The following is a 144,179-nucleotide window of genomic DNA, read 5'->3' on the forward strand; positions in this document are numbered from 1 at the left end:
CAAAAAAGCACAAGAAAGTTGCGGAACACGTGCACTGTTGGCCCTCTTGGCCTTGGTGTTTAGGATCGAGACTCGAGATGAATGTGGAGCTTGTGCGACCGACCGCCTGATAGATACAGATCATCCGCACGTACTGTATGTGTGTATGTTGAACTTCTTTCGCACCGTACGTAACCAACCGTGCTCGTCGGAGGTGTGGGGGAAGGAGGATACACTACAAAACGCAGTTCAACATGCGGGGTTGCCCAAGCGATATACAGGGTAGCCCAAAAGTCAGGACACCGGGTTATTTTATTTATTTTAACAAATCTTCAAACTGGATTCCATGAACATTAATGCATGACTTATCTTTACTAATCGATTTTTTTTTACTTTTGTTGCAAAGAATACATCTGTCTTCTTTAGCACACACTAAAACAACGAATTGATTCCGTTCGTCCTTGGTCAATTTTCATTCCATGTTTAAATGACATCTGAAAAGGAAGACGAAATATAGCCATAACATTTTTTAATCGATAAAATATAAATTTAAGTAATTAAAAAGCTATTTGAATTACAGTGTTACAATAAAATGAAATAATATTGTGTCCTGACTTTTGTGCAACCCTGTATCCAACCACCTTCCTATATTTTGTATTAATCTTAAATAGTCGTTGCTACGTGTGTAAGATATGTTTTATACATATGCTGTGAACTTATCAATCGTCATGTATCGTAAATGAATTGTATTAACCATCTTTATATGTAGAGTATGAGGTATTGTATAGAATACATTAACAAATGTAAAATGTAAGAATAGGCTTTCTGGCAATAAAACAGGATGTGTTAAGATGTTCAAACACCAAATAGAAACCTGCTGCAAGGAGTCAAGTTACTGCATTAACCGCACACAGGACTTGTGGCGAACATGCAAACAAAAACATGCTCTGATAATATATGACATTGTCTTTGAAACTGATTGGCCTACACCAGAGACAACAACCTTCTTCATGGCCTCGTCTCACCAGTATCAGACCAGAGAACGCCAAAATGCGAACAGCACCAAATGGTCGGAGTGGCAGCCAAGATCTGGATCGGATCCAAGGAGAGATGGAGCGATGGAATCATTGAACGTGCAGGCTGCAAGGTGGATTGTCACGGTGCATGATCGTGACAGCCGCATGGTGCCTTCATCCAGCAGTGGATTGACCATGGCTAATAATAATTTATGATGATGATAATTTCTGTTGACGAAATTTTTAAAAATGGACCCGTGAACTTTTCAACGATGACCTTTGACCCGGCTAAAAACAAATGACTCTCGATTGGAATATGGAGATGTGAGTCGAGCCACGCATACGAGTTGAGTCAGACGCTATCGTCTTGCCACCCACGTGCTCCACCTCCATCCACATCCTGCCCATGACCCGCACAGCGAGAAGCCCCGAGACTCGTGATGAACCTCAAGCGTGGCAGCTGACTCAGGCATCGGCGAAACACACGCGCACACTACAAAGATCACCCGTATAGCCTCAACAGCCTGTTGACGCAAGTGCCTTTAGAGAGCACCTATGAAGGCCGGCACGGCACACGATGGGGAGTGGGTGGCCAGCACCACGCCCGACCGCCTTTGTCTCTCCAATGGCGATATTCACACATCGCACCAGGTTCTCGTTTGAGGCTGAGTCGACCTAGGGGAGGCTCAGGACCTGTCCAGACAATCGTCACTGGCCTTGGCTGTGAGCGGGAATCGAACTCTGGTAGCCGTGTTCGTAGCGCAGCGCGTTACAGCAACATTACCGCTCCCCTCATACACACACACACGTATAGAGACAAAGACAAAACACCCCCCTGTAGCCGCATAGGCTGTTGGGGCAAGGGCTGTTAGCCAGCACGGCACTGCTTCAGATATTACTCGTCACTGATGTTAGTCCGAGCCCGAAATCGAACTGAGGCCGTCACGTTCATAGCGCAGCGCGCCAATCGCTGCGCCACTGCTGCAACTGTAAGCAAAGATGAAGACAAAGATCCCCCGTATAGCCTTTAACAGAATGTTGTGGCAAGTTGGAGCACTTGCCCCACCCTTAAATAAACCAACACACACAATGCATCGATATCCACACACACACACACGCGGCTCACGGCCACCGATATAAGTGGCGATTATTTGAAGTGGTCCTGGGCCTCCCCTAGGTCGACTCAGCCTCAAATGAGTGTCTGGTGCGGTGTGTAAACATCGCCACAAGGGAGACGAAGGCGGCCGGGCGTGATGCTGACCATCCACCCCCTCGTGTGCCGTGCCGGCCTTCGAAATAGGTGCTCGCTCACAGCACTTGCCGCAAAAGTCTGTTAAGGCTATACGGGTGATCTTTATGTTTGTCTAAATCCAGCGCATTGGAGACGGGGTTGGTGGATCAGGCAAAGAACCTGCTTAGCTGCCGCGTGGCCAATGAAATGGCTGTTTAGGAAGTTTAATTATCCCTTAGAGAGTGTAGAATTATTTTAATTCGACGACTCCAGTTTCCTATGATGGGCTAATTTGTAAAACAAACAAAAAGAGGAAATGGTATTGTTTTAATATTCTGGACAGGTCAATGACAATGTCAACAGGCCACCACATCTCACCAACGCCTCCTTCCCTTTACTAGATGCCGCCCTTGTTGTTGTTGTTGATGTTGTTGTTGCTGTTGATGTTGTTGTTTTTGCAGAGTCGACACGCGGCCATCGACGGCCGCTCTCAGGGTTTCATCACCGCCATCATCTGGATCTGTGTGTTCCCCTCAGGGCACCGACCTCTGGATGACACTGCAATGCCCTTCTCGGTTACCTGCCCCCCCCGCCCCGCCCCCAACCGTCTCAGCACCCGCACACGTGTCCCACCCATCACGGCCTCCTCTCTTCTCGATTGCTTCGATGCATCGTTTTCTTGACTATAGAATGGGTCTGAACTGCATAGTTCGCTCACCGTACCCTTCCAAACCGTTCCTCGTATCATCCGCACGCACTTGTATAAGCTTAAGTTGTGTTAAAATCCGAATCTATAAATAGGGATGAGCGTTGTCTGTGTTCTGACGCGAACAAAATGGAGCCCTTCCGTAACAGATGCCTCGGGAGAATCTGCTGCACCTTCTGGCCAAACAAAATCCACAACACCGAACCGGTGCAAGAAGACCGGTTGTCCTAATACCACACGCACGAGACATTCTATAGAGACGGCGACTCGGATGGCCCGGACACGTTCTCAGAGTGGACCAGGGGACAGTGTCAGAAAAAAACTGCCCCCTAAGATGGACACCGTCGGGCAAAAGGAAAACTCTGTGAGACCCGAGTCCACGTGGCTCAAGACCGTGAAGGGATGAGCTGGCAGCGGCGATCAATCTCTCTTGGAACGAGGCTCAGCGCTGCTGGCAAGGGCAGGAAGGAGTGGGAGGGAAAACTCATTGTGGCCCTACGTCTCACAGTGGATGAAGAGGATTAACTTTGTAACTTTGTCCGTCCGTGTTAATGTATATCCCAATGGTTAATTTCGTCTTTTTTTACGTATTTAACGAATGCAATGTCAGAAAATATATTATAATGTGCCAGTGAAGAACTCTGCCATCTAATATACGGTTTATTTCGTTATGGTCTTCCGTAAGGCTCAGCGCAGGCGTTCCATCTTCATAAAATGTTTTCATTATGTATCAATACGCGTTTATATTTAGACCTGGATTTACGACAATTTCGATCACCGCATCATTTTCCACGGAGTCAGATGCCTTTGACGTCGTCTATACACAGGCCAGGCGCAATGGTAATTGATATTTATTCGTTATTTCCTAGAATCCAATTGGTGATACGGCGTGTGTGTGTGTGTGAGCAGTTATAGAGAAAAAAACCTTTCCTAAACCGTGACTTTAATAATTACAGACTCGTTAGTATTGCGTGAGTTGATAATTAAATTTGATATTCATTGTATATTGATCCTTGATGTTAATTATTATTTTATTGATTCACGAGAATTGTATTTAACATCTGATTGATGGTACGTATGTGGTCCATGGTAAATTAGTGGGGAGCGGTGGTGTAGTGGTTAGCGCGCTGAGCTACGAACCCGGGGACCCGAGTTCGATTCCCCCTCACAGCCAACACCAGTGACGATTGTCTGAACCGGTCCTAGGCCTCCCCTAGGTCGACTCAGCCTCAAAAGAGTAGCTGGTGCGCCGGTGTGTAAGCATCCGTATGTATACATGTTGAACTTCTTTCGCACCGTACGTTAGCCAACCGTGCTAATCGGAGGTGCGGGGGAAGGACAACAAACTCAACACAAAACGCTTTTAATCTAGGCACATTTAAAAGTGCATGGCTCCCAGTGGCATCCTAACATCGGAAGAAAGAGCGTTCCAGACGGCCACCAGCGGGGTCGGTAAAGCGAGGTCGAGGGCCTAGTAGAAGAAGGGGCCAGAGATGGAACGACTTCGATTCCGCTCTGGCTGCATCGTGGCCGTGCGCTCAGGACGAACGTGAACGACGGCGCGCCAGACGATAAAACTGTTACATCTTGCGGAGCCGATTGCTGCGACGACGATGCCTGCAGTGACGGATGAGCATCGTCGGCGGTATAGAATGAAGTTGCGGGTCGATTAAATAGACCCCACCACCACTGCCCGAGTGTCCCACAGTCGGTTGTGTCCGTGGGAAGAAAAGAAACTATAAACTGAGCCCCGCCGTGGAAAACGTGCGAATTCCCATCGTTGGGAGCAGCTAAGGGATGGGTTAATTTGACTCTCGTCTGAAACGCCGACACGCCGGGGGAAATACGGACTTGGCCATCGTCACTCGCAGTGTTGGAGACTCCCCCTTCCTCCTCCCCCCCCTCCTCCCCCCCCTCCTCCCCCCTCCTCCCCCTCTGCTCCACGCGTGACAGCGAGTGATCGTGTGGGTAACTGAATAAGGAACTGCGAGGAGGAGGAGGGGGTGGGTGGCAGCAGGAGGCGAGCGGGTGGGAGATTAAGTGTTGGAAAATGTTTTAAACGAACTTGACGTTTGCTTTAGACAATCCGTCGATGATCTCTGAATCTCCGTGTCCACGCCTCTCAAGGTCGTCACACGCCTGGGACCGGTTCAAATATCTCCCTCCCCCCGCTGGGTCTCCCCTCCCTGCAGGAAGACAGATAATTAATGCATGGTGACTGCTGCTGCTATACGCGCTACTATCGCTGCTGTGGTGGAGACACGGGGTGTCTGGCCGCCCGTCCGTGGACACTTCGTACGTGTTTCCCATAACCGACAACGCCCCTAACGCCACTCGATGCCGCAGTCGCCGCACAGGGCACCAACACCGGTGATAAACTCACCACACAGGTCACCAACACCACTGCTAAACTCACCACACAGGTCACTAACACCACTGCTAAACTCACCACACAGGTCACCAACACCACTGCTAAACTCACCACACAGGTCACCAACACCACCGCTAAACTCACCACACAGGTCACCAACACCACCACTAAACTCACCACACAGGGCACCAACACCACCACTAAACTCACCACACAGGTCACCAACACCACCACTAAACTCACCACACAGGGTACCAACACCATCACTAAACTCACCACACAGCTCACCAACACCAACACTAAACTCACCACACAGGGCACCAACACCACCACTAAACTCACCCCACAGGGCACCAACACCAACACTAAACTCACCACACAGGGCACCAACACCAACACTAAACTCACCACACAGGGCACCAACACCATCACTAAACTCACCACACAGCTCACCAACACCACTGATAAACTCACCACACAGCTCACCAACACCACCACTAAACTCACCACACAGCTCACCAACACCACCACTAAACTCACCACACAGGGCACCACCACTAAACTCACCACACAGGGTACCAACACCACCACTAAACTCACCACACAGCTCACCAACACCACCGGTAAACTCACCACACAGGGCACCAACACTACCACTAAACTCACCACACAGCTCACCAACACCACCACTAAACTCACCACACAGGACACCAACACCACCACTAAACTCACCACACAGGGCACCAACACCACCACTAAACTCACCACACAGCTCACCAACACCACCACTAAACTCACCACACAGGACACCAACACTACCACTAAACTCACCACACAGCTCACCAACACCACCACTAAACTCACCACACAGGACACCAACACCACCACTAAACTCACCACACAGGACACCAACACTACCACTAAACTCACCACACAGCTCACCAACACCACCACTAAACTCACCACACAGGACACCAACACCACCACTAAACTCACCACACAGGACACCAACACCACCACTAAACTCACCACACAGGACACCAACACCACCACTAAACTCACCACACAGCTCACCAACACCACCACTAAACTCACCACACAGGACACCAACACCACCACTGATTTCTTTCTGGACTCCAGGGACAAGGAGAGAGAGAGGCTCACGGAGCTAAAGGCGCCTTGAGGATCTCTGATATTCGGCGCTAATGCCCCTGAGCCTACCTGTCAGCCGGCGTCGGTTAGCCGCGTCGCCACGTGCAGTCGGAGTCTATGGAATGCCACTCTGGGTGGGGATGCGGCTGTGGTGGTGGTGGTCTCTGTGTTCTCGCGGCTGGCCCCTGACACAGAAATGTGTAATTGCCAGAGGTGGCTGAAAGAAACGTAAATAAAATAGGCATCGACGGAAATAATCGCCGTCCGATGGTTTGGTTGAGCTTGGAGAAAGTTAGACTTGGGTTTTTTTTTTATTTGTGTCTGATTTGAAAACCAGGTCTCTCCGTCGCAGACGGATGCGAACGCTATCTTCCAGTTTCTCTCGCCTGGCTAAGTGAAGGCCGCAACGAGGACGACCTACCACGGCGTTTCCACGAACCGCACGGCTCCAGCCGCCTTAAGCATTGTTCCAGTTACGGATTAATTTCACTTGCAATCAGCACTCGGAATTTGCGCGTCTAATCCGCGTTACGGGGTAACGGAATTCGAATTAATCGCGCTGCGTATATTTAACAAATAATTTCGGCGATGCTCGCTGCTGCTGCTGTTGCTGCTGCTGCTGCGTTAGCAGCGGTGCACAAGCACACAACCACCAACCCGACACATTGAAAAGTAACACTGTGGCCCTAAGAAGGAAAATTATATTAGGTGACGTTTCGGGCAATGACCCTTCTAGACAGCGCGCGGAGAGGCCAAGATGAGGTAGGCGCGCCGCTGTGGAGGTTTACGTGAAACGCATTCTGCTCTGATCATGGTCGAAATGCAATGCTGCAGCCACGTTAATCAATCGCAATTGGACCCACGGCATCCACTGTGCGCATTGCTGCGCCAACTTTACATCGAACGCCTGACACTACACCTCCTGTACGCAAATTGAAAACTCGCCGTTATATATATTTTTTTAAAGAAAATGCTTTTCCCGTTTAGTTTGTTGTCCTTCCCCCGCCATTGCAAATCTGCTGCCACGGTTTGTGCAGCGGATGCGGTTTCAGGGTGACCCGTGAGCGTCGTGGATGAACGAACCCCGGGGATCTTCCGCGTTGGGTCTTTCACGACAAAGGCGTTCGTTTTGTGAGGACCCCTTTTTAACTCCATTCGGCTCCCCCACAGTCACCGATTTGGCGGAACTCTGAGAATTCCTCTCCGCGTAGCGCAGCTCCCAGCCCATCGCGAGACTCGGAGCCGGGGCGGGGGATGGGGGGAGAGGACCCGCGCAGCAACAACAACAACAAAAACAACAACAACAACAACGCTCTCCGGCAAAATACCCCGCATATCTCTTATCACAAACAACCACGCAGGGCCTAAGCTCACAACCAAACATGTCCCCGCGTCGCTGGTAACCAGTGCATACCGGGCATGTGTCTCGTAGTCACAGCGCCTCCGATTATCTCGGTTGGCTACGAAATTCATTCATTCATCGCGCACAGCCAGCGAGGGGCCGGTTGCGCCAAACGCCGTGGCCTCTTCTTGCAGCACCGGCACGGACCGCTTTTTTGCTGGCGTGTAGCGGCGTCTCGGGGGGGCGGGGTGGTGGGGGGGGGGTGGGGGGCGAGGGGCGGGGCGCGAGGACCCACGGGGGCGGCGCTATTCCCTTGAGGGTCGCAGTTCTCCCTTTGAACGTCGGACCTCGCCACCTGAAGGTGCGCAACTCGCTGCAGGAGTTGTGCGCATCGAGACGGGGGCTACGCGGTCCACGGAGCGACACCACAGCCGTCTCACCCCCCCCTCCCTCCCTCCCCCTGTCGAACAAGGCTCTCAATCGCTAGGGGCAGCGGTCGCAGATGCGGTGGTGACACTTCTGACGAAAGTCGAGGATCATGCGTTTGTCACGACACCTCTCCGATCCGCCGATCCACATCTGCTCCACGTGCCGAGAACTCGACTCCGCACCTGGGGTGACCCAATCACTGCGTGCGCTGGGCCACGGCTCTGGCAGGCGCTGGTGCTTCTGCCGCTGCCACTGGTGGTGAACAAGGCGAGCGAGCGAGCGGGCGAGCTCTGTGTTCACGACTTCTTGAAAGACTCAGCCTGTTTCGCCCGCAGGCCTGCACTCTCCATGTATGGACCAGTGGACTCGGGACTACCTTGCAGTGTTTTTATATCCCCTAACTTCGTACATGGCGCACTGAGATCCCTGGATGAATTGCGTCTCATATATGTCAATTATCAAGATACAAATACTCATTATTAACATCTTGGAGATCGTTTTCAATTTTATTCATCCGTTGCAATACGCAAAAATACTCTTTTTGAAATTGAATAACAGATGGAGTTTCTGGCATCATCGGGCATGGGTGGCGCTAAAGCAGTCCTGGGAAGGTAGTGCAAGATGTTAACTACCTCGCCTGGTATACAGGAGGTCGTGAGGTTCAACCCAACCCTGGCGCCCGTAGATTTAGAGTTTGCGGTGTCTCTCCTCGTGATGGCGTGTTTTTTTGTCCGGCTCCTCGGGTTTTTCCCTCCACATTTAGAATCAACACTTGTTAAGACCATCTGGCTGCTGCTATACATTCCCACGTGATAAGCCACTTCGTTGAGCTGTCATTTGTGGCCAGGTCGCTTCTGAAAAAAGATCTACATAGCTCAGTGGGTCTTAGCTGGTAAAGAAAAATGCTTTAGTTTAATTGAATTTACAAAGAGCCTCCCTCCACTCACCTCACCAAATAACAAAACTAATAATACTCGCCTCCGAGATCCCATGAAAACTCTGGTCCATTCAACTCCCACGCCCACCACAAATCCACCTACAGGTCACCCGATCTACCGCAAGGAAAATAAGGAGGAGGAGGGAGGGAGGGCGGCGGCGGCGGCGGAGGAGGAGGTCCTGGCACAGTCACATTCACTCCTCCTCCTCCACGTGCCTGTCCTCCACATGCCTGTCCTCCACATGCCTGCACGCCGAGCAAGGACACGCGATGCACGGCCGGCGTGCATCCCCCGCCGGGAGACGGACGAGACGAGCCCCAAGGCGGCGAGGGGGACATTAGCGGGGTCATCAATCAGTGGGCGCCGTGGGTGCAGAATGCGTCGGCTCTCAGGTTCGGGCGATCGTAGCGGAGCCGTGCCCGGCTTCCTGCTGCTGCTGGGAGTCTCGCCCGAACGAAGGGCCCAGTGTCGGCGTACTCCGGCTTGCTCTGTCCCTGTGCCCACTTGTTTCTCCAGATTTTTCTTGGTTCTTTCGGTAAAGTCACGTAGAAGGGAATTAAAAAAATATTAAAAATAAAACATAATAAAATAATTCTCACGACGTTTCGGCCACAACGCAAGCAGCTGTCCTCAGGTGAAGAACAGGTCTGTCGAAAAGACAGCGTCTGAACGCGTCTGTCTGAACGCTGTCTTTCCGACAGACCTGTTCTTCACCTGAGGACGGCTGCTTGCGTTGTGGCCGAAACGTCGTGAGAATTATTTTATTATGTTTTATTTTTATCATTTTATTATTTCCCTTCTACGTGACTTTACCGAATGAACCAAGAAGATGAATCCCTGCAGTCACGAAAGCTTTAAATCGAAATGTCTTCAGCTTTGTTTACCGCTCAAAATAAATTAACCCCCATCCTCCCCCGCCGACAGAAAACACATCAGCGGTTGCCGAAGCAGCGCAAGCGTGGTCATCTCGCCCTGCCTTAGGTGGTCTGCACCGCCGAATGTGACACGCGACGCAGTGGCAGGCGCGAGCCGGTGACGTGTCGATGACATTGAGTCTGCGTGGGTGGGTGGAGGGCTTGAGATGGTGGGACACGTCGTGACCGCGTGGTCCTCAACGCGCGGCTGCGCTAACGAGACCGCCGATCCGACTTCGATTGCCGCTCGCGACCAGTAACAGTGGCGAATATTTGAACATTTCATGGGCCTCACCTACGTCGACTCAGCCTTAAATGCGTGTACCTGGTGCGGTGTGTAAACATCAGCGCTTGGGAGACAAAGGCGGTTTGGGCGTGGTTCTGGCCACCCACCCACCCCCTCGATTAAATATTATAATCGATTAATCTACGAGTCGTTACGTGCCTAACGAGAGTAGAATACCGCTCATAGTATAATAAAGCTACCTACTGATTGCTAAAATAATACTAAATAAGACAAAGATCTCCCGTATAGCCTTAACAGACTGTAGGGGCAAGTGCTGTTAGCGAGCACCTATGAAGGCCGGAACGGGCGCGAGGGGGTGGGTGGCCAGCACCACGTCCAGCCGTCTTTGTCTCCCTCGTGGCGATGTTTACACACCGCACCAGCTACTCATTTGAGGCTGATTCGACCTTAGGGAGGCCCAGGACCGGTTAAAATAATCGTCACCGGTGTTGGCCATTAATCGAACTCGGGTCGCCGGGTTCGTAGCGCAGCACGCTAACTGCTGCACTGCCGCTCCCCACGACAATACTAATACGACACCTCTATAACAGGCGCTATACCAGGTTAACAACGCATCGATACATTGATTAACATCGATTCGCGCGTGCGTCAATCCGTCTTTGGCATTCGTACGCGTTGCACGCGTTGTAGCGAGCTCACGTCACTCCCCCATCTCGCTGGAGGGACCGTAATAACTCACCCACGAGCAAATACAACAGAGGACAAAGAATTACACGTACACACCCACGCCACACCACACACCACCCACACACCCGCACCACACACCACACCCCACACCACACCCACTCCACACCACACACCACACACCACACCACAAACTACACCACACCACACACCATAAACCACACCACACCACAAACTACACCACACCACACCACACACCCACACCACATCACACACCACACCACACACCACCCCACAAACTACACCACACCACACACCACACACCACATCACACACCACACCACACACCATACACCACACCCGCACCACACCACACACATCACACGACACAACAAACTACACCACACCACATCACACACCACACCACACACTACACACCACACCACAAACTACACCACACCACACCACACACCACATCACACACCATACCACACACCACACACCACACCCGCACCACACCACACGACACAACAAACTACACCACACCACACACCACGCCACACCACACACCCACACGACACCACAAACTACACCACACCACCCACACACCCGCACCACACCACACACACCACACACCACACCAAACCACACCACACCACACCACCACACCACCACACCACACACCACACCACACACCACACACCACACACCACACCATAAACCACACCACACACCACACCACACACCATAAACCACACCACACCACACACCACACACCACACCACACACCACACCACACACCACACCACACACCACACCACACACCACACCACACACCACACACCACACCATAAACCACACCACACCACACACCACACACCATAAACCACACCACACCACACACCACACACCACACCCACACCACACCACACACACCACACGACACACCAAACCAAACCACACTACACACCACACACCAAACCACACACCACACCACACTACACACCACACACCAAACCACACACCACACACCACCCCACACACCACACCACACACCACACACCACACACCATACATCACACACCCACACCACACACCACACCACAAGTGCTGTATAGCGAGCACCTGTTAAGGGCCTGGGCACGAACTTTTTGGTGTTGTGGCCAGCGCACGCAGGCCAACGTTGACGCAGAGCGCCGCTGATGATGCTTACCGGCGTGCCGACATGAGTGGAGGCCCGTGACCGGTGCAGATATCACTCGCCGTTTGAGTCTAGCCGTGGCATATGGACATTAATTGGATTTATGGGCCACCAAAATGAAATGGCATTAAATCCCCGACACTAAATGCTCGTGAGATGGGACTAAGCACCTATAAGTAGCCTGGAGGGAACATCAGTTTGAGCCAAAGGAGCCGCTGTTATCGTGTTTTACAATGGCCATTATTTTTTAATTGATGGCTGCCGTGTCTGGCGTTACGACCATAGAGTCGTTACGTATGACCGCGCTATTTAAACCGGATTGTAAATTAAGGAGTTGGCCCCGACGAGTGAGCGCGGAGGAAGGGCGCTCGCTTACAAGGGCGCCCACCGCGGTTGAAACGGGTTCTCGCGTGTTGCGAGTTGATAATCATGGTAGATAGTCTCAGCCCTGCCACCAGTGACTTACATCGGCTTACACGGGCACCCAAACACTTGCATAGAGACCCGCAGACTTAATGAGATACCCATCGACTTACATAGAGACCCACATACTTACATGGAGCCCATAGACTTAAAAAGAGACCCAGAGACTTAAAGAGATACCCATAAACTTACATCGAGATCCACATACTTATGTAGTGTCGCGATTGGGAGACAAGGGTTTCCAAGAGGCACCTTCTTTATTCAACAAGCCCACACTTCACGGGTTCGTCCTCACACTCTCCATCGTCGCCTAGCCTCGCCTAAACACGAGACAGCCAACAACGATCCGGCCGCGCAACATCTAGCGAAGACGACAGCGACGACGAGACGAGTCCACTCCCAGAACCGGCAGCCCTGAGCTCCCGCTCTCAGCTCCTTTTATGCTCCCAGTGCGGCCTGGCCCCGCCCTGACCGCGCCTCCCTTCTCGAACCCGCTAGCAGGTTCCAGGGGCCTCCAGATGGGGTCCTCCTTGACCCTTGCCCCAGTTCCACCACTCTGCCAACACCCTGTGCACGTCCTCACCGGCGTGTGTACTCTCCATCCACCGCAGTTGCCGCTGCTGTCCACTAGCCGGCCCTATTACTCTACACTTCCATAGAGAACCATAGACTTACATACAGACCCACATACTTTCATAGAGACCCATAGACGTACATAGAGACCCACAGACTTACATAGAGATCCATATACTTACAAAGACCCACAGACTTACATAGATTTACATAGAGATCCACAGACTTACATCGAGACCCACATACATAGAGGCCCATATACTGCTGACAACATTGTTACGTTTTGTGTGTTTAGTTTGTCGTCCTTCCCCCGCACCTCCGATTAGCACGGTTGGTCACGTACGGTGCGAAAGAAGTTCAACGTACACAGAGGCGCGCAGGATCACGCCGGTACTCGTAAACGTACGTAAACTGGGTCGCGATGAAACGCGTTCATCAAGTGCAGTGAGCGGATCGTCTGAGGCCGGTCATCAGTGACTCCCGCAGACACCCGGACTCACGTAGATAGCCCCCAGGCTCGCGCAGAGAACCACACAGATCACGCAGCAGGGGACGACTCGTCGACCCCCGGGGTAGGATGGGGGTTAATTTATTTTGAGCGGTAAACAAAGCTGGAGAAATTTCGATTTAAAGCTTTCGTGACTGCAGGGATTCATCTTCTTGGTTCTTTCGGTAAAGTCACGTAGAAGGGAAATAATAAAATAATAAAAATAAAACATAATAAAATAATTATCACGACGTTTCGGCCACAACGCAAGCAGCCGTCCTCAGGTGAAGAACATGTCTGTCAGAAAGACAGCGTTCAGACGCGTTCAGACGCTGTCTTTCTGACAGACCTGTTCTTCACCTGAGGATGGCTGCTTGCGTTGTGGCCGAAACGTCGTGAGAATTATTTTATTCAGCTTTATTTTTATTATTTTATTATTTCCCTTCTACGTGACTTTACCGAAAGAACCAAGAAGATGCGTAGGCTGAGTTGTGATTTCAGCTGTGTCGAAGCGAGGGGGGCGCTTCTATCGTACGGCATTGGGGGGGGGGGGGTTGGTGGCGGGGGAGGGGGAGAGCAAGAGTTTGTGTCGATGATGTCACAGTTGAATGTTGAGGTCCTTCAACCAATCGAAGGCAGCGGTAGACGCGCTGTACGAATTGCAGCGATTTGCCGCCAGGGTGTGCGGTGATTTGTTTGATTTGTTTGGGCGTGACCACGGTCGCGGGTTCGGCGATTCTTTGACGTTCCATTCACGGGACAAGGGTTACGCCGCAGATCTGCCGCAGCCGCTCGAACCACTGCTCAAACTAAAAAAAAACAAAGACACGGGTGCTCTGTAATAGCTTCTGGCAGGCTGTTGGGGGAAGTTCTGTAAGCGAGCACCTATGAAGGCCAGAACAGTCACACAAGGGGGGGGGGGGGGGTGGCCAGCACCACGCCCGAACGCCTCTGTCTCCCCAGTGGCGATGTTTTTACACTCCGCAAACAGATTCTCATTTCAGGCTGAGTCGACCTAGGGGAGGCAAAGGACCGGTTCAGATCATCGTCACCGGTGTGTTGGCCGTGAGCGGGAATCGAACTCGGGTGGCCAGGTTCGTGGCGCAGCGCGCAGCACCGCCGCACTGCCGCTCCCCGAAATCGCAGCGACACACGCACACGCGGACGAGGCAAAAGCCGTTGAGAAAGTGAACCTCGTGATGCGGTCTACGAGTGTAGCTACACTCAATGTCACCGTGCACTTTTGTTTAGGCAGGTAAGGGAGTCCAATGAGGAACGGTATGTCTGTGGAAATCGTGACGACGATCACGGGACGCATGGACCCCCTCACTGGGCATGGAACTCATCCCCTTCGAGTTGTGAGTCATGTGCTCTGGCCACCACAGGAGAGAGAGAGAGAGACACACACACCGATGGTGAAACAGCAACAAGCCCGAAAGCCAGTCTATAACGGGAGCCTCTATTTTGTTCGTGTTTTCGACTGCACAAATGAATGCGCGCACATGACATACGCAAACGCACATGCAAATCTAACGATTTTTTTATTCCTTTGCCAGGTAAGGCCCACTGAGCTATGTCGCACTTTTTCAGAAGCGACCTGGCCACAAAGGATGGCTCAACGAAGTTGCTTATCGTGATATGGAAATGTATTGCACCCAAATACCCGAAAGGCATGTTGGTTCTAAATGTGGAGGGGAAAAAACAGAGGACCCGGAGAAAAAGTCACTCGACCACGGGGAGAGAGACGGGATTAAACCCACGACCTCCTGTACACCAGGCGAGACAGTTAACATCTCTCCACCGCGGCGCCCCAAATAGAACCACGTTGCCAACGTCCCAAAGTTTAACGGATGTCGGCATTGGTGTCGTCAGTAAGCCGTTCGGTGAGCTTCCAAGCGGTAGTGTAGTAGCGGTTAGCGTGCCGCACTACGAACCCGGCGACCCGAGTTCGATTCTCACTCACAGCTAACGCCAGTGACGATTGTCTGGATAGGTCCTGGGCCTCCCCTAGGTCGACTCAGCTTCAAATGAGTAAACATCGCCACTAGGGAGGCAAAGGCGTCCGGGCGTGGTGTGGGTTACCCACCCCCTCGTGTGTCGTGCCGGTCTTCATAGGTGCTCGCTAACAGCACTTGCCCCCAAAAAGTCTGTTCAGGCTATACGGGGGATCTTTGTCTTTTGGTGGAGTGTGGTGGTGGTGGGTTTGTGCGTGGTGAGTGTGGTGGTGGTGGTGGTGGTGGGTTTTTTCATGGTGTTGAGTTTGATGGTTAGTGTGGTGGTGGTGGTGGTGCACCTGCCATTCATCTCAGTCAGTCAACCCATGGCACTTGGGTCTGTCCGGTGACCTCTTGCCAGCGGGCGTTGGAGACTTAACATGGCTTTAAAGTGCACATAGCCTGGCACAAGCGCCGTGGTGACGTCACCGACACTTAGTGACGAATGGCGGTTATTGTTGTTGTTGGTTGGTGGTATTTGTGGTGGTGTTGGTGGTGGGTTTGTGCGTGGTTGTGTGGTGGTGAGTGTGATGGTGAGTGTGGTGGTGGTGTTGGGTTTTTTTGCGTGGTGAGTGTTGTTGGTGGTGGTGTTTGGTGGTGGTGGTGTTTGGTGGTGGTGGTGTTTGGTGGTGGTGGTGGTGGTCGAGAGCCACGCAGGTGAAATAGAAGCCCTCCATCAGCTGTCGCGCGGGACACGTGGCCCCGTGGGGTCGGCTCTGCCAAAAAATCCGGCAGCACAAACTCTGGGCGTGGGATTCCTGTGGGGCTTAAATATAGCCCCTTTTAGTGGCGAATCGTGCCGCCAGCTCCTTCCCAGCCGGGGACCCAGGATTTACGCTGGCCACGTGTCACCGACGCCAAAACCGCACACACACACACACGCACGCGCACACACACACGCGCGCGCGCACACGGGCGCGCACACACGCACACGCGGTTGAGCATCCGTGTGTGTGTGTGTAATTTCTGTCTCGAGTTCGATTCCCACACACGACCACCAACTCCAGTGACGATTATCTGAACCGGTCCTGGGCTTCCCGTAGGTCGACACAGCCTCAAATGTCTACCTCGTGCGGCGGTGTGTAAGCATCCGTATGCATTCTTTCGCACCGTACGTAGCAAACTGTGCTAATCGCCACTGGGGAAACAAAGGCGGCCGGGCATGGTGCTGGCCACCCATTCCCTCGTGTGCGTGTTGGCCTTCACAGGTGCTGGCTAACAGCACTTTCCCCAAAATATGTTAGGGCTATACGGGGAATCTTTGTTGTGCTGGCCAAACCATACGCTTGAGCTCTTGCCCCAACAGGCTTTGAAGGTTACACGGGGGTTCTTTGTTTATAATACTTACATTGACGTGCAGGGAGGTTTGCACATCTCTGGATGGGTTACACGACCACACGGGCCGCGGTCAGGCCAATCCACGTGCGTTTGTATGTTTGTAAATCATAGATTGATATTTATATTGTACATGTATATATACACACATTTAGACAAAAATCATCCGAATAGCCTTGAACAAACTGTTGGGGCAAATGCCGTTCGCGAGCACCTCCGAAGGACGACACGGCAGACGAGGGGGTGGGTGGTCAACACCACGCCCGGCCGCCTTTGTCCCCCCAGTGGCGATGTTTAACACACCGCAGCAGCTACTCATTTGAAGCTGAGTCGACCTTGGGGAGGCCCAGGACCGGTTCAAGTAATCGTTCGAATATTTGTAGACACGTGATTTCACGTGGACATTTGTTTGTACACGCACATTTATTAAGCGTGAACACGATAGTGGCATGTCATGTATTAGATGGCAACAACGTCTTGGAAGAGGCCTTGATCCAGCATTAGATCAATCATGGCTGGTGACGATGAATACCAACCTCGAGTTTGGGCTGGAATAGATCAATATGACGACGCAGGATTTGCTGCCATGGCGAAACAGTGAAGGCCACTGGATGTCCAATACAGAGGGCGTTAGTTCGATCTCTCGGCGTGGCAGTTAAAACAATGGCGACGTCCCCCCCCCCCGCCACCTAAATCTCCCGTCGAATGTACGCCTTTCCGGCAGTAGTGAGACGTGAGCAAAACAGCGCTGAGCCGTTACCTTTCACATGTAACAGAAGAGTGATTTCCATCTTTACAAATAGCTGTATCATCCAGGGATGATGTGTCATCACCAGGTAACGTTTGTCAAACGATGGGGAAGTTGATGGTGGGAGGTGGTAAATTGTTGCGAAAAGCGAAAGTTGGGGTTTGCGTTCCACATCCGAGGCTATGGATCCAGCGACGTCATCCGCCGCCTAGCGGTCACTGAACTGAAGCCACAAACCACGACGCACTGGGGCACCGTGCAGAAGTGACGCTCAGAATACAGGGGCCACTCTACTGACTTATACTCGACTTACGAACTTTCAGAGATACGAACAAACCCTGTCCGTATGTCCAGTTGCCTGTTCGGACCGAGAGTCGTAAGTTCAACCGCCGCCAAGCAATAGATGGCGGTGGTGGCACCAACTTCTGCAAAACGTGAAAAAAACAGTGGAATCTACATCTACAGGGGATTATACAACTTGTAAAGCCATTCCCCGTGTTTAGTGTACATGCCGTAACAACATGTTTGGAATCGACAGGAGTAAAATTGGATTTACGCACAAATCAACTTACGAACAGACCTCTGGAACCTAACTCGTTCGTAAGTAGAGGAGTCCCTGTCACAGTAAAACATATATATATATTTTTTTACTAAATATCGGTACAGAACCATGGTCACATCCGATTAGCACGGTTGGTTATGTACGGTGCGAAAGAAGCCCAACGTATATAGCATCGGCGAAACAGAGCAAAAAAAAAATCTAAATCAAAAAGAGATACGTGCATGGAATGACACGGAGAGACGCAAATAGGAACACGTGGACTAAGATATCGCTGGCGAGTTACATAATGTGCGTTCTTAAGAAAGTGTGGCTTGGGCAGGACACACCACGGCTAGAAGTGGTTGATGATGGCCCCATGTCTTCTTGGTTCTTTCGGTAAAGTCACGTAGAAGGGAAGTAATGAAATAATACAAATAAAACATAATAAAATAATAATTCTCACGACGTTTCGGCCACAACGCAAGCAGCCGTGCTCAGGTGGAGAACAGGTCTGTCGGGGAGACAGCGTCTTCATTCAGACGCTGTCTCCCCGACAGACTGAATTCAGACACTGTCTCCCCGACAGACCTGGTCTTCACCTGAGGACGGCTGCTTGCGTTGTGGCCGAAACGTCGTGAGAATTATTTTATTATGTTTTATTTTTATTATTTTATTACTTACCTTCTACGTGACTTTACCGAAAGAACCAATAAGATGAATCCCTGCAGTCACGAAAGCTTTAAATCGAGATGGCCCCATGATCAAGAATAATACCGCAGTTGAACGAGTCCGAGGATGACGTCGACCGAGAAGATGAAATCGGCTCCGGGTGGATTGTTATTGACGTCGCAAGGATCGTAAGAGGTGGCGGCGAATTGGGCATGCCATCCATCCAGACATCCAGTGGATCGACCATGGCCGATGATAAGACTATAAATACCACGGCGTGTTTGTTTACCATCGTAGCTGCCCGCTTGCACCCACGGTGTAACGTTTACCCAACTTGCGTGGTTGGGTTTTTAGTATTGGGCATCTGTGAAAAACAGCTTACAGCTCATCTTCTTGGTTCTTTCGGTAAAGTCACGTAGAAGGTAAGTAATAAAATAATAAAAATAAAACATAATAAAATAATTCTCACGACGTTTCGGCCACAACGCAAGTAGCCGTCCTCAGGTGAAACCAGGTCTGTCGAGGCGACAGCGTCTGAATGAAACAGCACACGTGCTTGGAGCATATATATAAGCTGGGTTGGAAGGGGGGGGGAAAGGGGGCGCCTTGACAAAAGAATTTGCATATCAAGAGGAATCCAGCATACCCATGGGAAATGCAGGTATGTGATTAGTACTACTTGTGTCCGTGCATTATGCAGGATTAGATGAATCACTGCAGTCACGAAAGCTTTAAATCGAAGCTTACAGCTCATCGAATTCCTCGAGTATGAATACATATTCTCATTCTGGTTGACAGTCGCGGAACCTGCACTGTGATTGCTCACATCACACGCGGGTTCAACGCAATAGCACCGATGCCCGCGTATTGATACGAATACTTGCCTCAGCGAGGGATACCGTGGAACGCACCCTCTGTAGGCTCGTGGCAACGAAGCACTTTGCGGCTTAGCTGATGCCACAAACACGAATTTAATACATCGGCTGAGGTTACTGCCAACGCAATTATATACAGATATAATGATTCAGTCGTTCCTATTTGCAACGCATTGATTTTCTGCTGCTGCTGCTGCGGTTTCAAGATGATTTTGTTTAGCCAGATGAGAACTATCCTCATTGAGTAAAGCTCCGGATTTGGCAAATCGAATGATGTCGACCGTCAAAGCTAACGGTGCGTAAGTACAGGTATTATGGTTATTCTTGATTTGAAGCTTTCGTAACTGCAGGATTCCATACTCTTTGGTTCTTTCGGTAAAGTGTAAATAGGAAGACGCTGCTTCAGCAGTTCCACTGCTGGATTATATTTTTTTCGCGTGAGGACGACCGCTTGTGTTGCGATCGAAACGTCGTGATAAATTATTTTTTAATCAAAATTTTCTACCTACGTGACTTTACCGAAAGAACCAAAGAGTAGTAAGGTTATTTTCGACGGCACTAATAGCCAGGCTGGTCGCTAACAGCTGCGCCACCGCTCCCCACCAGCACCAGCACGACCAGCGGCAGTAGCAGCAGCACCAGCAGCCGTTCTGTGCGCGCCCTAAGGTCACTTGGAACCATCATCACAGCAGTGGCCCACTGCCTCGTGGCCTCGTCGGCTGACAGCCGGTGAGTTAGTGCGGACCCCGCTGAGATGTTGGGCGAATGCGGTGGTTGGGTGTGGGTTGTGTGTGGGGTGGGGGAGGCATCAAAGCAAAGCACCCCACCCCCCCCCAACGGCACTCCATCTCCTTATGTTGCACACGGGTCATGCTTTCCGAGATCTCGTGCATGCGCGACCTTTTTTGGGGATGGCTCGTCATAAAATTCTAAGAACACTTTACGTTGTTTTTCTATCCGCTACATTTACACGGACGGACTGCGTGCATTTGCGAATGACCGTGGGCTTAGTTTCTCACCGCTGGCCCCGAAGTTGGAATTGTCGGCATCAGGCGCTACCACTCGGGTACAAAGTTCGCTTATCTATTACCTCTAAATAATAATGACGATGATACGTTTCAATCTTGATTTGAAGCTTTCGTGACTGCAGGAATCCATACCCTTTGGTTTTTTCGGTAAAGTCAGGTAGTTATATTTTATTTTATACCTACGTGACTTTACCGAAAGAACCAAGAAGAGTATGATGATGTTTGCATGCTGGAAAATAAGAGGTTTGGCGGGGGGGGGGGGGTAATGACGTCACGCCACGCTTGTGAGGTGGAGGGGTGGGGGTTGATTGGGCTGTTGAGAGGAGGCGAGTCCCGTCGGGACTGCACTCAGATGAGGTTGTGAAGAGGATGGGGGGGGGGGGGGGTAATGACGTCACGGGACGTAGAAGGTAATGAGGAAAGGAGTCCTGACGTCACGCATCACCGGCGAGTTGGAGCAGAAGGATGGTGACGTCACGCTCGATTTGGGGTGCGTTAGGTTGGGGGTGACGTCACCAGACGCGGGTGGGGGGGGGGAGTATTGGGAGTAGAGTGGGTTAATGACGTCACGCAACACGGGTGAGGTGGACGACAGGGAGTGATGACGTTCAAGGGACTCGGGAGTGGTGAGGAGAGGGGGCAAGGTATGACGTCACGCGACATTGGTGAGGCGTTTGCGAGTGATTGATGATAAAGTAATTCGATATCCTTTTCCCGCAGAAGTTCCTATATTATTGTACTCTACATTGTTACAATTAAATGAGCGTATTAATTACCCAATAAATATAAAATAGGGCAAAATTAGAGGATTATTTGAACATATTTTAAAGTCTCACTGAATCTCAAGACTTTTTCAGGAGAATTCCTGCCGAGTTGTCGCAGTATGGGAGGCAACGTTACTGCTGCTGCTGCTTCTGGATCCTAATTGAAGTGATACTGGTAGGAACCTCCTGGTTACACCAGCCCACAGGGGATTATTATGTCCGTCCGTCGTGCAGGAAGGGGCTGGGTGGGGAGGGAGGGGCTGGGTGGGGAGGAGAGGGTGGGGAGAAGCTGGGTGGGGAGGGTGGGGCTGGGTGGTGAGGGGCTGGGTGGGGAGGGTGGGGAGGGGCTGGGTGGGGAGGGGAGGGTGGGGCTGGGTGGGTGGGGAGGGGAGGGTGGGGCTGGGTGGGGAGGGTGGGGAGGGGCTGGGTGGGGAGGGTGGGGAGGGGCTGGGTGGGGAGGGTGGGGCTGGGTGGGGGGTGGGAGGGGAGGGGCTGGGTGGGGAGGGGCTGGTCACCCCGTGGTGCCCTTATAAAACTCAACGTTTAACCTACTCACGCCGGCTTGTGCCCGCCCTCACAGTCGGGCATATTTCCGGAATACACCACGCCGCCGTTGACCCTGGCCATTGACCGAGCAACCCAACGTACCTACCAGCTCCCTCCGCAGGAATGTGTTTTGCAGGTAACGTTTCAGCAAGCGGATATTGGACACAAAACAAGCTCGTCACAAGTCAAAATATATTCGTGAACTAATTTACACAGTAAAAACAATTACAGTAAAATTAAACCCAAAAAAATACAATTATGTTTGGCTGGCACAGTAGATCGAAACGCACAATCATAACATATATAACACGACATGATCATCATGAATACGATAACGACAATACCGGCACACAATCGTCGGTCCAAAGCATAGCCTCTACAATACCCAACAGCACTTTGAATCCCGCCATGCGCAAGCGACCTTCCCCGTGGTGTTCCCATAACCGTGGGGATTTGTTCCCGTGTACACGGAGGCTGGGGAACTTGACAGACTTCCCTCACTGCCTTTAAGCTGCCGCTCCGGGAGATGGGAGTCGAACAGGCGCGCTGACCATGAACAAACATTTCACTACCTGTGAGATCTTCACTCAAAACTGCCCTAGAGGAGATGTACACCCCTAGCTGCCACTGCTATTCAGTGGCCTGGAATCAAATGTATCGCTCCGGATGACCGCTGCAAAGTATGATCTTGAATTTTGATGATAGTGTGCTGATCTTTAAAGGTGCATTGAAAAAATGTCAATACTCCTACTGATACTCCTGCTGTTATGGAATGACTCATGCTGCCAGCTATGGCTGCAAAGTTTGGTCGTACATGTTATGTATATCGTTTATTGTTAAATTTGAATCACAGTTCCTATGATCACTGTTACATTGTTTTTATAGATTTATTTTAGTAATTTCGAAAACGCTTTGGTTTAGCCATATTTGTTTGTTGTAGTACAGAGTTAGACTGACAACTTTAATCTAATTTGCCTTGTGGTTGTTATTGTTTGACTTGCATCCCACTGGGATTTTTGCACACAGCGTTGATATGCGGTGCTTTTTCTGGAATATTTTTGCTGTTTTTTCCTGAAATGTTCTTGTTGTGTGTAGTCACTTTAAGATGTTTCCTTGTTCATGGCTCACAGGGCTCTACCTAATAAATGAAATTGAAAAAAACTGAAACAACCACGGGCTACTGCTCGGCGAGCATAGCAAGCATCGCCACTTCACACGCGGATTCGGGAGTGTGTCGTCAAAACGCCACGCACGGCTGGAACCACAAAGTGAAAAGCGCGCATCTCTCCATGCGAACATTCGTTATTCATGTTGGTCATTTTACACAGCATCACAAAAGACAAGTTCTAATCAGTTCCGTGGAAACCCATTATCGTGGCCGCAATGTGTCACGTGGCATTGAACGTTATATCGTAAACAATTAGAAATCATGAACATATATACAAATTCTTACTTTACATTTCACCCTATTTTAACATGTACACACACGTTCGGCTCACCCCGATTACTTTCGCAAAGGAAAACAAACAACTATTATCTTCAACTGTACCACGTGATAGAAGATAATGAAAATATTCCAATCTCTTTTCAAATCTGGCATGGATTCGATAGTGGGCTCGGCAACGCGAGTACCGCGCTGTGCAAAGTAAAGTGGTCGTGAACAGAACACAGTGGCACCCGTCATGGGAATGTGGACTTTCCAGTGCACCAACGATGAGGGGGCACGAGCTCGTTGAGCGCAGGGCTGGTGCGGCCAGTGCCGGATTAAGCTAGTGCGGGGCCTGTAGCATTTGTTATAAAGGGGCCCTAAATAAAAAAAACACATAAATATTAAAACACAAATTTTTACTTGCACAGTAAAGTTATTGTATGTTTTCATTTTCTATGCAGCCAGATAATACGACAAATCGCTAACTTTCAACACCCGGTCGTTCGTAAAAGTTGAAGGCGGTATAGTACTATAGTAATAGTGCAAGTGCAGAATCACTGAACCGGAATTGATAGCTTGAAAGCATTTAGCGCGGGGCCCTCGAAAGTGCGGGGCCCGTAGCATGTGTAGCTACTTGTGCTACATGTTTAGCTACTTGTGCTACTGGGATAATCCGCCACTGGGTGCAGCCACATCACAAGGCACGGTATAAACCGCGCGGCAAGTGCGTCGAAAAAATTAAAAACCCAAAACTTTTCGTGGTTTATTTTGTTTTGCTTGCCAGGGACGGAATGCACAAGTCCAATCCACTGATGGATAAGGATCTCCCCATACCGCGGGGCAATTATTTTCCTTTTATCACACTTCACCACCACGCCAGTCAGAGTGGCTCAGTGACAACGGAGTGACTATTGGGTGGAATGACAGGGCAGTGCCGGGCATCACACGCCAATTACAGCAGCGCTGGGGATGGAGACACTTCGTAGAGAGAGGCAGTGAGTCACAACAGGGAGAGAGAAGCGGAAATCCTTGCGTCTGGACTTGAACAAGCGGACATAATCTGCGGTGCGTTTGCCGTGTGAATATGTAAGTGAGTTCCCACTGTGAGTCATCTCTACTGATGTGCTCCTGCGCTCCTTAGTACGGTGGCAGTGTTACAGGAATGGAAATGGCGAGATAGTTTCCGGTTGGTGCTCATCACATCACGGTGTCATTTTTTAAACGTATTTTACACCGACGCGCGCAAGACGCAACGGCGAGCGTTGGCTCGGACGAGGGCTGCTGACGATACGGGGAACGCGAGCGAGAATCAGGCGACGGCTCAAGCGGCGTCAACGTCAATGGCCAAACGGAGCAGGCATTGGAACGGGGAGAAAGGACCAATTTACCCCACAAACCACGAGTCTAAAAAAACTTGTTTTTTTTTTATTTTACCAGGTAAGGCCCACTGAGCAATATAACTCTTTGTCAAAAGTGACCTGGCCACAAATGATAGCTCAACGAAGTGGCTTATCATAACGTGGACATTTATAGCAGCTAAATAACTCTTAAACGCACGTTTCTAAATATATAGGCAAAAACCGGAGGATCCGGAGAAAAACCCACGCGACCACAGAGAGAACACGCAAACTCCAAATATACAGGCGTCGGGGTCGGGACCGAACCCACGACCTCCTGTATACCAGGCGAGTTAACATTTCGCCACCGTGGCACCCCGCATAAAAACATCGCTCGGCTGATACGGATATCTCCTACACCGACGGAGAATTGAGAATAGCTCACAGTGCAACTGCGGTCACCGATATCAAACCGCGGTACGCAGAGTGACACCACTGCCCGCTTCTATCAATCACCGGCAGCATGTCAGATATTCACCAGGCTACTTGTGAAGCTGTCCACTGGCTCACCCACCAACCTGAACATGAACAAATAAACATAAGGTGCTTGCCACAAATGGATCACAATACCTTGCTGATCTCGCCAAGGAGCATAAACCATCACGCAAACTTTGGTCATCTAGATTGAACAGTCGTTTCTTTAGAACTGCTTTGTGTGTTTAGTTTGTTGTCCTTACCCGGCAACCTCCGAATATCACGCCTGGCTACGTGCAGTGCAAAATAAGTTGAATATACATTCGTGCATAAACGTTGCTGATTGGCTTCCCTCCGCTCGCAACAAGAATGACTTGCGCCCGTCCAGGTGGCACATTGCACGAAGCGCTCGGCTCGTGATTGTAGAGGTCACGAGTTCAAATCCACGTCGGGTTATGACTGAGTGGTTAATTTTAGAGACTGGTCCCTACCATGGGAATGTGGAATGTACACCTGTGGCTCAGGGTCGTTAATCAAAGAGCGGGACCCCACGGTCAGTGGGAAGGGAGGCACTGTGGCTTCTATTTTGAGGTATTTTGTTTAGACTATCAGAAATAATTGTAAATTTGTATTTTCCATCTTAAAAAAATATATTCTTTGCAGTTACTTTTTCAAGTTTCCATGATGGATGTATCTTGCACCGTAAAATATGTATGTTCATGAGAACACATACAATTAGCAATGATAAATGCATCTGGCTGGGTGACAGTGTGGAAAAATTAGCAACTCAGAGTTGGCAGTTTGTGACTCATCACCATTATCTTATTAAAAATAAATACTAAATTGCTTGTTTTATGTCAATAGTATTTCACAACTTCTGTTGTTCCAAGGTCTCCCTTTTAAAATAATCTCTTTTGGCTCCTGAATGCACGCTGAAGCAAAAAAATGAGTGGCGATTAAATATATCCAAGTTCACTGGTGCAGAAACTACCACATGAATATTTCTTGTTTTATTTTAACCCTCCCATGCATCTCGTTCGTCCGCGCGATTTGGTGGAGAGGACTCGCTCTCTGCCCTAAATAATCGCCGATGAAATGACGTCGGTTAACACAACCGATTCAGCCGTTTGGTATGGCGTCCCGACGCTTTGTTGCACATTCTGAGAGCTTCTTCAGTCTACACCAGCGGTTCTCAAAGTGTGGTCTGCGGGCCGTCGGGTGGGCCGTGGCAGTCCTGCAGGTGATCCGCGGGGCTGTGATGAAAATGCAGGTCGACCTGGAAATAATTCACTTTTTATATACCCTTTGTTTAGGACATTAATATTTCACTCATATTTAATCTACAAAATTGAAGTTAGGTACACTACCCTGATCAAACTCTCCGAACACTAAGATCTAAATGCCACCCGAGACAAAAAAAGCTTATAGCTGCATAATTTTTTTTATGTTCCGGTAATATGAATATTTTTGTTAATTCCTGGTATTTAGAGAGAGAAGTGAATGCATGTTGTCATCAGACGGGAGGGAAGCTGGGTAGTCCACGGAAATGTTTGCATCGTCTGAGTGGTCCACGGGCCAAAACAGTTTGAGAAACACTGACCTACGCAAACGATATTGTCGGGCAAGCAGATGTACAAAAGCACCAATTAAATTTGGTAAAAAAAGAAGGAAATGAATTCAAGCTCCCAGAATATTGAGTGAATGTCATAATACAACGCTCCACGTGATGGGAACTTGTTCCGGAACGGACAAAGCATCCCAGCACGTGGAACGAAACACGGGACATCGTGCGGGAACGACACGCGCGGTACGACCGGAAAACACGCCGGAGAGCCGTACGGCGCACACCTGCGGAAATCTATGCCGAGGGCCACGTCGTTGGGACTAAATCGTACCAACATCATTCCGTGTGGAACGTGGACTCTGGCCACCGAACGACGGTATTAAATTTTGATTTAAAGCTTTCGTGACTGCAGGGATTCATATTCTTGGTTCTTTCGGTATTAAACTCGCAGTTTGTGCTGCTCATTCGTGAATTTATCCCACGATGCATCCATTGGGGGGCGAAAATTTCAATTTTGTGGCATTGCGCGGTGAAAGAAAAAAATTCTCCTGCGGATCACTCGTTACCGCTTACGATGAAAGCAGTCGCCTGCAATCGCAAGAGACGAACGTTTTGGCGACTTCAAACAAACCATCAGCTATGTACAAGAGCCAAGGATGGTGACAAGCTACAATGATCTTCTCATCTCTGCTCTCCTTCCCCAGACACCACACCCCCCTCCCCACCAACGACGATAGGAATGGATTGTCCCGACGGGTCCGTCCTGCCGACCCCCATTGCTTGGCAGGCCCCGGCTGGGCCACGCCATTTCAATTGTCGGTGAGGAATGTGTGGTTCTCGTTGTTGTTCTGGTTGCGCGGCTCCATGTGGAAGTTGTCGACGATGTTGTTCTCGTAGATGCCCTCGTTGGAGTAGATCACCTCGTAGTCGGAGTCCTTCTTCTTATCCTCCTCCAGCACTTTGAGTATACACTTGTGGATGAATATGTACTGCATCTGCAAATCGCACGTCCACCTTGGTCAGCATTCTAGTCTCTTTGGTCTCAGCCGAGCCGACGGCAGCCTGCGCAAATTTGATCAAGTCTTCGCGTGCGAATTTCATTTAACCGGCATTGTTTATTTTAATAGCCACATTACGTGCACAAAATAAGATTTTATAAAAAAAAAAATCCACAGGTTGTCATCCAGTGCGCGATTGTGTGAGCGTATGAGTGTGTAAGCCTATGAGTGTGCACCGGTGTGCAAGCGTTCGGGTGTGCGAGTGTGGCGGTGTGCGAGTGTGTTTTTGTGCGAGTATATCTTTGAGCGGGTGTGTGGGTGTCTTGAGTGTGCGAGTGAGTGTGTGTGTGAGTGTGCAAGCGAGTGGGTGTGTGAGTGCGCTGGTGTGCGGGTGTTTCTTTGAGTGGGTGTGCGGGGGTACGAGCGAGCGGATGTGTGAGTGTGCGAGTGAGCGGCGTGCGAGCATGCGAGTGCGTGGGCGTGCGGCGGCACCTCGGTTTGCACCATCAAGACGCGACTCATGCGCATGTCATGCACGATGCCGTAGATGTCGATCTCCGGCTTCTTGTCGATGTCCTGCAGGAGGTGGTCGAGCGAGATGAAGGTCCCGGTCCTCCCGACGCCCGCGCTGCTCCCACACGCGCACGGAGACGCAACACACAGAGCGCCGTCGTTTAAATTCCTTGCTTGACTTCGATTCGAACTGGGCTCGTGTTTATTCACTCTGGCAGGCTAGGGTGGCTAGAGGCAAGATGTTAACTACCTCGCCTAGTATACAGGAGGTCGCAGGTTTGATCCCGACCCTGATGCCTGTATGCGTGTTCTCCCAGTGGTCGCATGGATTTTTCTCCGGGTCCTCCGGTGTTCCCCTCCACATTTAGAATCCACACGCATTTAGAGTATTTGGCTGCAATAAATGTCCACGTGATTAGCCCCTTCGTTGAGCTATCATTTGTGGCCAGGTCGCTTCCGAACAAGAGCTATATAGCTCAGTGGCCCTTACCTGGTAAAAAATAAAAGTTTAGTTTACAGAATGCAACAACTACCTCCCGGCTCGGCAGTTGAAGCAACGGGCAAGTTTCTTTCAGTCCCCCCCTCCCCCCCATCACTTGTCCACCCAGCAGTATATATGGGAACACCACAGAGTTGGTCAAGCGGCAGGTCGAGTGTGGTGGGGTAAAGTGTGGGCAGTACTCCTAGACTCTTCTTCCTCCAAGACGTCCGCCCAGCGTGAAGGAGGAAGGCCAAACTGCCCGCTAGAGTTGCCCACTAGAGTTGCCCGCTAGAGTTGCCCGCTAGAGTTGCCCACTAGAGTTGCCCGCTAGAGTTGCCCTCTCGAACTCCGTCGAGCCGAGACCCTTCTGCCAGCAGTGGCGTGAGCAACACGCACAGCAGGGCTGCACTTCTACCATTGCCCTCTATTTACTACTCCCACTACTTTCTGTGATATTTGTGAGTTTACTGCCACAGTGCACACCAGCATCAGTCAGCCTTGGTCAATCGACTGCTGGATGAAGGCGTCCCCCAAAGTCACCGCTATCTTTCACGATCCTGCGATGCGATGATCCACCTAGCACCTGTACACGAGCCGATTCCATTGCTCCATCTCCTGAGGGAACGCCTTCTTGGGTCCGTTCAGCTTCTTGGCATTTCGTTTATAATCAAGGCCACAATTTTGTCACGATTATCTTTAGTCAAATTAATGGCTGAGGTGCGGGGAAAACGCAATAATTCGTACAAAGGTCACAGAATAAGTTCGGGTGATTACCCACCAAAAATTTTCAACATAAAAGAAATAAGTAGGTATCTATTTGAAAAAATGAAATGAATAAAATACCTCTTTGGTTCTTTTGGTAAAGTCACGTAGAAAGAAAATAAATTAAATAATAGAATACGACGTTTCGATTGCAACACAAGCAATCGTCATCAGGTAGAACTAAATTTGAGAGAGACAAAACACAGACACGGAGACACACGGACAGACACACAAGCAGAGAGACAACACAGAGACACACAACATAGACTGTCTAGAGAGAGACACACAAATTAACGATTTTCCATGACCATCGTGACCTCCTAGCCAAAGCCAGCGTCGATCACGGTCTATCGTCATCACGCATCATCATCGTAGTCATCGTTAAAATCATCGTCACGATCGTTAGAGTCATCGTCGCTGCCGCCGCTGCACCTGCAGTGGACAACGATGGGGCCGCCCTTGTTCGTTGTGTTCACGTGGGTGCGGAAGATCCGCACGAAGTTGGTGAGCGAGTCCGTCGTGTCGGGGACGCCGTGGTCTGGCCACGCCGTGAAGTGGAAGTGGTACAGCGGTCGCATTTCATCTGTCTTGTGCTGAACCGGAGGATAGGGGAGGGGCGCAGGGAGAAAGCGGCGGTTAGTGCGCCCGGCACGCCACATTCAATATGGGGTACATCTCGCGTTGGCTGTGCCGGCTGGTCACGTGCCTACTACTCTGGCGAGACAGCGGTTGGCATGGGAGAGGGAACGTCGTTTACGAGGAAGGAGAAAGCGGTTTGCAAGAAGGGAGATTGCGGTTTGCCAGTGTAGTAGGTTCAAGGAGACTTGGACGACGTAGTCGGAGGCACACTTCTTTATTAACCACAGTTGTATATTACAGGCCGAGATATACAACACTCGAAGGGGTATCGGCCCCTTCACCCGTCTAACAGGGAGATCCCACAATATCTGTCTCGGCTAGCCTACTCCTAGGTCCTCCACTACAGGGCTAGGGGAGGCTAGCTGACCCAGCTCTGGTTAAGCTGGGATTACGGCACCCTGAGTCCCCAGACCGGCTCTTACAAGAACATCGGCTCTGGGCTCTAGGGGCCACGCCACTGGCTTGCCCTGGTCGGTCCTTAGAAGGACAGCGATCCAGGGGAGTCCCAGGGCTTATCTAGCAGGTCTTCTTGCTTCTCTGGTTAAAGCTGAACACTGAACCCCGAGCCCTCTGGCTCACCGCCTTATATAGCCACGCCCCCCTGAGGGGTGGGGCCGCGGGGGATCCCAGCGCCGTGTTAGCCCCCCAGGCTCAACGGCGCGGACGTCGATGTAAGCACCTGCTCGCGTACAGACATAGCCACGCCCAGTGTGTTTGTTTGCCCTCCCGTAACACCTCTACACAAGGAAGGAGATGGTGATTGGCATGGGAGAAAGTTGTTCGTATGGGAGAGAGAAAGCGGTTTGCCAAGAAGGAGATGGCGGTTTGCAGTCAATGGTGGGACGGCTGCAGGGTGGTGGTGGTGGTGGTAATGTCTGGGGAGGGGTGAGAGAGTAAAAATAAACATTCGTAGCTGCCGTCTGTTGACAGCGTGGACCATTAAGTGGCTGGTTGTTTGCGCTTAAGGGCTTAATTTCCGGCGGGGGTCCATCTCAGCAAATAGTGCGCCCAGCACACCGGGACTAATATCATTCTCGCTGCATCGTGGCTCCCGGTCATGGTGGCACTTCCCCTCAAGACGGTCCCCGTCTCAAAGCCCCCTGCAGTCAAGGAGGACAACATTCAGTGAGACTGACGCTCTGGTGGGCACGACCGTTCATACACGAAACGTGCAGGGGGAGCGGGGATCATCGCTCATAAAGCCCTTTGCTGTGAGCACAGCAAGACATCTTAGCGGAGTTCCTGTAACAGCTGTTAGGGTTAGTGGTCTTATGCTACGGAATGTGGTCTAGAGATACGGGTTCGGGGGGGGTGCAGCTATTTACTCAAAATCTCAAACAAATTCCCACGGTCACCAAGAATTACACTTTTTCTTTTTCGACACAGAAGAGTGCTACGACGAGTAAGGAGACTTTCAATGAAACATTTTAATTGATGCGAGGGAAATGCGCGACGACTCACAGGTGCACTTTACAAGGCACTTTTCATGTTTTTTTTTTTTCAACTGAAAGGTGCCTTTCTTTGTAACCTTTACACAAATGGCAACAAAATGTACTTATTTCGCTCGTCTCATCCCCTCAAATATATTCCTCATTGACAACATCCTGCCCTCCGGTCAATGACTTATTGTGGGTTGTGCGCATTCACGCACGCATGCACTAGGCGCGTGCGTGTGTGCGTGCGAGTGTGTACGCATGTGTGCGCGCCTTGAGACCAGTTGCACAGGTATTCGGTGCTATATATATTAGATCAACTCGGCCTCAAATGAGTACCTGGTGCAGTGTGTAAACATCGCCACTGGGGAGACAAAGGTGGCCGGGTGTAGTGTTGGCAACCCACCCCCTCCTCGTGTGCCATGGCGGCCTTCATTGGTGCTCGATAACAGCACTTGCCATCAACAGTCTTTTAAAGGCTATATATGGGGCATCTCTATACAATAAACTAACATATGATAATGGTGTGTATGTGCGCTGGCATTTGCGTGCAAGCGAACATGTATGTGCTCACGTTTCATGGGAACGCGTGTTTCTGAGCACGTGTACGTACACGCGCATACTTGTGCGCGAATGCCTGTTGCCCGCACACGGTGTGCGTGTGTGCGTTTGTGCATGCGAGAACGCTCGGGGGTGTGAGCGCGCGGGCCTCACGTTCTTGACCAGCAAGTGTCGGATCGTCCACTCGGGGCTCGGTTTGTCCCACTCCATTACGAGGCCGATGTCACCGTAGCGCACTGGCGTGATGTCCATGGGCCAGTAGCACTCGCACTTGGGCTGAGGGGAGCCGCGCGGACGGAGCAGAGACAGAGGAAATAGAACGCAAGGCAGCGAGCGGCAATCAGGGAGGTCAAGTATGGGTCGAGCGACCCCCATGGCGGAGGCCTTCATAGAGTGGTGGGGAGTTGGAGGGAGGTGGGGGGGGGGTGACACGTCTCGATTGTATCATCTCGTTCACTCCACGAGCCTGAACTAAACGCTCGTGTGGAGTGTAACGCATTACTGCCAATAGGCGAGATTTGTATGCAAACGACATGCGAATGCTGTAATTTGGCTAAAGTGGAAAACTAATACTGCTCGCTAACAGCACTTGCTCCTACGGTCTGTTTCAAGGCTATACGGCGGAACTTTGTGGGAGTAGTGGTCGGGGGGATGGGGGAAGATGGAGTAGAGTCGGTGGGGGGGGGGGTCAGTGGAGTTGGGGGTGAGGACTGAGTGAACCACTACCTAGACCGATCCATGACTACGGTCAGTGCTGATACTCACCTGCCCACGCTCCACACAGTTGGTGAGCATCACGATCTGGTTGACCTTCTGCTCCCACACCATCCTCCAGAAGTCCTCCCTCGTGCCCGCCAGGGGCCCCTGTGCGGCGATGTACTCCCGTGACGAGGAGTGGCCCTGCGCGCCGCACAGAGACAAAGATCCCCCATGTAGCCTTTCAACAGACCGTTGGGGCAAGTGCTGTTATTAAGGCTGACAATTGTACACGAGGGAGCGGGTGGCCAACACCATGCCCACCCTCCATTCGTCGCCCCAATGCTGATGTGTATACACCACACCAAGCACTCAAATAAGGCTTAGTCGACCTAGAGAAGGCCTTGGACCTGTTCAGATATTCGTCACTGTTATTGGCCGTGAGAGAGAAACGATCTCGGGTCACCAGGTCCATAGTGCAGTGCGCTAACCGCTATATAGACAAAGATCCCCCGTATAGGCTTAACAGGCTGTTGGGGAAAATGCTGTTAGCGAGCACCTATGAAAGCCGGCATGGCACACAAAGGGGGTGGGGTGGCCAGCACCATTACCCAAATGGCGAAGTTTGCACATCGCACCAGACACTCATTTGAGGCCGAGTTGACCTTGTGAAGGCCCAGGACTGGTTCAGATATTCATCAGTAGTGTTGGTGGTCGCCGGGTTAGTAGCGCAGGTCGCTAACCGTTGCACCACCGCTCACACACGCACACGCGACACTTCTTCGTGAGCTGCATGGAATGCTGCAAGTGGAGGAGAAAGGCAGTCACGTGTTTTGTTCGCCGAGGTTTAAGGGGCAAAACCTTTCTTAGAATTACTGTTGTTATTTAAACTAGAAGACACCCCTTCACCTCTTAAGTTCTAAACACGAACCAAAGTCATCAAACCAGATGAATGGCAGCAGCTATAGCACGTGTCTAATAAAGGACTTCGCCACGCACTGCTTGGTCTCCGTCACTCTTTATTCGGGTTAACACCCGCACCCCGCTGGTCCCGACACCGGACCAGCTGCTCCTGGCGACGCGCCCCGCACGCGCTCTCCCGTCAGTCTTTCCCGCTCCCCCGCTCCGCACACCGCTGGCCGACGGTGTGCTGAAGCCCCTGCAGCCACGTGGCTGATGGCGCGGATTCCCCCCGGCCACCCAACGTGGTCCCGCTTCTTCACTCTAACAACTGACCCGGAGCCCTTCCGGGTCAGTATATATCCCCTTCACCACGTGACCCTGTCTCCTCCCTCAACCACGCCCTTCCGAACCTTCCAGATCTCACCTCCCCATCGCGCCCTGCTGGCTCCACCCCTAGGTTCCGCCCCCACTCACCTCACTTCCGATTGGACCCGAGGTGACCGGGGACCTTCACATACGCCCCCATACTGGCTTCGCCCCCCAATACCCCGGGCCGTATGATTGGCCCAAAGGCCAGCAGCGAACCCCGCTTGCGCTCGCATTACACGTGCAAGGGCCAGTTGATACCAGTCTCTATCTCTCTCCTTCTCAAGGGAGATCTGGCTATACATAAATACAGATCTGGCTATACATAAGTATTTATGACCGTGTGAATGCGTAGATTGTGTGAATGGACCTTGATGTATTTGGCATTGATGTCAGTGATGGACATCCTTGATGGAGTGTGGTAGTGGTGATGGTGGTGGCGGTCGTAGTGACGGCAACGGCCGTCGTGGTCACGACGGCAGTGATGGTGCTTATGGTGGTGGTTGCGCAGCGTAGCGACGCTCACCTTGATGTAGTTGGCGTTGATGTAGTCCGAGTGAGGGATGTCCTCGACAGACGCAAGCTTCACTCTGGTGACGTCGACTGCCGGGTGGGGCGACGGCAAACGCAAGACAAACGTCAAACGAGGTTTCTTCGAGGTTTCTTATGTTCACTGATATGTGCCATGCCGAGCCAGAACCAAACCATAATGCACTGTCCTCAGCAGACATATGAATCTGGCTCTGGAACGAGCGGAGCCAGGGTCTTGGCTTACGACTCAATAATTGCCCAAGACGTTTGTCACTACGCTGCGAGATCACGGCGTCATTACATCATCTACACGTGTCTCAACTCGTTCACTGTGCGTACACTAAGCACACAAGTCGCACTGCATCGTCTCTTCTACATGGTCTGGTTTATTGCGTGTGAAGTCAGTAGCATGGCTAGGCATCTGTAGTGGAAAAAACTCAACCCTCACTGAGACGCTCAGGGGACAATGTCAGCAGAATGACACTCACACGGGAGGATGTTGGTGTAGCGGTTCTTGGTTCGGTTTTCAGCCAGTGTCGCCGCTTCCATCGCTTGACTCTTGCCAACGCTGCTGAGCTCCTGACAGGTGTGAAAAATTGACCAGAATTGGTGAAATTGGGTGCTCAAACGGCTCAGCATCTCAAAGCACCTTACACCACATCTCAACCACTCCAATGCCCTGCTGCAGTCTAGCCAAAGGATCCCTGGTAGCAGCTCTCTGTAGAGTACAACACAAAAACAGGACCGACTTGCCAAAGGGACGTTAGTCTCCCAGTGAGAGGCAAGTTGCTATGCGGTGTTGCCAATTAAGTTGCGAGTAACTTGTCAAATGTGGCAAATTGGGACCGTGATGCCAGCACACATGGCCTTGTCTTTCTACCAACCTGACCAGATTATAAAGGGTGAGTCCAGTTTATTTTATTTTGTTGCACCAGGTGAAAGGTCAAGAGACCGGGATGAGTCTCAGATGCAACAGTGAGCCGGGTCACCAAAATGATCAAAGCAAAAAAATATAAAAGTCAAGTATTGTGGTTAATGCAGACATGATTCCTCGTAAAAGGTTTTGTTGCCAGAAAAAAGGGGGAAACCTATTCTCATATGTTGGTACTGGCAACGGAGGTTCCATGAAAGTTTCGATCTTCAATCCTTATGTTTAAAAAATTTTCATAAGAAGTTTGAAAATGAGAATCGAGTCAGATCAGGAAATATTTTCTTTTTGTTATACTTGCAGAGTGGTTATGGACAAAGTGCAGTGACATTGAACTGTCGTAGAGGTGGCGTTCCAAAAGGCAACACGTTGTTATTACATTTAGGTGGAATTCCGGCTTACACGGACACAAAGAAGGTAGCGACGGTGCATTATGGCGGGACTTCTCCATGCCCAGCGGTAGACATGTTGTGACGTGTCAATTCACTGGCTAAAGTAGGTTTTTACCATCGCGACACAAGCGTCGAATCCTGCGTGTGTGAATCACTTATTTCCGATTGGTATATGTCGCAGGGGGGATGATGGATGACGGTCATAGCATAAAACAAAAAGGTAGACAAGGAATAGAAAAACGCCTGAGATCGACCAATGAAATTATATTGTGTACAGGCCTCTGGATGGTTTGTTAAATTGCAGGATCGTGCGAGATGGCGTCACCCTGGAGAGAATTTTATCCACCAGTGGACTCACAATGGCTGATCACAGCCATTGATACGTTCCTTTCATTGGCTACCATAGTCTGATGAGCTCCCCCCTCCCTCTCCCTCCCCCCTCAACTCGCTTTTAAGGGATTACATCTTGAATCATTGCCTCACTTGATACAGCTAATCTGGCTGTGACGGTCCCACCTGATGACGGAGACTTGTGTTGCCTCCGAAACGTCGTGATTTTTGTTTCTATTTTATTTTACTTTCTACGTGACTTTACCGAAAAAACCTAAGAAGATGATCACAATGTGTCGCATGCGGGACTTGTTTGGCCATACTTCACCACGCTGGTCAACGCGGGTTCGTAACGTAGGTGGCCCACTAACCTGGTATTCCTCGGAAAATAAATACCCAGAGTCAGCCTCGCGCTTCTTATAATATTCCGGAAACCTGGAAAATGAGCAATCAACGAGTTTGTTGTAATGAAAGCAACCGAAAAAAACGTTCAATGTTACTCATTAAGGATATCGAATATCTAATCTGTACAATACGCAAGACTTTTAGGGGGGCAATTAATTAAGTGTGGAGCCCCTTTGCACGTACATGCGTTATGTAAAGACAGTATCGTTTTAATGTGCTCCATATCAGCGCTGGACATAACAATTGTCACACTATATTGGCCTCTATTTATTACATTAGTATTATTTATATGATTGGTTATGGAAAGACTCGCCGAGTCTCAACTATTTCAGGAGGATCCTGTCAAGGTTTTTGCAGCAGAGGAGTTAAGCGCTATGCCCTTCCCGAGTAAAGAAATTTGCGGTGTCATTTTTAACTCTGGACCATGACGCCGACATACGATGTTATACTTTTCTTCAAATTATGTCACAAGATCTTTAATATTAACTTTGAAGAAAACGGATTGTATTTTATGCTAATATGCCCGCAGCATTAACCAGGACGGCCTGCCAGATTTTAACCGTAAACCTGTGCAAGCAACAAGCTGTGAACACACTACCGCTCGATCAGGCCACCACTCAGACACACTCACACTTACTTGCTAAAAGGCACTGGACTTCTTTTCCTATAATCACACAGATGCAAGAACAACGTTCGAAAATCAGCAAACAAGATCAACAAAATTCAGTATGCGACGACGCATCGATGCAACCATTAACGTGTTCATATTCATGATCAGGGCTATTAATTTCTTACTGAACATGTTCTGGTTCACTATCAGACCGGAGTGACCAGATTACTAGTAGCAGACAGCCATAGTGAGAGGAATACTGAATGTGATGTGCTGGGTGCGGCATATCTTCCGGGTAACTGTTCGTCTGAAGTAAGTGGCACGTAACTGGTAAGCCAAACTTCGTTTTCCATAATAGCTCATAGTGTAGCAGGCTGCTCCGCTTCGCGAGTATGGGAACGTTTCTGTGTGCACACAACTGCACGGGCAGGCCGAAATGCTACCTATCAAGCAATTTTTTTTATTTTACTAAGTAAGGCCCCACTGAACTATCCAGCACTTTTTCAGAAGCGACTTGGCCACAAATGATCACTCAACGTAGTGGCTTGTCAAGTGGAAATTTACAGCAGCCAAAATACTCTTAAACGCGTGCTTCTAAATGTGGAGGGAAAAACTGGAGGACCCAGAGAAAAAAAATCCACGCAACCACGGAGAGAACACGCAAAAAATCTAAATAAACAGGCGTCAGGGTCGGAATCGATCCCACGACCTCCTGTGTACCAGGCCAGGTAGTTAACATCTCTCCACCATGGCAAGATGTCGACTCGAGAAAGCGTCTTCCTCTTTACCCCTATTCCAGTGGCACATCCGAGTCGAGCCAGCATGAAACCGTCACGGTTAGGGTGGTTTTCCGCATTTAGCTCTGGGCCAAGCGGGATCAGCGGCGTGGTGTTCATTATGCGTGACGTCAGTCAGTACAGCTCAACGCAGCTTCACCACACCCTTCCCAGCACAAACCGGAGCAGGGTGCAGAGGTTGCAAGCTCAGAGGTCACTAACACGGGGGTCACATGCTTGCGTGTGACGTCAGCGGCAGTGGAATAAACAACCTGGTGTCTCCCGAGCTGCTCCGGGATGGCTCAGCACGTGGTTGTGCCAATTGTAAATGGTGGTAATTGTGCCGTGCGTGTGTTTTGGCCGTGTCTGCATTACCTCATTGAAGTTGGGTTATTTGAGGGAACTTCGTCGGGTACGCGTTTCCTAAAGAAACGCATAAATGGACAACGATGTCAATGATTTAAAGCTTTCGTGACTGCAGGGATTCATATTCTTGGTTCTTTCGGTAATGTCACGTAGAAGGGAAACAAAAACTATATATAAAACAATATTGTATTGTTTCCCTTCTACGTGACTTTACCGAAAGAACCAAGAATATGATGTTAATGATTTTGTTTTAACCCTCGGATGCACCACGTCCTTTGTGGTGTACTGCTACGATTCGTTGGCATTTCAACCACGGTGCATGCAGTTCTCTCCCTCGGGTATCACATATTTAAGGAGCATAAACCACACAAACTCCGGTCATGCTCGCAGCAGTGGCGGCTTTTGGCTGGCCATCGAACAAAGACGGTCACCGCATTGCACGCTTCCAGATGCGCTTCTGGAACGCTCTTCCTTCCGATATTAGGAAGCCGCTGGAGCTGTGCACTTTTAAATCTGGATTTAAAACTCAATTAATTAGAACTGCTTGCATGTTTAACTTGTTGCCCTTCCCCTTGCACCGCCGATGAGCACGGCTGGCTATGTAGAGTTCCAAAAAAAGTTCAACATACATACATATATGTGGCGGCCTAGCAGTGGACAATGTGACTACTATTGTAGAAGCATTATGCAAGGTGGTGGTGGCTGGAGGAATCTGTGTGAACTGTAATGGACATGATGAGAATGTTGCGTATAAATTACAGAAATATTGTTACAAAATCAACATTCACGTGGAATTCGTTTAACTCAACTAAATTGTGATACTTTTAATAATCCATACGTGAGAGAGTTCAGCACAAGGGGCCTTAGCCATCATCATCCTCCTACATCGTGAGTTACAAATCATCTATTACCAACAAAATACAAATAGGCAGTACACAATACCATATCGGTACCTCTGCATCAACATTACGGTATTTCAGCCACACAACCTTCTGGGAGTACATACAATTCAGCAGCATTGGATCATTAACGCAAGCAAACTGATTGCATTCTGCATTTCCAAAAGGATGTGTGGCGTGTGGGATGTGCAAAAGAAACGTAACGTTTTATGTGGAGGGACAGATATGGGATCGGGACATATTGTCCGCTCATTATTTGTTTTGCTTATATCCTCCATGATGACGTGCATTATGAGAGTATCATGCATGACTAACAATGCAACTTATTTAAGAATGACAATTAAGAGACAAATAACATACTGTATATGCTACGAAAAAGAAGAATTAGAATAACATAAAAAACTTAAAATTTTCATCAATGGTCCTCTAACTATATGAGACACTGTTCCAGTACCCAACCAGGCTGCTATTATGATTTAATTTAAAACACCGTGAGCCACCAACTGAATGCCGTGAGGAAAATGTTTGCAATTTAAAAGCAGTACTTGTACACTATCGATCTGGGTGAGCGTACGGAATGTAAATTTTCTATCTATTAAAGTGCAGGGCCATTACCTTCGTCGATAGAACAGGAATCCACTGACAGCACCAGCAATCACTACAATCATTGCAGTCGTCAAGCAAGCAATCAGAATTACATTTGGGCCTGCAAAACACAGACCACATAACCATTTGCAAAGCGGTTTCAAACAAACACTTTACATTCTACAGCAGTGTTTCTTCAACTTGATTTGGCCCTCAGACCACTCAGCTGATGCAAACGTTTCCAAGGACCAGCCAGCCCCCCCACCCTGGTGAGAAAATGCATTCACTTATCTCTAAATACCAGCAATAGAAAATGATTCATATTATCGAAACATAAAAAAATGTATGCAGCTCGAAGATTGTTTTTCTTAACGATTAGACGTTTGAGTTAGGGTAGTTTTCATTAGGGTAGTTTACCCAACCCAACTTCATTTTTAAATTAAATATCATAAGTAAAATATGAATATGTCCAAAAGAAAAGGTATAAACATTGTCATTATTTCCAGATCAACCTGCATTTGCGTCACAGCCCCGTGGACCACCTGGAGGACCGTCACGGACCACTTTTGAGAACCACTAATCTACAGAAATGTGTTTTTTATCTTTAATGATATGAGATGTACGGATATGCGTACAGATTAGAAACATGGCCACTGGAAAACAGGATGGTACAAAAGTGGCGATGAAATAGCATCTTTGCTTGAAACACCATAAACTCACATGTTTTCTCGTATTGGCCGACATCTGGAAAACATAAATTCTGGCAGCATGCCTCTACTAACACATTGTACGTAGTGCTGTAGGCCAATGCACCGGTGGCATGGAAACTTTCACTTGAGTTAAAACTGCGTTCCCATTGAACCGATGAACCTCTTGATAAGACCACGTTGAAGGTTTCGACATTTCCTTCGGGTTTTACCCAATTTATATTGATGCGATTGTAATTGTTTACTTTTGTTGTGACATTCCTCACTTGGTTTGGATCTGTTGACACATAGACGTGGGATTAAAAACAAAACACTTTACTGTTAGGAGACAAAATGGCAGGGTGGTTACTAATGCAGAGCCCTCTCGGACTGGAAAAGTTCTAAGTTCAAATCCCGATCATAGCTCGACGCAGCCCATTACCATATTTTCGTGGCTGATACAAACAAACACCACTGTGTGATTGTGAACAGTGGTCGTCCTATGGATAGATTGGCCCCCACTATAAGAACGTGGAATTTCCACGACTGGGTTAGTGCCACCATTGGAGAAGTACCACTGAATCCCAGAGGTCATGTGCAGCGCCATGCCACAGCGTTGCATTTTCCAATGCACTCCTGACAAAGATTGTTGTTTGGCTGGTATCAGGGCCAAACCAGTACTCAAGTTGTCGAAAAGTCAATTGAAACGTTACATTTTGCAATCCCCCAAAACTGTCAGGGAAGCTCCTTGTACATACAACAAAGATTATATTTCGATTTAAAGCTTCCGTGACTGCAGGGATTCATATTCTTGGTTCTACCGAAAGAACCGAAAGAACCAATAATAATAACAAGCATTATGGTATATCATCTGTGGGCAAGGCCAAACGCGAACATAAATAGGCACAGGAAGACCGAGCTGTGAGACATCTGAATTTCAGTTAAGCTCATAAACCCTAAAATGCCCTCTTAGAGGGGTTCTCTCAAGCTCCCTCCAGTGGGGACCCCTTCCTCCAGCAGTGGCGTAAGAAAGCAATTGCAGGGCTGCACCTTTACCTTAAATCTGTTGGCCTGCAATTCCGAATGGTTGTTACACTCATTCTTTTGTATATACACACACACGCGAGTCGCAAACAAATGTCATCATCAGAAATTACAGCATTGCCAATATTAATTACAGACATGTTGTTTTGCGTGGATATTAACGCGACCACTTATCTTATCCGCAACACTTACATGTGACCTGTGCCCTTGGCTCGAGAGTATTTTTACAAAATGAACTGGACGTGGTAACCGAGACATGGTATTTGGTGCATGGCTGCAATTTTTCGAAAGAGCACTCCGTTTTGTCGGGATTTAGATGTTCTATTAAATCTAGAGATGTGTCACCGTTGGTCAGTAACACGGTATAATTATCTACATTGCCAGAAGCCTTGTCAAAGCCCACTGACAAGCTCTTATTGAGATCTGTAGTGAGATTCAAATTTCTAACCAAGTTAGGATCTGAAAAAAAGAAGAGCACACAAAAACAAGCGTGTTACAACCTTGACAGCAGTTGACTTCATTCGCACGAGAGAGCCTTGCTCATCTTTCGTACGGCGTGTAGCAGCAATACGCAAATCGTTTTTGGAAAAGCCAGTGAAGTTATAAATCAATGGGTTTTTTTTTTTGACATTCATCGGCATCGGTGATGAGCTGACAAACACTGCTTTGGTGCCGCCGTTCTGTGGTCTCAACGGGCGGCAGAGGACCCACGCGTCGCATCGTTTGTTCTGCTCCACAGTCACAGGTGGAACTCTCTGATAGCCTCCACACGGGGCAACAGCATCACAACTGCGGCACTCGCAATTGGGCAGTGTTGAATCGTCATTTGCAACTGATGTTCACGATGCAAGCGGTGAGTGCCGTATACAAATAATTATGACTGACTGCATTTGCAATGGAGGATAGAGCAGTGGTGCAGTGGTTAGCGTACTGTGCAATGAACCCAGAGACCCGAGTTTGTTTCACGACCACGGCTAACATCAGTGATGATATCTGAACGGGTCCTTGATTGCCCCTTCACTAATCTGCACTGACCAGCATGGTGAGGTATGGTCAAATAACCCCCATGACTGACATGGCATGGGGAGAACCTGCATCTAATAGTGGACTGACAAAGTCTCATGAATGGTATTATAAGATGAAAAGTATATGCTAACGCTATATTTAGGTTAAGACACGATTACAGCTCTTAAACTTAAAAATAGTACAGTAGACTCTAGATTATCCGCATGTGGTTTAACTGATTCGAGGACTAACTGCGCACCTGAGATTTTGACGTAAAATAATTACTCTGATTTTCCCTTAAGCCCATATTAATAATCTAAAAACAGTTATACATTGTAATTTTTAGAAATGTTTATTAGAAGCCACGTGCTTAAACTGTTCTCCAGTTAATCCGAAACCCAAACAATAGACCTCTACAGTACAGTAGTTGCATATCTTTACAATAGTGGGTGGCGTTCGATTGATTATTGTCATGGCTCTGCTGTCCACTTAGTGGGTGGAATCTTCTGCACGGGAGCAGGAAAGTGTTATCACTGGGCACGCGCATTGATCGGTTGAATCTTTACTACAAATTTTAGCTTTGCTCATTAACAGACTAAATTTTCTTAACTTAATCATCATTTACGCGTAAATTAGTGGATTTTGGCATCGACATCTGCGGAAAATTGTTATTTTTGGATTATCCGCGATTTTGAGTTATCCGCGGCCGTCCTCCCCATCATTAGCCGAGATAATCGAGAGCCTCCCGTGGTTTGCTTGCGAGGAAATGCACCTCCTAGGTGTGTAGGTCACTGAAAATGAACTCTGAATTTAGTTCTGCAATAGCTCCTTCCACAGCCCATTCTCTAAAAACGGGGTGGTGCACTGTTCACTCCGAGAGTTCTTTATGCCGACACCACAATTGGGGATAGCATTGGGGAGAGACATATTAAGAAAAAAGAGCCCTAAACTTCCCCTAACTTGGGTCCATGGTCTCGACTGTATCCATTCGGCGTGTAATGATTCCCAGTCTGAGCGATTTGATGATTTTCCAGAGTTCATACAACTGCATTCAAATTTACAAACATTAAATAAATTCGGAATGCGTGTGCAGTCACTCTCTGCGAGTGTCACGGGACTTACTTGTGCACATATCTTTCTTTGCCTGAATGCCCTTGCAATCTCCACCAATGGTTGTGACAATAACCTGGTACAGTCTGCCTGGCTCCAGCTCCGAGAACGTGTGTGATGTTTCGTTTGCCATGAGAGATACATTTCCAACAATGAGATCATTTTTAAGTTCCTTCAGCTCAACAGTGTAACTGGCTGTTTTGCACGTGGTCTGACTAAATGTAACCGTTAGGCTGTCGGTGGTGTCTCTATTTTCGAAAATCAAATCTTCAACAGCGGCAGGATCTGCAAAGACAACACGAGTATTGCACGCATGACAAGCAGAAGTGCAGCTTGCGGGAAGACAAAAACGGCGTGGGGCACAATGCAAATCGGAATGTGCGGAGTAAAGGGGTAGGATTTGTATGAACCGAGAAGCCACCCAGTACCCCCATAAGACTTACCTGTACATGCTGTTTCAGTCACTTCCTTGCTGTACAATTCTCCACTTAATGTTTTTATATGGACCTCATATATCTTGCAAGCATCTAGATCAGTAAATAAGTGGTTAGTGGTGCCATTTGATAGATTTTCTGACCTAACTACAGATTCATTGGTTGTGTCCATCAGTTCAACTGTGTAGTTAGTCACATCCCCCTTGGCCTTAGTGAAGTTCACTGTCAGGCTGTTGGTGGTGCCCTTATTTTCAAGAGTCAGATTTTCAACGGCTGCAGGAACTGCAACATGAAACACGCACACAAGCACAAGACATTAACAAAAGTGGTGGTGGCCTGGAAGGGCCATCTATATCACTGGTCAACACACTTTTTCTGGCATAAGGTATTCCAACGGGTTTAAGGTAATTTTGGGGTGCTGAGTCCAAATCTGGCATCAGTTTTTGGCTATCACATCAGGTTTTTTGAGATATCAAATATTGCATTTTCAATAAAAACTGCAGAAGAAAAATATTAAAAAATGTGGATATCTACATAAAATTATATTATAAGCACACTATCCTAAAAATACAGCACCATATTTTAACACTAAAGCAGTCACAGACTCACAACAACTTGCAATCATAAGTGACAGAGTTAATTTCGGGTAAAATCAATGAAAATGGGGTATGCCAATAGCAAAAAAATGAAATGTGATAGAGCAAATCTGAATCAGCACCCTGAAATTAGTCTAAAACAGCTGCAAAAGTCCAGGCCAGAAAAAAAATGTTTTTTTTGTTGACACCCTGTTACAGCGCTCCATTCCAAATATGAAAGCTGCACATTCATTACTTTGTTTGGGATCGACTCAGAACAGCATCCATGAGGGGTCCATAAAAATGCATTCTGTTTTGTAGAAAGTCAACTGTGGTTATCCTGTGGAGATGGTGCCTACCACGATATCCATGGACAATGAATGGCCACTGATGGTAAGGAGCACTGCACCAATGTTAAATTGAACAGTGATACACTGAAGCTGGCACTGAGATACAATCATATATTAACTGTTGAAGGTGACGACAGTTGACAAAGTGATGCATTTGTCTTTAATGACAATGTTATCATTTTGTAGGTGTGTAGACTCACATGTGCGCATTTCAGCAGCCACTTCAGTGCTATTACAGTCTCCACTCACTGTGGTGACATGGACTTGGTAATGCCGGCCCGGCACTAGATCATTAAAGGTGTCCTCAGTGGTGCCATTTGATAGCTTTCCTGATCTGACCACCGATTCATTGGTTGTGTCCACCAGTTCAACTGTGTAATGAGTCACATCCCCAGCGGCGCCGGTGAAGTTCACTGTCAGGTTGGTTGTGGTGTCCTTATTTTCAAGAGTCACATTTTGAACGATTTCAGGAACTGCAACATAAAGACATGCACACGAGGTCAACAATGGTGGTGCCTGTTCAGCAGCACTTTAGTAGAGGCTTCACCTTCCCCAGTCAGAATGTTGCAGATTTAAGTCTTGCACAAGGATCAGCCCATCGTTGATTGAGAATACATTCGTATGAATTATTCTTCTTGTTTTCTTTACTTAAAAAAAGTGCGATGACTTTTTTCGTGTGCAGACTTACCTGTGCACATTTCAGCAGTCACTGGAAGGCTGGCACAGTTTCCACTCATTGTGGTGACATGGACTTTGTAACGCCGGCCCGGGGTCAGACCATCAAAGATGGACACAGTTGTGTCGTTTGGAAGATCTGACATGATCACCGATCCATTCGTTGTGTCCTCCAATTCAACAGTGTAATGAGTCACATCCTCAATGGCCTTGGTGAAGTTTACTGTCAGGTTGTTGGTGGTGCCGAAATTTTCAAGAGTAACACTTTGAACGGTTTCAGGAACTGCAACATAAAGACATGCACACGAGATAAACAATGGTGGTGCCTTGACTTAAAGCTTTCATGACTGCAGGAATTCATATTCTTTGGGTCTTTCGGTAAAGTCACGTAGATAGAAAAAGAAAAAAAACCAAAACAAAATCAGCAGGCGAATTGCTGAGGCAGAAGAAATATAGCGTAAGAACTGCTGCAACAAGAGGTTATATAGCAACCTAAGGGTAAGTGGGCGGGCCAGAGATGGAATTTGCATGTAAATGTAAGATCAGAGAGCCGGATATACCTCAGCCATTGTATTGCTAGAGATGAGCATGTCAATCTGTTAATGTAACCCCACGACTGCAGTGCTGAAGAAGCCATTGTATTGCTCGAGATTGCTCTCGTTGTTTAATCGGCTGAATGTCTCACTGGCACGACCACCGTTGCGGTGGTTCTCTTGCGTTGACGTGCTGGTCTCTCTCAGTGCAGCGGCCAACGACGCAGCTTTTTGTTGCCCACGAGGTGGCGTTGTGCCCGGTTCTCTGACACTGACATGCAAATCTTCTCATTAACACAACCGCTGCTGCGGGAGCCGTCTCACATTGACCTGCTAACAGAACCGGCCCTAGACCTTTGGGGGCCCTAAGCAAAATTTGGTTGGAGGCCCCTTTGATGTATGATTTTTTTCACCCACTCGCTAGCAGTGACTCTAGGGGGCCCTCTGCTGGCCACGGGGCCCTTTGCAATTGCAAGGGTCGCTTAGTGGCTGGGCCGGCTCTGCCTGCTAATCTCTAATCTCGAGCAAATACAATGGGTTATTCAGCACTGCAGTCATGGGGTTACATTAACAGATTGACATGCTCATCTCTAGCAATACAATGGCTGAGGTATATCTGGCTCTGCGATCTTACATTTACTTGCAAATTCCATCTCTAGCCCCGCCCACTTACCCTTGGGTTGCTATTTCACCTCTTACTGCAGCAGTTCTTATGCTATATACCTTCTGCCTCAGCAGTTCGCCTGCTGTATTTTTTCACCTGAAGACGATTGCTTGTGTTGCGATCGAAACGTCGTGATTTTTTTTTTCTACGTGACTTTACCGAAAGACCCAAAGAGAATGGTGGTGCCTGCTCAGTGGCACTTTGGTAGAGGACTAACCTTGCTCAGGCAGAATTCTGCACATCTAAATCTTGCTCAGGGATCAGCCATTCGCCGATAGAGAATACATTGATATGAATGATTTGTTTTGTGTTCTTTATTTTTAAAATAGTGTGATGACTTTTTTCGCGTGCAGACTTACCTGTGCACATTTCAGCAGTCACTGAAGGGCTGACACAGTCCCCACTTACTGTGGTCACAATGACCCGGTAAAGACGGCCCGCGGTCAGACCATTAAAAATGGACACAGTTGCGTCGCTTGATAGATTTTCTGACTTGACCACAGATTCATTAGTCGTGTCCACCAGTTGAACTGTGTAATGAGTCACATCCTCAGTGGCGCTGAGGAAGTTTACTGTCAGGTTGTTGGTGGTGCCGTTATTATCAAGAGTAATACTTTGAACGGTTTGAGGAACTGCAACACAAAGACATGCACATGAGATAAACATTGGTGGTGCCTGTTCAGTGGCGCTTTGGTAGAGGACTAACCTTCCTCAGTCAGATTTCTGCACATCTAAATCTTGCTCAGGGTTCAGCCCATCGTCGATAGAAAATACATTGATATGAATGATTCGTCTTGTGTTCTTTACTTTAAAAAAGGTGCAATGACTTATTTCGTATGCAGATTTACCTGTGCACATTTCAGCAGTCACTGGAGGGCTGGTACAGTTTCCACTCTCTGTGGTGACATTGACTCGATAACGCCGGCCCGCGGTCAGACCATTAAAGATGTACACAGTTGTGTCATTTGATAGATTTTCTGGCTTGACCACCGATCCATTGGTTGTGTCCTCCAATTCAACTACGTAATGAGTCACATCCCCAGCGGCGCTGGTGAAGTTTACTGTCAGGTTGTTAGTGGTGCCCTTATTTTCAAGAGTCAGATTTTGAACAGTGTGAGGAACTGCAACATAAAACACACACGAGATAAACAATGGCGGTGGCTGTGAAGGGCCATCTTGTTGACAAAGGGGTGGATCAGTTGGTACAGTCCACCCAGTCACAACAGGAAAGCTGCACATTTACAATTTATTCACAGTGTCCAATCAGCCCCTTATCCATTCGGGGTCCGTAAAACAAAGTACTATTTTGCGAGGCACCAACAGTGGTTAGCCTAATGAGACCATGGCTCCGACTATGGATCCATGTAATTTCCACCATTGAAATGAGTGCTATCCCATAGCTCATTTGAGCAAACTATACAACTATAATAATTGTTTTATTTTACCAGGTTAAGCCCACTGAGCTATTAACAAATTTTGCAGAAACGACCTGGCCACAAATGATAGCTCAACGAAGTGGCTTATCACGTGGAAATTTATAGCAGCCAAAAACTCGAAACAAATCTTTTAAAATATGGAGGGAAAAACCGGAGGACCCGGAGAAAAATCCACGCGACCACGGGGAGATCATGCAAACTCCAAATATACAAGCATCAGGGTCGGAATCAAACCCACGACCTCCTGCATACCAGGTGATGGAGATAACATCTCACCACCACGGTGCCCCAAGCAGATACATCTTACATTTGAACCAAGATATTCTTAAAGATATGTTCTCAGTTTATGCTTGTGTGTGTGTGTACAGACTTTTCCGTGCACATATCATAAGCCTATTTAATAGATTTTACAGTGAATTATATGGGATGCTGGAAGCTTGAATTAAGGACCTGCCTTTTGGGCAGGTATATGAATCCTTAATTCATCCTTAAGCATAATGAATCCTTCATAAAATCACCGTATATATACATTTTATAGGATGCTGTCATTAAGTCAACAAACACCTTTGGATTGGGAACAGATGGTTTCATCTGCACCGTACACACCCACACACCAGTAGATGAGTGATCTTATACTGGAATGCTGGTCAGGACCCCACTGACAATCGTCATCGAGACACGGTCAAGCTTGCCAGGCGTGAGGCTCTCGATGAGGGCCTCGGTTTTGTTATTCGATAGAATGCTGTTAAATTTCGATTTAAAGCTTTCGTGACTGCAGGGATTCATCTTCTTGGTTCTTTCGGTAAAGTCACGTAGAATGGAAACAATAAAAATAATAAAATAAAACATAATAAAATAATTCTCACGACGTTTCGGCCACAACGCAACTAGCCGTCATCAGGTGAAGACCAGGTCTGTCGGGGAGACAGTCTGTCGGGGAGACAGACCTGGTCTTCACCTGATGACGGCTGCTTGCGTTGTGGCCGAAACGTCGTGAGAATTATTTTATTATGTTTTATTTTATTAGAATGCTGTTGTTTATGACAGATGCAGTCATAGCATCAAACAGATTAACGTTATAAAAGTCCACATCACCAATGGCCCTGAAGACGTTCACACGCTGGGGAGTTTGAGCTGCCTATATTGGCAACAGTCAATCGGGTAACAGGTGCTGGAACTATGAAACAACACAAAGCAAAACAAAACTGAAATAGACACATTACATTTGACAAACATATACGAGAGAACATAAGCATGTTAACAACAACAACCACAACGCTGAAATTGTTAAGAAGAATAATAAGTGGGTTTGTGCGGAACGTTTCTAGAAGGGATGTTGGCCGGTGGTCGAGACTTATGACAGAGTGGCAGCCAAAGGGGTGAAACACAGCAGAAAGGTCGACCACCAAGGAGATGGAGCAACAAGATCAACTCGCGTGACCGAGATGGATTGTGACATCGCATAGACCACGAGGGATGGCGACAGCGTGGACAGGCAATGTACAGTATGTTGAACTTCTTTCGCACCGTACGTAGCAAACCATGCTAAGCGGAGGTGCAGAGGAAGGACAACAAACTAAACACAAAAATCAGTTCTAAAGAAATTGGCTTTCAATTTAGATTTAAAAGTGCAAAGCTCCAGTGGCTTCCGAATAGCGTTCCAGACGGCCGCAGAAGCACATCTGAAAACTCGCGATGCAGTGACCCGTCTTTGTTTGATGGATAGCCAAAAGTCGCTTCGAGTATGACTGCAAATTTACCTGATGGTTTATGCGCCCTGTTGAGATCAGAAAGGTGTTGTGGTTCATTTGTGGCAAGCACTTTGTGTGTAAATGAGTGCGACCTTATAACGTATTAATTCGGCAACTGGAAGCCAATGCAGCTAAGCGAGCACTGGACGGACACGGTCGGATCTTGCAATATCCATCACGACACGTGCCAAATAAATGTTGTACACGCTGTATGGTTCGTGTTGATGCGATGACAACATGGGAATAGATCCTGGCTGCGTACCTGTGCACATTTCCTCTTCCACACCGGTGCTGTTCAGGTCTCCACTGACAGTTGTGACTTTTGCTCGATACAGCCTGCCCGCAGTGAGGTCCGTGAAGGTTTGTTCCGTTGTTGAATTTTGGAGAATGTACGCCTGGACTACAGAGCCACTCTGTCCGTCCACGAGATCAACTGCATATGAATCCACATCTCCGATGGCCGATTGGAAGCTCAGGTGGAGGCTGTTTGTGGAGCCATTATTGTCCAATATTACATTTGAAACAGGAGCAGGCACTGCAAAACACAAACGAGTGCAACGTGTTACAAGACAACGTTTATACATTGAAAACGCATGTATTTGTTTGGTGTGCACGTGTGTTGTTTCGTTTTGCATACATGTAACTAATATGCAAATTTGAACCGGTTTAAACCAGTTTTTATGGGTTAACCTGACCCTCCCTTCCCAAGTTGGACTCCCCTGATTTTCAGTATGCGAAACACATCGTGAAGGCTCTAACCCCTCCAATTAGACCGTCTTTCCAGAGGTGTGACCGGCATCTGGCGGCGATAGCTGTCGAATCTTGCCGCTGTGCCTGTCCTTCACAGGTCACCGCTGTCACACTGGGAAGGGTGTCTTGGGTATGTTAACTTTCCCCCCCCCCCCCCCACTGGAAGGGAAGGGGTGGGAAAATAAACGTCTGTGGATTCAGGCGTCTCCAGGAGCAGCCCAGAACAGAGTACGTCTGTCAATTCTTCTCCGCTGATCCCCCAAAACGAACGCGCCGTTGTTAAAACACACGCTTCAAATAATGTATCGACCATGGGAATGCCAATCACGAGATTCCCAGAAAAAAACCCCATGTACTGTGTTAACTGGAAAGGAGATGGATCATGAAAAATGTATTAGAGATTTGTTTTGGGTTAGATCGTGTAAATATAAATATGTCGTGAAACCCGCCACCACCCGACACAGCCAATTATTAAGGTTTGTCACGTAAACAAAACATGCCAATCCATTCCTAGTTCAGCACAGCACAAAATGTACAATTTGATGAAAATTCAACTTTGCTAATTTTTTATTCCATCCTCCTGCCACTCCCCCCCCTCCTCCATATTAAAAACTTGTCACACAACAAATATAAAGTTTAATGGACCAAAGAAAATAAAAAAATATTACCACTCAATGTAAAGAAGTTTGTCACGAGGTTAGTTTCACGTTAGCATGGTTGGCTATGTACGGTGTGAAAGAATTTCAACATACATTACTGAGCTATTTTTTTATTTCACCAGGTAAGGCCCACTGAGCTACATTATATAGCGTTTTTTTCAGAAGCGATTTGGCCACAAATGATAGCTCAACGAAGTGGCTTATCATGTGGAAATGTATAGCAGCTAAAATACTTTAAACGCATATTGATAAATGTGGAGGGAAAAACCAGAGGACCTGGAGAAAAATCCACGTGACCACGGGGAGAGGGACACCGCAAACTCCAAGTATACATCAGGCGTTAGGGTCGGGATCGAAACCACGACCTCCTGCATACCAGGCGAGGTAGTTAACATCTCGCCACCGTGGCACCCCATGTACATACATACGCCATGCTAAAACTAGGCATCCCTTTTGCACAACTGTAACATCTTACTTGTCTGCGTATTGTTGTTCCACCTGACGACTGTTTGCAGCCAGATGGTGACCGTGTAGCCGGCTCCGGGGACGAGGTTGGTCAAGTTCGCTAGGTAGGGATCACTCGGCGTGCTGCAAGTGCTCGATACATTTCCCCCACGGGAGCCACTCGCTGCACCAGAAGAGTTGGTGGCGTAGATGACGTTGTAGCGGCCCTCAATACACGCGGCTCCGTCTCTCCACGTCAATTCCACGGTCGTCTCAATCACGGTAACATGAACATCCAGGGGGGGCTCAGGTGTGGTGGTGGCGGTGGTGGGGATGACTGTTGGGTTAGCAGTAGTCTGTCCGAACCCGCCCTGTATGGAAACGATCAAAAGCAAAATTAAATATTTAGCAAAAGATATCATCACAAGCACGGTCTTAGGCACATCGCAGATGTACAGCGTGGTTCAAGATGTCTCGAGACTCCAAAATCAATTGACCCCTAAAATGTTTGTCTCCCTTTGTATATTCATTTGTGTTAAATAAACCTTACTTATTAACAACAATTTGGAGAATTAAATTGGGGTCACAAGACATCTGGACCAAACCGCGTACTGTGTGGTCCATATGGGTGGTGGCACCAATGTCCTTTCCACAGTGTACATCCAACATTTGCACGTAAAAACATTTGTCAATAATAGTGGCAAGACGAGGTCACCGGCAATGTCAATAACACCATTAATCATACGATGAATGCCATCAGCGTTGAATGTTTTTGTTAGCTTGGTTCATCACATTTTTCCAAGCACAACCCATCTGTGAAACTCGCGAGCCCCTGGCCGCCTCCTTTTCCCTGCCATTTCTCTGAAGTTCGGCCCGGCCCAGATCTCTCGTGAGGCCAAACCACCGGCCGAGATTCCGTGAAGCGTGCAAGATATGGGGGGTGGGCACTGGACGTTGATAGAGTCACAAAGGGACTCATTAAAGCCCAGTATTAAAACTACTTAAATGGCTGACGGATGTCCATGGGTGTCGTGGGTGTTGATGGCGAGCGCCGGTTGGGTCGGATCTCCCGGCCGTGGCAGTTGAAGCAATGGGGGGCACGCGTGGCGTAAGTCTCTGTCCACCCAGCAAGTACGCAGTCCACACTGTAACGGAGTTATGTTGCAGTTCGTCGATCGGGAGTGTTCCGTGTGGTGGAGGGAAGTGTTAGTCCAGTGATGCTCTCCAATGATACGGGGGCGCCCCCGCGGTGGCGAGATGTTAACTCCCTCGCCTGGTGTACAGGTGGCCGTGGCTTCAATCCCGACCCTGGCGCCTGCTGTATATTTGGAGTTTGCGGTGTCTCTCTCTCTCCACCCCGTGGTCGCGTGGATTTTTCTCCGGCTCCTCTGGTTTATTCCCTCCACATTTAGAATCAACATCACCGCGCGTTTAAGAGTATACGGGAGCTATAATAGAGGTTTTTGGGTCAGATCGCGTAATTATATAAACGTGTCGTTAAAACCCGCCACCACCCGACACAGCCAACTCATAAGGGTTGTCACGTAAACAGAACGTGGCCAATTCGTCACTGGTACAGCACACCGGTGTGTTGGAGAGCCAAGCCACAATATTTACAAACCGAGTACGACGTTTCGCCAGTAATTACTACTAGTTACTGGCGAAACGTTCTGTTCAAGTTGGCTGTGTCGGGTGGCGGCGTGTTTTAACGACACATTTATATATTTACGCGATCTAACCCAAAAACCTCTATTATGGATGATATTGGTCACGAAAGCCTACGTGTTAGACTATTTGGGGGCTGCGATACATTTCCACACGATAATACACTTTGTTGAGCTATCATTTGTGGCCAGATCGCTTTTAAAAAAAGAGCTACTGTATATAGCTCAGTGGGCCTTAACTGGCAAAATAATTGTTTTTTTTTTCTGTCAAGACATCTTGGCCGGTGTGGAATAGTGTCATTGTCTCTAGAGTTCCTTCGAGTAGAGGCCCTTCTGCTAGCAGCGACTTGAGAAAGTAATTGTCGTGTGATGTCGACAAATGGTGAATCCAACCGATCGGGTTTCGAGTTAATTTTGTCTAAGCAGGTGAGAACTCAAGCAATCAAATGCCCCGAACTGAACGTGTGAATCAATCGTGAACACATTTTCTTAGTTTTTTTCGGTAAAGTCACGTAGGTAAAAAAATAAAAATAAAATTAATAAAAGTAAAATAAAAATCACGACGTTCTGGAGGTTCCACCTGAAGACGGAAGCTTGTGTTGCCTCCGAAACGTCGTGATTTTGATTTTATTTTAATTTTAATTTTTTACCTACGTGACTTTACCGAAAAAACTGAAGAATATGAATCATTGCAGTCACGAAAGCTTCAAATCTAGAATCGTGGACACTGCACTGCCTCCACATTTTAATTAGAGAGACAGCAGCGTAGAGGTCCGGAGTAGACACCAGAATGCAAATACTGTTTTGTTTTGAACATTGACCAGGAAATGAGCGTCAATGTGTAAACAGTAGTCGACGGGGCTTCTTTCCTAAGAACCATTCTGTAACGATGAACTCAAATGCGCAAACGGGGCTCGAATGTAAAAAAAAACCCAACAGCCTTGAGCCAGTGATGGACGTTCCTCATTTCTGTGGCAGAGCTGAGTCTGGCTGTATATATGTATGTACAGCGTGGTCCACGTGTCTTGCGACCCGACAATTCATTGACCGCTTTAAACTATTGTCATTGTAGTGCGTATTTAATGTGGCGCTGCACTCTGATGTTGTAAGAGTGTTGTTATAACAATTAGTGTTGTTATAACAACTCTATATTTATTTAAAGTTGCGCATTTTGATGTGACGTCACCTTTCTCAAACCCCTCGTCACACATCGTCACAAAAATATGACCCCCCACCCAGGTGCGTGACGTCATTTATGGACGGCCCCTTACATCGAGTTTAGTGAGACATTGGTTTAGGAGTGAGAGTTTCATGATTTGAAAATAACATTTCAGACAACTTTTAAGATTATTATGACTACCTTTTTGAAACCGATGACAGCCTGCGTCTCAAGACTTTTCAGGAGGGTCCTGCCAAGTTTTCAGAATAGGATGCAAAGTTACTGATGTGTGTCATTCCATCCGAGTTATTTGCAGCATTGGGATGATTGGCTAATACCAGTGACACTGTATGCGGTTATTTTTTGCGATGATTGGAAAACGGAGAACCCGGACGAAACCCATTAAGAGCAGTGGCAGTAAATACACACTCCACTCAGTCATCTTCTTGGTTCTTTCGGTAAAGTCACGTAGAAGGGAAACAATAAAATAATAAAAATAAAACATTATAAAATAATTCTCACGACGTTTCGGCCACAACGCAAGCAGCCGTCTTCCCGACAGACCTGGTCTTCACCTGAGGACGGCTGCTTGCGTTGTGGCCGAAACGTCGTGAGAATTGTATTATATTATGTTTTATTTGTATTATTGTATTATTTCCCTTCTACGTGACTTTACCGAAAGAACCAAGAAGATGAATCCCTGCAGTCGCGACAGCTTTAAATAGAAATTTAAATCCACTCAGGCACTCACGTCAGGAATCGAACCCAGGGCCATCTTGTTGAGCCACCTTTACGCCTAAAGTTGTGGGTAATCAGTCATCTAACCAGGAAGTGTGTTTTCATTACTTGAGCACACTGTCAATCAATTAGGTCTGCAATTAAGATTAAACAATGTATTAATCTTTCTTGATAACGATGCTTGTGAAATGTCGTGTGCCCTGGGTTCTAGGATAAAACGACTCCTTCACCCGGGCTGGGACGGTTGGTGATGATGCAGCAACGTGCTTATGTACAACCATTGACGTATTCCATAAATAAGACATATTTTACTTCAGTAAAATTTCTTGCTGTGGTTGTCACACCTGATGATGATTGCTTGTGTTGCAATCGAAACGTCGTGATTTAATTGATTTATTGTAACTTATTTTTAAATCCTTTATATTAAGTTCGCTTGCTTGCTTAGGACCGTGCAAATCTTTCGGTCATTTTAACCCACTTCCCGTGATCCAATCGAGCTGACATTTTCCACACAGACTCGTTGTGCGTGACAATTAATGTTCGTGAAAAGTTTTTTCCAAAATTTTACACTTTTTAGGACAAAAATATTATATTTAATTACCAATTGCTTAATGGTGCAATGCAATCATCTGACCCATAGGTGGCAGCCATCTCAAGCCAGGGGACGAAAGGACTCTAGCCGCCACGCATATAAAGGATTTATAGTGAAAAACTTTGTTTTTACGGGTTATACTTTTTTTCTTTACCTACGTGACCTTACGAAAGGACCAAACAGTATCATCCCTCGTCGATCGGTACCAGGCTCTGAGCCAGTCATCTGCTCTCGGATCAATCCCCTTGCCGTGTGGGGGTTCTTAGGGATTATTTGACCATTCTTCACCACGCAGGCCTGTAAGAGGTGGTTAAGGTGAGTAAGGTGAGGGAGCCTCGATGTGGAATCATAGAATCACAGTTATAATACTGGTAGGAACCTCCTGGTTACACCAGCCCACAGGGGATTATTGTGTCCGTCCGTCGTGCAGGGAGGGGTTGGGTGGGGAGGGAGGGGCTGGGTGGGGAGGGGAGGGTGGGGAGGGGCTGGGTGGGGAGGGTGGGGCTGGGTGGGGAGGGGAGGGTGGAGAGGGGCTGGGTGGGGAGGGGCTGGGTGGGGAGGGTGGGGCTGGGTGGGGAGGGGAGGGGCTGGTCACCCCGTGGTGCCCTTATAAAACTCAACGTTTAACCTACTCACGCCGGCTTGTGCCCGCCCTCACAGTCGGGCATATTTGCGGAATACACCACGCCGCCGTTGACCCTGGCCATTGACCGAGCAACCCAACGTTACTACCAGCTCCCTCCGCAGCAGGAATGTGTTACTGTATTTTGCTTCGCTACCTGGACTCAATGACCAGTTCAAAGTCGCCTCACTTTATTGTGGTTTAGGTGCCCAGTTTCAAAGGTTAAATATGATGAAGATATGCCTCGTGAATTCCGCAGTCTACAACAGTATAAACAATGTATCCTTCTTTGCACAAAGTGGTACTAATTTTATCTACCCTGCAGAGATAACAGCCCCAGTCGATCTCTGACCACGATTGGAACTTATAACCCTCTGCTCGTGGGTCAAGTGCTCTGCTACACCGTCACAGTATCAGACCATTAGCCCGTTGTGTAACACACCTTAAGTGAAATATACCGCGATGGACAATGGCTTAAAAATAGGAGCTCGGGGTTGCACTTAGGTTGATTGTAAAGCTAACCCCAGGGCTTCATTTCAAGTGGGTCTGTCTGGATCAGGCACCCGCGAAATATGTTCCTGCGCCCGGCACACCACACCCAGTATACCGCTCGTTATGGTTGTGCGGCTGCTTCGCACGTGCCACTGATCTGACATAATCCAGTCGACCAGCGACCCGGAAAATATTCAGCGAGGAAATTACGCCCTGAACCAGGCCTTACATGAAAAAAATGTACAAAGTATTTTTATTGCTTAGGCCTTTAAAACTTTGCCATCTGGTAAGCCTAATTCTGGTTTCACGCGTAATTAAATGGTTAATATCTGCAGTGCGAAGTGCATTTATGCTGTAAACAGCTCATGCAGAATAACAATTTGTTAAGAGTTCAAGGTGCGGCCCGGCAATTGCTTTACTGCTGACGGAAGGGCTTTTACGAGAGCAAACTCGAGAGGGAATTTCACCTACTCTTCCATGCTGACCAGACGTGTTGGAAGAAGCGGGTGTGTACCAGTGACGTGCGGTGAAGTCAATGGCTGGGGAGGCACTGGCTAGTGTCAGAGCCAGATTCACACACTAAGGGGGGCGTGGCCTCACGGAGGGGGCGTGTTAGACACGTCCCCCTCAGTGAGGCAGATGTGATAGCTGCCTCCCCTGGTGCTTTTCAATTGCAGTTTCATGACGAGACCAGCGAGCCTAAATATCTGTATACACATAAGTGAAATAAGTTACCTGGAGTATGGAAGGCGAGGACATGAAATGAAGGGGTCTACAAACATTACATTGGTGACATACTGAGATAGTAACAGGCGCTCCATCCAGTTACTGAGGGGTTGCACAATCAGAGGGGAGGCTGAGCTCGTCGCTGCCTCACCTCTCGTCTCTTCCTGTATTTTCAGCGGAGCTCCGCAAATTTGGCGATTTTGACTATAAAAATTATTGGAATCATACAGAAATGAAATTTATAACACAGATCAGTTGAAAAATCTTAATATTTATTTGATTTGATTATTCTTTTTTTTACTTTTCATAACAGCTATTTTCATTGGAGTATGCCTCCCCTTCCTCCCCTGACCGCACGTCCCTGGTGTGTACCCACACTTTACCCCACCACACGCGACCTACCGATCGACTAATCAATTATACCTGCTGGGTCGGTGGACAGAGACAGGGGATTGGGATTTGAGAAACTTGCACGCTTGCTGCAAGTTCCAGTGTGCTAACCATTACACCACCGTGCCCTGTACTGAAACTTGTTTTTTGTTACCATGATGACGCAGCTCTGCAAGACTCGGATTCGTCTTCGACATGATGTCTTCCTTTTTTCAAGTTCGAATAACCATGCTCAATTTTTTGCAATGTATCGACTCTTATTTATTATATGCTCTTTGGTTCTTTCGGTAAAGTCACGTAGGTATAAAATAAAATAAATCACGACGTTTCGGGCGCAACACTAGCGTCCATCATCTGGTTATTTATTTATTACACCTTCACTGGTGCTATTTGTTGCTGGTCACTTAACGTTTATGGCCTTTAGGGCCTGTGCTCGACAACTGTCATTAAAAACAAAGAAAATCCCTTTGCTTTAATTTGAGTCAGTTTATAAATACCTTTCATTTCTCTCGGGGGTATGTTTAATCACCAATATCAACACATGGATACACTATACTGTATGTGATGTTTCTATATTGTTAAATTTAACCAACTACAAGTCAATCTCTCTCTGCCCTGAAAACAGGCCATTGTCTAAAACGTCGACCTGCTGTATATTTTCCCGTTTCAAGGCATGCAATGTTCATGACAAACGTGGCGTGTTTTTAGAGTCGGGCCTTGTAAGTCAACCGTCTAAACGTAGTGACTTGAGGTGCCGTGTTGGCAAGAAGTTAACTACCTCGCTTGTTATACTGGAGCTCGTGGGTTTGATCCCGATCCCGACCCTGACGCCTGCTGTATATTTGGAGTTTGCATGTCTCTCTCCCCATGGTCGCATGGATTTTTCTCCGGGCCCTCCGGTTTTTCCCTCCACATTTAGAAACATGCATTCAGAGTATTTGGCTGCTATAAATTTCCACGCGATAAACCTCTTCGTTGAGCTATCATTTGTGGCCAGGCCGCTTCTAAAAAAATGCTACATAGCTCAGTGGGCCTTTCCTGGTAAAATGTGTTATAGTGTTTCTTAAATGGGTGGCGTCTGCCTATAAATCTGAAAACAGGATTAGTTTAACAGACTGCTGATGAGAACCTAAAAGGGTCGCACCCAGTCCATAGTTTGCCTGCCTAAACAAATTCTGAAATCAAACATGAGTCTTCAAGGCTCATTGCCTGATGGACTAGAACTTGTATTAATTTTACTCATAAGTTAGACACATTTAGGCTTAAACGAGTCACTTTAGGCGTGAAAACAAACCTAAGGGGAGCAGTGGTGGCAGTGGTAAACGCGCTGTTGTATGAACTCTGAAAACCAGAGTAACATAGATTCAAGATCCACGGCTAATATCAGTGGCCAGCAGCATCTACACCGCTCCTGGGCACCTCCATTACACCAACACACACAATGACAGTATAACACGTGGTAGGCTTTTGCGACCAATATCATTCATAATAGAGGTTTTTTGGGGTTAGAACGTGTAAATATATAAATGTGTCGTTAAAACCCGCGACCACCTGACACAGCCAACTAGTAAGGGTTGTCACGTAAACAGAACGTGCCAATTCGTCACTAGCACAGCACACCGGTGTGTTGGAGAGCCAAGCCACAACATTTACAATCTGAGTACGAAGTTTCGCCAGTAATTACAACCAGTTTCATCAGGCGACAGCCAGATTTGTGGAGAAGTCCACCTGTTTCGTTCCTTATATAGAGGCGTAGATGTGGTGACCACGCTTCAGCGCTCTTGCGCCACGTGGAGGGGGATCACACACAATGACGACCAGCGTGGTGAAGTATGGTCAAACAACCGCCACGCCACCGCAACCAACACGGCATGGGGACGGGGGGCTTCATCCAGCGGTGGATCTACAACGAGCTGTTAATGTTTGTTTTTAACGAACCCGAAGGCAGTAATCCTCCTGTAAAACATTCGTTCTTAGCGCTGGACCTCAGTCTTCATTGCGCAAAGTACAATCGGTGGAAGCCCCTAAACCCGTCTTCAACTTTGCCCCCTGGGTGCGTGCGTTCGTGAGCTCGACTCGCAGCTTCCTGCTGATTGCGAGTGACTCAGGGCACAACGGTGTCCTTTGTATATCCAGAAGAGTACATTGCATCACCGCGTCGATGAAAATCCCAATGTTACGCTCATCACACGCGCGTGTCGAGTTGGTCGCGCGCGCGCGCACGTGCGTGCAGATGAATTCATATTTTTCGTTGATTTTAATTGGCATTTTAATGTATCTTGATTTGAAGCTTTCGAGACTGCAGGAATCTATACTCTTTAGTTCTTTCGGTAAAGTCACCTCGTTAATAACTGTGTGACTTTAATTCCTTCGGTAAAGTCACGTAGTTAGAAACGATGTGACTTGACCGAAAGAACAAAAGAGTATTTTAATGTATGTCACGTTTTTGCGTGACCCCCGCAGCCCCCGAGAGGCGCTTTCAGTTCCATCGAATCGGAGGGACGCGAATCGAACCGCGCGGCACTTTTACCGCAGCATTTTCTCAGGGCAGAAACAAAAAGTTGTGCTGACGAATATCAGGATCTTACCCCCCCACCCCCCCCACTGCTCTCGTGGGTACAGATCATGGGAATTTCCTCTTTCAGATCACACAAAAAAACAGGCGCGTTGACATTAACTACCCTAGCCACGCGGTTCACTGCCGCGCCCGGTTACCATAGTTCGCTCAGAGATAACGTGTTGTCGCCATGACGACCGGCAGTCACGGTTGCCATGGTTTGCTCAGAGATAACGTGTCGTCGCCATAACGACCGGCCATCACGGTTACCATGGTTTGCTCAGAGATAACGTGTCGTCGCCATGACGACCGGCAGTCACGGTTGCCATGGTTCGCTCAGAGATAACGTGTCGTCGCCATGACGACCGGCAGTCACGGTTGCCATGGTTTGCTCAGAGATAACGTGTCGTCGCCATGACGACCGGCCATCACGGTTACCATGGTTTGCTCAGAGATAACGTGTCGTCGCCATGACGACCGGCAGTCACGGTTGCCATGGTTCGCTCAGAGATAACGTGTCGTCGCCATGACGACCGGCAGTCACGGTTGCCATGGTTCGCTCAGAGATAACGTGTCGTCGCCATGACGACCGGCAGTCACGGTTGCCATGGTTTGCTCAGAGATAACGTGTCGTCGCCATGACGACCGGCAGTCACGGTTACCATAAAATTACCTCTACGTCCCCTCTCCCCCCCACCTCGTGTTTGAAGAGACGTTGCAATAATTGACGATTTCCGTAATTACCGAGATGAAGACGCACCCCGAACTTTTTGCCCGGTGTCAATAAAACGTGACACGCAACATTACAGGCTCTTGAGCACACGCACACCCAGGGACACGTGGACAATATTTTAAGACTTGCACCCCCACCCCACATCTCTCTTACAACTTCTCCGCTAACACACAGGAGTGACGTAGGGGAGAGGGGGGGAGTACGTCGGATAATGTGGAGAATGTGGTCCATAATACCGTTTTACGATTGCAGTCCACATCGAGGTTGTGTCCATTAAGGGGCCATCCATTGAGTGCGTACGCATGGAGGGCGTAGAGGGGCGGGTTAACCCAAATGCGTACGCTTGCGTATGGGGGGAGGGGGTCTACTGACGATGTACGTACGCATAGGAAACGGGGGGGGGGGGGGTGAAGCCTCGATAATAATTTGTCTACATTGGCCTTCAAAAGAGTTAGATAGTCCGACGGTGTGGACGATCTGTTTGCTTAAACACGTGAATATTATTAATCCTTGATCGTTTCTGCGTGGATTAAATATCGGCCGTTCTATAGGATTCGGGGGGGGGGGGGGGGTGCGTCATTACGCAGGTGGTGAGGGGGGGTCAAAAGTCCGCGTGCGTACAGGGAGGGGAGGAGTTGTCAAGTCTTGACAGATTTTTGTGGACCTACTCAATGGGTGGCCCCTAAGGCAATTTTGTGCGTGGATAACACTGGTCAACACACTTTTTCTGGCATAAACTATTCCAACGGTAATTTTGTGGTGCTGATTCCAAATCTGGCATCAGTTTTTGTCTATCACATCATGTTTTTGAGATATCAAATATTGCATTTTTCAATAAAAACTGCAGGAGAAAAATATTAAATAAATGTGGATATCTACATAAAATTATATTATAAACACTCTATCCTGAAAATACAGCACCATATTTTAACACTAAAGCAGTCACTGCCTCGCAACAACTTGCAATCATAAGTGACAGAGTTAATTTCGGGTAAAATCAATTAAAATGGGGTATGCCGATAGCATAAAAATGATGTGATAGAGCAAATCTGAGATCAGATTTGGAATCAGCACCCTGAAATTAGTCTAAAACAGCTGCAAAAGTCCAGGCCAGAAAAAAAATGTTTTTTTTGTTGACCAGTGTAATGTAGCCACTTTTCAGTTTACCACGCTCTTTTGTTTTGGAGGGGGAGGGGTTCTGTAACTTTTAAGACTTCTGAGTTTGTGTTTCTGTTTGTATTCACATGCATTTATTGACACAACTTCTTGAGATGATGTTTCCATTTCGATGCTATATAAACTAAAAGCAAACTCTGTTTACGTTCTTTTTTTTTGCTCGTTTCTCCAAATTATATTCCAATTAAATCATGGACACAATGTCATGAAATGGAGGATTTACCATTTTGAACTCTGCAGCGAGCGGAGCATCACGCTGTGTTCTAAAGTCGCCGCGGAGAATGGCATCATAGAACCACATCGCAAGCGACTTCAACGAACCTCTCCTATCCACGGTAGAGGGCGCATACCTTTGCATACATGATGTAAGTAGTGGCACGTATACATCCAACAGACAATTAAGTCTCAGATTTTAAATAATCCAAATTAAGTCAAATGTAGTCGTGCAGTCGTTTGGTGACGGGGCTGGTTAATTCGCGAGCAGCTGAAATCCAGAAACAAGCCCAGGTCGTAACAAATTCGGACTAAGTGTCTCTTGACCTACTAAGACACCCAACCAACTCGAATTATATTATTATTATTGTAAACCGGTCAAATAAATGCCACAATTTGAATTGTAACAGGCTGATTTTCCCATAAAATAAGTACTGTTAATGTTACAGAAAGTGGTGTTTATGATCTGGCTTCACGAGCTTTTTACTGTATGGGCTGTTTTAATAACGCAAGCTGGCACAGAGGGGGAACTCCTCGCTCCGATTGTGATGATAGGCGAGTGGGGGGGATACTTTAACATAGTGTGATGCACTGCTAGCTGAATCCGACTGTTTTCTAATAGCAAGCCGTGTGCTCCCAGAATTGCACAATATGGATACAATTCAACAGTGACTACAGTTTGGCATTTTGGGTTGATGTTGTGAGTCATTAAAACAAAAATCAAGTTGCTCCCGAAAGCGTTTTCATGGCGAGTGGTTTATGTACTGCATTGTAGTCTTTCATCCCCGGCCAAGTTTCATTCCTGGCCATGGTGTCATGGCATGTGACGTCATCGCCATTGGAGAGAAAGGTTTGTTAATCTATCGAAAACTATGTCGGTATAAACCCTGATGTGTTTTCCTTGTTGTCGCCGGAGGACGTACCAAGCAGCATAACAACTCTGCACCAACAAATCCTCCTTCGTTTACATTAAACGAATTACATTAAACGAACTGGCAGTGGTACACAAACATACATTACCAAAAACTGAACACGTTCGTCAGTAACACTGTGGCCTTAAAGGGAAATATGTAATAAGTAACGTTTCGGGAAATGGCCCTTCTTAACAGCACATGCAAATAATTACATGAGATAATCTTCATTTACATTGTAGATAATCTTTAACACGTTAACATTACCGTCTTTAAAAAAAAGGTTATAGTCTCCCCAGCATCCCCCAAGACACATAGCCCAGGGGTGGGGAACGTTCGGCCCGCGGGTCGTATAAGGCCCGCGAAATCATTTGGTGTGGCCCTGCCAAGGCAACCGCAGGCGGGACTCGAAATTCAATAAATCTCGGAGCAAACCTGGAAAAGCAGTTGCGAGTAGCAGCAACATCATCAATACCAGCAGCTAACATCACCCCACGCCTCGCCAGAGAGAAGCAGTTCCAGCCATCGCATTAGGGGCGAGTTAATTAAATGTTTGACCAAATATAATAGGCTCATTTTTAAGTTGATCATTTTGTATGGCCCGCGAATGATGTTATAAACATTCAAATGGCCCTTGGCAGAAGAAAGGTTCCCCACCCCTGACATAGACGGACAGGCAGGAAGAGGCAAATGCAAGGGGTTGGTTAATCACGCGGCGCTTTTTGCGAAACTGCCAACCCGTCTCCGGCGGTCGGCGAAGCAGCGAGATGGGCCAGGCGATTTCCCCTTTCGCGTTCACACGAGAGGAGGGCATCAGCAAAGCCGTACTCCAAACCGCGATGGGGACCCGCGGTAGACACAGCCCCCACCCCCCCCCCACCAGAGGCGTAGCTAGGGGGGGGGCAGGGGGGTACATATGTCCCCGGGCGCCAAGGTAAAGGGGCGCCAAAATGAGGCTTACAACGTCACATTATAACTTATTGCGGCGGGCGCGGCAGCCTGAAACTACTGCACAAATCTACACCTCAAACTAAAAGTTTATATATCCCGCCACACACAGCCTACATGTCATGTAATTACATTTTGTATGTGATTAAACGGGGGGGGGGGGGCGCCAATTTTATAGTTCGTCCCCGGGCGCAAAATATCCTAGCTACGCCACTGCCCCCCACCCACCAACACCACCCCAGGGACCTCTTAACTCATCTCGGTCATTCATGCGCAATTGGGACGGAGACAAAGATTCCCCCGTGTAGCCTGAACAGACGTTTGTGGAAAGTGCTGTTGGCGGGTATCAATGAAGGCCGGCACGGCACACGATGTGGCGGGTATCCAGCACCACGCCCGGCCGCCTTTGTCTCCCTAGTGGCGATGTTTTACGCACCGCACCAGCTACTCATTTGAGGCTGAGTCGACCTACGGGAGGCCCAAGGCCGGTTCAGACAATCGTCGCTGGTGTTGGCCGTAAACGGGAATCGAACTCGTGTCGCCGGGTTAGCAGTGCTGCGCGATAACCGCTGCGTAACAGAGACGCCCACACAGACACGGAGACACCCAGAGACAAAGATCCCCCGTACAGACTTAACAGACTGTTGGGGCAAGTGCTGTTGGCGAGTATCACCTTTGAAGGCCGGCACGATACACGAGGCCGTGGGTGGCCAAGCACCACGACCGCAGAGACACGCAGACACACACACAGACACGCAGAGAGACACACACACACATACGCAGACACACACACATAGACACACACACAGGCACGCAGACACACACAGGCACGGAGATACGCACACATACACACAAAGAAACAAAGACACACACAGAGACACGCTGACACACATACATACACGTGTACATAGTGTGTGTGTGTGTGTGCCCGCATCTCCGATTTAGCACGGTTGGATACGTACGTTGCGAAAGAAGTTCACTATACGCACACACATACATGCAGTACCGTACGTAGCGCCGTGGAATAAAAAAAAGGTTGAGAAGCACCGGTAACTATAGCGCATTGCGAGAATAATAGCAATACCTTTATAGTAGTCCAAGAATAATAACAATTACATAATTGCCGAAAAATATCCAGATGTGCCCAGACACGCCTGAAAACGATTACTGAGATTCAATGAGGCTTTCCTGGACATATATAAACAGCATCACAATATTCAGCATCTTCATCACGATCACGTACTTATTCGCACAGGAATTGGTCGCACAAAATAAGGACCATGCTGACCAAGTATTGAGACTTTCTTTGGATAAATAATCAAAATAATAATAATAAAAAACTGTGAATATCTGTCGATCCACGGTAGGTTGAAAGCCTCCCCCACGCCGTCTCGGTCGTGGGTGTTGATGTTTTTTAACCATACTTCACCAGTGAACGTGACAATTATACCGGCAAAGGGTTTGTGTACCTGTATGAGCAGAACGGCCATTAGGATCAGGTACTTCACCAACGCCGGCCACGCCGATCCCATCTTCGTCGTATCTGTGCGGCTTCTCATCTGTTCACCAAGCCAAATTCAACACGAATTCCAGAATCATCTACGATCTCGGCTGATAACTGCAACTCGAAGAGAGATATGTATAAGATAGATGTAATTTCTGGGAACTATTATCCCAGTTGGCGAGGCTGTCAAACGGCGGTTGTGTAGAGAGCAGTGGAGTGGAAAGCTCCACAAACAGTGAGAGGACTTTACTCGCGGCTGCCGCTCTTCCTTATGTGATACTTCCTTCTACTCGACCAATTGCAGCTTCCACCAGCGTAGAATTAGTGACTAATTAATGAACACGTAACGAGTCACCTATCCCTCCCACCTCCAACCCCACCCCCCACCGCCCCGGCTCAAGTCATGGTCGCGAATCGATTAAAGAGACCGATGATGATTTTTGTTTGTTTGTTTGTTTCGAGTTCGTGGTGACCGTAGCGGCCTCTTGTGGCTGGGGTACTCCGCCACGTGAACGTACTGCGTGTACGACTGAGACAATGTCGATTCGCTTCTCCCCCCCCACCCCACTCGCGTTTCGATGAATGTTTCGTTTAGTTTTTATATTAATCGATTAAGGTGCCGTCCATAAATGACGTCACGCACCTGGGGGGGGGGTCAGACATTTGTGACGATGTGTGACGAGGGGGGGGGGGGTGAGAAATGTGACGACACATCAAAACGCGCAACTTTAAATATAGACAACACGTTCTACTTAATTAAATCGACTTTTTAAATAAATGTATTCTCCTACAACATCAGAGTGCAGTGCCACATTAAATAGGCACTACAATGACAATAGTTTAAAGCGATTTGAAGCATTTTGTGGGGGGGGGGCAGGGCTTTGTGACGTCATATTTGACGGGGGGGGGGTCTGACTTTTTGTGACGCCGTGTGACGACGGGGGGGGGGTCAAGAATCGTCCAAAATCGCGTGACGTCATTTATGGACGGCCCCAAATATACTGCAGATCCGCCGTTCCACCGAGTTAATTCATGATGGACAATTTGAGGTTAACTGCAAGCCGCACGCGTTTACAGAGGCATTACAAACCCGCTCACGTTCATACAAAGCCACAACAATAACAACAACCACCGTTCGCCACTATAAGTGGCGGGGACATCACCACGGTGCTCTGTGCCAGTCTAGGTGCACCTTGCGGTCGGGCGGGGTGGGGAAGGCTCGCTGACAGGAGGTCACGGGACAGATCCAGGTGCCATGGGTTAACTGACTGAGATGACTGAATATGCACCACCTCATCACTGTGCCAACTTGCTGCGTTTTATCCGCACGGCGCTCCGCTCGTTTGTTGTGAGCGTCGTTCCTTTTACCCTCCGTTGTTGCTGGAGGGCGACTGCCTCCAACGGCCCAGTAGCAGCGTCCTTCACGAGCCTCCTCCAAAGAGGCCGATCTTGACACCGCTTGTACGAGTCACACGCGCATACAAAGACAATGTTTAATAGCCTACATAGACGGTGGGGCAATTGCTATCAGCGAGTACTTATTAAGGCATGATGTGGGGTGGGGGAACACCACGCCCGGCCACATTTGTCTCCCCAGTGTTGATGTTCACCACATACGCATGTTAAAGTCCGAGGCTCAGAATCGAAGGCTTAGAAGGATCGGTGCAAATATCCCTCGCCACTGACACCGGCAGTGGTCTGGAATCTAAACAAATAAATTCGTTCTCTGTGGCTCGGACCACCACTGCTCCTCCAACAACAAAGACAAAGTTCTCCCGTATAGCCTTAACAGACTGCTAGGGGAGGGGGGGCAAGTGCTGTTAGCGAGCACGCACGCACATTCAAAGACCCTAACATTTACAGACACACGGACACTTCCCTTTTAATAAAATCTGTCAATGACGAGAAAAGCCCATCATAGCGGAACTGCGGGTTAGGGTGGAAAGTTTAACACAACACAACAGACACGCGTAACAATCTTCCCCTTCTGCCCTTAAGTCTGTATGTTAAACTTCTTTCGCACCGTACGTAGCCAGCCGTGCTAGTTGGAGGCGCACACGGACTCACGGTCGGATGTTAGTGCTGTTAGTGAGCACCGATTTAGCGCGACGACAAACTACCGCCACGTCCTGCCGCCGCTGTCTCATGTTGCTCACACGCCAAACGCAGGTACGGTATTTATTATCTTGTTTTCGTCGAAGCCGATCTAGGAGGAGGCACATGTCAAGTTAACATTTTTACTTTCCACGTTACCTGATTTATCGACCCTAGAGGAACGATGGGCTGAGTCGACTCGACCCCCCCCCCCGCCCCCAATTGGGATTTGAACTTGCACAGCAATTGTTGTTGACCGTGAACTATGCTGGAGCACGTAAGACAATGAAGAGTCCGTTAACTTTCTTCCAGATTTATGTATCCCAGTAACGTTTAAGCAAGGTAACTTTGGACCGGTTTAAATTTCGCTGTGTCTCATCAGCAAGCCGTGGCCTCCATAAACCAATGCCACTGGACGATCGTTACGTTATGGGCACAAACAGACACAATTGTACACACACATGACCTATTTTCACGGTGTTTATGGTACTGTGCGCTTTTACCCAGGTCTCTCGTGATGATTAGACACAATTAATTCTCACATGGTGATAAATCGAGTTCACGAATCAATAAATGAGTGAATGAAAAGATGGTTCGTCTCAGTGCGTTCTCACTTGGGTTATAGTAGATATGTGAATTAAGGCGTGAACTCGATTGGGCTCTCGCATGGTTACGAATAAAGTTCACGAATGGATGAGTTAAAGAGGCAAACTCAATGGGCTCTCGCCTGGCTCTAGCGAAAGTGAATGAATGAGTTAAAGAGCTGGTTAGCGGTGGCCAACTGGCGTCTCCAGAGCCGCATGCGGTTATTTAATCCACCACGTGCGACTAACGAAGAACGTACATCATGGGACCTCCTTTGCCAGTACCAAAATATACTAATAGGGTTTTTCCCCTTTTTTCTGGCAACAAAACTGACACCTTTTGCAAGGAATCATGCTTACATTAACCACAATACTTGCAGTCAAATGCAAACAAAAAACAATACTCTGATAATTATGCACCAGTTTCAAAGACAATGCATACATTATCAGAGTATTGTTTTTTGTTTGCATTTGACTGCAAGTATTGCGGTTAATGTAAGCATGATTCCTTGCAAAAGGTGTCAGTTTTGTTGCCAGAAAAAAGGGGAAAAACCCTATTAGTAGAACGTACTGTCACAGTATCGAATGTCTTCCGCGCTGTCCAAAAAACTGTCTACATATACACAAATATACACTGGGCTCTTTGCAAAACTCACGGGTACTTTTTGGCCCTTGGTTGGCCCACCCCTGGCTAGGCTGATGCGTAGGTTCATGGTTAGTGCACACGCAGGATGTCAAGCTTGCGGTGAAGGAGAGGCACGCACGTGGTCCACTAACTCGTCTCGACTCTTCAGAGTAGCGGAGGCCCTTCGACCAGCAGTGGCGTGAGCTCAGCTAATTGGAGGGCCCCGCCTGTACAAACTCTACGTGCATACTTATACTGCCCTGCCAAAGGTATGCACTGCACAGACACCGCTCCCATGGGAGGCCAACTGACGATCGTTGAGAGGACAAGGCGATAACGAGTCCAGTCACATCGCTGGCGATAAGAACCCTGACACGCAGTGCCGGCTGCGCAGTCTTTAAGGAAATAATTCACAATTTGTCAAGTGTGCGTGCAAGCCAAGAGAGAGCTGGGTGGCTCGGGAGACGAATGCTGTGTCCGTGCCACGGAGCCGGCATCGCTGGGACCCTCGGTTACGATTCGGGTTTCGAGCCACCAACGATTAAACGGCATTGTCAAAAAGTAGTGAGATGGATGGTTTTTCAGCCATGCCACCCATGAATGCACTTAAGCTGTATGTTGTTTACATTGGTTGTTACTTGATTCGGCTCATTTGGGCTATTGGGACTGAAAATGATCAGGGCGATTGGCAGGGCACGCCGCTAGAAGGAATGAAGGTCGGTGGGCGAGATTAGCGAGAGGAGGGAACGCACCTTAGAGGGCTTTCGATTAAGTGATGAGATACGCGCGTGTGCAGGTGCTGGGTGGATTGTTATACATCCTGGGACCATGACGCGGGATGGCGACAGCTTTGGGAGGACTATGTTTCCAGCAGTGGATTGATCACGGTTGGGGCACGATGTGGGATAGGCATGTGACAAACAGCGTGTGAGAATGAGCACCGTTCTGCGTGATGTAATCCTCCAGAGGCCGTTCTCTAACACGCGGTGATGTAAGAACAATATTCACTGCAAGAATTAATTATCTCATGACCACATGGCCCCAACTGTATGGACAGAATATTGAGAGAGGAAAGAAAAATCTTTAAAATATTAAAGTCTGCACCCTCACACTACATTGGCACTACTCTTTGGTACTTTCGGTAAAGTCACGTCGGTGAAAAAAGGAATAAAATAAAAATAAATAAATGCAGTTATTTTTATTTCTTATTTTTATGTATTATTTATTTTATATTTTATTCTTCTATTTTATTATTTTTTCAACTACGTGACTTTACCCAAAGAACCAAAGAGTATGGATCCTTGCAGTCACGAAAACTTAAAATCTACATTGTCATTAATACGAATGTGTATGCTCTTTGTCAATACACGGCTAGATGAAGGGAACAACCCCATGTTCGTGTCAGCCATGGAGGTTTTTAAAGAACACTTCACCACCCTGGTCAGTGCGGCTTGTTGAGAGCAAGGGGCCAGGGACCGTGCAGGAAATATGTAGTCACGAAGGTCCTTAACATTAATATTATATATCCCTCATTAGTATATCTTTTTTCGACCTCAGCAAATGCATCCAGAAATAGAATCGACACACGTCGACCACAATGCACTGCTCCTGTCATTGACGTCATTGTGGATGAGAGCACATTGAGATACTCCTTTATGCAACAGACATCGAACAAAGAAGTAACCAACGTGCAGTTATTAGTATTATTATTGTCGTTATTACTGAGTTTAGTTGTGGGTACATTTTTAGCAATTCGAACTGGGCTATGACATCAAGTAACACGCAATGGACAACACAGTTGTAACGTTCGAGTTGATGTGCGATGGTAAACAGTTAGAAAGCTACAAAGCTGTTTAGCTACAAAGCTGTTTACTCTTTCTTAAACCTGCGTCTCCTCGTCCTCAATAATTAACAAGTGAGCCATCAGAATCCTAATCGTGCATTACATTTGGCTGTACAAGATTCGGACATGAACACCAAACCCCTGAATGAACCCCAACAATGGCCATGACCAGTGGGTTAGTACATGAACACCGAGCACTGAGAATCCCAAGTTGATGCCTTAGTCTGGCTCCTAAAGAGCATTTTGGAATTAGCATCTCGCAACATAATTATGCCTTAATCTCGCTCTGAACCTCAAGATATTTACAATGAACCTTAACGTGACATCAGAAACCGATGAGCTTCGTAGATGATCAGATTCTTCAAATATGAATGAAGATTCTGAATTCTGTGCATTGAAGACCCTCTATGAGCCTCATCTGTTCACAACAAACCCAACGGATGCACACGTCCGTGGTGTTTGTACATCCGGGTGTCCTCCTGTGTTCTGCTCAGGCATTATCAGTCCAATGTGCATGTTTCTTGCTTGCGCAACAACCCACACGGATATGTTGTTTTTAATGTTAAACTTTTAAAACCATAAAAGTGAACTGCCGATAAAATTATTGAGGAAGACCAGTTGTGAAGAAGGAACTTGTACTGTACTTTGTTGACTAATTCAGCAAAATAGTATACTAAACAAAAATGCATATTTCATGGAAGGGCACAATGCTGATGGTTGATGGCATCTTCTGGGCCGTCTTGCTACCGCAAGTGCGTAGGCAGGAGGGCGGCAGTGTGCACATCGACTCAAGCGTGTGCGACCTACAGCTCAAGCAAAAAAAACAGATCCTACGTGTACCCTGAACAGACTGTTGGGGCAAGTGCTGTTAGCGAGCACCTATGAAGGTCGGTACAGAACACAAGGAGGTTGGCGGCAAGCACCACGCCCGGCCGCCTTTGTCTCCCTAGTGGCGATGATTACACACCGCACCAAGTACTTATTTGAGGCTGAGTCGACCTAGGGGAGGCCGAGGACCGGTTCAGATAATCGTCAATGGTGGTGGCTGTGAGCGGGAATCGAACCCGGGTCACCGTGTTCGTAGCGCAGTGCACTAAAATTACATCCCCTGGTCCCCACGCGAAACGACACGCATCTTTCAATAAATGAGAAAGACAGTATTATAGTAAATAACTAATTTACAGCGACTTGTCATTCCACTGCTAGAAGAAGGCCGTGCCAGTGTAGGTTGTATCCATGTACTCTTGTTCCTCCGACAACAAAAAATGCTCTAGGAATTGGATAAATATTCTAATGCAGGACTCTCCATAAAAATTGACAATTTAGACTAAGTCAGACTCAGATGGAACACGTTCCTTCGGAGTGGGCAAGTAGGAACTTGGTTGGGCAGCGCATTCGTGCGATCCGTGTCACGCGGCGCAAGCTGCGTGACATGAAACAAAAGTTTGTCGGTGGGCTTGGAGATTTGACACCAAGCTATGTGACCACAAATAAAAAAAATCCAGTTTCCACCAGAGATAAAGCCAAGTGTAAAGAGTGGGCAGCGCTTTTTGTGTTTGGTTTGTTGTTCTTCCTCCGCACCTCCGATTAAAACAGTTGGCTAATTACAGTGGGAAGGAAGTTTAACAGGGAAACCGTCAGTCACGGATGGAAGCGTCACACTCCTCATTGTCATCCGTGAATTTGTTGGAAGGTGACGATGCCAATCCAACATTTGAGCCCATCATCAACAAACTACGAGACAATACTAGACCAGAAACTTTAACTGCAACATGGAAACTGGCCAGCTTTCAGGCACTGTACTTAACAGCAGTCTCAGTGGATTCGTATGGAGCAAAAGAAAAAAGCATTCAGGTGTAAACTTTTTATGAGTGACGTTGATGAATGTAGGTGTGGGCCACTAATTATAATTGCAATCTCAAGGTCGGGAGTTCAATTTCTAATGGGATTGGAGGGAGCCGAGTGCATCACCTCTCTGGTTGATAAAATGAATTCCACTTCGTGAGAAGTCAACATTAGTTGTCCTAAAAGAGACTTGCCCTAGCCACAGAAAGGTGGAATCTTCACTACTGGCATATAGCAAGTAATTTGGATGAGCACTGCTCAATGCTCGCCGTGTGTGTATTGAACACCGCAGGCACCATTTGCAACCAAAAGCTATTTATACAAAATGAATTACACAAACCAGCGAGTATATTGATTAAAAGCGAGAGGTGTATTTGACCAAAGCGAAGTGTACCGTTGCAAGTTGCTAATGTTGCCTAGTCAAGCACTACGTGTACGTCACTCTGATAAATATAGGATTCCAATAAGGGCTACATTATGAGCGTTATCTGTGGGCATTGTTTACCTCCGCAATATAACGAAGGCCAAGCTGGAAGACTTTGGCCTAGCTTTCGTTCTCTTGGGAGCCTTTACTGCCACTACCCTGTAATGATGGACTCTTGCTCTGGTTCGTCTGTAAACAGATACCGTGAATATTTGCACAGAAACCGGTGTGTATTGCGTGTGGTTAATTAAAAGCGTGGCGCGATAAAATAAAGCTACGCAAGAACAGCACCCACCAAAAGCAATATGATTTCGGTCAATATTATCCGAACCTTATTAGTGTTTGCGGGGCGAAACGTAAAACTACGCGAAACAGTGCGTCAATGCTCGCTTTAATTTGTAAATTTGCATCGCAGAGTTATGAGCGACATTTCCAAAATACGAAGCGCTGTTCTGTTGAAACACGTGGTACTTATGTCCCCTTATGTCAAAAGGAAATCTCAGTCTCAGTACTCATCAGGAGGGTGCTGGGGTTAGACTCAAAACGTGATGAGTTGATGAACCCACTCGCTGCATTGGCTTCTTCCTGGCCACCTAGTAGCTTAAACGATACAGTAGATTCAAAGCATATAATAATAATTTCTGAATAATCCACCATCACCTGGATTTTAAAGGCAGAATTACATGTGTATGCCCATAATCCATATGCTGCAATAGAATATTTTTCTTTAGGAAGCTGATATAAAATCAAACGAGTCTCAAAAACAAATTCACGTACATTTCTCATGAGTGATGTTTATTCCGGGAATGGACATATAATTTTCCATTTACTATGATGAAACGTTTCCATAAATCGGAGACACCAAGGCTAAACGACGTTGGAAAAACAAACAGAAAAGCTAATTATAATCCAAACACTCAAAAACAAAGCCAATGAAATGCAATGTTTCTTTGCACAATCTTAATCACTATCCGAGCCCTCTTTGGCACGAATGTTGGCAATCTTCCTCTTTTTGCTCGTGAGGAACGCAGATGGTGCCAACCCGCTTCCCGTTCCACTTGCTTTTTTGGGTTTCTTTCCACTGTCCTCTGCATCTTCCTCTTCTGCCATGTGGCTTTCCATATCGCCCAAATGCTGCAGAGTAATTCCTCTCCCTGGAAACTCGTCCACGCCCAGCGATCCCACACTGTGCCCCTTTGGCTCCCACGTGCCTCCTCCATCCCCTGCATTGGCTGCTTCAATTGAGCCCTTCTGATGCTCCGCTGGCTCCTGCTCCCTCATTGGCTTAGAGAACTTGATCCTCTTGGAAGCATCACCTGTGAGCGGTTGATTAAACGCGATCACTCCATCACCGTCGTCGGTCATTCCTGACCCTGACCCGTGACCCCTTGCGTGCACGTTTCTCCCGTGCATCTCGCTCAGAAAAGCGTGCGCTACCGAAGCGTTGGACACGTTGGTGCCGTCGTCCTCCACATCCTCTAGCGAGTAGCGCGTCCAGCGTGATGGGTTGACCTGGAAGTCCGGCGTGGCGCCAGGCGCTGGTGGAGGGAGGCTGTTGAAGCTGTCGAGCGGCGTGCGTGGCTCGCGGCCCGCGGTCTCGTTGGACGCCACCCAGCTCCGCTTGCCTCGACCACTCCTCGGTGGCCGAGCAGCCGGTGGTGGTCGCTTGAACTCGCCATCGAGCAGGTTGTCGTTGGACAGAGAGGGGAGAGAGGTTTTGGCCGCAGTCTCCAGACTGTCAAAAATTCCACGGGTGCGGGAGCTGAAGGCAAGCGAAGTGCCCATCAGCATAAACGGGACGTTGGGCTTTGATGGGATCTCGACCGGAGCATCCTCCACGTCACTGTCACTGCTAGATTCGGAGTCCAGTTGGGGAGGATTTGCAGCCATTTTAAAATGCGTCCAAATCTACTCGTCCTCGTCGTCAGGCAGCTGGAAGAGGGCTTTCCAGATGTGACCTGACGCTTTAGCCTGAAATGAGACCAACCATTTGTCTGTTATTCATCCAGGAAATCCTTACTCATTTTTAAGACTCTTATTCATGAGGGCACTTTATAACCCACACGGTGTGGACAGGCCCGCATCGATCAATTGACAAATGTACTTCATTAGCATGTTTGACCAATTCCTTTATGCATGAGTTTTTGCTCGTGCGAGGAAACAAGAGTACGCAGAAAAATCCCATACGAGGGGATAACACAATGAAAGGTCTGCAGAGATGGGTATCAAGAATTACTTTTTGTACTGTCATCTGGCCATCCCACAGCATACAGTCTAAGTGTTCAAATCAACTTTTGCCTAAAAAACATTGGGATTACAGCTGTGAAACCACCCCAGGTTCCACAAATAAATAAATCTCCTTCTTACCTAAATGAAACATATATGGATGACCTTTAATTTTTTTACTTACAAATGCCTCTACTTATATGTTGGTTGTTCAGGGGTGTGCATTTATTAATGCATATGCGACAGCAAATATATGCAGGCTAGCGTTGGGTTGTGGCAGGCAATATAAGATGCTGTGAAAATGAACTTGATTCCTTTGAATCTTTGCAATACCACAAATAAACACCACAAACGGAAGCCTAAACACTGCACTTTCAGATACCATCATTGAACCTCTGGTCAATAATGTTAGATACTGGTGAAATGATACTGTGGTTAGATAGCTAGAGCCCCATTTCAGAATGTTGCACGTTCAATTCCTGTTTGAGACTGGCTTAGGCCCAGCTATAAGAATGTGGAATTTCCACAGTTGGTTCAGGGCCAACAGGGGTGATGAGGAGCACAAGTGATTGTTCATCCGAGGCATGGAGAAAATGTTTTATGCCTGTAAATGCACACAAGTGGGGAGGCCCTCATCCAGTATCAGATAATTCTCGGTTGGTGACTATGAAATCCAACCGCACCTCCATACCCCAAAAGAGTATATTTTGGGGTGCAGAGAATAAAGTGCACAATACACGAGGCAACAGGGAAAAGGGACAATGTATAGGTGTGAATAAAGAGAACTGGAAGGCCTTTAGCCTTGACTTAGGGTGTTAGCAGCTTGGATGGGCAGTGGAAGAGAATTCAAGATAGCAGAGGAGTGTCCTCACGTCAAGTGGATGTTAGTGGAGAGTTTTGGAAGCCCTTTTTTAAAATAACCAGTCTTCTTTTACATTCCTGCAGTTTTCAAACGCGTAGTGCCCTCTATGGGCGATCACGCAATGCCTCAACAGAGGAGGTAAGCTGGGCTTTTATAACTCCATTGGTTTTGATCGACCATGGTAGTGTTTGCCAATGTACCTCTGTTAAAATACAAATTAAGTCATTACATGTCCCTGATGCGACGAAAGAAAAACGTCAAAGGCCATTGGAATGTTGTTGTAGACCAGAATGTAACTTTATTTTCACAGTGTTGCACCCTATGTTAGACAGAGAAGCCGGTCAACAACAACTGTTGTTATCAACAGGACAGCTTTATGCGTCAACTCCTGGGTACAAACGGTGAGGTGTCGCTCACCTGTCCAAGGGTCTTTACGAACTCTCCATCTGGGTTCGTGAAGGCGACCAGCGTCTCTAACTCCGACACCCTGCCAAGTGTAAGGGGAGAGAATTATAATGAGTTATATTGCAAGGAAGACAAATGTCACGTGTTGGCAAAGTAATGTGACAAAATGTGTACGTACATATGCAAGTACAGCCTTTTATTTTTAATTCACAGCGAGATGGTGGGCCTTTCCACGGTTTGTAAGACATCTGATCACACTGGTCGGTGCTGGTTGAGGGTGGGGGGCACATACACCACATGGGGACATGGAAGTACGGTATAACAACACCAATGTATGTTTCTGCACCCACAACGTAGCTCCGCATGTTGGTCGTGGGACGTACGACTCGGGCATGCCATGAAGTAGCCCAGGAAACATTACAAATATAGGTAGGCGGTGTGTGCGAATCAGGTGGCTCAGTCATTGTGCCATTAATAAAAATCCGTACAATACACACTTGTAATGTACGGAGGGATCTTAACGCAGCTTTAACCACCCCACGTGGCCTTCGCGGTTTAATCCTCCACGAATATCTAGAGCAGTGGTTGAGCTATCAGTGTCATTGTGAAACTTAAATCTTGCATATCAGTCCGGTCTATTAAAACAAGGGGCTCTTAGGGAGCTGGAATAATTAATGTTTATAGTTTAAGGGTTCTGAAAGGCAGAATAAGTTACATTTGTGTTTCTCAGGGTTGTTTTAAAAATTGATCGCATAACCAGGCCAAGGAACCCTGACGATTCTTATGTTAAAGCCCAAGGCTCGGAGACAGATTAAATAACTTTTATTGTTCCACGGTTTGTTTTAAACGATGCTCGAGTGAAACCCTTAAAATTAATACTTTTTGTAGAACCAAACAGAGTTTTTATAATTCCCAAGCTAAATCGCAAATAACCTAATTTCTTCGCGCCAGAATTGGATAACCATTTGGTTATCACTCTTCCCGTGTTAATTCACACAGCTCAGTGGGTATATTTAAGACTTCTTAGCGGGGGGAAGGGGATCAGCGTTAATTCCCAATTCGAGACTTGAAACATTTTTTTTCTCTAAATTAAATCTTCAGCGACTCGCCGTCGACGTTGGAGCCACGTGTTCAGGCGATGCGCCTCGTCGAAAACAAACCAAACGCAACCACCCCCCTCCCGGTTTCTTTCTCCGAGTGATCATTGCAAGCGAAGAGAAACCCCCCCCCCCACACACACAACAACCACAACCACAGCAACAACAGCAACAACCACAGCGCTGGAGGCCCGCGGTGGCACTCACAGCGCCTTGGACGCGTCCAGGACGCGACCGAGTTCGGCGAGCGCGGCGGCGGCGGCGGGGCCTGGGCGGCTGCTACCGGGCGGGGAGGGGGAGCCGCGTGTCTGATGAGCAGCGGGGCCCGCAGAGTGAGGCGCCGTCGCCTCGGCCGCCTCCATCGCCGCCCGGCCCACGACGCGAGCGAAGATTGTTGGAGGTGAGAATGGTGAGCGCCGTGGGTGGTTTGGTGGGTGGTTGGGCCCCGCGCGCGCGCGCGCGCGTCCGCTGTGGGAAATGTGAAGGAGAGTTCGGGGGTGGTGGGTGGTGGTGGGGGAGTCGATAAAGCGCGGGAAGAGAGAGAGAGGCGAGCGTGGTGAAGGTGTCGCCATCTTGGTAAGGGGGGACAAGATGGGGGGGGGGGATTGGAGGGTGGGGGGGATTGGAGGGTGGGGGGGATTGGAGGGTGGGGGGGGGATTGGAGGGTGGGGGGGGATTGGAGGGTGGGGGGGGGATTGGAGGGTGGGGGGGGGGATTGGAGGGTGGGGGGGGGATTGGAGGGTGGGGGGGGGGGGATTGGAGGGTGGGGGGGGGGGATTGGAGGGTGGGGGGGATTGGAGGGTGGGGGGGGGGGGATTGGAGGGTGGGGGGATTGGAGGGTGGGGGGGGATTGGAGGGGTGGGGATTGGAGGGGTGGGGATTGGAGGGGTGGGGATTGGAGGGGTGGGGGGGGGATTGGAGGGGTGGGGGGGGGGGATTGGAGGGGTGGGGGGGGGATTGGAGGGGTGGGGGGGGGATTGGAGGGGTGGGGGGGGGATTGGAGGGGTGGGGAGGAGATTGGAGGGGTGGAGGGGGGATTGGAGGGGTGGGGGGGATTGGAGGGGTGGGATTGGAGGGGTGGGATTGGAGGGGTGGGGGGGGAAATTATTGGGAGGATCCGTCATGTGTTCGTGGTGACGTCACAACGCATCACAATACGCACGCCTCCCCTACGTAAGATGGCCGTTAAATGTCGATTGCTTTGCGACGTCGTGACGACCACGCGTCTGTTATAGTCACTAACATGGACAGTCCTGTGGAGTCTAGTTAAGAGCTTAGACACTCTGATTGAAACGGAAGTCTTCGTAAAAGGGTGCGGGTAAAAATGTGTTCGTGTGTTTTTATTTCGTTGTGTGTGTGTTGTTAAAAAGGCTGCAGTCGATGTGTCCACGATTTCCGGCGTGTAAAGCCCCCACGTGTCACTAAACCCCTTTTCTTATCTTAGCGCTGTTAGAATGTCTATGAATTACACCGTACGCACGTAAATCTACGCTGTTATTGATTTTTTTTATTGTGCATCTCTTTGTCAATCCACTGCTGTGTCGATTGTTACAACTTTAGTAGTTTAAACCCATACAGCGCCGAATACAACCGCCTATATATTCATTAAAACATTTTAAGTTTACCGTTCATAATGTATTTAATATCCCTCGAGCACGTTGATTAATCATTGCCGTATGAGAGCCGTGACTTTATAACTCGGTGGTGGCGGGGAGTGTGGTGACGCTTTAATGAATAATTTCAAAATAATTCATGAACCAAACCCCCTTATCATTATATTATTCCAGGTACAGTATTGACAACAGGATGAATCTGCCATTTCAGAGTTACTTTTACCAACGAAAACGCGGATTTTTTTTATGTTTTACGCTTCCAGGAGACACCGGCTAATTTCGAGGGTAAATGTGGGGTAATGATGGTAAAGATTGGCATTTCCCACCACTTATAGAGATCACTTCTGTGATCTGCAAAACACGGATAATTTAGGGAGACTTCGTTTACGGATAATGGGATTTCCCCAGAGCGAATGGGCTCCTCTGAGTGAAATCGGAGTCAAGGATGATAGGAGCACGTGCTGCTTGGGAGCTGATGGCTGTGATGGTATTTACTGTGGTCATCATGAGAGTTATTCATGAAATCGCAGCTCTCTGTCATCCAGTGTTACACATATCGTGGTGCCAGAACAAAGCAGTACCGCAAAGGAGGTCTAATGATGTAGAAGATGCTCACCCCGAGCCCTCATTACTTTGATGGTGCGTTGTCTTTGAGCTGTGGACGCCTTTTGGCGTCCTCTGGTCGAGCACCAATTAGGTCGAGGCTCAAAAGAAAGCCGTCCCTTGGTGTGGACCAATCAGTTTCAAGGACAATTATAGTATGTTTTTGTTTGCATTTTGACTGCAAGTATTGTGGTTAATGCAGACATGAACCCTTGTAAAAAGGTTTCAGTTTTGTTGCCAGAAAAAAGGGGAAAAACCCTATTATTAAAGCAGTACCGTATTTGAGATGCAGGGTGTTTGAAAAAGATGGACCCGATTTGAAATCGCAATATCTCTGAAATTGGGTCCATCTTTTTGAAACACCCTGTATAATATCACCTAGCAAGCAGCCGCGATTGCAGACCAAATACAATGTTCAAAAACAATACGGTATCGACAACATACACAGTAGACGAGTATTCAAAGATTAAAGAGGGAAAAAAACCCATAACGTGTGCTTAATGAGCTCTTGATTTCTTTCATTTTTATGGCAGGAGATTGGCTAAAAGTAAGGGCACTCCAAAGTGTTGGCCACCCACAGGACAATGGGGCGCTCTTCGAAGGACAAGCGAGACATCTATTACCGTCTAGCCAAGGAGGAGGGCTGGCGTGCTCGCAGTGCGTTCAAGCTCCTGCAGCTGGACGAGGAATTTAATCTGTTCCAAGGTGATGACAAAATACAAATAGGTTTGACCCCTTTCTGGCAATACAAGAGATGTCAAGATCTTGATTTGAAGCTTTCGTGACTGCAGGAATCCATACTCTTTGGTTCTTTCGGTAAAGTCACGCAGGTATAAAATAAAATAAATCACGACGTTTCGGGCGCAACACAAGCGTCCGTCATCAGGTGGGAAAGCATGGTCTGCTGCTGAGGCAGACTGTTTTAAAAATCTTTTTAATGTCAAGATGTTCAAACACCTAACGGGTACCTTTTACAAGGCATAAAGTCTGCATTAACCACACATACCTGTAGCAAAACATGCAAACAGACATGCACTGATAATTTATGTGCGTTGTCCTTGAAACTGATTGGCCTACACCAGAGACAGCCTTCTTTATGGCCTTGTCTCACCATTGTTAGACCAGAGAACGCCAAAAGGCAAACAGTACAAAGACAATGGAAGTCTCAGAACACTTTTTTTTGAAAGCCCAGGGGACGTTTGTTACATCGGCCATAAGATATTGAATATTGAAGCAAAAGTAGGTTCTGTGTGTGTGATACCAGATTTGTGCTCGCTAACAGCACTTTCCCCAACAGTCTGTTAGGGCTATACCAGGGGATCTTTTTATTTGTCAAGATTTGAATAACTTTATTGACACCAGGCACAAGTTAGGTGTACGTCTGGCATTTACGGGCGTCTTATAATCAGGAGAATGTGATTATTGATTTGTGAATTACAATATTGTTTTGACCACAAACATCTATGATTTATTTACAAAAAAAACAGCGTTAGAATAAGTTTATTGCGGAACATGGCCCTGATGTTTCTATGATTGGGAAAATAACTTATTCCCCACTCTGTGGTGCATATGCAAATTATATGGTAAAGAATATAGGGAATCATGGAACTATAAATGTAGGTATGTTAAACCTCTTTCGCACTGTACGTAGCCAACTGGAGTAATCTGGGTTGTACATGTACGGCGTGTATTCGTGTGTGTGCGCATCGGATCGCAGGAGTAAGCCACGCCGTGGATCTATGTGCAGCACCAGGAAGCTGGAGCCAGGTCTTGAGCCGCAAACTGCGGTCAGTACTAGTTTTAAGTATTTACAAATTCCTTGTATCCCTTGTATAAAGGTGTCAGTTTTGTACCAGTTGAAAGGGTAAAAACCTATTACTATATTTACAAATTGCAATAAAAGACAAACATCCTTTCATCATCATCACCCATCACCATCTTCAGCCAATGTATAACCAATGCTGATTGAAGGCTTCTACATGCTCTCACCAGGCAAGATGGTCCTGCAATGCCATTGCGCATCTTACTCCTGCACATGCACTGACCTCATCGCTCTCATTCTGGAGAGTCCTGTTATTAGCATGACCTCTTATTGAATGGCATGTAAGTCAAAGTGTTTCCCTGCTCAAACGAGCAAGCTGGGTAGGACTCATTTTTATCAGCGGCCCTGAATTAGTGATATAAATTACATATTCCCATATGTGGGAGACAGTCTATCCATGGACTAAAAAAACTCAACATCTACAACACTGCCTTATAAGGAACAGGATATAAAAGGTGATGTTTCGGGCAATGGCCCCTCATAGAACGTGATCAAATAATGTATCCATGGATTGACCACTTCATATTCCACATGACAGTATTGTATCAACACCCCAGCTGAGTCAATGCCCAACAGAGGTCTGAAATAATCTTTGCTCTGCAGTGGAATAACCACTGTGGGTAACCACGCCTGGATGTGATCAATAGCCTGCAAAGATGGGTTCGTGATCTAAATTGCTGCACTGCCATCTTCTGGCCAACTGACAGCTTTGTGAGTTTAGGAGTTTCACCAACCCTCACCTCGAAAGCTCTCCGTTACAGGTGAATGCCACCACACCCAGCAAATGATGGAAAACATAAATTATGCATGCCTAAGTTGTCATTCTTGATTTCACAGTGGGGAAGATGGGAAGAAGTCCGATGCCAAAATAGTCGCTGTGGATCTGCAGGCCATGGCACCCCTGCCGGGTGTCATTCAACTGCAGGGAGACATAACTAAGGTGAGCAGACAGCCAGGTTAAGTGGATGGTATGTGTAAAAATAAATATTTCACTTTAAGTGGAAATTCATGGAAATGTTTGCATCATGACCAAATGACACAGTTTAGCCGAAAACATAGCAACGTAAAAATGGAAAGGTACAAAAGACACAGTTCCTACAGTACAAATTAGATCGTACAAATAAGTAACAGTAAAACATGAAATGGTAAAAGTGTCTCTTTAAATTTCGATTTAAAGCTTTCGTGACTGCAGGGATTCATCTTCTTGGTTCTTTCGGTAAAGTCACGTAGAATGGAAATAATAAAAATAAAACATTAAATAATTCTCACGACGTTTCGGCCACAACGCAAGCAGTCGTCCTCAGGTGAAGAACAGGCTTGGAGCGTCTATTTAAGCTGGGTTGGAGGGGGGGAGAGCGCCTTGACAAAATAATTTGCAAGGCGCCTTGACAAAAGAATTTGCAAGGCGCTCTCCCCCCTTCCAACCCAGCTTAAATAGACGCTCCAAGCCTGGGGTGTGTCATTCACACTCTGTCTTCTCGACAGACCTGTTCATCACCTGAGGACGGCTGCTTGCGTTGTGGCCGAAACGTCGTGAGAATAATTTTTATTATTTTATTATTTCCATTCTACGTGACTTTACCGAAAGAACCAAGAAGTGTCTCCTTACTCAAATTATAATGTGAATGGGCTCATCTCTGCTGGCAGCTGAGCCAGCGTTGGAAATGCCATATTCATACGTCAGAGACAGGTTTAATCACGCCAAAACTACTTGACACAAATCAATACACATTTAACCACTGGATTTGTAGGTGGGCAGAGAGACCATGTCTATAATGACTGTGTGCATGTTTCATTCGTTCTGAAGTTATTTTATCGTCTGTGACCAAAATGTATTTTGTTGATAGGTCTCCACAGCTCAGGAGATCATCAAGCACTTTGAAGGACAGCCAGCAGATTTGGTGGTCTGCGACGGAGCACCAGATGGTACGCTTGAGTGCTCGAGTGAGAAATGCAGCACGTTGAAAAGAAACTGATAGATCACAGATGAGCCATGTGTGTTACAGCACTGAGCCAGCTACCTCTAAGCCGGCCGTGATTAAACTGGTTTCACAAGTGTAGGGAGTTGATGGTCCCAGCATGGTCACCAATGATTGCACACAAAAAAACTGTCATTAAATAATTTTTCACTTCATTTGGCTTAATCCACTTCTGATAATTAACACTGCTCAATTTAATTGACATACCAGAAACATTCCTTAGATGCCAAATCTAAGGTGTGTCGCCAGTGTCTAGTTTGAATAATTTGGCTATTAAAGTGGCTTAGATGTAGTTTTGTAACGTCATATTCCAGGATTGTTTTCTGCGACAGTTCCGAATGGAAAGTTCTCCCAACTCATGATATGGCACCGCTGGTGCACTTGTGAAATATTGGGATGAACAAGAATCTGTTGTCGTCATGGTCGTGTTTATTTGGCTATTTACTTTGCATGTTATGTTCCAGTCACAGGACTTCATGACATCGACGAGTACATTCAAGCACAGCTGCTTCTGGCGGTGAGTTCATATTGAACACAATCCTCACAATTATCACAAGTGGTTAGTTCACAAGTAAGCAGAATAATCAATATTAATAAATTAATTGGATGCATCATTACACACCTAGCATTGCTTCTCTAAGCAAATGGTGCTATTTATAGATTTGAGAAACGAATTTAATAATTGTGGGCAGGATCCCGGATCTAAACCCAGTATATCAGTAGTAACATGCCTCTGCCCTGGCAAAGTAACAACCTCCTGCTACCCCTCAAACCCCTTGGTCCACACCTCCGGTTTCAGCTTTTCCATTTTGGCCGCTGTGTTACCGCAGGCCCTGAATATCACCAGCCACGTGCTGAAGCGGGGAGGCACGTTCGTGGCGAAGATTTTCCGTGGCAAGGACGTGACGCTGCTCTTCTCACAGCTCAAGGTCTTCTTCCCGCTCGTGACGTGTGCCAAGCCCCGCAGCAGCCGCCACTCCAGCATAGGTACGAGCGCCTACAGCAGCAACAACAGCATCTAGGGCAGGGGTCGGCAACCTACGGCTCCGGAGCCGCATGCGGCTCTTTACGGGCTGCTTCTTGACGATATGTACGTATGTACAGTATGTACTCAGATGCATTGCGGCTCTTGAAATACTGAATTTTGTACCGAATTGGAAAGAAATGGCTCTTCTTGTTATTTTGGTTGCCGACCCCTGATCTAGGGCAACGGCTTGAGCAACAGCCACAGCAGCATTCAGAGCAACAGCGACAGTAGCACCTAGGGCAGCAGTATGCACAAAAACTACAACATGTACAACACTTTTGTCAATCCACTGCTGGATGAAGGCCTCCCAATGCATTGCGGGTCATAGGGATTATTTGATCTTACTTCATCATGCTGGTCAGTGGCTCAAACCTACTGTTTTTCTGAGATTTTATGAGATTCGGTGCATTCTGGGTGATTTGGCCATAGGCAGCGAACACAACAGTAAAAAAATCTGCCAGTCTAGTCCATTAGGGGAACCTCTGTTTTGTTAGAAAATTCTCAGGCTGTTAAGAACATAAAAATGCACATCTCTGTACACAGATACGTTGCACACACTAAAATACCGGTGTGTGACAATTTAAGAATGGCGTCCTCTGGCGATTCTAAGAGCTTGCACGTTTGGATGGAAGACGTCTTCCACAGTCTCTCTTAGGCACAAGGTTATACCCATACGTTGGCACATGGTCTAACACCCACGTGCTTATATTGTAACGCATGCGTGATGATGTGGGGAGGCCTTCATTACAGCAGTAAAAAGAGCAAGGTTGATGGTGATATGAAATAAAAATATTTAATAAAAATACAGAACTTCTGAGGCAATTAATCGAAAAGAGACAAAAATTATATTCTTAGGTTTTTTCGGTAAAGTCACGTAGGTGACTTTACCGAAAAAACCTAAGAATATGAATCCTTGCAGTCACGAAAGCTTCAAATCTAGAGAAAAAATTGCTTGATTCTTGAATGGAATCCTGACCCCGAAGCATGAAAATTCATAGACTATAGGAGGAGTGGAGTTAATTTTCACATGCATACTTCCACGCAATGACTGTTGACATTTTTTTGCATTTGCCTGTTGTCCCAGAGGCGTTTGTGGTATGCCAGAACTACGATCCTCCCGAAGGTTACATCCCCAACATGTGCAACCCCTTGCTCGACCATGAATACGGTAGGAGCCCACTCGGCAGTCTTCCTGCCGCACTCATCAGTACAGTCTGGCTTTGCCGCACAACTTGACATAATTGTTCCTGCAGCTGTTATTTTATTTAGGTGATGAAGTACGTAACTTTGCCTGTTATATATATTGCTTTATACTGGTTTCGGTAGTGCGTTGGGTACCATTGTGACCGCGTGCACAGGAAAGCTTCCGTGTACTCATCCTTGTTTTATTTCTGATTCTCAAGTTACGGACAAACATTTTTCCATACATCAACAGTAAGATGAATTTGAAACAAACATTTTCCAGTAAATTAACAGTCAGGTGATGATGTTTAAAATACTCGAAAGCAGCTGGGAATATCCATCGGCTGAAAATAAAGTTACAGACTAAAATAAAAACATAAATAGATCCACGTGATGAAAGAGAAAGAAAGTTGCATAGCATCATGGAGACAACCCAGAATACTTTTCAAATGTATTTTGTGAATTTAAGAAAGTAACAAGACTGACATAGGTATTGAAAACCCAAAACTTTGTTCACTAATGTCTCCTCGACAGACCTGTTCTCCACCTGAGGACGGCTACTTGCGTTGTGGCCGAAACGTCGTGAGAATTATTTTATTATGTTTTATTTTTATTATTTTATTATTTCCATTCTACGTTACTTTACCGAAAGAACCAAGAAGATGAATCCCTGCAGTCACGAAAGCTTTAAATCGAAAAATCTGTAGCATACATATGGGTTTGTCATGTTACGCTCTTCAGAATCAGAATCTTTATTTAGACAGGAGGAATCCGATGAGCTATGAAGCTCTTTCTCACAGATGCTCAGTAGGGGTGGGTCAAAAAGTTCCAACAACAAGGCAAAAACCGAGAGGACTGTAAAGTATAGGAAAGGTAAAGAATTCAATAAATTGTAAAAGTATATCAATTCCTGCCGATGTTTCAACAATAAATGTAAGCTTTACCAAGGAATACTTTATCAAGGACACAAGACCATAGGCTGCACCTCCGATCTGTACGGTTGGTTACGTACGGTGCAATAGAAGTTCAACATACATAGTCTAATGTGTGATAATAAGCCTTTTGGATTGTCTCTTGAAGTACGTTACATCAGCTTGCAGCGATCGTGCACTGCTGTCTGCGAGAGCTCGGTTTGTAAATTTCTTCATCTCCTGACGTGACAGCTTTACCTCATTTCGAATGCAGCATGATTGAGATTTTTTTTTTTATTCTTCAAAAATATTTTGATATATAAAAAAAATGCTCCCCTGTGCATCTCCCTGCAGATGTGGACTTTAACCAACTGGAAGGACCCAACCGAATCATCGTGCCGTTCCTAGCATGTGGGGATCTCAGCGCCTATGACTCCGATCGCACCTACCCACTTCAGGTACGGTAACTATCCCACAGAAGCCCTGCTGTGCCTTTGTTATAGAGCATCTTGATTGATAAGTACCTGCCTGCTTATTAAAGAAAGGACACAGTCCAAAAAACAAACAGCTCTTACCTCTTGGTTCCACACCCAGGCTATGTGGACATACATTGCAAACATGTTAAAGGGGAAGGATGATGTATTCGGTTTTGTGTATTTGTCAAACCGTTGACCTATTCCATAAATAAACAAATCAAATGAGGCAAAACGGCAGAATGGAACGGCACCACAATTGATGCTGGGCCCCAGTTGCTTCAGTTGATGTGTTTGCTCTAAGTTGCGATATAAATTCCAAATATTATAAATTCAATCAAAGAACCAATTCTTAAAATTAATTCGCGACCTTGTATCTTGACACGTTATTGAATCGCGCCAAGGGCGAATCGTAACACATTTAGCGAGGTGCGGTGACATCGGGCCTGGATGACCTGTCGATGTAACTGTTAATGCTCACCCACCTTGACGTGCGCACAGCTCGAGGAGGGCAAGCAGTACGTGTACACGCCGCCAACGCAGCCGCCCATCAACCCACCCTACCGTGAGGCCTGCAGCCTCCGCAAGAACAACCTGCTCGCCAGGGAAGAGCAGCCGACGACGGGCTCGACCGCGAGTGACCTGAGCCCGTTGCGAGGGCAGGGCGATGCCGCCCGCCGTGCAGGCAACGCGAGTATTCGGCAGGAGGGAGGCACGACCGACGAAGTTGTGCAGGGCCCATCGTTGGGAGCTGAAGCTGAACTGGCCGAGGTGGCAGAGGGCGGAGGGCAGGCGTGCGGCGGTTTGGTTGAAATGATGGAAAACGTGCGAAACATATCTTTGTGAAGGACATTGCCGTATTTGTTCTGCCTTTAACTGCGTATAAAGTGTTTTCGAATGTAGCCGAGGGGTGGGTAATTACGGACATATTGGAAAAAGACGACAACAATGAGTTCCTGGGTAAGGCTGGAGCAGGCTACATGTTTCACGGAGGAGAGACGTTAGTTCGGTTTCAGCACGTCGCAACCCACTTACTGTGACACTTCGTGTCTTTGGAATGCATTTTGTGCACTTGGATCTTTGTTCTGGTTATACTGATGTGTCGCTTTAGGTGCTGGGAGCTGAAGACAACTGCAACAACCCACGGAGTACTGTGCCACACGCAACTTTTGTGCTGGAGTATGTTAGTTGAACTTATTTCGCAGCGTACATCGTCAACTGTGCTTATCGTATGTGCGAGTCATTGCTTCCTCCTCCTCCTGCCTGGGACCCTGAATTCAACAAGGGGCATACAGTGTCTTGCAACATCGTTTTTATTCTAATATTTTTAAAATAATACTGAGTACAGTGTGTAAACAAAATGTTGGATACATTTGTGTGAAAGAAATAAGTTATTTTATTGCGAGTGTAAGGGTTATTAAATCTATGAATACATGGCACGACTATTACCTTTTTGTTTTTGGTTTTTACGACCATATCATTTGGGCAGTTTTACGCATGCACACCCTTAATTTTGCAATGACTTTGGTGTCCTGAACAAATGCAATGCTGCACAAGTGTGAGGCTCCCAGTAGAGGGCAGTGCAGCAAAGTGTGTTGTACCCAACGTCTCCGCTCCCTGTTTTCACAAACCAGCGATACAATTAACCAGCATGGTGAAGTATGGTTAAGTCGCCCTCATGAACCACACGGCAGCCCAGTAAACATGCAACGTTTGACAAGGTTGGCATGTGGTTGGTCCACGTTCAATTTTAATTGGGATGGGCAGACCCTCATCCAGCAGTCAATGGAGCTGTACAGTACATGCACTAATAAGACGAGTTCACGTCAGGTTTAAATACCGTGGATTAGAGGCCGACCGAAATTCGGTTTCGGCACCGAAAGTTGGCAAATGGCCACTTTGGGAATACTTTCGGTTTCGGCCGAAAGTCAATGTTTAACTTTCGGCCTGGTTTCGGTTTCGGCCAAAACCAGAAATTCAGTTTCGGTCGGCCTCTGCCGTAGATTGAACGATCCCACCTTTTGAGTTGAATACACCTCCAAACGTCAAAGTGGAAATTCAAAGGCCCTCAAGTGGAAGCACAACTTTTTTTAAAAAGCAAGCTGTATAGTGGTTGCTTTTAAATTTTTAACAATTAAAAAGTGTTTTTTTTATCCCCCATCTCTGTCCACTAAGTAGCACCTTGGTCAGCTACTCAGGCAATTATCTGGGTCAACCGCTGGAATGTAAGATTGTAGAGTTCTACATCAACATCGGTCAATGGGGGACGTATAAAGATGGGTGCACCGCAGTCTATCGGCAGGTGGCGTGTCGCGGGGGTCAATTGAGGATACTCTCCATCTTAAATCGTTACGTATTGCCAGTGTGGAAAAGTTGACCAAATACATAACCCTTCAACAGCGGTGTGATGAAGCAATTACAGGGCTGTACTTTTACCACTCGATGAAATGTGTGATTTTATTTAGCTCATGGGGCCCTAAGATATTTAATTATATAGAACTTACTCCGTAAACCACGGTACGCCGGGCCAACGTTGATCCAACATGATGACGTTGGCCTAACCGCGTGCCAACGTTGACCCAACCTCGTGCCAACGTTGACCCAACAGGGTGCCAGCGTTGACCCAACCTCATGCCAACGTTGACCCAACCTCATGTCAACGTTGACCCAACCGCGTGCCAACGTTGACCCAACCTCGTGCCAGCGTTGACCCAACCTCATGCCAACGTTGACCCAACCGCGTGCCAATGTTGACCTAACCTCATGCCAACGTTGACCCAACCTCGTGCCAACGTTGACCCAACAGGGTGCCAGCGTTGACCCAACAGGGTGCCAGCGTTGACCCAACAGGGTGCCAGCGTTGACCCAACAGGGTGCCAGCGTTGACCCAACCGCGTGCCAACGTTGACCCAACAGGGTGCCAGCGTTGACCCAACAGGGTTCCAACGTTGACCCAACAGGGTGCCAGCGTTGACCCAACAGGGTGCCAGCGTTGACCCAACCGCGTGCCAACGTTGACCCAACAGGGTGCCAGCGTTGACCCAACAGGGTGCCAGCGTTGACCCAACAGGGTGCCAGCGTTGACCCAACAGGGTGCCAGCGTTGACCCAACAGGGTGCCAACGTTGACCCAACCTCATGCCAACGTTGACCCAACAGGGTGCCAACGTTGACCCAACCGCGTGCCAGCGTAGACCCAACAGGGTGCCAGCGTTGACCCAACCTCGTGCCAACGTTGACCCAACGGTGCCAGCGTTGACCCAACCTCGTGCCAACGTTGACCCAACAGGGTGCCAGCGTTGACCCAACCGCGTGCCAACGTTGACCCAACAGGGTGCCAGCGTTGACCCAACCGCGTGGCAACGTTGACCCAACAGGGTGCCAGCGTTGACCCAACCTCATGCCAACGTTGACCCAACCTCATGCCAACGTTGACCCAACCGCGTGCCAGCGTTGACCCAACCTCATGCCAACGTTGACCCAACCTCATGCCAACGTTGACCCAACCTCATGCCAACGTTGACCCAACCTCATGCCAACGTTGACCCAACAGGATGCCAACGTTGACCCAACCGTGTGCCAACGTTGACCCAACCTCGTGCCAACGTTGACCCAACAGGATGCCAACGTTGACCCAACCGCGTGCCAACGTTGACCCAACCTCATGCCAACGTTGACCCAACCTCATGCCAACGTTGACCCAACCTCATGCCAACGTTGACCCAACCTCATGCCAACGTTGACCCAACAGGATGCCAACGTTGACCCAACCGCGTGCCAACGTTGACCCAACCTCATGCCAACGTTGACCCAACAGGATGCCAACGTTGACCCAACCGCGTGCCAGTGTTGACCCAACCTCATGCCAACGTTGACCCAACCTCGTGCCAGTGTTGACCAAACCTCATGCCAACGTTGACCCAACCGCGTGCCAGTGTTGACCCAACCTCATGCCAACGTTGACCCAACCGCGTGCCAGTGTTGACCAAACCTCATGCCAACGTTGACCCAACCTCATGCCAACGTTGACCCAACCACGTGCCAACGTTGACCCAACCTCATGCCAACGTTGACCCAACCTCATGCCAACGTTGACCCAACCTCGTGCCAACGTTGACTCAACAGGGTGCCAGCGTTGACCCAACAGGGTGCCAGCGTTGACCCAACCTCATGCCAACGTTGACCCAACCTCATGTCAACGTTGACCCAACCGCGTGCCAACGTTGACCCAACCTCGTGCCAGCGTTGACCCAACCTCATGCCAACGTTGACCCAACAGGGTGCCAGCGTTGACCCAACAGGGTGCCAGCGTTGACCCAACAGGGTGCCAGCGTTGACCCAACAGGGTGCCAGCGTTGACCCAACCGCGTGCAAACGTTGACCCAACAGGGTGCCAGCGTTGACCCAACAGGGTGCCAACGTTGACCCAACAGGGTGCCAGCGTTGACCCAACAGGGTGCCAGCGTTGACCCAACCGCGTGCCAACGTTGACCCAACAGGGTGCCAGCGTTGACCCAACAGGGTGCCAGCGTTGACCCAACAGGGTGCCAGCGTTGACCCAACATGGTGCCAGCGTTGACCCAACAGGGTGCCAACGTTGACCCAACAGGGTGCCAACGTTGACCCAACAGCGTGCCAGCGTAGACCCAACATGGTGCCAGCGTTGACCCAACCTCGTGCCAACGTTGACCCAACGGTGCCAGCGTTGACCCAACCTCGTGCCAACGTTGACCCAACAGGGTGCCAGCGTTGACCCAACCGCGTGCCAACGTTGACCCAACAGGGTGCCAGCGTTGACCCAACCGCGTGCCAACGTTGACCCAACAGGGTGCCAGCGTTGACCCAACCTCATGCCAACGTTGACCCAACCTCATGCCAACGTTGACCCAACCGCGTGCCAGCGTTGACCCAACCTCATGCCAACGTTGACCCAACCTCATGCCAACGTTGACCCAACCTCATGCCAACGTTGACCCAACAGGATGCCAACGTTGACCCAACCGCGTGCCAACGTTGACCCAACCTCGTGCCAACGTTGACCCAACAGGATGCCAACGTTGACCCAACCGCGTGCCAACGTTGACCCAACCTCATGCCAACGTTGACCCAACCTCATGCCAACGTTGACCCAACCTCATGCCAACGTTGACCCAACCTCATGCCAACGTTGACCCAACAGGATGCCAACGTTGACCCAACCGCGTGCCAACGTTGACCCAACCTCATGCCAACGTTGACCCAACAGGATGCCAACGTTGACCCAACCGCGTGCCAGTGTTGACCCAACCTCATGCCAACGTTGACCCAACCTCGTGCCAGTGTTGACCAAACCTCATGCCAACGTTGACCCAACCGCGTGCCAGTGTTGACCCAACCTCATGCCAACGTTGACCCAACCGCGTGCCAGTGTTGACCAAACCTCATGCCAACGTTGACCCAACCTCATGCCAACGTTGACCCAACCACGTGCCAACGTTGACCCAACCTCATGCCAACGTTGACCCAACCTCATGCCAACGTTGACCCAACCGCGTGCCAACGTTGACCCAACAGGGTGCCAGCGTTGACCCAACAGGGTGCCAACGTTGACCCAACAGGGTGCCAGCGTTGACCCAACCTCATGCCAACGTTGACCCAACCGCGTGCCAACGTTGACCCAACAGGGTGCCAGCGTTGACCCAACAGGGTGCCAACGTTGACCCAACAGGGTGCCAGCGTTGACCCAACAGGGTGCCAGCGTTGACCCAACCGCGTGCCAACGTTGACCCAACAGGGTGCCAGCGTTGACCCAACAGGGTGCCAGCGTTGACCCAACAGGGTGCCAGCGTTGACCCAACAGGGTGCCAGCGTTGACCCAACAGGGTGCCAACGTTGACACAACCTCATGCCAACGTTGACCCAACAGGGTGCCAACGTTGACCCAACAGCGTGCCAGCGTAGACCCAACAGGGTGCCAGCGTTGACCCAACCTCGTGCCAACGTTGACCCAACGGTGCCAGCATTGACCCAACCTCGTGCCAACGTTGACCCAACAGGGTGCCAGCGTTGACCCAACCGCGTGCCAACGTTGACCCAACAGGGTGCCAGCGTTGACCCAACCGCGTGCCAACGTTGACCCAACAGGGTGCCAGCGTTGACCCAACCTCATGCCAACGTTGACCCAACCTCATGCCAACGTTGACCCAACCGCGTGCCAGCGTTGACCCAACCTCATGCCAACGTTGACCCAACCTCATGCCAACGTTGACCCAACCTCATGCCAACGTTGACCCAACAGGATGCCAACGTTGACCCAACCGCGTGCCAACGTTGACCCAACCTCGTGCCAACGTTGACCCAACAGGATGCCAACGTTGACCCAACCGCGTGCCAACGTTGACCCAACCTCATGCCAACGTTGACCCAACCTCATGCCAACGTTGACCCAACCTCATGCCAACGTTGACCCAACCTCATGCCAACGTTGACCCAACAGGATGCCAACGTTGACCCAACCGCGTGCCAACGTTGACCCAACCTCATGCCAACGTTGACCCAACAGGATGCCAACGTTGACCCAACCGCGTGCCAGTGTTGACCCAACCTCATGCCAACGTTGACCCAACCTCGTGCCAGTGTTGACCAAACCTCATGCCAACGTTGACCCAACCGCGTGCCAGTGTTGACCCAACCTCATGCCAACGTTGACCCAACCGCGTGCCAGTGTTGACCAAACCTCATGCCAACGTTGACCCAACCTCATGCCAACGTTGACCCAACCACGTGCCAACGTTGACCCAACCTCATGCCAACGTTGACCCAACCTCATGCCAACGTTGACCCAACCTCGTGCCAACGTTGACTCAACAGGGTGCCAGCGTTGACCCAACAGGGTGCCAGCGTTGACCCAACCGCGTGCCAACGTTGACCCAACCTCATGCCAACGTTGACCCAACCTCATGCCAGCGTTGACCCAACCTCGTGCCAACGTTGACCCAACAGGGTGCCAGCGTTGACCCAACAGGGTGCCAGCGTTGACCCAACCTCATGCCAACGTTGACGCAACATGCCAACGTTGACCCAACCGCGTGCCAACGTTGACCCAACCTCATGCCAACGTTGACCCAACCGCGTGCCAACGTTGACCCAACAGGGTGCCAACGTTGACCCAACCTCATGCCAACGTTGACCCAACCGCGTGCCAACGTTGACCCAACAGGGTGCCAACGTTGACCCAACATGCCAACGTTGACCCAACCGCGTGCCAACGTTGACCCAACCTCATGCCAACGTTGACCCAACAGGGTGCCAGCGTTGACCCAACAGGGTGCCAGAGTTGACCCAACCGCGTGCCAACGTTGACCCAACAGGATGCCAGCGTTGGGCGAACGTCTGGGTTCATTGGGAGTTGGTCTTGAAGCAGTGTCGGCATTTTGTGGGGCATGCCCAGGCATGCCCGCCTGGGCACTGCAATTGGGACGCACTTTGGACGGTGATCAGGGCACGCTTCTCTCGGGAGAAAGAGTTTTGATTTCACCGCGGTGATATTATCGGGATATAACCACTTTGGAGATCTGTGAGAAGTCTTCGTGAGGCGTACGTATGCATACCTGTCGACCCATACGTTTTATCCGCATTCTTGTAGAGGGGAATTGAGTGTTCAGGTCCACACGGTGTACAGCCGTCGTCAATACGGGCAATATTTGTTTTGTACATTTTGTTTGTGTTTCTCCCTTGTGGTGGGACTGTGTGGGATGAACGTTGAGATTTATAAGGGCACGGGGTGACCAATAAGGTCTGTAATAAGGTAGGGCACTGATAAGGGGTTGACATGTATGACGTGTGTATGTGTTTCAGTCATTCTCTTAAGCCTTAAGCTACGAGAAACGCCCATAAACTGTTAACATCAGCCATGATCAATCCGCTGCTAGACGACGGCTGAAGTGTTGTATTGTACTTAAGAACACAAACATTTTGAGGGTGTGCGTTGCAACTGGGAACCGGTTATGGCTATATTTTTGTCAATTGTCGCTGCTAATTTTGCTCCGTAAGGCGTCACCGCACGATTGGTTCCACACTCCAGACCGCATTATTGTCGCCGTTATTATTGTTAACATTAACCCCCAACGTAATGAGGCCACACTACCTGCTTTATGGACACTTCTGATATCTGCGAAACAATTTCGCTTTCCAAAAATTGCCACTGCGATGCCACGCTATGACGTCATTCGCCACTAAGTGACGGTACCGTCACCACGTCGCCTGTGCCAGGCTAGGTGCACTTCGAGTCCAACACCATCGCCCCCTCCTTATTTTACTCCTCTAGGGGCAACACGACGTCGTGATCAGTGAACTCCATCGCGCTAGGTGACGTCATGTCACCGTTATTAAGACGATGTCCCGCCACCCCCCCGCTGACCTCCCGGTGACGTCACGCGGAGTTGGCCCCGCCCTGTATACACCCCTCCACCCCCCCCGGAAGTGGCTCGCGCGCGCGCGCGTGTGCGTGTGCGCGGCTCCGTAGTGCTTCGTGCTCAAGAAGAACAACAACAACAACTTCTAAACTCCTTAAACTTGTTCCGTAGTCGTCGTCGTCGTCTTTCATCGTCGTAGTCGTCGGTGTCGTCGCCGGTGCAGTGAGGGAAGGCGAGAGGTTCTAAGACCGGCGCGTCATGTCCGAGGGAGCGTCGGGGGACGCGGCGCGGGTGAACGCCGAGGCCGGCGGCGGGAGCCGGGCGCTGGCGGCAGGCGGGGAGGACGCAGCCGGGAGAGCGGCGAGGAGAGGTGAGACGGCGGTCTGCAGAGACGTACAACACACACACGCACACGGCTCTTTGGCTATCCACTGCTGGATGATGGTCTTCCACCCACTCACCCACTCACTCACCCACCCACTCACCCACCCACTCACCCACTCACCCACTCACCCACTCACCCACCCACTCACCCACCCACTCACCCACTCACCCACCCGCTCACCCACCCGCTCACCCACTCACTCACCCACTCACCCACTCACCCACCCACTCACCCACCCACTCACCCACTCACCCACCCACTCACCCACCCGCTCACCCACCCACCCGCTCACTCACCCACCCGCTCACCCACCCGCTCACCCACTCACTCACCCATCCACTCATCAACTCACCCACTCACCCACTCATCCACTCATCCACTCACCCACTCACTCACCCAGGGATGATGTTTGGAACAAAGGTACCGTGGATTGTTGCTGCGCTGTCATGCGCTAAAAACGTAGCCTATAGCGCCTGGCTATGCACGGTGATGGGCCAGGCTTGGCTTCTTCCAAGGTGAAGCGCTTTGCGGGTGATGAGATGATCATTATTGACAAGACAGGGTACCAACTGAGACTGGGGGGCTCGTCTAGCGGCGGGGTAGGAGGTCATACGGGGAGGTGGTGGTGGGGGGGTTTGAAGTGTTTAAGTGAGAGTTCGTAAACAACATTGTAAACACAGACGTTCATTGCTTTGTGTCAATCCACTGCTGGATGGAGGCCTCCCGCGGTGGTGAGATGTTAACTACATCGCCTGGCATACAGGAGGTCGTGGGTTCGATCCCGACCTCCCTGTGACACCGGTTGTAAATTTGTAGTTTGCGTGTCTGTCTCTCTTTCCCCGTGATCGCGTGTATTCTTCTCCGGATCCTCCGGTTTTCCATCCACATTTAGAAACGTGCGTTTAGCGTATTTGTCCGTTATGCATTTCCACACGATGAGCCATTTCGTTGAGCTATTATTATTATCTGTGGCTAGGTCGCTTCTTCTAAAAAAAAACGGCGACATAGCTCAAGTTGGCCATTTACCTGTTAAACAAAAAACATTCCCAACTTATTCCAACCCTGCCACCATCATCTCTCTCCTTCGGTGGACAGCATCTCGGGCTCGTTCCCGTTCCTTGGCGTGCCGCGCTGCCGTGAACCGAAACCACCCGCCATCGATCATCATTCTAGCGACGTGCCCCCTGCCCGATCGCACTTTCGGTTCTTAGAGTAAAAAAACATCATGTATTTAACTCGCGTATGTTGTATAATCCACGTGTTCCTCTTTCTATCTCTCTGTGTAATTCCCCGCATGCATGTATCTCTGAAAACGAATTTCTGTAGAACTGCTTTTTGTATTTGGTTTGTGGTGCTTCTCCTGCACCTCTGATTAGCACGAAATAAGTTCAACATACATATCAATCGAGGCTTCTTAGCATAATTATAGTGTATGTACTTTGACATCCGAACTATTAATATCATACTATAGTGGTCATAAATAAATATACTCAAAACACGTCAACAAATAATAAATTAGCGACGTTTCGGGCAATGACCCTTCTTCATAGCACATGTTGTATTTTGGAAACGCATGTAAGCCAGAATCAGATTTAAGAAATTATGCCTCTACCTACACCCACGACTCTACCCACACTGACCTGCAGATGACAGCCTTTATAGCGCTTATCAGGAGATGGTACTTCGATTTATGACTCATGTGTCTGCCCAACTTTAACCAGACGAGTTTGCTCGTCACTGAACTTCCAGCTGGGCGACTCGGCATTAGAGCGAGATTCTCGTAACCAGGGGAGGGTTTTCCAGTTAAAATCCTGGTTAGGGGTTGACGCAGCCCATCATCCCTCCTAGATGGATGAAATAGGACCGAGTGTGGGTAAGCAATCATCAATATGTGTCTGATTGCACAAGCCTCCCACCATAAGAATGTGGAATTTCCACCACTGGCTCAGAACGTTGAACAGGAGAGGAAATACATATTGATACTCATTTTCAAAATAAATCACTTCTTGAGTTTTGATCACTGAAAAAATGTATCGGTCATTAACTAGCTGCCTTTGAGAATACACACGAAAGAATGTGTGTATTCATATTCGTTTTTATATTTGTATGATTATAAATGATGGGATATTTGGTAAACGTAGACATGCATTGAATGCACGTTTATATGTAAAGGGAAAAAGCATGCAGGGCAGTTGTATATACTCCTATATGCTAAAAGACATTGACGACACACATGCACTACATACTATATGTTGTGTACATCCAGCAGTGGATTGGTCATGACTGATGAAGATGAACATACATTATTTTGCTGCAGTAAACTTGTACAAACAATAGCTGGTTGATTAAAATAACACATGTTTTAATGTTACCTAGAGGAAACGAAAATCTCGACGTTTTGTCCCACTGGCCTTTTTCAGGAAATACACCTAAATATTGTATGTATATTGAACTTATTTTGCAACGTACGTAGCCAACTGTGCTAATCGGAGGTGCGGGTGAAGGACCACAAACTAAACACAAAAAGCAGTTCTCAAGAAATGAGTGTTCAATCGAGATGATGATTTAAAAGTGCATCGCTCCTAGTGGATTCCTAATATTGGAATGAAGAGCGTTCCAGATGGCCGCAGAAGCGTATCTGAAAGCGCGAGATGCAGTGACCATCTTTGTTCGATGATAATTGTAAATTTACAGGTTAAATAAAAACTTTGAGTTTTCTGTGATTACTGTGAGGAATGGCAGATTGAGATATATATAGCAAACTGGCCTGCCTACGGGCTGGGAGGTTGCCACCAGATAACAACAGCCAGTTAGTGGGTTTGTGAACCCAATTTTTGCTAAACCTTAGAATGGTATCCCCTCTGGCTTGTGAGTTTTCTCCAGGCATTCTAGTTTCCTCCCACACAGCAACACCACAAAAATGAATTGTCGAATAGAACAAATGCAAAACTCTCTTAAAAATGAGTCTTGAGGCTCAGCGAGGTTCTTCTAAGTAAATAAATTAATATTATTCTTACGATTTACAGACCCTAAAGCTGTCTGCCTGGCTTTGAGCCTCAGACGTTTACACCTAATTATAAACGTTCCCAATGTGCCTCAGTCTAGCTAATGAAGCCTGGGGCATGATTGCAGAAGCCTAAGGAACCTAAGTGTGTCTGAGGCATATACGTTCCTGTGTTTGTGTCACCCTCGCAGGCTCCGTGAGCGACCACATCAACGTTCAGGCCGGGCAGCTCCTCCGCAGGTATGGACTTGGGAACCTGTGTGAAGTACGTATGTAACGGTTGATCAAGCTACTTGCTGCCACCTCGCAGCAGTGTTGTCCTTCCCCCACACCTCCGATTAGCACGGTTGGCTACGTACGGTGCAAAAGAAGTTCAACATACATACAGTGGGTTTCAGTCTCACAGACTTGCAGTGCGTGAACCACCTAGCCTTGCCTGTAAATCATAGGCGTGCAGTACCACCACACCTATGGCATGTAGCTGGAGATGCAGCATGTCAAAATTGGCCCATTTTTTGAACAGATGCTGCTGGGTACAACAACAACATATTTTCGGTTGGTGGATCACAAGGATGTTGTCAAACTCCATTTCCGTAGGGTGTCAACATGGCTTTGCCAGAAAACTGCACAGCAAATGTGGACTCCATATGTTCCACCTTTATGGGATAGAGTGTGGCCCCCTTTCACGTGGGGATTTTATCCTGATGTTGCGGTTTCCTCCCACATGTAAACACTCAATAATTGGCTAATAGTACCTTAATGTATAGAGGACCACAGAGCTTGGAGGGGGGGATTTGGCAACGACTCACCGCCTGGCTGCCTTTCCCGCTTGTCCGTTGTTCTTCTCACCTCTAAGTTTTTCTATTTCTTTGAGACTGTGCCTCGCATTACAATTTGAAATTATTCTTCGATTTTTATTGTATTTTATTATATTTTTCATGCACTCACAACATCTCAATTGTCTCGGAGCACAGGATATTGTTGGTACGGAAGACCCATAGGCTGATGGACTCAACATTTTATTTAATTAAGCGGGTAGACAGAAGGAAGTTATTTGATAGAATTACTACCTCCAGTGCTTGACAGCAGCACAAAATGAGCTTTTGTTTGGTATTTGTCTTAGTTTGGTTTTAACAGTGGAGTGGCATTCAAAGTAGGGAACGTGGCTATTGTTGGTGGAGATGGAACGATTAAGTCAGCTCGTTTGCATGAAGCTATGTGGATAGTTGCAAGGCAAGATGATGAAAGATGCTGGCGGTTTGGGGAAGTATCTTCAGCAGTAGATAGATCATGATTATGATCATGATGGTGAAGATTTAGAATCACATTACATCAGTGTGGTTGAAACATTACCTGGTCATACATGGATGGGCAATTTGAATTGATAGTGGTGTAAGTAGTTGATTGTGTACTCGCATGCGCAACAAATACAATAAGTTAAATCGCCAAGTACAGGTGCAATAACTGTTAAATATGTACAAAATATTGGATAAGCTTGCATTGAAATATTTATCATTCGCTTGGTGTAAGTAGCCTGAAGGGTCTTGACTTTTCCTGTGGCGCGCGGTATTGCTGACCAGGGGAAGCTTTTAGCGAACAATTCTGTCCCTATGGAAGATGGGGGGAAATACCCTCCCTTTATACTTGTGACGTCAAGTGTGAAGTCGCTTTGTCGTAAACATATTTATTGTGGCTGTGGTGCAAGACGTGTAGAAACCTCGTAACCCCCCCTAAGGCTGTTAATTCCTTGAAATTCACCCACCAAGCAGTAAAATATGGTGAGACAAAACATCAGCATGTACGGAGATGAAAAACAATTGAGTAAAAAGGCATCACATTTAAAGTATTAGGGAACGACCCTGCAATTGCTTGTTCACGTCAATGCTGTTGGAAGGCCATCTAAGAGAGAGAGCTCCCTCTAGAGGACACTACGCATATTGTCTGCCACGCTGCCGTAATCATCTTGGTAGATGAGGGACTACCCAAACTTTATCCTATTACTCAAGACCGGGGTGGGGGGGGGGCAAGGGAATTTAGAAACTTGTCCATTCTTTCAAATACTGCACTGAGGGATTGAACCGGTGATCTCTGGGTTCATAGAAAAACCCCCAGAAAAAAGCCAAAGCATACTCGGGGATGAGACTCATCAGTCGGTGAAGACCATGAATTTAGCCGTGTGTGTACACACACAACTGGCACGGAACGTTGAGTGTTGGCACTCGCTGGGTGGATGAATGGAAAGATTAGGTCCCCAAGCATGTAGCTGCTTGTGTCTGTTAATTGTTTTTGACGTTCCTTGGCAGCGTGAATCTGCCAGTGGCCATCTGGGCATGCCGGACCACTACATACAAATGTTGGGAGCTGAGTGTTAAGTGATGGTGATGCAGACTCGTTTATTACTAGCAGTGAGATCGTTATTCTGCATTGTAAGGCTGTGGTTGACCACAGGTCTGTGGCTTCATTCGGATATGCCAACAATCATCGCCACCTTTATCACTGACTGTGCTTCATGACAGAAAAATGCAAATAGTTGCAGGCTGACATTTCAATAAATTATCCTTTGAACAGTACTTAAATAAAGGGTGAACTTTATGCTTGGACTCCACTGGCAACACAAAAATGTACGGGTGGAGTGGTGGCATGGTGGTGAGCGCATTGCGCTATGAACTCGGCGAACTGGGTTTGATCCCTGGCCTCAGAGCTGAGTTGCCCATGTGTGACTATATTATGGTGAACAAGAGTTGCGCAGATTTAGGGTAACCCTGTCGCCGTGAAAGCATTAATCAAACAGCAGGAGCCTCACGACAGTCAAGACAGCCTGTCATTTGGGACGTTACCAGGGTCTGGCACGTGGAGCCACTCCTGGCCACGGCTAACATCGGTGGTGAGGCCTGGGCCCCCTTCAACCCGCACTGACCAGCGTGAAGTATGCTCAAACATCCCCAGTGACGGACGTGGCATGAGAATGCCTTCACGTCGTAGTGGAATAACAAAGGGCTATAAATAATTTGTATAGGTTAATGCCACCTATGGATTTTATAGGTTTATACCATTGAACATTCTATAGAGTCACACAACTACAGAGTCTAAGTGTACCACAATAACAAAAAAAAACATTGTTTTGTAAATCGAACCGAGACCTTGAAACTTGACAATTTGTTGAAACAATGAAATATGAATATTCCAATCGAAATCCAGGAATGCACTTAACTAAAATAATTCAGCAATCAAGGTCGGCAGTAATAGCAACCCTGCATTCATATCCCTGACTTCAGCCATCCGTGTATAAATCGGGTGCTCAAGTGTCGTGAGTTGAAGGTCTCAGCCTGGTCACTAATGATTGAGACATTTTATTTTCTTTGTCCTTTAATTGCGCGTGAATTATTTAATCAAGCCATCTGCTCGTTCACCAGGGATTGTACCAAAGAGCCAATCATTTACATGTTTGTGATCTGGATTTGAAGCTTTCGTAACTGCAGGAATCCATACTCTTTGGTTCTTTCGGTAAAGTTACGTAGGTATAAAATAAAATAAATCACGACGTTTCGATCGCAACACAAGCAATCGTCATCATGTGGCTGCCACTTTGTAATCATTCTTGACTGTTGTACATCGTCCCCTCTCGCCATCACGTGTCGTGCGAAAGCCCCCTTTTCTTCATAGTTTGGACGATGTTATTAACCTACGTATGGTTTCAAATCCATGTGTTCTTCTTTCTGTCAATGTTAAGCATGTACGATTCACGGAAGTTATATACCATAGTTTAATTTAGCCCAAATGACAAGTGAGGCTGAACAAACGAAAAACAATATGAACAAGGGAACAAATATGTAGGTTTTATCAAATTGTGATGCAGTGGGGGGGGGGGAGGGTGAATCGCTCCAAGTCCAATGCCGAGCTTACTGTAGGGGATGTGATGATTCCTCCCCTGGTGAAACGATAAATTGTCGTGATTCAAACCAAGCACACACTCTCTATAACCTTCGTGTGAACGCAGCATTCATGAGCGGATTCTGGCGTGACCCGAACCTGTTACGTACAACATTGCCATCTTTGTCAGCCATGATCTGTCCACAGGTCTCCCCAAGCCATTGCCATCCCTCCTGCTAATGCACAATCCGGTCGTATTACCTGCCTTGAAAAAATAACACCGACAGAAATTGCATCAAAAAGTTGAACATTGCGCAAGAAAAGGGACGGAGAGGTGCATGCTGGGAATAATCAGAATCTTTATCCTTAAGCTTCTTTTTCACAGATGCCCAGTAGGGGCGGGTGAGAAACTTACAACAATACGAAGCGACACAAAGAGGCACAAACATGTACGAATAGAATAAAATCGCCACTTGCACGTATCGTGTACCTAAGATGCGATTTTGCACGATGTGTCATTATACCGTGACCTTACTGTATACGTTATATCCCAGCCGTAGTGGACAGCTTATCTGTATTTAATGGGTGGCTAGGTTTGCACATGCGTTGCGGTGATTGATGCCCAGGTGTGTGAACTTTGAATGCCTTTCAGAGCCTGTGTTTGCACAAGTGTGTCAGTTGCCCGCCTGGTCTGACTCATAGGCAAGACTGCACTCTAACCAAAACAACATCACGAATTATTTCATAATTTTTTGCTATTTCCTTTTACGCGCAGCATAACCTTCGGATTGTTCACCGCTGATGTGACTCGGATGGTTGAAACCGTTTCAGAGTTTGCTTCCTTAAATAAGTGGTGCTGGTAAAATGAAGGGTAATCCATTTACGGATACCCTACGCGATTGTTCAACACACAAATGTATTGCATGAGACGAGGGTTATTAGTAATCAGTGGGGTGTCCGTAAAATGATCACTCGGGGCTTTTGATTCCAAAAGCCCCATAGGCCGATAGAACACGACACATTGTATTTCATTGTTACTTTTAGGTATTTTGTCATGATCTGAAAACACTCTTTTAGTAATTAATCCTTTATAGCAGTAAAATGTTTCACAAATGTTATATATCTTAATACAATAGCCTTAGAATGTTCAGCGCAAAATAATATGTTGGAGACCACTTTCATTTGTTTGAGTTCCTCCTCACGCCATACGGGTCGTGGAGGGCTATTTGACCATACTTCCCCATGCTGGCTGTGCGGATTGGTGAAGGTGGGGGGCAATGGTAGCATAGTACGGTACAATAATGAATTTTACTGCACTGAGCTCTGCTGACGAAATGTCAGCCCAACACTTTTATCACTTGTTCTGAATAATTAATTATATTTAAGGAGTTAAAAATATAAAATAAGCTAATGTTTAAGGCCAACGGGCCCTTTGTCCGGAGCTCATAGAGACAAAGTGCAATCGTGACTGACTCACTGTTGTGCCTTAAAATGCACTACGCTAATAGTTAAACATAATGCAGATTCAGCCTTGCAATTTTGGTTTAAAATGTAATCTGTGAAACATGTGCGTTGTCATTATTTAAAAATGTGTTACGGTAACATCTATCAATCATGTAACCAATTCATAGCCCCCCAACAATTCTATGAATCACAACAATAAAATAATCGCACATTTTTTTCTTGTTTTTATCATCTCGTTTGTATTTTCTTTCTCTCGTTTGCACAGTTTTGTTCGCTCCCTTAGCCTAAAAGCAATAGTAGCACCTCCATTTACATTTTATTTGCTTTAATTGTAAATTAAACAAAAATGAGCACACGTATACTTTTAAACATGTTGGGTAGAGCAGTGGTGCACTGTAGTACGAAGCTTGTATTCGATTCCTGGCCACGGATAACATCAGTAGCAAGCGATATCTGAACCGATGCTCGGTCACAGCCTTTACCAACCCATACTGACCAGGTCAGCATGGTGAAGTATGGTCAAACAGGTCCCATGACCGATACGGCATGGAATGGCCTTCATCCAGCAGTGGATTGATAAAAGGCTGAAACAAAAGAGAGACAGGTGGCTGAGCGGGGAGCCTAGGAGTCTGTGTGCTTGCTGCCGAGACTGTTTGCACATCCGATAGTTCAATTTACCACACAGCCTGCAATTGAAGTGTGTGCTGTGTGCTGCATCATCATGAACACGACCAAGGTTCTTCGCTCTTGTAAAGTGGATGTTAAAGCTGGACAAGTAACGACGCATCGATTTCAAATTCGATTACTATGCTCGCTCAGCGGGTATCAAATTGTGCGCGCGAGTATTAGTGCATTTATTTGACCAACATAAAGGACACACACATTTTCATCCTGGAAGGACATGTCCAATGTTATCTGACCGATCGATTTTTACTGTCAACTTTTAGTCAAATAAAATGGCACGTCTTCAAATGAACGTATGAACTGGAAACCCGATTTTAAGTGTTTTTTTTCTTTTCATTATAACCGCACCCTGAATCACTACTACAGATTCGCAGGGCTGCATGCGCTAGTGACCATTTGTTTCGATATCCCCACTCGCTTTCATCACGTTTGAGCATGTCGGCAGTAAGCGGTGGAGTGTCTTGAATCATCGGTTAAATATAAACTGAATGGTGAGAATAAGGCGCGTGCTGTAGTGATTTACATTATTTTCGCTCTTTCCCATCTTTGAGTTGAGTATTATTTGCGTCGTGTGTCGTTCAGTGTTTGTTCAGCCGTTTTACTGCAGGGCTTTCTCTTTGTAGTCGACAAAACCTGATGGATTGAGTTTATATATATATTTTTTTACAATTTCATTATTTTCTTGTCTCCACTCAGGATAAATTAGGGGTGTTGTAAAAGTCTGTGGTCTGACCCAGAGAACAATGAGTGGAGTGACCTTGATGAAGCTGGGTTATGTATGTACATGGTCTCCTTGAAGTGCAGTCTACTTGGTCAGTCATCATCATCGCCGATGTCCAAAGTTCTCACCCAGAACTCCTTGTCTCACTCGTCAAACCACTCGGTCCAGGTTGCTTCATGTTCATGAGAAATTCGCCTTTCTTGGGAGCGATTCTTTAAAGAAACGAACCTCGTTTTTAGCCCCTTTTGTCGATGCCCTGTTGGAGGATGGTGTCTTCTATACCGTGTAGATCATGGGGGCTGGTGAGGAAAGGAGGGGGCAGCAAGTCCAGTTGAGACATCGCTCGCCACCGATGTTAGCTGTGGCCCTGAATCAAACTCGCATCACTGAGTTCACCGAGCAGTGATATTATGTTTTCAATACTTACCTAATTTATGCATCCTGAGCTGTACGACACAGGTTTAATGTCTTGTTTGCTATAATCCTAAAAAAAGTCCTAGGACTCGGTGTGCATTCCTGCGTAAGTAGTTGATATTATAATACTGTACGTTGAAAAACAATGGAAATGACTCAAAAGCACTCCAGATAGACATCAATGCAGGAATATATACAATTAGCAAAAAGCGTGATGCTGCATTGACACATGCACCACAGCCCTTAACCCCACCATCGCTGACGTCACTGTCATCGGTTACCCTACCGCCGCCACTTAGTGTCAACCCAACTCTCATCGGTAATAAATTACTCGCTTCGCTGACGGCTTTGGCGCCGTCTAGCTACCATGAGCATAGCTGTAATCTATCCGCCTTGGTTGATCTATGAATCTTGAATGACCTGCAATCCCCATCCTGTCTCCTTGCCGTGTCCAAACACCCAACTGTTGCTGCTGCTGCTGCTCTGGTATTTGCCCAATGCAAATTGCTTTGCGACTTGCAGATGGTGGATGGCGGTGGACTCTGAGCTATTAATTTGGTCCCATAAAAGTGTTTGCCCACTCTCCATGCCAGGCCATGCCTGCTGCAAAAAAAAAAACTTGCAATTAATAAAGGGGATTTTGTCGTATTCATTTCAAAAGGGAACCCTGAGAGAATAACCCACTTTCGATTTAAAGCTTTCGTGACTGCAGGAATTCATCTTCTTGGTTCTTTCGGTAAAGTCACGTAGAATGGAAATAATATACCTGCTCTCCACCTGAGGACGGCTGCTTGCGTTGTGGCCGAAACGTCGTGAGAATTATTTTATTATTTCCATTCTACGTGACTTTACTGAAAGAACCAAGAAAATAACCCACTTGTGAAGTAGATTTTGCCACATTCGGGACAATCATTATGACATAATGCCGGTGCACTTCATGTTTGCTCTTTTCAAGAATGTTGTTGATGACAATGGGACAATGTCGTACTTTTTTTTAATTAATTGACCATGGTCTTTCACATCTACTGAACAACATCAACTTGATGCGCTCTGACAGCATGTCCCATTGTGAAAGAAGTGTCCTTGAACTGTGTGAAAGTTCATTGCCAATGCCTTACCTTTTTATGTCGGTTTTCTGAGTGAATACAGCTGTGTATAGACACTTATTAACACCTGGCGGTTTACTTACATGCTGATTTGAGCAATTGCATCACGCTTGTTTGGGTTGCAGTGTCATGTCGTCCGTAGCTTTTCCCCGGGTTTAACGGCGGGCGTAATAACCTCGAACTGCAATTACGTGTTTAGCTTTGGTTGGGATCAGGCCCATCGGTCGGCCGTTTATGCATGGGCATATTGACTCAGAGGCAAGAATGCTGACTGCCAGGGTACACAGCTGCCTGAGATGTGGGGAGGGAGTGTCCCAGAAAACCTTGATGACCCGTAACATGTCATAATCCAAGGCAGTTGGATTTTTTGTGTTGGGAATTGGCAGCTTCAGAGGATGTAAATTGTCTATTATTAAATCAATTATTGAGTGTGGCCATCCGTGTGGAGGTGATGTAAGGAGAGGTTGAATGTGAAGTGTAAACCTTAAAAAATTAAGCGAGCACGGGGCATCCTGAATTGATACAGTAGACTCGATTTTCCACACAAATGATGGGGAGAATGGCCGGGGATAAATAAAATAATCCAAAAACAAGTAATTTCTGTGTATCTCGATGCCAAAAACCACAAATATAGGTTGAAATTATGTTTAGGTTAAGAAAATTTAATTTATGATTTAAAGTTAAAACAACACTCTTACGTTTTCTCTGCCATCACACAGTTTAGTAAATTAAAACTCGCAAAATAAATGATCGGATAAGTCACTCAAAATGAAGCACAACTGATCATTTTGATCGTTCCTCTTTCAATTCAGAACAAATACTAACGATCACCGATCGAAGCTTGTGCCATGTGATCATACTTTCCTGCTCCCGTGCATTAAGTGGACAGCAGAGCCACGCCAATCAAAATCAATCCAACACCCCTGCTGTTGTAAAGATATGCAACGACTGTATTGTAGTGGCGATCATGTGGATTTTCGATTAACCTGAGCACATCTTTGTTCAGTTTAAGCACAGTGACTTGTGGTGTAAACATTTCCAAGAATAACAAAGTATAACTGTTTTAGGTTATTAATCTGGGCTTAAGGGAAAATCCATCAGTTATTAATTAATGTCAAAATCTCAGGTACGCAGTTAATCCGCAAATCGGATAAACCACAACTCGGATAATCGAGTCAACTTTAAAAATGGTTGTTGTAAAAAAAAAATCAGAGGCCCCACATTCAACTACCACCTTGCCAACAATATACCTTGTAGTGAATGTGCAGCCTCTTTGGCTGCAGGGTTGAATTTAACAAAAATCATTCAGACCGACGCAAATTATAATAAATGGTCACTTTACTTGCACACACGTGTCGTGTGTGAGAATCGATTCGAAGCCACGTGCCCATCTTTATCGGCAGGCATGAGGCAGTGGCAAAAACAAATATTTTGATCGGTTGAAACTCCTAATGTGCTACTGTCTCCATCATCACAGACGATGGGGAAAATCGGCAAGGCGATGTGTTTTGGCCATTTCGTCAAGGTGTGAAAGCTGTAATTAATTAAGTTGTAAATCTGGTTCATAGTTTTGGTCGTGTATGTTATCTGGCTTGGTGGCAGAAAGATCAAGTCACGCGTCTAAGTTTTTGGAGTTCATTTCGGCCCATCAACCTCCTAATCTTTGTCATCATTAGCTATGAACATTCCACTGCTGGATAAATGCCTCTCCGAGCCGTTGACATACGTCATTGTCCTGCGATGTATAAAATCACGCCTCCCTGGGGTGCATAAAATAAGTACCACTTGCAGCTGTTTTGCGAAAACGTGTGTGTGTCTATATATATCAGGGAGCGGTAGTGTAGCGGTTAGTGTGCTGCACTACGAACTCGGGGACCTGAGTTCGATTCTTATTCGCGGTCAAAACCATCGGAACTGGTTCTTGGCCTTCCCTAGGTTGATGCAACCTCAAAGGAACACGTGGTGTGGTGTGTAAACAGTGCCACTGGGGAAACAAAGGCGGCAGGGTGTGGTGCTATGCCGTGCTGACCTTCATAGGTGCTCGCTAACGGCACTTGCTCCGACAGTTTTAAGGCTATAGGGGGCTCTATACCTTTGTCTTGTATATATCTCTTGCTGACCCTGGCTTGTCTCTGTCAGGTTTATTTTGGACCGCGCGGAGAGGGAGACGGAGACGGTGGGGCCCGCACCCACGCTGGAGGAGTTGGGGGGGTCGCCTGCCGAGCAGGAGGACAAGGGCGTAATCGAGGTGGCCAACTGCCTGCGCCTCATCGGGGACGAGCTCGACCGAGACCAGAAACTGCAGGAGTCAGTGTCCCCGCACACACGCACGCTTCGATGCACACGCTTGCTCGCTCACTCACAAGCGCTCGCTCGCACGCTTGTACGAGCGCGCTCGGCACGCATGCGTGCGACGTTCATGCTGGCGCGCACACCATGTAACGCACACACGTACGTGCAATGCAACACTCGGACACAATGAAAATGATCGCGCGCACACACACGCGTACACATGGAGGTCAGGCAAAAATACGTATATCCCCGAATCTCTTGACAGACTGCGGCAGATCGTGTTATTAGTGAGCACATGTGAAGGATGGCACGAGGCACGAGAGGGCAGTGTGACAAGCACTCCGTCCGACCACCTTTATCTCCCAAGTGCCGGTGTTTACACACCATACCAAGTACTGATTTGAAGTTCAGTCTACCAAGGGGGGAGGCCCCGGACTGGTTCAGATATTCGCCACAGATATAAGTTATGGCCACGAATCGTGGTTAGCATGCGGTTTGTCCATAGCACCGTTATGCTAACCACTACGCCACCACTCCACTCGGTAAGACACACACACACACTTGCTCACATTTTCTAAAATACCAAATCGCTTGGGTCTTCCCTGACGTGACCCTTCCATGGAAACACCACGGAGGATGCTGGTGGGTGAATGGGTGCCAGGACTGCGGTCTGGTTTTGTGGCAAGAGGAGGAAATGGGCCCACGGGCACGGTGCCCAGATGTCCGTGCGTCCAGGAAGCCGTTCCGAGCGAGGTGGCCAGGTAGCTCTGTAGGTTAATACCGTGTCAGCCGCATTGACAGCGAGTGACTGATGAGTGAGATATTGAATCCGAATCCGGGGTTTCAGCCGCCCACAGTTACACACCGGGTTCTGAAGTGGAGTGAATTGGTCGTCTCAGCATGACCATCAATTTTACACAAAAAAACATCGAATTAAATTTTGTTGTGCATTTAAATTTGGCTACATTGTTGTTGATGGTCTCAGCCCAGTTATCATTGGCTGCACGAAAAAAAGTTTTGCAAAGTTTGGCTTATTGTAGGTTTGGCTTCAGAAACCCCCCCCCCTCCCCCCCCATTAAACTTACATTTGGAGTTTCACTTATTTCATGCTTCGTGGCATAGTAATTGTATGCCCCCTCATTAAGGGACTCGGAATGTAACGATTAAGTGTCATGATTTTAAGTATGAATTCAAGAGTCAATTGTAAAACATTGTGGTGAATGTAGCATTGGTAGATCCTTGGTGTGAACCCAGTACATGCCACATACACAAAAGAAATATGAATTCTGAGCGTGATCGGATGCACGCATCCTGAGCGTTAGGATCGATTTTCATCGACGAATGAATGCGACGCTGCCTGCCTCTCTGTGATGTCATCTCCCGGGGCCATTCTCGTAACACATGGTGGTACACTGCTAGCTGCGTTGCTTGGGAAATGAGATGTATTTGTGTCGTAACAACAGAGCTCCGTTAGCACAATTGCGATATGTTGTTGTTCAGCCCTTAATCAATCTACTGCTGGATGAAGGCCTCGCCACGCCATGTTGGTTATGGGAGGCTTGTCGGACCAAACTTCAACATGCTGTGGTCAGTCCAGCTTGGTGAAGGGGAGGGTAGGCCCATAACTGCGTCAGATTATCACTCGCCGCTGATATTTGCCGAGGCCCGTTCGTCAATAAAACTCGGCTTGCTGGTTTTACAGCACGAGGCGCTACCTCCTGCGTAACCAGCCTCATTTGAATATAATTGTGGAGGGGGGGGGGGAACTTTTCGAAGTGCATTCAAGGGGAGGCTAAGGAGGGGTTTTGGAAGGCAGAGAGCAGGAGATTGTGTCTGGCACTGGTTTGTGGATGCCGGAGGCATCTCTCCGAGCTGGAGGGGGGGGGAGCATGCGTTTCGATAGGACCAGAACCGGTTTGACCAGGTGCTGTGCCGTGTAATGGAATAGCTGTGTACAAAGACAAAGATCTCCCGATAGTTATACAAGCTGTCTGGGCAAGTGTTGCTGTTTGCAAACGCATTATTGATGGCTGGCACAACACACGATGGAGTAGTGTGGCGGCCAGAACTGCAATCGGCCGACTTTGTCTCACCAGCGCTAATGGTTACATGCCGCGCAAGGTACTCCGTTAGGGCTGGGTCTTCCTAGGCGAGGCGCGGAATCGGTTCAGGTATCCTCCACTGATGTCAGCCATGGTCGGGGATCAAACTCGTGTTGCTGGATTTGTAGTGCAGTGCCCTAACCACGACACTACCGATCCACTCACGTCTTAATCGCACAAGACAAAGATTGAACACTCTTGGGACAAATGCTGTTAGCGACCACAGAAGTGGGGTGAGTCGCCAGCTCCACACACGGGCGCCTTTGCCTCTAGAGTTGTGATATTTACACATCGCACAAGGTACTCCTTTAACGCGGAGTCTACCTAAGGGAGGCCTCCGGACCAATGTAGATATTCATCACCGAAGTTGGCTGCGAGCGGAAATTTAACTCCTGTCTCGGGGTTCGTAGCGCAGTGCGCCACTTGTTACGCTAGCACTCCCGACTTGCACCCGCACATTCGTACACGTGTGCGCATGAGCCACCGAGGTGGAAAATATTACCGCTTGCAGTTACAAAACATAATAATAATAAAGCGGCTGAAACAAACCCCGCGATGCCGTGTTGATGAAACTGAGCTGCTGCTGCTGTGTAGGAACACGCGTGACTCATCTCTCTATTTTTGTTGTTGCTGAATTTATTTAACCCAATGAAACTAAACATACAAAAAACTATTAAAACATTCAACTATTTTTATTTTACCAGATAAGGCCCACTGAGCTTTCTAGCTATTTTTTAGAAGCAACCTGGCCACAAATGATAGCTCAGCGAAGTGGCTTATCATGTGGAAATTTATGGCAGCCAAGTACTCCAAATCCATGTTTCTAAATGCAGAGGGAAAACCTGGAGGATCTGCAAGAAGAATCCACGCCACCACGGGGAGAGAGACATGCAAACTCCATATATACAGGCGTCAGGGTCGGGATCAAACTCATGACCTCTTGTTTCCCAGGCTAGGTAGTTAACATCTCGCCACCACGGCGCTCTGATCTCAGGACACCCACTTTGGTGTTTGCATGTTCAGCCACTGTGCATAAATGAGGTGTTCTAGGCAGCTTGTTGGGCTATATTGTACGCAAGGTCAATTGCGGCAAAATCTATTGTTGTACTGTACTTACCGACCCACCTCCAACCCACCCTGACCATCATGGTGAAGTATGGTCAAATAACCCCGATGATGCCCACGGTGGAGTGAGGCCCCTCTGATCCAGCAGTGGATTGACAAAAGGGCTGTCCATCTCCGTATCCCAGTTGTACTGCTGGCCTCATTTGAAGTGGTAAATAACTTTTCCATTAGGAACTCGTCGAGTGAGCAGTGCATCACCTTTTCAGAGGAGGGTCCCGTGGATGCCGATATCACAACTAATTTTCGAATGTCCATTTATCGCTTCAATAGATCTGTTATCCACACTTTGCACATACCTTGTATACTCCCTGACAAGAGTGTTGGTCGCATTAAATTAAAGCAACATTTAACTATGAATATGATGCATTGAGTTAAGGCAGGGGTCGGCAACCTACGGCTCCGGAGCCGCATGCGGCTCTTTACGGGCTGCTTCTTGACGATATGTACGTATGTACATAGATGCATTGCGGCTCTTGAAATACTGAATTTTGTACCGAATTGGAAAGAAATGGCTCTTCTTGTTATTTTGGTTGCCGACCCCTGAGTTAAGGTGTGACAGGGCATCCTTCCCCCCTCCCCCCCGGCCTTGGCGATTTGATTATTAGTCGTGACGAGACTCAAGAATTTGCTGGAGGGGGGGGGAATGTAGCAGCCTCCAATGACCAGAGCGGGAGCCTCTTGAACCCCATTGCATGCAACATATATGAATTTAGAAACATTTATTCTGACACAAGTGATTGCTTAAAGCATCGATATTCATAAACTCACCATTGCACCCCACTAATAAGGTGGCAAACCAAAGGTAATACGATGTTTTTTTTATGCAGTAATCAATATACTGGGACTGACACCGTACTCTTTGGTTCTTTCGGTAAAGTCACGTAGATAGAAAAATAATAGATCACGACGTTTCGATTGCAACACAAGCAATCGTCATCAGGTGACTAAGCGTATGGATTCTGATAGTCACGAAAGCTTCAAATCAAGATTGGGACTGACACCATCAAAAACTCTCTACGCTTGAGAGAGCCCTGTTTAGTCACAGGTGGCTGAACCTGGATTTGAACCCAGGCTCACCATTGGTGTCGACTCAGTGTTTTGGCATGAAATCCTCCCCCGGGGCAATCCGGGACCTCAGCCGTGACTCATGCCAAGGAACAAACACAGCGCGCATAGCCATTTGCTGGCCGCATTTCAAAGCTTCCTCTTCTGCTTTGTGAAGAACTTGTGTTGTAAGCTTTGTGGTGTGTATGTGTATGTTTTTTTAAAGCTTATCTTCACTCACAATTGTTCACAAATTCGTTTCTCATGACTGACTTTCACGAGGTCAAAAATAAACCATAAATCTTTGCAATCTTTGAAAAGATACAAACTAACCCACACTGACCAGCGTGGTGAGGTCTGGTCAAACGGCCCCACATGGACGGCACAGCGGGGGAGGTCTTTGTGCAGCAGTGGTTTGAAACGGGCTGTAATTGCAACAATTGTTACTCGTTTTATAAAGTGTCTACCTCATGGCGAAGACCTATTCTCATATTTTGGTACTGACAAAGGAGGTCCCATGATGTAGATGCTCGCCCCGAGCTCTCATTACTCTGATAGTGCATTGCTGTTTTTCTGTACGCTTTTTGGCGTCCTCTGGTCTAACACCGTTTTGAGACGAGGCTCAAAAGAAGCTGTCTCTGGTGTGGACCAATCAGTTTCATGTATTATCAGAGTACGTTTTTTGTTTGCATTCCGACCACAAGTATTGTGGTTAATGCAGGCATGATTCCTTATAAAAGGTTTCAGTTTCGTGTTTTAACATCTTAAGACCTACTCTTTGGTTCTTTTGGTGGAGTCACGTAGAAAAAAAAATAGATCACGACGTTTCGATTGCAACACAAGCAACCGTCAGGTGGGAACTGTATGTTAATGCAAGCTCGGAGAGAGACAGAGAGAGACACACAGATAGAGAGAGAGACATACACAGAGAGAGACACACAGAGAGACACACGCAGAAAGAGAGACACGCAGAGAGAGACACACATACACGGAGAGAGACACACAGAGAGAGAGACACAGAGACACAGAGAGAGACACACACGCAGAGAGAGACACACACACATAGAGAGACACGCAGAGAGAGACACAGAGAAACAGCGCCTCTGACGAGGTATTATATAGATCCCAGAGGGGGAGGGAGGGGGGGGAGAAGGGGCTGCAGTAGCAGGAGAGATCGGCAGCATGGGGGAGAGTGAGGGGGGGGGACAGAGAAATTAGCATGTCAATGAGAGACAAGGGGGGGGATATTTTTTCTTTCTACGCGACTTTTACCGAAAGAACTAAAGAGTAATTCCTGCAGCCACGAAAGCTTCAAATCAATCTTAACACCTGTTTGTTGCCAGATAAACTCCTTTAAAAAGGTTTTTTTTTTAAACAACGGTTTTATTAGCAACTTCCTTTAACTCACGGTCGAGAAGTACGTCAATGATGCGGTGCCTGCTCCAACATCAACGCTGACTTCAATTAATTGATTCCTTCCGTAACTCGTTCACACGGTTGGGCGAGGCGAATCGAGAGTTTAGGGACCGCGGCGTGTTTTACCTACACAAATATATATTAGTAATAAGGCGCCCATAAAAAAATGTAAATTGCTTTAAAGTAGTGAATTAATTGATTAATTGATGGCGATTTTGATACAGGCATGCATTGTCATAGGAAACGGGGGTGGGGGGCGGAAGCCTCGATAATAACAATGCAGCCGGCGGTGGACTATCTGTTTGCTTAAACACGTTAATATGATTAATCATTGATCGTTTCTGCGTGGATTAGATATCGACCGTTCTATAGGATTGGGGGGGGGGGTTCGTCAGGCGTACGTACGCACGCAGGTGGTGGGGGGGGAGTGTAAAAGTTTGCGTGCCTACAGGGAGGGGTCAAGGTTTGACAGATTTTTGCGTACCTACTAAATGGATGGTCCCTATACAGCTCTCTTTCAGAAGCGACCTGGCCACAAATGATAGCTCAACGAAGAGACTCATGACATGAAATTGTATTGTGGGCAAGTACTCTAAATGCGTGTTTCTAAATCCACTCGACCACGGAGAGAACATGCACAATTCCAAATAGACAGGCGTTACAGTCGGGATCGAACCGCCTTATGTGGCCGCACCATTGTATGAATGGAAGTTGTTGCAGGCCGTATGAAATTAATGTAAGAGGGCTCCCCACCCCTGCCGTACAGGAACACCGCGCGTGTCTTTGTCGCGTTGTGAATGCTGAAATTTCCTGGCTTTTTGCGCGCGAGTGAAAACTCCTCGCCTCACTCACGCCGGATTGTGTCTCTGTCTCCTCACGCTGCCGCTCACCCCTAAAGACTCTGCTGCTCACCCGCAGGTGAGGTCTCCTCCGCTACTCACACTTCCTTCCCACTCCCGTTTCTTCCTTTTGCTATTTCCCTTGGGCTGACGATCGCGGCCGACGAGTAGGAACGCTCGTTTAAAGTGAGACGAAGCCCAAAATAACCAAAAGGCACCGACCTTGTAGAGATGTCTGCACGTCCACGTCAGGTGTCCCTGGCTGTACGATGTGAATTTAAAGCTTCATTAGTGAGAAAAGTCCCTTTGAAGTGACATTCAGGTACATAGCGAGGACGTAACTAGCGGCTCTGCAATGCTTTTGGAATGTGACTCTGTACTCGTTGCAGAGCACACTGCAGAAAGAATTTTGTTCTACTGTACTTCTGTGCTCCCAGCCTTGATTAGCCTGTACGGACCAGCACGTTGAAGTATGGTCAAATAACCCCAAAGGGTTAAACGTCATGGGAAAGGGGACATCCTTTTCCGGCAGTGGATTGACCGGGCGCTGTGCATGTACTCACTCATTGGGTCTTTGCGAGGCCACGTACCTTTTGACGACCTCTCCCGCTTACATCTGCACAGTTTAACCGCCTAAAGTTTAATGTTCATAAAACCAATCGATGGATGTTGTATTTGTTACACGCAAAGTCCCATTTAGCCAGTTACCCAGCCTGAGTTTGCAAGGGAGATCTGTGGTGCATCGGCACAGAACAAAAACGGCAACATCAAAGCGACACGATTCGACAATGGGCTTCCTTCGCTCGAAATTTGCGGATCGAGTGGATGTCGCGAGTGAATGGGTGCCGTTCATAGTGCAGCCACCTGTAGGGTTATTCTACAATCAAAGAGTCCGATTGTATTTATGTTACAATGAGGTTAACGTGGTGGGGTTTCTTTACAATATATCTGTGCGGGGTTATCAACGTTTTTAGAGTATGCGCCTCAATAGTTGATAACACTGCCGTGCAATGCACGACTGCAGAGGAGGGTTACTCAAGCTGCTTGATATGATTGGCAGTCTTGTCGATGATTCGATCGATTTATTGTGATTGTGAGCCGTAATTGAAATCACAATATACCCTTGCGAACAACATCAAGAATAATGTTATTCTGAAAGCAAGATGAACCCTTGAGATTTGCATTTCATCTACAAAGGAAGGGGGGTGGGTCCTGGCAAACGTATGCATGTTTCAAAGAATATTTGTATAGTACAGTCCACACAAGGCTGGGCTACGAGCTTGCGCTATTTATTGTTCCACTACAACCGACTAACAAAGAGTGTCTAATTTTTTAAGTGCCAACTTCAGGAGAGTGCTCAATATAGTTGAACCCCTGCTCAACGTTAGTTGAGCACCGGTGTGCTTTCGGCTTGTACCGCATGCTGTAACCCCACGTTGTCCGCTCTGACACCCAACGTATCGCTTCACGCGCTGTTCGGTGCCTGGAGTAGCTGCCATCACGTGGAGCGAAACGTCGGACGTCGTGCCAAACGCCACGTGATCCGACCCGAAAACACACGAGAGAGCTGAATGTAGTCGATGTAGAGCTAAAGCTGCACGGACTAGAATTATTCCCTACGGAGATTAGTTACTTTGAGCGGGGATTCTTCAAGCGCAATTCCTTGCGATATGCCGCACGGGTACTGCCTTGTGGGTCCACGCAGATATGGATTAATGACGACGACGACGACGACGTGACGCACCACTACAGAGTGACTGTCGTGATGTGGTACAGCAAGTTGGGGGTTCGTCTCTCTGTTGTGACGTGTTAGAGTGCTGTGATCATCGCACGTGTGCGCTGGTTTCCTCCAGACACACCTTGGCTGTTGTCGCACGCAAAACAACAAAATCCCATTCGGGCCACTCGGTGAGAGGGTACATTATAAAACGCGTACAGTGCTCTGGAGCGAACCGCACAGAAGCTGTGCTCATTTGTTTGCGTTTGCTGGAAGTGTGTGAGCTCAATGTTTTGCGAAGCCATTGGCGGCCCGCTCTTGCTCCCACGCACGCGCTCACGCTCATTGATCAGCCTTTGTTTCCCTCCTCCTCCTCCGCACCTTCATTTTTCCCTCCCGTTCATGTGAATTCCCCCCCACCGCGGTAATTAGTACGGTTGGCTACGTGTGGTGCGAAAGAAGTTCAACATACTTACGGAAGTGCTTATCAGTGTCGGATTAACTGCAAAATACGCCAATGCACGGGGAGTTTTAGTCCTTGAAGAAATAAGCTGACCGTAGCACTACAATTAAGACATTGTTCACATTCGGCGGCAGTGGCATCTCCAGAACACCCTTTTTTCTTCTTTCTTTTGCTGTCGAAGCAGCTTAAATCCTAGGCAGTTGCAGAAGTTTAATTGTCATCCTCTAATTATAAACCAAGTAGTGTTGTGTGTTCCTTCAGTCCGGCCTGGCATGAATGAGGTGCATTGGCACAGTCCCGTAGTGCCATAGTGAATCGGATATTGGCCCAACCATTTTACACTATTTCCCAGATGGCATGGTTTAAATAGAATGCTAGATCAAAATCAGAATCAGAAATCTTGATTTATCCTGGAGGTATCCGATGAGCCTATAAAGCTGTTTTTTTTTACAGATGTACAGATGCAATGTACCGCAGAGATATTCACACCTCCGATTAGCACGGTTAGCTCTGTACGGTGCAAAGCATGTTCAACATACATACAAACTTATTCCATGTCATACTAAACCAATGGGTTCCGTCATACAAATATGGCGATCTTTTCTTTCAATTACATGTGCGCACACCGAGCTTAATTGGCCTGATTGGCTCAATGTGGTTGCCAACATGAATGCTATCTTGCCAACTCTCACAATGCACTGCGTATCTTGTTGTCATCGTGCCAGGTCCCACAATGCACCACTTATGATCGTGTTCTATGAAATGTAGTCGCGCCGCAGTTTTGACAGCACTCCTAAGAGTCAATTAACTTCCTTTGTGGGACATTCTGAGATGACACAGCCTCGGGGGATGCAGCTACAGAATAAGAGCTGCTTGGATTTTGGGAGTTGTCTTCCTTTAATCAGTCATAACTTTAAAGTAAGAAGTGCAGTCCAAATGTGTTTTGCTTGGCAAACATTGTGTTGCGTTGAAAAATCCCTTAGCATTGTTTAGGGTAGTGATTTAAAAATATATATTTGTAGAGTGTTTACTTTGTAAGTAGAGGGGTGAAGCGATACACCGATTAATTTATTAACTTAACACTTAGGTGTTCGCAGCCAATATTACGATTCGTAGTTATATTTTTTTGATTGAGGCCACACCATGATCTGGTCAAATTTCTGTCCTGAGATGCTGCATCACCCAAAATTAAAATTAAAATTCCGTGTCGTGTGCAACAGTTTCAACGTGCCAGTAATTTGAAGACGATGCACCAAATTTCGTATCTTAATTGCTACCACCAAAAATTTACTTACACCACATAATGAATAAGTAACATTTAGGTGCATCGTTCGAAACACCTTCCAGGCCCATGTCTTCCAGCAGCATTTGTTTTTGCAGAAAAAACCCCCCGCCACTGAGTTTCGACTTTCGTGGCTTCACCAGCAGAGTACGGCCTATTTAAACAAATTCCGCCAGTGATACATTTTGTACGTACGTTGAACTTTTGCACCATACGTAGCCAACTGCACTATATCGGAGGTGCATGACGGTAACCCGTTTGTCTGTCACCGCCGTTGTGTTTTTCTCACGCAGGATGATCCGCAATATGCCCATCGAGTCTCCGCGGGAGCTCTTCATGAGAGTCGCCATACAGATCTTTGCCGACGGAACCTTCAACTGGGGCCGCGTCGTTGCCCTCTTCTACTTTGCCTATCGCCTTGTGATGAAGGTACGTCCCTGGGGGAACACACACGCACGCTACCAGACCCTTTGGCTCGATGGTAAACTACAATAATAAACATTCTTTTTTATTTAAGAGGTAAAGGCCCGCTGAGTGATATATAGCTTTTTTTCAGAAGTGACCTGGCCACAAATTATAGCTCAATGAAGTGGCAGATGTGCAAATGTATAGCAGCAGCGAAATACTCTAAACACATACTCTTTGGTTCTTTTGGTAAAGTCACGTAGGTATAAAAACCGTTTTTCTTGCTGTGGTTGTCCTACCTGATGACGATTGCTTGTGTTGCGATCGAAACGTCGTGATCTATTATTTTTTTACCTACGTGACTTACCGAAAGAACCAAAGAGTATGGATTCCTGCAGTCACGAAAGCTTCAAATCAAGACTCTAAATACATGTTTCTACATGTGGAGGGAAAACTGAAGGAACCGGAGAAAAATCCACGCGATCATGGGGAGAACATGCAAACTCCAAATATACCAGCGTCAGGGTTTGGATCGAAGCCACGACCTCCTGTATGCTAGGCAAGGTAGTGAACATCTTGTCACTTTAATGATGATAATCCACAGCCCTTTGTCCGTCTACGACTGGACAGAAGCTGTCTCTTGCAGTGTCGGTTGTAGCAGCTGTTTGACCGTACTTTACCGCGCTGGTCAATGCAGGGGTGGCGAGGGGAAGGCTAAGATGGGTCTCTCGTGGTCTCATCGTCGATACAACAATCCACCTAGCTCCCTACATGCAAGCTGATTTCATCGCTCCATCTCCACTGTGGGTGCTCTCTCGGGCAGGTTTCTGCCAGCATACAGTAGAAGCTGGATATAAGCACAGCTGTCATATTAGCAACCACATGCTTAGATTACACTGGGCAACTTCTGCTACAAGCACACGGCTGTGAATGTAATCACAGCTGTCCTTGCTCCTAACGGGTATGCTTCTATCCGGCCTCTGCTATATATGATTCGGAACAAAATGTATTCTTGCGTGCATGACTTGTTTCATCATGAGTGTGAGAATTTATTGAAATCAAAGATGCATTGTGCCTAATAGAGAACCGTTTGTAATTCCAAATAACCATTTTCAGGCTCCAGTATTTATTCACGTTTGTCCTGTTTGCATTGTCTCCATTTCATTGTCAGTCTCCTTCGTTCTGGGTTGTTTGTTCTGTCTGCATCGTTAGGTTAGCCTAAAGGTGACATTTGCATGCAATTTGCACTGGACCCGCCTATAGATTCAGTGCATCTACTGTGAGCATAATAGAGGACTTTAATCAATGCAACATTTCAACACCTTCCTTCGGAGTGGGCAGGTAGGAACTTGGTTGGACAACGCATTTGTGCGATCCGTGTCACGCGGCGCAAGCTGCGTGGGGCGGCGCGTCACGCGGTGCTGAGCCCACCCGAAGCGCTCTATGAAATACAAATGGAGGGCGTGGCTATGCACGACAGACAGACAAATAATCCCTGGTGGGCAGTGTGGAACTGTTGTTCCTACCTGTATTATTTACATCGTCAGTCATAGACAGCGTCAGTCATGGACACAAGGGGAGAGGGAGGTCTTGAGCCTTGACACGGCCCAGCGTCTGTGCGTTCGCCACTTGTTGCAGAGGTTCACTATTCGAATCCGGTGGCCGCCCTGGTCATATTTGCTGGGGTAGCACCCGTAATAATTCACGCCGTCTGCCTCACAGCGGACGCTAAAGACCTCCTGACGTCATTTGCAAGAGTAGGCTATTGTTTTGCCACCGTTAGGGATCGAATTTTCCAAATTCTAATGTTTCCCACAAATTACTCAATTGGAATTATCCATAGCAATGGTTGCTCCCTAATGGCAGACCAAATGCCCCAGGTCACTTGCAAATTATACTATCCTGGTCTCCGTGGGTTCTCACCTGCTTTTAAGCAAAATGAACTGCAAACTGACCAGGGGGAATTATCTCAACAGTATGAATTTCCAGAGAAAAGGGAATTCCGGAAAAGGTGGCAAACGGCAGAGAAAGGGGGATTTTTCCATCGGGCAAAGATTGAAGTGGGGTTTTGACACGGGACCTCGATTGCTGCAGCACAGAGCTCTGTCGAAGGCTTGGTGCGAGATGAGAGGGGGGGAGAGAGGTAGGCAGAGATGAGCTCACGGAGAATCTTGACTTAAACGGGTGAGTGCATTCTTGAGGTTAATCCATGGCTGGCCTGGGACTCGGTGGAATAATCTAACTATTTGGGTGACTTGATCTCGTTTGCTGGTGAGGACTCTTGTGGAGTTCGTTGTGTGTGTGGGGGGAGATCCGGGGGGGTCGTCGGGGGTCACGTGCGCGCACGTGTGCGTGCGTGCTTGCGAGCATGCGTCACACCTTCGCCCTTTGTCTAATGCCTGCGCCTGTTGTTTGTTGATTTGTGTCCAGTTGCCGAGCTTCTTTGTGGTGCAGGCCTTAAGAGAGCGAAGCACCGTGACACTGATTATTAGAGTGGATGAGGGGGGGGGGGGCGCTGCTTGTGTTGAGTCAGCGGTGAATACATTTACAAACCGCAGCGGCGCGGCCAGAGCAACGCTTCACTTCCCGAAAAAAGCAAAGGCTTTTGCAGGCAGGAGAATGTTTTCTTACATGCTTGTTTTATGAGCTTTCATTTTGCTCCGTGTTATCCCCCCACCTGTGCTCGTTGTCACCTGATACTGCAAAACGCAGGGCAGAGTCTGGGAGTCTCGCCTACCTCCACCTAACCCTGTCTACCCCTCCCCCCACCCATGCACCTACCCCAACTTTGCCGGGCATACATTGCAATTTTTTAGTTTCCAGCTTTGCGCAATCATGTTCCAGTACAACATTGGCCATGCACCTGCTTGTCTGGTTTTAAGTCAGCACTTTACGACGTGGCCTGGAAGTGCCCTGGGACTTGTTGGTACTGCCCTGGTTGCCCTGGCTGTCTGTGGGGTTTGTCGTCATTATCACCATTGTCGTTGTTGTCGTCATTGTTGTCGTTGTTGTTGTGTCGCCAGCGTTGCTCCTTCTCCCCTCTCCCGTGTCTCCCCGCACTGAACACCTCCCGCGGCACCCCCTTTTGTTTTCTTAATTTTTAAGAAACGTCTTGAGGTGCAATTGTGACTCATGTAGTTGTTGTGACTCGTTGACAGGTATGTAATGATTCAATTTTGAGAAATAATTTGGCGAGACAGGCCGTTGGCAGTGGTCCATGGCCACAAATAGCCCAAAACAACAACCAAAACTCTACATTTACGTCAATAACACCGCCATACAAAATAAAAGGTATATAATAGGTAATGTTACGGGCGATGGCCCTCCACAGCACAGAGAGAGAGAGAGGGCAGAGCGTTCGATGCAGGAGCGGAAGAGGCAGGTTTAGGAAGCTGACTGCAAGTCCGTTTTGATCGTTTTAGGTCTTATCAGCAGCAAGCGCAGTGCGTTTGCCACACGTTATTGGCAGGAACACTGTGTCTCTATAGTCTTGTCAGCACGACAAGTTGTAGCATATAAAAACTTCATTTTGCACTGCGTGACTTTCTACTGTATAACATAAGACTGGAAGACCCCTGGGCCGATGGACTAAATATGTTTTATTTTATTTGTTTGTGTCTTTTTAATTAAGTCGATTTTTATTTGACGCAATTCTCTACAGTGGCATAATAATGATTTTTAATGCGACATTGGTCTGTGCTGACAAGGTCCGCATTGTTGAGATGCAGTGCTCTCGGCAATAACATCTGGCAACCCTGCAGCTTCTTTTGTTCAGGCATGACTGTTGTTGACGAGACCCAGGCGGTCATGCCCGGTCCAGAGTTTTGCTTAGTTAAAATAATCAAACAAATGTTGCCCGATAATATTATTCTCACTGCTGCCCATGATGTTGATGAACTTCGTGGACAATTGACAAAGTCTGTTAATTTATTATAACGAAAATCCCACTTGGAGCCTTAACAGACATTGGGGCAAGTGCTGTTTGTGAGCACCTAATGAAGGCTGGCATGGGGAGGATTGGCCAGCACCACGCCCGGCCATATTTGTCTCCTTAGTGGCGATGTTTAAACACTGCACCAGGTACTCATTTGTGGCCAAGTCGACCTTGGGGAGACCGAGGACCTGTTCAAATAATCGTTCCTGGTGTTGGCCACGAACAGTAATTAAACTCGGGTCACGGGGTTCGTTTTCGAACCCGGCGACCCGAATGGAGCCGCGAGCTGCTGCTGCTGCTGTGTGAGTCATCCCCACCTCCGCTATATGAGTGATGCCACCGCTGTGGCCTTACACCACAACGGTTTAGAGGGATTGGCCTTGTACGATGAAATGTTCACACTGCCGAGCGTGTACCCGTGCGCGTGTGTGCATAACTCTATCAACGTCTGTCAAACTGCGGTCTAATTCCTTCGTAATAAATAATACCGGGATGGTGATCGCTTGCGGAGGCCTTTATCCAGCAGGGGATTGATCATGATCAGTGGTGCTTAACTTTGTTGAGACTTTGAATTGTTTCAAACATAGTTTTTCATCTGTCGTTTCAAATGTTATCTCCCTCGCCTAGTAAACAGCAGGTCGTGGCTTTGATCCCGACCGACCCTGATGCTTGTTGTATATTTGGAGTTGGCATCTTTGAAGTTGGCGTATTCTTTCTCTCCGTGGTGGTCGCGTGGATTTTTCTCCGGGTCCTCTGGTTTTTCCCTCCACACGTAGAAAACATGCGTTGAGATTATTAGACTATTACTTTAAATTCCCAAATATGGTGATAAGCCTCTTCGATTAACTGTCATGTGTGATCAGGTCACCCCTGAAAAAGAGCTAATAGCTCAGTGGGCTTTGCCTGGTTAAATAAAATAGTTTAGTTTTTAGTTTAAAGACTGTGTCACATGTAGGCGCTGTATTAATCCCAACACTAACCATATTGTATCGTATAGCCCCTCCCTACTTCTACCCTCATCGCACTCTACTCCCCTCTGTGCACTCTCCGCTTCAACGGCAGCAGCAGCCAAAGATTCCTGTCGAAGCCTCTCGTCAACCATCAATGGGAAGTCGCTCATTCTCTCTCTCTCTATTAAACAAGTATTCCCGCTGTAATGGCATTTTGAGATGGAGTCGCATTTCTACGCGGTATATAAATCCACATTGCACCGGCACGCATGTAGCACGCCAGCAAAGGTCACAGTGCGTGTGGGAGAGGCGTCCAAGCGTCTGCTGCGAGGGTTTACCCGCAGGTGTGAGTGGAGCCTTTGGCCCGCCGCTGCTGCCGCTGCGTGAGTCATCCCCGCCTCCCTGTGGGGGCGCTGCGTCCTGTCGCTCTGGCGCCCTTGAGCGCAGCGCGTCGTCGGGTCTTGCTGCGCACTTGAGCAGCACTGGGCTGCCGATTGCAGCCAGGAGCGTGTTTCACTGCCGAGGTGTCGCGCTGCTGTAACTCGGTCGCGCTGGCCGGTTTCACTTTGGCGGTCACGTGACAGATTTAATCTGTTTGACTTGTTCTGATTGAGTGAGTGTGGTTGATTCGAATGAAAGTCGTTTATATGATGGATATTCATGCATGTGTGCTTCCAAAAAAACCTTCTACTTGCTAACAGGATAAACATTGGTTAAGTTATATTTTTTCCATCACTTTTTTGTTTGAACAAGGTAAGGGGGTTCTATTTGAATCACAGCCTCATGCAGAAGGAAGCGATGGCGAAGTGTGGTGGCATCGGCGGTATTAGCCGTGACGACCTCTGACCCTTGACAATTTCCCTACAGTGCAGCTGTTTTGACTCCAGTGAACATTATTCTTTTTTAACACCACAGAGGTTCTGAATCCAGGGCGTATGATCATGATTGCTTGCTTGGCTGCAAATCACGAGATTGTATTCTGTCAAAGTAGTGCCGCCTGGTTTGTGTTTCTCCCCTGAGCAGGGTGGGGACTGCTCCTTTCTGTGGCTTCAGCCTGACCTCTGCCCTCTGCCGTGTGTCTGTTCTCCTGTGTGTGTACATCGTGCTGTCTGCTGCGTACAGCTCTCGCAGTCTCGAGTGGGCTCTGCTGCAGTGGGACGATTCACCCCTGTGCCTACTCAATTTAAGCGTCGTGCTTTTGACATCGCTGTGAATGGTTCTGCCTCCAGTGGCTGCAGGGCTGATGCAAACCCATTGCATGCTCTCAGAGGCGCGGTCACAATTTAGACGCGGTAAAAATACAAATCGTTGATTGTAATTGCAACACAAACAAAACGAAAAACGTCAATTCTTGCGCACTCCCGACGCGCGTATGGTGCGCTTGAAAATCGGAATTAATCGTTGATGCGAAGCATCCTCCCCGCACATTCTTCTCTGCCTTCTCGGTGGCGGCGGTATCAACTCGTGAGGTTCATGAGATCAGTAACGAAGGCCTTTCGCTTGCAACTACTTTGTCCCGCACCGCCGCCCCGCAAACCCCCCCCCCCCCCCCCCCATAACTGTGCAGTGGCGAAACTCACACCGGTCCAGTGTTGTGCGACCTTTGAGGCAGCGTTAGTCATTCCGCAGACTCGTAGGAGGCCGCTTGTGGTCAGCTTGAGGTGTTTGCTTTTGCCCCCTTTGCCGAGCCCGTCATCCGAACAAAGACCTCGGAATTGCTTCGGCCAGCTGTATTAGCGTTTGCCCACGGGCTGGGCCGCTCTCAATGTGACGCATTCTAATTCCTCCCCCTGTTTGTGTCGGAGTGCTTCACTCGTCAATGCGTTGTCAATGCTGCTACATGGGGAGGTGTTTGGGATGGGGGGGGGGTGAGCGATATCTGAGCCCGGTCCCCACCCACCCACTTCAGCAACTCACACGGATGACCGGCACGGTGAAGTATGGTTTAAAACAACATTCATCACTGACGAGGCGTGGTGTGGAGGGGGTGGATGCCTACATCCAGAAGCGTGTGGTGGGGGAAGAAACAAACGTACCCGTTGGGCACGAGTTCTAACGAACGCTTGGCAGCGCACCGGTGTTTGCAAGCGAAGGGGGGTCGCGGCTAAGAGGGATTTTTTTCGAGCGGGCGGTGGCGTTGCGGTCGTTAATTCAAACGCGATGACTCACTCGCGCTCCCCCCCACCGCTACACCGGGCGGTCGGCGAGTAATGAAACTCGAGCGGTCTGCGTGCAGCAGACCTCGCCCGCCCCTCCACAGCCACACCATTGTCCACAGTAACATTTACCTACTGCAGTCCTTATTCAAGACGTGACTTCCGCACACCGCCCCCCCCCACCCACCTCCCAAATGTGTACACTGCATGCACTCGTAAATATGGTTGAACTTATTTCGCACCGTACCTATTCGACCGTGATTATTGGAGGTGCGGGGGAAGGACAACAAAATAAAGCGGTTCTAAAGATATGAGTTTTAAATCTACATGATTTAAAGTGCGAAGCTCCCAGTGGCTTCCGAATCTCAGAAGGAAGAGTGTTCCAGACGGCCGCAGAAGCATATCTGAAAGTGCTACACATTGACCGTCTTTATTCGATGTTTAGGGAAAAAGCCACTGCGAGGATGACTGGAGTTTCGCACGATGATGGTTTATGCTGCTTGACAATATCCGCAAGGTATTAAGGTTAATTTTTGGCAAGCACTTTGTGTGTAATGAGTTTTTCTTACCAGCCAGTCAACAAAAGATGCTCGCAAAGCGCTTTACTCTATTATTACGATGACTTTGTGTTTTGGGTTTTTGACATTTTAGTGTTGGCGGCATATTTTGACAGAGTTGTTATTATTGACCAATGTCTGTGTTTAATGTTGGCACTCATTGTTATGCTCTCATAAAAAAAATTTGTGTTTTGTTTCCTTCGCTTTTGTTCCTCAAACAGGGGGAGGTTGATTGTGCTCCCAATTATGTATTTAATATTTGTGTGTGCGTGGACATGTCACGTTTGTCTAGTGTGCATTTAATGTGTTTTGTCTTGTCATATGTTCTGTGTGTGCGTGTCGTGTGTGCATCAAAAGCAAACAGTGCGTGTGCAGGCTTACTGGTTGTCAGTCCTCCGTATGTGTGAGTTTTGCGTGTGTTACGTGTGTGCTAACACGTGCGCTAATACGTGTGCTAACGTGTGCATGCGTGTGCTGTGCGTGTTGGCGTGTAGGCCTACAGTAGACAACTGCTGGACATTGTGAAGACGATCATCAGCTGGGCCGTTGACTTTATTCGCGAGAACGTTATTCAATGGATCCGCGAACAGGGAGGATGGGTGAGTTGAGATGCGAGCTCGTGCACAAAGACAAAGATCCCCCGTTTTGCCTTAACAGACTGTTGGGGCAAGTGCTGTTAGCGAGCACCTAAGAAGCCCGGCACGGCACACAAAGGGGTGGGTGGCCAACTCCACGCCCAGCCTGCCTTTGTCTCCCCAGTAGCGATGTGTTACACACTGAGTCGACCTAGGGGAGTCCCATGACCGGTTCAGATAATAGTCACTCGTATTGTGCTGTGAGCAAGAATCGAACTCCTACTCGGCCATTGAAGTCGCCCAACAAGATGACTCTATCCCGAGGGGCTACTTTAGCTTGCACCTGTGACAGGAGGTCATAGAAGGCATCTCTGACTCATCGGCCTTGCCTGCATCCCTCCACGGATGTTCGTCTTCGGTGGGGGCATAAGTAACCACGGCCACCACTCCTCGCCTCTGGTTGATGGGAAGGCGAGCCCAAAGTAGCCTGGGGCTTACTGCTTCCCACACCTCACCGCCACGCTCCCACGCCCCCTTCATTAATTTGTTCAGAAGAAGAGCCACTCCCTGTTGTTTGGCAGTCTCCTGCCCCGAGTAGAGGACTGTCCACCCCTTATGGTGGCAGGAGCCAGAGCCGGTCCACCGAACCTCCTGAATACCAGAGATCCAGGCGGTACCGGTCCAGCTCCCGACAGAGGAGTGGCAGTCTCTCCTCCACAGTGAGCGTTCGGACATTCCACGTGGCCACCCGCAGTGGTTTTTTGTTGTTTCTGGAGGAGCCCCGAGGGTAAGGATTCAGTCTCCTGGCTCTGCTAAATGGGGTTTGGCCAGGAGACGTCATCGACGCCTGTCCCCCCTGGGCCTCCGGCAGAAGCTTAATTAAAGTTTTAATTTAGTGGTAATCAATTGAATGTGGAGGGGTTACCAGCCCCTCGCACCCGTCCAGAGCCCCAATTTGGCCGCTGTGGTGGTTACTAACGCCATGAGGGGAATGGCCAATCTAAATTGGCTCTCCCCCCACGGTAATGCTCACCACAGCGTTGCCGTCCGGCACCAATGAGGAGGTAGGGGGTTGTTTTTGCCGCTCTCCACACACGCATACTCACGCATAACGATGGCAACAACAGCAGCTGCCATTCGCCACCATTTGATGGCGACGCGACCACGGCGCTTGCGCCAGGCTAGACGCACTTCGAGGCCACTTGGAAGTGTCGAAGGCTTGCTGAGCAGGAAGGCGCAGGATGGACATGGATTGTTATGGGTTTAAGGGACGAAGGCGACCGGCAGATGCACCAACCTCCGCTCCTCGCTGCGGCCACTTCCTGCATTGTAACCACCGATGCTCCGATCGTTGTCGTGAGCATCGCGTATACGCGCGCGCACACGTCAGAGGCCACATGGTGCGTCATTCCTGGAAGATGGCGTGCTTACGTGGAAGCAGAATGTTGCGTGCGCCCACGCTCATGAATTTTGTATAGATAGATATCTTTGGCCAGGTCAATGTCTATTGTTACACATCTCGTTTTCAAGAGACACCTATAGGAATATTGGAAATTACAAGCAGGGAGACACAAATGCCAGGTTAGTTAGAGTCGTGATGTACAGTTTAGTAACAGCCTTTATTTTACTTTTTTCACAAGCTCAGAACCCGTTGAGGCTACGAGTTTATTTTTCAATAAACAAATAACCAATTTAATATCATAAACCTGATATATCAATGGCAATTACAATGTCAGTAAATTAAAGAACACAGAATAGGTTATATACATGTTCAAGGATGTACCAATTAACAGTAAAATTAATATTAGCTGTGGAATAGGGTAATGAAGAGATTACGATTTTTATTTACACAGTTGCTGAGTGAAGGCCGAAAGGCCCAAAGCATCGAGCAGCCAGCAACCAACAGCACTACCAAAGCTGTACTGTACTATATAAGAGTTAACAAGTTACATGATATTATTTAAATGAATGAAACGATTACATCTGCGCTGATGAACGTTTTAAGTTTGACCGCATCAAGACAAGACGGACACAGAAATCGGTTTACTTGCTCGCACTTTTGAACGTGGAGAAACATTCCTGAATGCACTTTTACAAGTGACGGTGCTCTCTCTCTCACTCTCGCGTTCCTGCAGGAGGGCGTGCGGACATACTTCGGCACCCAGACCTGGCATTCGTTGACCATGTTCGCGGCCGGAGCGCTGGTGAGCGCCCTCGTCTTGTGGAGGATAAGATGAAAAACGCCTCCCCGACCGATCCCACCGCCACCTGTCGCGATTACACGACGGCGGCCGCCTTTGCGACGTTGTCGTCCTCCCGTCTTCTTCCCAGGGGTATCCTACCGTCTTCTTCGTCTTCTTCTGCGGGCGCTGTGGTGGCGAGATGTTAACTCCCTCGCCTGGTATGCAGGAAATCGTGGGTTCGATCCCGACCCCGACGCCTGCATGTTTGGAGTTTGCATGTTCTCCTCAGTGGTCACGTGGATTTTTCTCCGGGTCCTCTGGTTTTTCCCCCCACATTTATTAACGTGCTCTTAGAGCATTTGGCGGCTATAAATGTCCACACGATAAGCCACTCCATGGAGCTTTCATTTGTGGCCAGGTTGCTTCTGAAAAAGTGCTACATAGCTCAGTGGGCCTTGGCTGATAAAATAAAAAATAGTTTAAATAGTTAAGTTTAGTATCCCGTCCCTAACCACTCTTTCGCCGGACAAGTCTTAACGCGTCCGCCGCCCCCCTCCCCCTCGCGTGTGTATCCGTGTGGTCACTGCTCTCATGGAGCGTGAGCTCCTGGCGTCGGTGGATGAGCCCCGCTGGTGGTGATGGGAAGCGAAGTCAGTCTGTCGGTCAGTTATGTCTTTCCGTCTCGTGCCGATGTTGAGTGAAGAAGAGTTCTTGTTGCTTGGCTCTACTGTAAGCCCAGACACTGTGAATTTAACCAACTTGATGGGGTTTTTTTAAGGCGGCTGATGGAGTTGTTGACTTAACGTGATCATGTCGGATGAATTTGATTAGCAGGACTCACACCGGTAGCAAAAATTATAATTTTCATTGTCATATAATGGCAGTAATTACAATAATAAAAGTCATATTTTCCTTTACTAATCAAACTTATTTTAAAACAGCCTAATTTTCGTAATTAGTGTCAGGTATAACACCTTTACAAACATCGACTATGTATTAACATTCATAGAGAGTAATGTGTTTATTTTAACGGACTAAGAACCAAATTAGTATTTTAACGGTTTACGGGAAGTGTAGTAGAAAGTGTGCTTTTTACTAAACATTTTTTTTATGAACTAATCAGCGCTCGATAATGCCCTCGGCTTATAGATGCAGAGCAGCAGCGCAATTTAAATCGGGATGGAGCGGCATCGCAATTGGACGTCGTTACAAGCCTTTCCCTAACACCCTGTCAAAATCGCCCTTCTCATCACCAAATTGAGCATGGCGCGGCTCGGCCATTTGAGATGCGTGAGTGGTGTGAGTGATATGAGACTGTGTAGCAGTCAGCGCGCCACGCTACGAACATGAGGACTGGAGTTCGATTTCCGCTCACGACCAAAAAACTATATTTGAACCGGTCCTAGGCCTGCCCTAGGATGACTCGGCCTCAAATGAGTAGCTGGTTTGATACGTAAATGTCGCCGCTAGGGAGACGAAGGCGGGGCATGGTGCTGGCCACCAACCCCCTCGTGCAGCGTGCCGGCCTTAAACAGGTGCTCGCTAACAGCACTTGCCCCGACAGTCTGTTAAGGCTAACACAGGGGATCTTTATCTTGGTGCTGGGGACTAACAACTAATAATAAGCACAAACGTATGCAACTCTCTCTTTGCGTAGCCTTCAAGTGCCGGGGCTAAAACCGTTAAATGCTACAAATACGAACCTCTTTAATCTCAGGTGGGAGTGGGGGATTTTTTCTTATTTTTTGTTATCAAGAATTCAGTGATCGCCTCCCGAGCCTCTCTCGTGCAGCTCCGAGGGAAAATTTTTGTTTTACAATGAAAGCACAAAGACAACGGTGTTTGCGGTGGGAAGCCAGGGTGGCGCGGTGCCGTGTGTGGAGACAGTGGTGGGGGGTGTGGGGGAGGTCACTGGAACAGACGGAGGGAGAAGGCGTGCAAGGAAGGGGGGGGGGGTGGGAGATACGGCTGACGTGTGTTAGGAACGTCTCAGGAAAATTAAGCGTTGAGCTAATTTTCACGCTCATCGTTTATTTTTTATGTATACCTTTAATCAATAATTTGTAACAAATGCATTTGAAGGTTTTAGTTGTTGTATCGTGTTTTCGCCGTGTTCACGTTGTTGTTACGTGCGCGTAATGGTGTGGTCCAGGGGTTTTAAGTTTAGCCACTTCTGTTCGGGTCGCTGACCCAGACAATATTTCTGCGCCCGACACACCACATCCAGTATACCTCTCAATATGGCTTGTGGCTACTAGTCACGCTTGTACAAGTCTTACCACCGAACCCAAAAAATATTGAGCCTGAAATTAAGCCCTGGTGTGGTGCCACTCTTCGGAACGATGCACGGGAATCGTGCGAAAGCGCCAGGCTAATTTGTTTCAAAGGCAAAGGTGCATCCCTGCAGTGTCTTGCTCACGCCACTGCAGGCCGAAGAAGGGCCTGCAAGCGAGGGAGCTTGGGCGAGCCCCTGGAGGCCAACTTGCCTGCTGACGAAATGTCTTGGAAGAAGGCGGTAGGATTAACCATTTTTTATTTATTGTATTGAGCTGCTGCAGACGTAGCAACAGCAGCAGTAGCAGCAACAACAGAAGCCGCCAACACACCACGATGGGGTCCCCAGTGGTGAAACTTTCTGGGTAGCAAGACAAAGGACAGACCTCGGTTATTATTGGTAAAGTGCTGGAAAGGGGGGTGACCATGGAATGAGACAAAGATGTTAGGTGTTATCATGGTAGGGAGGCTAAACCACAGCGAATGCCTCTTTTGCATTCATCAGTGCCATCGCCCTCTGCATGTTAACATTCCGACACTGCTCGCCGTGCGCGTCGCTCCCCCCGCCTCGTGTTCTTGTTGTTGTTATTGAGGCGATTACCAGCATGCTATTCCGTGCACTTAACAAAAGTACGAAACTCCAAATTGGGCGATTTGGAGATTCTGGGTAAGCGCCTATTGGGAGTTGGATAAATGTTATCGGAGCCGAGCCAAGGAGCATTTCGAGACTTGTGTCGTTAGGGCGGTTGTGTATTTACCACTTGATGACACAAGCTGAAGTGAATGACGTTGATGCCCGCACAGCATCATGGATAGTCCCACAATGCCACATGAGCCCTGCGGAGGGCATCGGGTTCACAGAGAGCAGACCGATTGCTATCCCCACCAGCATCGAACGTGTGCACGTGTTTAACATGAATGGTCGATGAGGTTACATGCCAACTTTGTACCGGTTTCACGCTTATTAGAGATCATCGGTTCGACTGATGATGTCTTTGGAGAGCTGAATGGAGTTCAAAATAACTGGCAAACAAATACCTCGTGAAAGACCCAACGCAGAAGATCCCTGGGTTTGATATTCCGCGAAGCTCATGGTCCGCCATAAATCGCATCCGCACAAACCATTGTAGATGCGAATATCTGATGCACGAATGGAAAACTGTGATCATCCAGAACACACCGTACAACATGTAACAACGCAATGGCCGATCCACAAATACAAAGGAGACATCGCAGCGATACCCGTGCACTCCGCTGCTTCTGGAGCGGTTGACCACCTGAATGTGAGCTTGTAGTTGTTGCTCTGCATCGACATCAGGCATACGAAAGGAGAAGATGACTTCAACATAGCACTGCGTCTGTAATTAGCAGTTTTCTCGTGGTTTCACACCTTGTTAGGGACCGTAGCCGTGTTAAGACTCGTTTGACCAGTGCAACACAAGCACACTGTGCCAGGATAATCAACAGTTCGGCGTCCCCCTGCCAACATCCGCTAGCTCCGCCTTTGTCGACACAAAACAGCCATCTCCACCAACCTGTTGCTACAGATCGGCTTATGAACGCCATCTGTCGGACCTGCGAAGCAATGTGGGTTTTCCTCCATCGTGCTGTGTGTTTAATTATTATGTTTTCACCTTAACGTGTTTACTACTGTGACGTTTTGTCTTGGCTTGCGATACAACACTTTTCTTTTAAGTCGATAGGATGGAAGAAATTGAACGTTTACAGAAAAGGATGTGCCGGTGGTGTTTTAAGTGTGTTGTTACAGTGGAACAACTAATTGCCTCCTGGTTGTTGAGCCATGTGCTTGGTGAAGGTGTCAGGGGCAGCACGGATTTAAGAGCCGCGTTAGTGTGCCTGGCTGGCAGCCACCTTTGCTCAGTCTTTTTATTGTTGTAAACTTATAGCGCCTCCAGTGTTGAAATGTATTTCCCCACCATCGTCATCCCCAATTACTGAGTTACAGACATCATCGTCGTCGTCATCATCATCGGTAAACTGAACAATTTCCTGTTGCGTTCCCATGACCACCGACTGATTTCTTGTCCCAGCGCCACATGAGCTGTCCAGCTGCATATGGACTCGACTTTCCCGCTCCATCTCCCTACCCAATCACACTCCCTCCCCACAACCGTCACCTCCGCCCACCCTGTCCTCGACCCTCCATCGCTGGAGGGGAAACAATCTTTAAACAAAAACATTTACTGTGCGCTTTGGGTTGGGTGACATCATCCCAAAAAAAGATGTGATATGTTATAATAAAAATGTTTTGCCACCGTTGAGTTGAACTATGCGAGTGATGCCACTGCCCACTCGTGCCATTGCAGCGTTCAGCCCGCGGCATCACGACGCGTTTCGTGTGCCGCCTGGTAAAGCGGCCAGGTTTACCAGCTCGTTGGTGCCGAATCTGGGCTGAGTGAGCCCACTGGCCCGGTCCACGTATGTGGGCCAGCTCGCTTCCCCCCCCCCCTGGTCATGGGAACACGGTGGCGAGATGTTAACTACCTCGCCTGGTATGCAGGAGGTCATGGGTTCGATCCCCACCCTGATGCCTGTATATTTGGAGTTTGCATGTTCTCCCCTGTGGTTGCGTGGATTTTTCTCCAGGTCCTCCCGGTTTTTCCCTCCACATTTAGAAACGTGCGTTTAGAACATTTGGCTGCTTTAAATTTCCACATTATAAGCTACTTCGTTGAGTTATAATCTGTGGCCAGGTCGCTTCTGAAAAAGAGCAATATATACCTCAGTGGGTCTCACCTGGTCAAAAAAAAAAATAGTTTGTTTAGTTTACGGCAGCAATGACCCTGTTTGGCAGTGGTTTTTGCTTCGGGGAGAATAATGGCCATTCTGCGTTAAAATAGGGCAGTTGTCTGAAATGTCAGACGATGCGTTGCATCCCAGTTTGTGAGGAATGCCATTAACAACGGCGGTTGGCAATGTGTTTTCAGTCAATATTTGTCGCTGAATGAAAGAATGAATCCGTAGAAAGCAAAGGTACGTTTCACCGCCAAACGATAACGTTTAGGTCCGTCAACAAATAGGCCTTCTCGACCACAATGTTTTCCATCTGCATTGGCTTGAGCTGCTAAATATCAAAATGTTGGGGAACAAATGAAATAAATACACGATCGATGTATTTCAAAGAAACCTATAGATAAGTATGTTCATTTGTGAAGCATCCTAAATTTGTCACGCTTTTAAGACAATGATTGCAAAGCACTCCCCGCGTATCGACCGTCTGCTTTCAATGCCAGTGAGTGCGGTCGACACTTTATGGAAGTGGGCTAGCGCAAGAGGCGTGCCAGTCGCTCGGTGTTTCGGTGGACAGTTGAGGCACGAGGCTGAACAACTCCACCGATTCCAATAAAACATATTTGTCCGGAATAAGCCAAGTTGACTTGAACTATTTCCCACGACGGAATGGTAATCCATCCACTGCCTCTGGTGCCATGTGATGGTTATTGATTTACACGGCATGTTTGCACCTTCATCCAAATTATAATCGTTTGGTAGAATCCGTCATGTGTGGCTTATTTCGGATTAAAATTTGAGTCCAAATGTATTTTCTTCGTAAGAAAGTTTTGGTTTATTACATGCACACTTTTAGCCGCCCTATAAATTTCCCGAACAACTTTTATGCAAATAAAACGTAAATCATTGGTGACGCGGTAAATACAACTATACCTTAATGAAATATACGGAACTAACGTTTCAGTTTGCGTTGGGCAATGATTTAACCGCAGTACGCAGCACGTGCTTCGTCGTTGATGATTCTTCAAAACCTCTAAAGATCCAAAACAGTACGGCCACTGCGACCGTGGACTAACACATTTTCAAAATAGTGTGCGCTATTAAGATACTCGCATGAATAAATTACTTACTTTTTAATTGAAGGCCATTTAGATAACACGCCTCATTTTAAAGTATTGCCCTTCGCCAGTGCATCGGCAATAGTAAAATAAAATTATTGCCTTATTTGCGCGGACAAGTAAAAGATATCAAAGCAACTTAATGTAGAGCAAAGCTACATTTTTTACACGACGTTTTCGCAATACAAATGTTGGAACAACTTTATTGCCATTCTCACCAGTTCCCCATTCCAGGCCTCGCAATGAATTGCTTAATCAATTGTTAAACTTGTATCTTTTTTATGTATATCTCGCTGACTCTAATTCAACAAATGCTCACAAAACATCTAACTGCTGTTTCCTTAAAAAAAAATACCTACGTCACAAATATCTAAAATGAAATCCATAGCAATTGTGTCTACCACCGCTGGATGAAGGCCTCCCTCATGCCATCACCATCCCTCACGATCTCCAGTGCTGTTACCGTCCATCCCACTCCTACAGAACGAGCTGCTCCCATCACTCCATCTCCCCCGGTGGTTGTCCCCTCGGATGTGTTCTTTCCTTTGCAATTCCGCCACCCGTCTTATCCGTCGGCCATCATCCCACCTGGCGATGCGTCCTGCCCAAGCCCATTCACGTTTCTCATTTGCCCGTACGGCGTCTACGATGTTGTGTTTGGTGTATAGCGATGGTATTAAGTTTGTAAGACATCCTCGTTCAAAAGTGTGGCTGCCAGCTGCTCACGCCATGAGCTTGAGCGCAGGCCACCGTGGACACAGTGTTAATTGTGATGTGCAATGAGTGTTTGTGTTTTAAAGCAGTGAAGTCCGTGTACTATGAAACCGTGTTAGGGCTCGGGGGTAGGGAGGGGAGGGGGAAGTTGGGGGGGAAAGGTTTGGGGGTGAAGAGGCGTCCATTCGGAATTCTCAGAACAGGGTTGTCAAACGTGCGGGGGGCCTGCTGGCCTCATTAGAAGTGTGGGGTGGATGACACACCGAAAGGTCCACACAGACAGGTTCATGAACCCACTTGCTGTACTCCCTTCCGGCCTCCTCTTAGTGCAACAGGTTTGGGGGTTTAACCGATTGCACGATCCACCCTCATTCATAACGCATAGTCAGCGAAGGACCGTTGCGCCAAACGTGTGACCTCTTGCGACAGCATTCGCATCAACTGCTCTTGCTGCCATACCAGTGTCTCGAGTAATTTGTTTGATCCACATTAATCCATCTACTGCCTTTGGAAATTATCGGCCCCCGTATCTGTGGGTTTTTCTCTGGGTACTCTGCTTCCCTCCCTGCGTGCCAAAACCTTAATAAGCATTCGGTCAAATACAGCGCTGAAAAATAATATTGAGACTGATGTTGTCCTTGATGCATAGAGTACATTATTATCATTCTGCGAATATGCCATCAATGGCCCAAAGCATCTTGAGTTTGGGTTGCATCTAGATGCTTCATGAATCCAAATTATAAATTAATCGTGGCTTAAACTGGAAAAGTGTTCTTTGTAATTCTTCGTGCTTCTGGCTGGAGATGGCTCCTCTGAGGAGTAAATGTGGAAGAGTTTAACTGATGCGAACTGTGAATGGTGAAATCTCTTTGAGGCCATATAATGAGGCTCTACAATGTTCATTTATTGGTTAATGTGGCCCGCAGATCAATATGACTTTGACACCCCTGTTTTACAAGCGCACAGTAGCTGCGAGCGAACTCGATTAACCGTGGGCAGATTATCCTCGTTGCAGATGACCTTGCTTACAAGTAATTAGAATACACTTTTATGGTCATTCTGGTCCAAATACCAGCTGCTCGTCATCGAGGGTCTGCGGATTCGGAGCGCACGCGACCCGCAGACGTGTCGGAAAGTAAAACCGATTGCTTTCAAAAGCACAACGAAAACAGACTATATACATATTCACCCCCCTATTCTACTTGGGTAAACATGAAATACTTTTGAATTCGCTTCACTTACACGCGCCGATCCTGCGCCGTGCGTACGTCAATCCTGCACCGATTCTGCACCGTACGTGCGCCGATCCTGTGCCGTACATGTCCTGATCTTGCGCCGTACGTGCGCCAGTCCGGCACGGCGACACAGGTTTGATCCAGTGCTTTGTGGGGCAGGGTTGGTGTATCGCACGGAGATTGTCCTTGTGCCTGAGGCAGTCCACGCACGGCGCCCGATCGGAAGAGGTGGCTGTAGGAAGCAGTGCAATAAGTCGCTGGCCTGTCTGTACGGAATTTTTTTACTATTTTCACTTCCCCGACTTTGCTGGGTGTTCCAAAGTTTCTCGTATTGGAAGGAAAAAAAAGGAAAGGTTTTGGCTAAACTTCGACAGTAGGACCCACCAGAAATTCTTAAGAATCTCTGCGGCTTTTATTGCTACAAGAGCGTTATTATTTGTCTGATTCCATAACACTTTACCCAACTTTTAGCAACTTATGAAATCATCAGCCAGACACATGCCATTCCGCTACGTGTGGTATGGTTGAACGTCTCTCCTTCCTGGTGAGACAATGAACCGTCATGATTATGATTCAGGGTCGTCGATTCGGCTTAAAATATATTCTCTGTTTTTTATAACATTATGGTGAAGGATAGTGCCTTCTGTGGTGTCATGAACTCATTTACGTACATCAACGCGATTCAAAACACATCGATTTCTATGCACGTGATTGCATGCATGCGTGTACATCTTGGGCATCAGGATCGATATTAATCTGTGAGTCGATGCATTGTTCTATCCATAATTCTTAAACTTTGCCCAATGCAAGATCTGGTTCATCTGCTTTCCGCTGTCTTGTATCTGTAATGACTTCACACGGCGTTAATTCCAGTGGGCCTCTTTTGCCCGGTGTGGCATCCTTCCATGTACAGCACTGTTTGTAACGAATGTGAACCTCTTCCTATTTTTAATATAGACAGGCGAGTGGCATTGTGATCAGATTGTGAAACTAGTATTCGGAAGACTGCGGGTTTAAATAATGGTCGGACTTGGCTCATCATCCATCCTTCTGTAGCGATTTAAAATGAGTGCAACCGCTTTGTGGAAAGCTAACAGTGGTCGTCATATAAAGGAAAACTTGGCTCTGCCATAGGAATGCGGAATTTCCATCGGGCTGTAAACAGGAGGATGTGTAATCTCACCTTACTCGTTTTAACGGGAAACCGCTTGATTTGATATAATTTTTAGAAAGGCTGCTGGGCGATTGTAGAATGATAATAAAAGACAAATCCCACATTCACCCGCCCACTTCCACACCCACGTCTCAATTGTTATCCGAAATCATTCTGCCGAACATCAGCTGGCCAGCAGCTGACCCCTCAAAGTGTTGAGGCTTTGTTCACACCTGGTAAATGGAGATTCCAATTGGGCCAATTCCAAAGCAAGGGTGTGTCATTCCAAGTATTCCCCTCATCACGCTCCATACATCTGTAGAGTTCCTTTCAAACAATCTCATCCAATTACTTGGAAATAAAGAATTATCACATGCTTTAATTTATACTTGTCTCGTGAGCATAAGGATGGATTTTAATCTCTAAATCATTATCATCAGCCGTGATCATTCAACTGCTGGATGAAGGCCTTCCCTAGCCGTCGCCATCTCTTGATCTTGCAAATTAATCATTACGTGCCCGTTTTGCTATTGCAAAGAAGCCATTTTTGACCACTTGAAATTTTAAAATAAAATGTTCTAAACCAGCCTGTGAAGTCCAGGAATATATTCCCTCTTACACGAACAGCTCAGGAACAGCCATATTCAAGACTGGTCATGTCATCTTGACACTGGGGGCGTGCTGATATTCCCGTTATGTTGAAAACAGCCCATTGCGTCCGCTTGTTATGAGGAATAGCGTGATGGTGTGACCACACCGCCAATGGCATCGTGTGACCCGACCGCAATATCTTGAGTTGCGTGCAATGAATTGAGATCAATGTGTGACTACGTTTGGTCGGTGACGTCAGGAGTGATCGTTTCGAAGGTGCAGTTGCGCTTCCAGTTTGTTCTTAGGGAGGGGGGGGGGGTTGTTGTACTAAACATCGTGTTGCCGCAGCGATTTACTTAACGTGGGCACGGCTCTTTCGTCTGTTTAGTAGCAAATCCGCCGTGTGTCGTTCAGAACCATGCGGTCTTTGTTGTGTTCCGCCTGAAATTGCCTTTCATCCGATGTTGCCAGCAACTTGCACCCGCGAAGTGACATTGAGACCATGGAATGAGCACAGGGCCTAACGCGGGACAGCACTTGGGCTGTGAGGCGGCATGAGGGATATGTCCAAAAGAAGCCCGCAATGCCGCCTGTTCGCCTGCATGTGGACGACTGTGATTGTTAGTCACTGGTCTTGCAAATGTTTAAACTGTGGCCTTGTATATTTTTGTTAGATTGTTTTTTCTATATATATACTGTCAGTATATTTACCGTTTTACTAGTGTCCTTGTGGAAAGCTCCTCTCGGATAGCAAGCTACGTTGATGTATAAACACTCGAGGAAAGCTCACGACAGCAAGTGAATCAGCACCTGCTGTGACATTTTGACTACCGCAAGGAGATCTATCGTAGTAGGAATTGGGCGAGGTTTTTCCGTGTTATTGTGGCTGGCTTCAGTCGGCAGCCGTGAAAGGTTTACGTGGAAATGCGCTTTATGCTTTGGCATATTTTCGCTAAGGTTTTGCAGCAAACAAAAAAAAATCGGCAAAAAACACCCTCTACTTTTTTTTACACAATTCATGATTATCGGGCCCTCCCACGGACTCAACCCACGCGTGTGCTTTCCACGGGTGCCAGCAAGCATCAACTTCAAGCTTAGGCATTATGGCTTGAGTGTGCATTACTTGGTACAATACATTCCATCATTGTTAATGTTTGTAGTCACAGGCTTCCGATGTGTGCGAGTGTAAAACGCGTGTAGACTGTGTTCAGATATAGACAATGTATTATTGCTATTGTTTCTCTAACCAGTGCTTTGTTCATCATTTCTTTGTAATCTTTGTACGAAATAAACACGTGCAAAAATGTATGAGGTTTTAAATGTTTTATTTATATTTTAATGTTTAGCTTTCGTCTGCGTTTAGCTGATGAACATTCTGGAAGAAAACACAAAAATGTCACGCAGCTTTGTCTTGATGCTACTTAAATAGCGATTTTTCAATCGAATCATGACCTCTTATCGTGACGAGGTAGAGCGAATTATTTCATGCTTAACGTAATGTGCAAATCAATAAATACGGTACTTAGTTCATAAATAAAATGCTCAAACAATTTAAATATAGCATCTATATCATGACATCTCAAGATACTTGTCCGACATGAAATTAATCACAGTTGGGCGGGGTGGGGGGGGAGCGAACCTCATGCCAAGCACTAACAACAAACGAGCCCCAGGGCAGCCAGGGCAGTACCAATGAGTCCTAGGGCACCCTCGGGGTGCCGTGAGACCTTCCAACCCACTTCAGGACATTCACAAGGAGGTGTCACGTGTGACATCGTCTTGCGGTGGATTTTCCTTGGCGCACGGCGACGTCACACTGATCTCACACTGCTCATTGCGAAAGTTCCAAATGTCAACCTCTTCATGTCGTCAACACATGATGCAGAGGGCAACGCAATTGTTGGAGGCAAAAATGGGGCGAAACAAATATAACATGAATAGGTAGTTGAAGTTGTCGTCGTTCATCTGCCGTCTTCGAATGAACCACAATGCCGTCCGGTGGCGTCGCCGTCGAGTGTGCAGGCGGTGCAACTGCGCTCAGACCCAGGCGCCGGGCTGCAAAGAGTGGGGCGGAATATTGCACGGGATGCCCCATTGTCGTTCCTTGCACCAGGGGCCCGTGCCAACCACACGCTACGCCACCGACAGCCGCCATCATTTCTTTGGCCTCCAGTCGAAGAGCGGTGCCGCCGTGTAGACTCCCACCGCCCAGCTGAACAGCGACTGGAATGAAGAGGGTGGCAAAGATTTCCAATTGAGTGAGCGAGAGTTAACGCCGATAACTCGCCGTCTGACGATGTAATGCTCCCCCTCTCCACCGGCCCACCCCCACCCACCACATCGTGATGGCCTTAATAGATGCTTACTGAAGAGTTGTAAAGGGAATATGTACCATGCTGTCTCCATTAATAATAATTGATGTTATTTGTTTATTCACGAAAGCCTTACCAAGTCCCAATACCATGTTGATGGCTGGTGCTGATTGCATTAGGACGTTTGGCCAATGAATGTGAGTTTGGCTTCATGTCGTAGGGAACTGGGGAACCCGGAGAAAACCTACTGCTCGGCACTGCCATTCCGAAGGCCACAACCTCACAGTGCAACGCCAAAAAGACCTTGCAAGCCCCGGTGATGGTCACCACCGGTCCAAAAAACTAACAAGGATGAAACCTCCGTCTGAGCACTGATGGGCTTGACCATCGTTTTATGGTTTGGTGTAGGTTGCAGGACGATGGGAACCCAGGTGACGTTTTACCTGCAGAATCCGGTTGCAGGAGGAGGGCAGCAGCAGGAGCGTCCCTTGGGAAATCACGGAACATGGGACACATGGGGCAGCCCTGACACCACACGTCCTAGCGGGGGAAAGAGTCATGCACAAGTTAGGCCCGCGTTACACATACAATGTGGATGTATACATCGTGTCTTAATGCCATGAC

The 144,179-nt window shown here is 47.7% G+C and overlaps 5 protein-coding genes across 11 annotated transcripts in view; 2 read left to right on the forward strand and 3 right to left on the reverse strand.

Annotated features, from left to right (window-relative positions):
- Positions 1-27,741: 27,741 nt before the first annotated feature.
- Positions 27,742-66,767, reverse strand: LOC144932208 (receptor-type tyrosine-protein phosphatase beta-like). The gene is made up of 22 exons (XM_078856156.1): positions 66,678-66,767; positions 52,319-52,658; positions 50,697-50,969; positions 48,096-48,368; positions 47,607-47,879; positions 46,064-46,333; positions 45,576-45,848; positions 44,460-44,732; positions 44,029-44,301; positions 42,094-42,360; positions 40,892-41,155; positions 40,202-40,292; positions 38,697-38,744; positions 37,573-37,599; positions 36,902-36,965; positions 35,369-35,459; positions 34,876-34,952; positions 33,150-33,284; positions 32,538-32,660; positions 30,184-30,344; positions 28,488-28,623; positions 27,742-27,992 (listed from the first exon to the last, which is right to left on the reverse strand). Exons 1-22 carry the CDS (start codon positions 66,765-66,767, stop codon positions 27,807-27,809), a joined length of 4,008 nt encoding a protein of 1,335 aa, XP_078712282.1. The 3' UTR covers positions 27,742-27,806.
- An 8,114-nt stretch (positions 66,768-74,881) lies between these two features.
- Positions 74,882-79,138, reverse strand: TSSC4 (tumor suppressing subtransferable candidate 4). 3 transcript variants are annotated; one of them, XM_078856650.1, is made up of 3 exons: positions 79,001-79,138; positions 77,633-77,702; positions 74,882-76,098 (listed from the first exon to the last, which is right to left on the reverse strand). In XM_078856650.1, the coding sequence occupies exon 3, from the start codon at positions 76,015-76,017 to the stop codon at positions 75,088-75,090; it is 930 nt and encodes a 309-aa protein (XP_078712776.1). In that variant the 5' UTR covers positions 76,018-76,098; positions 77,633-77,702; positions 79,001-79,138; the 3' UTR covers positions 74,882-75,087. The 3 variants fall into 3 exon arrangements, with proteins under 3 accessions (XP_078712776.1, XP_078712775.1, XP_078712777.1); XM_078856649.1 differs by having other exon boundaries at positions 78,925-79,064; XM_078856651.1 differs by lacking the exon at positions 79,001-79,138 and adding an exon at positions 78,730-78,845.
- On the forward strand, positions 78,985-89,755 carry FTSJ1 (FtsJ RNA 2'-O-methyltransferase 1). Of its 3 annotated transcripts, none has more exons than XM_078856647.1 (10): positions 78,985-79,117; positions 81,467-81,638; positions 82,651-82,720; positions 83,593-83,695; positions 84,603-84,681; positions 85,199-85,251; positions 85,565-85,721; positions 86,846-86,929; positions 88,209-88,312; positions 88,829-89,755. In XM_078856647.1, exons 2-10 carry the CDS (start codon positions 81,518-81,520, stop codon positions 89,171-89,173), a joined length of 1,116 nt encoding a protein of 371 aa, XP_078712773.1. In that variant the 5' UTR covers positions 78,985-79,117; positions 81,467-81,517; the 3' UTR covers positions 89,174-89,755. The 3 variants fall into 3 exon arrangements, with proteins under 3 accessions (XP_078712773.1, XP_078712774.1, XP_078712772.1); XM_078856646.1 differs by lacking the exon at positions 78,985-79,117 and adding an exon at positions 79,954-80,029; XM_078856648.1 differs by lacking the exons at positions 81,467-81,638; positions 82,651-82,720 and having other exon boundaries at positions 79,029-79,117.
- Positions 89,756-96,786: 7,031 nt separating this feature from the next.
- BAX (BCL2 associated X, apoptosis regulator) lies at positions 96,787-133,293 on the forward strand. 3 transcript variants are annotated; one of them, XM_078856652.1, is made up of 7 exons: positions 96,787-97,089; positions 100,300-100,373; positions 110,507-110,674; positions 117,245-117,264; positions 120,941-121,076; positions 129,144-129,248; positions 131,360-133,293. In XM_078856652.1, exons 1-7 carry the CDS (start codon positions 96,978-96,980, stop codon positions 131,459-131,461), a joined length of 717 nt encoding a protein of 238 aa, XP_078712778.1. In that variant the 5' UTR covers positions 96,787-96,977; the 3' UTR covers positions 131,462-133,293. The 3 variants fall into 3 exon arrangements, with proteins under 3 accessions (XP_078712778.1, XP_078712780.1, XP_078712781.1); XM_078856654.1 differs by lacking the exon at positions 117,245-117,264 and having other exon boundaries at positions 100,300-100,348; XM_078856655.1 differs by lacking the exons at positions 96,787-97,089; positions 117,245-117,264.
- A 9,376-nt stretch (positions 133,294-142,669) lies between these two features.
- The window catches only part of LOC144932504 (uncharacterized), a 16,257-nt gene continuing 14,747 nt past the window's right edge, over positions 142,670-144,179 (reverse strand). Inside the window, exons 8-9 of the mRNA XM_078856657.1 lie at positions 143,999-144,095; positions 142,670-143,466 (exon numbers count right to left, since the gene is read on the reverse strand). The gene's annotated coding sequence lies outside the window, so the exon portion shown is untranslated. The remainder of the gene's footprint in view (positions 143,467-143,998; positions 144,096-144,179) is intronic.

The sequence above is a fragment of the Lampetra fluviatilis genome, chromosome 5, assembly GCF_964198595.1.
Source record: "Lampetra fluviatilis chromosome 5, kcLamFluv1.1, whole genome shotgun sequence".
In the NCBI taxonomy this organism is placed as follows: Eukaryota; Metazoa; Chordata; class Hyperoartia; order Petromyzontiformes; family Petromyzontidae; genus Lampetra; species Lampetra fluviatilis.

Bases quoted from the DNA above. Each gene is read 5' to 3' on its own strand.
- LOC144932208 (XM_078856156.1), bottom strand. From the start codon at position 66,767: ATGAGAAGCCGCACAGATACGACGAAGATGGGATCGGCGTGGCCGGCG. The intron at 40,293-40,891 runs GTGAGTTTATGG...TGTGTTTTGCAG, and splicing joins CGGCCAATACGAGAAAACAT to GCCCAAATGTAATTCTGATT. The intron at 35,460-36,901 runs GTTAGTGGGCCA...CACACCTGTCAG, and splicing joins TATTTTCCGAGGAATACCAG to GAGCTCAGCAGCGTTGGCAA.
- TSSC4 (XM_078856650.1), bottom strand. From the start codon at position 76,017: ATGGCTGCAAATCCTCCCCAACTGGACTCCGAATCTAGCAGTGACAGT.
- FTSJ1 (XM_078856647.1), top strand. From the start codon at position 81,518: ATGGGGCGCTCTTCGAAGGACAAGCGAGACATCTATTACCGTCTAGCC. The intron at 85,722-86,845 runs GTACGAGCGCCT...CTGTTGTCCCAG, and splicing joins CAGCCGCCACTCCAGCATAG to AGGCGTTTGTGGTATGCCAG. The intron at 88,313-88,828 runs GTACGGTAACTA...ACGTGCGCACAG, and splicing joins ATCGCACCTACCCACTTCAG to CTCGAGGAGGGCAAGCAGTA.
- BAX (XM_078856652.1), top strand. From the start codon at position 96,978: ATGTCCGAGGGAGCGTCGGGGGACGCGGCGCGGGTGAACGCCGAGGCC. The intron at 100,374-110,506 runs GTACGTATGTAA...TGTCTCTGTCAG, and splicing joins GACTTGGGAACCTGTGTGAA to GTTTATTTTGGACCGCGCGG. The intron at 121,077-129,143 runs GTACGTCCCTGG...GTTGGCGTGTAG, and splicing joins CCTATCGCCTTGTGATGAAG to GCCTACAGTAGACAACTGCT.